Source organism: Notechis scutatus, chromosome 1 (assembly GCF_049901735.1).
Source record: "Notechis scutatus isolate UNSWTSFEM ecotype Mainland chromosome 1, rNotScu1.2, whole genome shotgun sequence".
Classification (NCBI taxonomy): Eukaryota; Metazoa; Chordata; class Lepidosauria; order Squamata; family Elapidae; genus Notechis; species Notechis scutatus.
Genome location: NC_142009.1, coordinates 279,299,054 through 279,443,232, shown reverse-complemented (window position 1 = coordinate 279,443,232; position 144,179 = coordinate 279,299,054). Strand labels below are relative to the sequence as shown.

Genomic DNA, 144,179 nt, shown 5'->3' with positions numbered 1-144,179 from the left:
TTTTTGTTTCATCAACCAATCTATCAGGATGACTACAAGAAGATGAATTCAATCCAGCTCCAGTTGGCCAATATGGACTGTTGGATATAAACTCCTTTCTCCCTTAACTGTTCAGAGAGCCGTTCCGGACTCTTCTCTAATCCAAGGGTCCCCAACCCTCAGGTTAAGGCCCACTACCGGGCCATGGCTTTGGATGTTGCATGAGTGATGGGCCAGTTTTCATGAGTGATGGGCCAGCATACATGTAGCTCGAGCTGCACATGCATGCCCACACAAGCCAGCCCACTGCTCACACAAGTTGAGTTGCATGCACAGCCCAGTTCCCCTCTTCCTCTAACCTACCAGAGTTTTGAAGCTGAACCAACCTTAATATTTTAGTCTTTGTTATATCATAACAGTTTATTGTATTATCTTTTTTTCTGTCCATGTTTGATTTTTTTAGACTGAACAAGTTTCTGCAGTTTTCTTGGTAAGTTTTTTTTTCACAAGGGGTTTGCCATTTCCTCCTTCTTAAACCTAAGATAAAGTGACTGGCCCAAGGATACCCACCTGACTTTGTGCCTAAAGCTGGACTAGAACTCACAGTTTCCCCGTTTCTAGTCCAATGCTTTAACCACTACATCAAACTGGCTCTCATTGCATAACCTGTTGCACTTCACATTGTTCTTTTTTGACAATAACATAATTCAATTTCTTCTGGCCTAGCACCCTTTTTGGCCTTATTCTCTCTTTGTAGTATTTTCTAAATGTCATCTTTAGTTTCTTTTATTAGCTTGTCAGATCCAATTTCTATTTCTGTTTTTAAAGGCTCCTTGAAGACTTATTTCAGTTCCAAAAATATGTTGCAGTATAATAGGACCATACTATCTGATATGCAGTGCAGAGAAGTGCAGAAAGAATGCTATCTGAGTCATCACATATCAGATCTGGAGATTCACGTCTGAATACATCTCAGGTTGTTATGAGCTACTGCCTTCTAAGTTGCATGCCTTTCATTCTGTTGGCTGTGGATAATGGGTGTTTTAGTTCAAAGTGCTTGAGCAACACCAGCCTGGGGAATCCATCAATATATCTCTCAATATATTATTTTAGTTCATAATATTTTGTTATTACACTTTGTTAATATAGATACATATCTGGCATAGTATTTCATCATTTATGATCAGAAGTTGCAGCTCTAGTATTCTGGTAGGGCCAACTGCTGGAAAATTTAAAACATGATAAAAATGTTTTAAAATGTCTTTAAACATTTTTATCCAGGTGGAAGTTGTTAGCAGTACAATGGAATTGAGTTTAGTTTCCATTTTAATTTTCCATAGGACACCTAATCTAACTCTGAGTTGGCATATTGTGGAAAATTATCACGGAAATTAGATTCAGTTGCCTAGTGCTACTGAAGTTGCTTTTGATACTTTTTAGTAAAGTTAGTACCAATACCCCATACAATGGTACACTGCCAAGCAGCTCTAACATGGAGACCTTGCAAAGTGGAAATCAAAACTATATAAATATTCCTAAATGTTTGTTCTTCAGATAAAGTCTGAAATTCAACATGGTCTGCACTTTATAGCCTGTATATAAAATGGCTAAATAGCAAAACAATGCAATAAAGTTGTTATAAAACAGTTTTATTTGTACAAAAAATAAAATACCTAGGAATTAACATTTCGGCACGTTGCTCTACAATTAAGGAGGATAATTATGAAATATTATTGAGAAAAATTAAAACAGATTTAGAACATTGGAATAGTCATTAATTAACTATCATTAATTGGCAGAATTTCAGCTATTAAAATGAACATATTACCCAAAATTTTATTTCTATTCCAAAATATACCGATCAAATTAGAGAAAAAATTCTTCAAGGAACTGAATAAAATAACATTAAATTTTGTGTGGCAGGGTAAAAGACCGAGAATCAAACTAAAACATTTACAGTGTGCAAAGGAAAGAGGGGGACTAGGTTTCTTGGATTGGGAACTATATTATCAAGCGGCTGCCTTAACTTAGAACAAAGATTGGATAAACTTGAGGAAAAAAAGACTTTTATTTTTAAAAGGGCACGATCTACAATGGGGCTGGCATGTATATCTGTGGCCTAATAGACATACAACATATCAATATTTTTTAAGACATAAAGTTCGACAAGTTCTAATATCAATTTAGAATAAAATAAGATTGCAAAATTATATGAAAACTCCAGGCTGGCTTTCCCCCTTGGAAGCTACATCATACCCAAACCTCTATAACCAAAAAAAGGTAATTACATACAAAGATATCCTAACAGACAAAGGAAGGATAAAACAAAGAACTTAATCAGCAGGGCTTAACATTGGAATGGTGGGCATATCTCCAAGTACAATCCAGATATGAAAGGGATAAAAAAGAATGCGGAATAAATTGTCAAGATACAATATTAGATAAAATACTATTAGGACAAGGAAAGAAACAAATAAAGAAATTATATAACTATATATTAGATTATAAGATGTATGAGGAGGAGGTAAAAGAACCAATGTTAACCTAAGCTAGAAATTTCAGTTACAACGTAAATTTGGATCAATGGCAGCAAATTTGGGATAGGAATAACAAGATTACTTTAGCCATATCTTATAAAGAAAATCTGTTTAAGATGTTTTCTAGATGGCATCTCCCACTCACCAGACTAGCTAAAATATATAGTTCTCAATCTTCAATATGTTGGAAATGTTTGAAAGATCAGGGCACCTATTAATAATATATAGTGGGAGTGCAAGAAAATGCAAGGATTTTGGCACACAATTTGGCAATGGTTAGAGGAAATGATAAACCTAAAAATAAATTATACACCAGAAATGTTTGTATTACGAATAGCAAATGAGAATCTAAAAAAAGCAGATATTTATCTAATTATTCACGTTATCACAGCTACAAGATTATCAATTGCCCAAACATGGAAATTAAAAGAAATACCCAATGACAAAATAATAATAGAAAAAAATGTACATTGCGCTGGGTTACATAGATTAACGTTAGAACTGAAGGAGCGAGATATTTCAGAATTCTATGAAATATGGAAAAATTTTTATAATTGGAGGAATATGAAAGGAAGTCAAAAAATGTGAAATAGAATTTAAGAAAGAGTTTATACTGCAACAAAATGTCTAAGATAGAAACGGATACAAAGATTTACAATGTAAATATGTATATGTATATGTATATGTATATGTATATGTATATGTATATGTATATGTATATGTATGTGTATATATATATATATATATATATATATATATATATATATATATATATATATATATATATATATATGTTAATATTGTTTGATAACATTCTGCTATTATAACAATATAAAGACTGTTGATATATGTCAAAGATCACCACGTTCAAATGTTTTTAAAATCTAATTTTCAATTTTAAAAAAAACAGCTTTATTTAATAAACTGAAAAATAAGATACAGTTAGCTTACTTGTTTGCATAACACTAAGCTGGATATGAATATGCCATCAGAAACCATATTGTTTTTTCATTATTTAGTAGGCACAAAGAAGCATTTTTATTGGGAGCCAATGAATATGCAAGGAGATTAGATTAAAGCTACCTTTTCTAGATGTGACAATACAAACTGTGTGTATCACTTTTAACAGACTCTGACATGCTTTATATGTAAAGGTTATAGATGTACAGTAATAAGGTGGGGTTTAATCAATTTTTCATCAGGAAAGAAAGGATACAATTTACATTTAACAGTGGTTAACATTTTAAGATCATCACTCTAGACCACAGGTGTCAAACTCATGGCATCACGTTGCATGATGTTTTTCCCCTTCACGGAGCTGGGGTGGATGTGGCCTGCAGACCGCCAATTTGACACCCTTGGTCTAGATTAACTTTTGTAATACACAGCAGTCAGAGCAGAGGAGATATCTTGGTCAGGTTCAGTTCAATCCAGGTTTGTTGCATATATCCCCAATGTCTTTTTGTTTGTTTGGTTGAAGCAGATACATGCATGGTTGAACTTAACCATGATTTTTTTATTTTGAAATCTTTGTTTATAAATTACCTTTGATTTTTTTGTGGCGAGAAAGCATTATAAAAATGGTTTTTGAAGACTTTCTTGTCAAATAAGTCATTATTCAACAATGTTGACTGGATATGTTAAATGTTAAAGGACCTTGGAATACTCATCTCTAATGATCTAAGTGCTAGAGCCCACTGCAACTACATAGCCAAAAAGGCATTAAGAGTTGTTAACCTAATCCTACGTAGCTTTTTCTCTGGTAATATCACACTACTAACCAGAGCATACAAAACATTTGCTAGACCAATACTCGAATACAGTTCATCAGTCTGGAACCCACATTACGTATCTGATATTAGCACAATTGAGAAAGTCCAGAAATATTTCACAAGAAGAGTTCTCCACTCCTCTACTCGTTGTAGAATACCTTATGCCACCAGACTTGAAATTCTAGAACTAGAAAACCTTGAATTACGCCGTCTTCGGTCTGATTTAAGCATGGTATATAAAATCATACATTGCAATGTCCTACCTGTCAATGAATACTTCAGCTTCAACCATAACAACACAAGAGCACACAATAGATACAAACTCAATGTTAACCGCACCAAACTTGATTGCAGGAAATACGACTTCAGCAATAGAGTGGTCAATGTCTGGAATACTCTACCCGACTCTGTAGTTTCTTCCCCAAACCCCAAAAACTTTAACCTTAGACTGTCTACTATTGACCTCACCCCTTTCCTAAGAGGTCTGTAGGGGGCGTGCATAAGCGCACCAACGTGCCTACCGTCCCTGTCCTATTGTTTCTCTTATTCTTCTTTTATTTTTCTTATATGTACCCATTTCATGTATTCACAACTATGTATACACTTATACTTCTTATCTTGTAAACAATTGACAAATCAAATAAATAAATAAATGAAATAAATAAATATGAATAAAGACTATGGCTTTCATTATTAATTCCTGTTTAGCAAGGCTTTTCCTCACTGTTAGTGAATGTACATTCACTAACAGTGAGGAAAAGCCTTGCTAAACAGGAATTAATAATGAAAGCCATAGTCTTTATTCATATCCAGTCAACATTGTTGAATAATGACTTACTTGACAAGAAAGGCTTGAAAAACTATTTTTATTCTATTTTATATTAATTAGAATAGAATTCTAATTTCTGTTACATACAATGTTCTGTAAAAGGTACCTACATATTCCAAGGCAATGTGACTTGATTAAATAAAAGCTACCACTGCAGAGATATCTACATGGAGGTTCTGCAAACCATTCAGAGGAGCCAAACGGTTCCTCTGAACCCATTGCTCAAGACACTGAGGATGTGTATCCTGTTGGAAGCTTAGCTCAGCCACTTCATAGGCCTTCCCCCATCATATGAGCGTGAAAATAAAACCTCCAATAATACTTCCACCTGGATTGCTGCTGAAAAGTAGGTGGAAAGCAGAGCTGTTCAGAGGGAGTGTGTGATATTTTGAACAGCAGATTTGGAAGGGTAGTTGAGTTGCATTACTTCATAGGATTCATGTATCTTTCCTTTAAATCCAATCGTGGATTTCATCAAATTTCTTTGAAATCCACAATTGAAATAGAACAGTAGATTGTTTTCTAATGCTAAATTCGTTTGGCAGGTGCCCTTCATTTTATGATTATTATTTTTTCTGTTTGTCATTTAAAGGATATCTTCAAATTACAGATGAAGTACCTAGAGCAAATTAAAAGATACTGATGTTAATCCACCACAAAAAAAGAATGGAAGACAAGTTACACAGCAACTTGACCATCACCAATGATTCAACTTCTAGCCAAAAACCACTTGAAGGCCATAGTCTTTGGGAAGTAATCACCATCGCTACTGTAACGGCCATTTTAAGTTTGATAACCATTGTGGGAAATGTTCTGGTAATGATATCATTCAAAGTCAACAGCCAGCTCAAAACAGTGAACAATTATTATTTACTCAGTCTCGCCTGTGCAGACCTTATAATTGGAATATTTTCTATGAATCTTTATACATCATACATATTAATAGGGCACTGGTCTCTTGGAATTTTGGCATGTGATTTATGGTTAGCACTCGATTATGTAGCTAGTAATGCTTCAGTAATGAATTTGTTAGTCATCAGTTTTGACCGATATTTTTCTATTACACGGCCTTTAACCTATAGGGCTAAACGCACACCCAAAAGAGCTGGGATTATGATTGGTTTGGCTTGGCTGATTTCTTTCATTCTATGGGCACCTGTAATCTTATGCTGGCAGTACCTTGTAGGGGAGCGGACTGTCCCACCTGGAGAATGTCAAATACAATTTTTGAATGAGCCTATTGTTACCTTTGGTACCGCAATTGCTGCTTTCTATATCCCGGTTTCGGTGATGACTATTTTATATTGCCGCATTTACAAAGAGACTGAAAAACGAACCAAGGATTTAGCTGACCTTCAGGGCTCCAGTTCTGTGACTGAGTTTGAAACAATAAAGCCTCAGAAAACACTGCTGAAATCATGCTTTAGCTGCAGGCAACAAAATTTGACCAAAAGAGACCAATCTCAGGCTTCGTGGTCTTCATCCAGTCGAAGTACTTCTGCCACAGCAAAAGCATCTCAGATTCAAAATACCTGCCAAGATTGGTCGAAGGCAGAGCAGCTGACCACTTGCAGCAGCTATGCGTCATCGGAAGAAGAGGAAAAATGTCCACCTGATCCACTCTTTCAGGTAGCTTATAAGACCCCTGTAAAAGGGAAGGTTGATGAGCAAAAAGAAGAGAAAAAAGAAGCTTTTATCAAAGACCAACATAAGGAGAATGACTATGACACCCAAAAATATTTTCTAACCCCAACCAAAAGTCAGGTGCAAAAAAGTAATAAATGTGTAGCTTATAAGTTCCGGTTGGTGGTTAAAGCTGGTGGTGCCTCAGAAACTAACAATGGTTGCCGAAAAGTCAAAATCACTCCTTGTTCTGCCAGTTTATCCAAAGACGCTTCCATCAAAAATATGGATCCTAATCTAAGTAATCAAATTACTAAAAGGAAAAGAATGGTTCTTATAAAAGAACGTAAAGCAGCCCAGACTCTAAGTGCCATTCTTCTAGCTTTTATAATTACCTGGACCCCCTACAATATAATGGTATTGGTTTCCACATTCTGTTCAAATTGCATTCCTCCAACATTGTGGCATCTTGGCTATTGGTTGTGCTACGTAAACAGTACTGTGAACCCAATTTGTTATGCCTTGTGTAACAAAACATTCAGAAAAACCTTTAAGTTGTTGCTTTTCTGTCAATGGAAGAAGAAAAAAATTGAAGAAAAATTATATTGGCAGGGTAATACTAAGCTGCCTTAACTTAAAATGAAGTAGTTGAAACATAATGATCTTGGCCAGAGAGTGTATATTAGCTACAGGTCTTTATTTGTAAAGTTGTTGTTTTGTGTGTTTGGAAGCAAAAGAAACAACATTTCTATGATTTATGATTATGAAGAAAGCAGTCATCATGTTGAACATTTCTGTAATTGGAACTATTCAAAGGAGCATTTTGAGTGTTGTTATCAGGACTTTTGTTCCCGCACTTCTGCTCGATAATGGCAGAACACAGGATCTTAATAATTGGTGATTGAACAGATCCATAAATGTATTTGGTTCACATTCTTGCAGAGTAATATTATGCCTTTTTAAATATTTTTCTGGGACTTTTTCCAAGTTAAATTATAGATCTGCAACATACTTAAGTTAGCACTGTTCCCCTTACAAAATTATCTGCTAGTGGAATGGATGCAAAGGGAATGCATATAACTGTAGCCCATGATAAATGATTGAAATTGATTTTTGGAGGGCAAAAAAGTTCCTTATGTCAGCTTGAGTTATGAACAATGACTGAATTTGAATTCATCCTTTTTTTAATTGGAGGCAGATGTGACTTGTTAAGGGGAAAGGTCTTTTTATAAGGCGCATACTGAAACAGAATACGATTATTTAAAGATTTAAAGTTACTGTAGTGAGATCTACATATTAAACTCATATCAAGCACTAGCATTTCATACTTTATAACCATAGTTTTACAAACATTTGCATGAAATAGTTTTGGGTCATATTCCTCTTTGAATGTTATAAATTGTATAATCAGACATGAATATTATTATAGCATTTTAAAGAGAGAGATGTTGTTTAGATGATTAGGGGCAATATTCACCTTCCTAAGCCCCATAGCAAAAGTAATTAAATCCATTGGGCAACAGCTACAACTTGTCAAAGATTCTATCCCTTCAGCCTGAATAGGAATTGTAATTCATATAAGAATGTACATTAAATACATAATTATTTCAGCAAAAATGTGAATCTTATAAAACAAAGGCAGGTGACTAGAATAGTTTCTGAACAGCAGAGACTGAACTAAAATCAGCTACCAAAATTAACCGATCTTGTCAAAAATGAGCCGGTGAAATGAGCCAGTGAAAATATTAAGTCCCATGTCTTTTGGATCCAGATTTCCATGGCTATCTACCTGGATCCAGAAATAATTCTATGAAAATAAAATAATTTAATTATCTCTTGAATCTTATAAATGCATACATGGTTTCTCATTTAAAAAAAGTTTCTCTCGCCAATTCAGTGGAATAGTCAAGCTCTCCATATAAAGTGATGTACAGTAGATGGGGAAATGCATTCTACTTATGAACAAGAATATGAAGCATTTAGTAACTCGATGTATGTATCTAAATGCAAAGAAATTCTGACTTGGAAATTAATGCTAAAGTCAATTCAACACTATAGGAAAATTGAGCTATAGAATTAGAAGAATCTGAAGTTCATGGACATGTGGATTTTGTAATTCTAAGTTGACTGTCAAGCTTTGCACATTCATTATTTGCTGAGCTGCAGTTTAAATGCAGACTCAGTTCATATCCACATCTGTAGCTTGGTATGGTTAGTTGTGTAGTATTAGTATGATTGTAAAGTGTAATTTTACATAGTTTTGAGATAACACAGTAAAGTTTATAAGAGTTACAAAACAATAAGGATTCCAATGAGGTCAAAAGCTCTTTCTTATAACACTTGTTCAGTTATTTTTAACAAGCTTCTCCATAAATACTGATTGAAATAATATTTTGGATAACTTGACTATGTATGAGTTATTTACAAAAGAGTCCCCCGATTATTTTTATAGTGGGACTAATCATAATTTAAACAAAATGTATAATAATGTGAACATGTGACTGATTCTAAGTGTTTCTGTATTGTGCCAATTGTTTTTAGAGCTATGCTGTTTGTTAAAGGAAAATGTGGATTCCCATAAAGACCTTTTGATTATTATATTCAGTCAACATTGAAGCATATCCATTGTGCTTTGGGGTTTTCTGGCTTTAAAAAATACATGTATGTATAATGTGTGTGTCTGATTCAAATGACAACGCATTTCTATAACTCAAGCTATGTAATATTGGCAAAATGTGTTAAGATTGTAAAAGTTATTTGCTTGTTGCAATTTTATTGCTAAAAAAACCCTTGCCTTCTACTATTGAGGTTAAATGGAAAATTATTGTCACCATTATAAGAATGTTTTATATATGTTTATGGTATGTGTTGAATAGATATATAAGACTACACAGTGATGGATGCCAAAGTATCAGTTTTCTGTTAAATATATGCTCAACCTATGCTGCTAAAAACTGAAACGTTACATTGCGAAACTCTGGGATACATGGTAAATATCTGGTACCATATCAAAATGGTGTGTGCTTATTCCTTTCCCATACAGTATATTTGCACATTGTAGAAGGTGCAAATTGAGTGATATCAAACAACAATGTCAAAATTGTAACTTTTCATTTTGAAGAAACAGAAAGACAGAAATATATAAGATTTCATGGCAGGAAAACTTGAATAGGAAAAGAAATTCAGCATAGGTACTGGTGTCTGAAAAAGAAGGTGCTCAGAGCTCAGTCACAAATAATTACAATATTAAAAAGACAACTTGAGCCGGGACAAAGTTACACAAGCTTTTTCATTGCAATATAAAGTCAAAACAATTATACAAAACGAGGAAAGACAAATCACCCAGGAGCAATATATACAAATAGGCTGAAATTGTAGAGATGATGTCAGAAACTCCAAAACAGAGAATAAGCTGAATTTGATGAAGGAGGTTAAGAAAAGCAGAAATTAAAATATTATATGGATGATGTAGAGCTAACTATTGGGCAACTGCAGAGTGCAAAAAAGACAACTGATTAAAATAATTAGAGATTTTGATGAATTTTCAGGATAGATAAATGGACATAATTTAAAAAAATGACCCTACAAGGAAAAAGCTTGGTGCAGAAAGGGTTGGGATGCCAGAGAAAGTCCAGTAAAATATTTGAGATTGTTCCTGATCGATGGTAACAAAGATATATTTAAATTATTACCTCAAATTATGGGGAAAAAAATAAAAATATTTTCAAAGATAGAAAAAAAATCAATTTCTACCAGCTAGGATTAATTGTGATTGATAATATATTACCTAAGATTATTATTTTTTACTTATTTGAAATTATGCCAATTTCAATTCCAGGAAAAATCTTGCATGATGGGCGAAAAACAGTCAATAGATTTTTTGGGGAGTGGAAAAAATGCAGAATACATTTTATGAGATTCAAAAAATAGCAATGAATGAGTTGTTCTGAATTTTATATTATATTACAATGCAAGTTGTTCGCGTTGGATAGCAATAGATAAAATTCCTAAATATCAAAATATCAGTATGAGAAGGAGTTGGCCAGTTAATAGACCTCCCAGATATTTCTAGTATATGGATTGAAAAGAATATAAAAATTTAAAAGGACATATTCTTAGACAAAGCTTGATAAAAGCATGGAATTCTATAAAAACAATAAGTTCAGCAACTTCACCTCTAGCTTCGCCTTCAAATGCTTTGTATTCTGGAGAAAGTTATTGCAAGAAAAGTATAATTATATATGAAGATATGATACACTCAGGCTCAAGAAACAGATTAAGGACAAAGCAAGAATTATTAGATGAAAGCTAAAACTTACTATGGTATAGTTGGTGTATTTTCAAATTTCTGGAGGAACAAGAAGTGATCTTAAGAAAGAAGGAAAATGTGTAAGAGAAAATGTGTCACAGAAAAGGAACAAGTCAAAATGGCATGGGAAAATGGATGCTGACTGGTAACAAAGAAAAGTAGAACAGCTACTACTTTAGTTCAAACTTCTCTGAACAAGGAGAGATTTAACCTGGAAATAAGGAGAAACTTTCTGACAGTGGGAACAATCAACCAATGGAACAGCTTGCCCCCAGAAGTTGAGGAAGTGCCATCACTTGAGACTTTCAAGAAGAGATTGGACTGCCATCTGATAGTTACAACATCATGTCCAAAGCAGAAAAGATCAGCTGTTGGATCCAAAGTCTGTATCTTAAAAAAAGCGGGGGCCTGGTAAGTATTTGAATTCTTCAGGTGAGAATTGCACAATCTTGAATAACTTATTTTATCTCATATAATCATCAGCTAAGATTCTGATTCATATTCAACTAGCATCAGATGCACAATAGATGGAAGCATTAGAGGACAAACTTTTTCATCATAGCATCTAAGCTGTGGGTTTTCATGCCCTGGGAAAATGGTTTGTATAACTCTCTCATAATGTTTAAAATGTGTATTAAAAATGTATGTGTTGAATTATTATTGACATAAAATTTTAAATAATGCCTTGCTTTTTGTTTTGCTGCATAAACATTAAATTACCATTTATATGAGTGCCTTAGCTTCCTTCAGCATCATAAAAATACATGAGAAAGCAAGGGATACAAAAGTTAGACAAATAAATCGCAAATCAATACATGCAGAAAAGTGACTTTTTGATACAGAGCCTCAAGAGAGCTGTTTCCCACACTTGATTGAAAAGCATTCCATTATGTAAGTCTCTTGAATAGAGATAATTTAAAAATACAGTTTAGCTACAGTTTTGAACAGAGAGCAATGATTTTTGACAGAGTTGAATGAGTTGAACTTCCAGATCTGAACATTTACATTTTATTAGAATGAGGAAATGCTTCATTTCCATTCTTTATATTACAAAAGATAATCCAATTCTTTTCCATGGTACTGAAATTGTTTTTACTTGGCAATAATAATATCCAATAATCTTTGAAATGTCAGTTTATCTTCAATTTAAAAAGAACAAGTTGCAGCAGAAAAATATACTTGGAATAAAAAGCACAATGATAATGAAGATGTTTGATTAATTAAATATACAATGACTGGGTCTATCTCCACATATCCATCAGCAGGAGTCTGTGATGTAGGCTGCATAAACAGAGAGGTAGAATCAAGATGACATGAAGTGTTAATACCACTTTATAATGCCTTGATAAGGCCACACTTACTGCATTCAGTTTTGGTTGCCACAGTTATTTTGAATCAATAAGCAACTGATTAAATGCTGCCAATATTGAAATTGTAGAATTTTGTTTTTGATAAGTGTGAATCAAATAACTGAAACCAATCCATTTTATATTCCATCTCCAATCTACACTGAAACCTGAGTAGACTTTTTAAATGTTTTTATTTTCTCTGTTCTTCTGCAAACCTCACATTACTCTAAAACTATTTATTTTATTTATTTAGGAAATGTCAACTCAGTTCATTCTCAGTGGCTCTAAGCACATCAGAACCGGGGACAATTACATTGTTTCAGTTCTCTAATTGCAGCTGTCTAGAACAGTTCAGCAGATTTCCCCCAATATATCTGTGGGAGTTTGAAACAATGTTTTGCATATCATGCATTGTTGGAAATGGGTAGGTTGTTTTGGTATTCATTAAGAAATAAAGGAAAAAAAACCACTTAGAGACTTATATAAGATCTCTCATGATACTACTTTCACAACTAAAAGTAGTTTGATCATTTCTATTTATTTTAATTATATGAATTAGTGGGCTGTCAAAAATCAGGAATCTGGTGGCACCTTTTCAGCTAATGTATTGTATTAAAAGACGTAAGATTCAAATCCTTCTAATTTTTGGCTACCACAAATTAACACAATTCTCCTTCTACAAAGTCTTACTGGGGTGTGGAGGCAACATAGATGGGTTCTATCTATAGTGTAATGCTTAGAAACAAGAATAAAACAACGTTTAGTATTCAACTTGAAAAGGTTAAGTGAATATAGTGTTAGTCTATTTTTAGACTGAATAAAGGAATAAACTTTTTGTTGATAAAATAATGTTTCAAGTAAGATTTTTACTCTTCATAAATATCTTTAGAGATAATCTTGTAGAAGTTACCCAAGCTTGGCTTTGTGAGTATTTTTAAAAAATAAGATGCCTTTAGGATTTAAATATAAGTTATTTTTTAAGAGAAACTTGACTTCTATAACTTATTTCTATATAGCTTATTGTTTGTGTTATAGCTCTAGGTTCTTTAAAGGAAGTAACTACTGTTATTTAGACCAGGCACTTTGACTGCTAAAAGGTATATAGTGCTTGGATAAAGAAATAGCTTCTCCTGGATATTCCTTTTCACCAAATTTCCTTCTCTTCTAGCTGACAGTAGAGGATGGTTGGAACCACACCTTTTTACATTCTATACTCCCATCTCTTAAGGATCCAAATGAAAGGGGATGCTCTGATTTGAAAGACTTTGAGTGCCAGGTTCCATCCATCTAGTCATCACATGCATGCCCTAAATGTTGGTTGCCACAATATATAAAAAAAAAGATATTGAGACTCTAGAAAGAATGCAGAGAAGAGCAACATGATTAGGAGACTGGAGTCTAAAACATATCAAGAACAGTTGCAGGAATTGGGTATGCCTCATTTAATGAAAAGAAGGACTAGGAGTGACGCGATAGCAGTGTTCCACTTTCTAAGGGGCTACCGCAAAGAAGAGGGGGGGAGGGGCCAATCTATTCTCCAAAGAACTTGAAGGCAGAATTAGAAGCAATGGATGGAAACTATCTAGAGAACCAGCCTAGAACCAAGGAAACGTTTCCTGACAGTGAGAACAATTAATCAGTGGAATGACTTTCCTCCAGAAGTTGCGGGTGCTCCAACACTATAGGATTTTAAGAAGAGAGTGAACAACCATTTGTTTGGCATGGTATAAGGTCTCCTGGTTGAGCAAAAGGTTGGACTAAAAGACTTCCAAGGTCTCTTCCAATTTTGTTTTTCTATCAATAAAACCATAAGATCTACAGCATCAATATGAACATTTTAGAAGTTTAGAGGAATCCTCTTACGTTTAAGGTCTTCTCTTATTACAGTTTTGATTACATAGCACAAGCACTGCCAGCTGAAGACTGTTACTAATCTACAGGTAGTCTTTGACTTACAAGCACAATTGGGGTCAGAATTTCAATTGCTAAGCAAGGCAGTTGTTAAGGGAGTCGTGACCAATTTTATGACATTAAGCAAATTACTGCAGATGCTAAGTGAATCACATGGTATTTAAGTGAATCCGACTTCCCGATTTGACTTTGCTCATTGAAAGCTGACTGGGAGGGTCACAAATGGTTGATCCTGTGACCCCAGGATGCATCAGCCACTGTAAACAGATGCTGGTTGCCAAAAACCTGAATTTTCTTTATGGGGATGTTGTAATAGTCATAAGTGTGAGGACCAGTTGTAAGTGACTTTTTTTCAGTGCCATTATAACTTTGAACAGTCACTAAATGAATGGTTTTAGGTCAAGGACTACCTATATATTGTTTTATTTTAGGTACTGCTTTTATCCTAAATGGTAACAAGCTGGAAAGAGAAGCAACAGGGAGGGCATCTGAAACAATCAAAATTTGAAATAAGGGAAGGAGATGCTAGAGAAGGCACACATGTAAGGAAAAGCATTTTAAAATATATCTAATTTTGGGGGTGAAATGAATCAGACAAGGTGTGAATTTTGAAGCAACTGAGATAAGCAGAGTAGCTCTTCCGTCTTGCTTCACACTCAGGTTTGGAATCACTACTGAAAAATTTCTCTATCAATGGTTCTCATGATTCTTCTTGTTACACATTGTGTTATTTGATTGTGAAGCGCTCACTCAACTACATGCTGCTGCAATCTTTCTGAAAAGAAGCATGTTGGTTTTCTTCAGAGGATTAGTTATGCTGCTTTCTAGAGGAAAAAAAATAGTTGTGGCTTATAAAATTCAAAACCGACAGAACTGTGAAAGTTTCATCTCACATGGTGCATTGCAAGAAACATATATTAAACAAAATGTTTTTAAGGGACCATACAGCTCTGTAACTTTCAATTAATCGTGTTTCAATTCTTTTTTCTTAGAAGATTGTAACTGCTCAGAATTTACTATTGGGATAACTTGCTGAGGCTGAAAGAAAACCAGGGGAAATTATAATATATAATTTCATAATGTGAAAGTCTCTGATGGTTCCCTTCACTGTAAGTTTATGTAGTAATTCATATATTATTTCACACTGATAAATAGGTATTCCTTTAAAGAAAAGTAGGATTTTTTTCTCTTAACATCTCTCTCATTGCTCATTAATTTGTTAATTAATTAATTTTGCAGAGAAGAGCAACAAACATGATTAGGGGACTGGAGGCTAAAACATATAAAGAACAGTTACAGGAACTGGGTATGTCTAGTCTGAGGAAAAGAAGGACCAGGGGTGACATGATAGCAGTGTTCCAATATCTCAGGGGCTGTCACAAAGAAGAGAGAGTCAAGCTATTCTCCAGAGCACTTGAGGGTAGGACAAGAAGCAATGGGTGGAAACTAATCAAGAAGAGAAGCAACTTAGAACTAAGGAGAAATTTGCTGACAAAACAATTAATCAATGGAACAACTTGCCTCCAAAAGTTGTGAATGCTCCAACACTGGAAGTTTTTAAGAAGAGATTGGATAACCATTTGTCTGAAGTGGTGTAAGATTTCCTGCCTAAGCAGGGGGTTGGACTAGAAGACCTCCAAAGTCCCTTCCAACTCTGTTATTCTATTCTATTCTATTCTATTCTATTCTATTCTAATTTCTACATGTTCACATCCTTCTGGGTAATCTTTTGAACATTATATATGTGTGTAATCTAATAGTCTCTTGTACTTAATCCAGTTTGATTCATGTATTTAAACATAAACAACAAATAAAGTAACATCCCCTCCTTCCCATGTTTCTGCAGGCAACTTAGTGAAACAGCAGTTCCTTTAACCTGAATTGCATGTAACAATCCAGGTAATAAGCAGCAGGCTTGACCATCTAGGTATATTTTCATATACTGTATTTCCTCCATCTGTGCTTTGTTATTATGTACACCTTGTTTATATGCTGCTATACCTACTATTCCCTGTTTCCAAAGAAAAACATTCTACAATTTAAATTTGCCTCTACATAAGCATCATACTGCCAGTCTCCACTCAAGAGGACATCATACTTTGTAAGAATTTTTTAAAAAATCATCAGTATATGTGCTTTTTGTAGTAAAACTCTGCTGTATTATGACACAAAGTTACCTGAACAGAAACCAAGCATTATTCTGCATTGAAATACTTCATCCTCAATTTGCATTGCTCTGTGATGTCTTTGAGTTAGTGTTGGTACCTGGCAGTCGCTGGGTGAAGTTTTCCTGGCAAGATTTTCAGAAATGGTTTGTCATTGCCTCCTTCCTGGGGCTGAAAGACAGTCACAACCACAAGATCGCCCAGCTGGCTTCATGCCTAAAGTGGAACTAAAGGCCACAGTGTCCCCGTCAATGTAGAATGCCTCATATTCTTCATATATTTAATGTCTGCTTTGAAATACTTCATCTTCAGGGTAGAATGTCATGCATTCTCCATTCTACCAGTTTAATCCTAAATACATTTTTGATCGTGGGGATCATTTGTTCAATCAGCATATGCACTCCTTATCAAACATAGGGCTTCTCAGATTGGGAGTTGCAACCAAATTCACCCTGCCTGGACATGAGCAGCCTTCACTGAGCTGTTAATACTGGCCATCTGTCATGCTGACCCTCTGCACTGGCTCTAGACAATCCAAACACGCTGGCCTCCCATCGCAGGACGTTTTCCTTCTCCAAGAAGTAAGGTGAGCTGCAGTACTTGGGCTGCTCATAGAGGCAACACAGGCTCAGCACCAGACACCAAATGAGACAAGAAGCAATCCAGCAAGAGGTTCCCTTGGGACCAGGAAAAGTGAGACTAGACAACAGTACTTTGAACTTGTACTTTAGGAGGTGCTCATGAATGTTTTGGAGTTTTTTCAGGAGCAGGTGCTATGACTACAGAGGCTGTCAAAGTCAAGCCTTGGTTTCAGACATAAATCCTGACAGTCTTCCAGTAATCTTCCTTTGGATGTGGAAGACTGGTATGCACACACACACACACACACACACACACACTCAAACTGTGTGGATAGATAGCAAGAGTATCTCCTCCCCCTTTATTTGAAGGGGATGTCACACAAGTCCATGTATTATTTTAGAGAGTCATGACACCACAAAGTGTGAGAACCCCTGACCTGATCAAAAATTATCATTAATTGAACCAAATCCATCTTTGTAGTCCTGCTGTTTTCTGTCAAAATGCTCTTCCTGAATTTCTGTCCAGTTCCTCTCTTATCAACTGCAATAGACAGAATAAAGTCCTTTCTTGGCTGAATAACATATAGTCAATCTTTAGAAATTTGTTCAAGCTGTTGAAAAAAAAAGATCTCACTGCAGTCCCTGGGATATTGTACACAGAGATGATAAAGAAAGCTAATGCTGTGTATTTAGTTTGTTGATAAGTGTACTAAAATGGCTTTATGCTCTAAAATATAGCAAATGGATTATTTGATCAGGATTTGAAATGGACATATGACATAATTCAGTCTACAAGATACTTTTAGAATGGATGTAGAAACAAAATTAATGAAAGCTTTTACTGTAATTCCTCAAGTTGACTTGAATGACTCATCTCAAAGAAGAACATCATATTCAATGTGTAGAAGGGAGAAAATGCCTGAGCTTTGTCAAACACCTGAATTGCTTCCCTCCATTTCCTTTAAACCTTTTCCAAGCATAAGGACGATATAATGGCTGTCTATAAAACAGCAGTATTTGTAAATGGAGTGTATGGAGAAAGTTGGAAAGGATGCATGTTGGTAGAAGTAATTTTTTATTGTAATGTTGGAAGAGCAGCTATAACAAACCCCAAGAGATTCTAAGCAGATGGTAGAGAATTTGCTTCCTATTTCAAATCCTTCATGCTCCTTTCTTGTGTTGCCCTCCATGCAGAGAAATCTTAGCTTCTCATAGCTTCAAAACTGAACTATTTCATGATTGCATTCTCAGCATTTTTGCTTTCTTCACCAGACAACTCTCTCTTGATATAGTAGCTCCTACATATTAGTTATAGTACTCTGTCAAGTTGGCTGTCATGGCATAGATAGAGGGCTCACCAATATCAAAATATTCATCTTTCTCTGCATCCAGAATGGATGCTGGGAATATTGTGGATGGATTTGGCAGTTTCCCTAGAACCCCAGGTAAACATTAAGATGTTTTGTATACATATGATGTATGGAAACTGGTACAAGCAGTGCAAGATAAGCTTCTGATATGCAACTACAGTCCAGATTAGTTCTTCCCTTAAATTTATTTTTATTTGTGAATAGATAGATGAAAATACTGACCTCATGACCAGACATGACTATAAGGGCACAGATAGAAGAGGGATCCTACAGTGGGAGCATTGGAGCCCAATAGATCACTTCTCCAGGCAACATTGATGTCTGCAAAAGAAATATTCTTCAACTTTCTGGTGGAAAACACTATCCTCTGTAACACCTTGACTCAGCATCAGCCTGCAGGCTAACTTCATTTTGAGAACATGTCTTCAAATTATATAAGTTGGGTTAAAGCAGGGCATTAAAACTGTGTGGAGGAATCCAGTAATATTTGCTTAAAGTATTTAAATGACAATCTACTTGATGAAAGGAAGATGTTACACTGTAGATCTGGGAAGTATATTTTCTTAGCCCTTTACTTTTTTAGATAGATGTATTCCACCTGTTGTCAGTTTTCTGAGGTCAGCAACAGTGAAAAAGGGCTCAGCAACAGAAGCTCCCTAACTTAGTCAAACTCCCAGGGGAACATCAAAGAAACCTTCTCTGCTTAAGAGATTAATTAGAGAAAAATTGTTACTGTCAGAAAAATTGTGATTGGAAATTGTGAACTTTGTTATTATGCCTGATGTGAGCAAAGCTTATGTTCTCTATTGCAAATGTCTGGACAAGAGACCAAGAAAATGATTTTTTTTTAAACAAATTTTATTCAGTTTTTCACATTAAAAACAAAAATCTCTTTTTAGTGGACAACATATTTCCAGGTCATCACCTTTACATACAAATATGACAGCAAATATACATTCGTATATGCATACTTAATTATATTATTACCTTTTCCATTCCAAATTTTCAGTAAGAAGAGAAACAAACACATTAATTCTAGCCTCTTTCATTAATCTCAATTGAAACATCTTTTTGTTTCATTTCAATTATTTCAAATATAATACTTTAATATTTATTTTAAAAATAAAGATAAACAATATGTGTTTGCCTAATAATAATAATAATGATAATAATAATAAAAAATTACCAGTGTCTCTCCTTGCTTTTAATAGTCTATATTAACTTATTAATTTAGTTGGTTCTTTAGTCTGTCATATTCCCTTTCCATTACACATTCTTTTTATAAATTGTATATTAATACAAATTTTAACACTAAAAATAAACAAACAAGTATAGGTTTCCCCCCTTTTACTGTTTTGAGTGTGACACCTCAATGATTAAAATATACCTTTATTCCCTCATCTTGATTCCCAATAAACCATTATTTTTAAGAAGTTACAATAATAATCATTACATCTTTTCATTTGGATTCCGCAGCATATTTTCCCCGCTTGATTTTTAATAAGAGTTATCAGTATCTATATTACCCTATTTTCTAAATGTTTTTAATTGCAGAAATATTCTTATTACCCCTTGTCACCCTGCAGAATCCCCTTTTTAATTCATCAACCATTATCTCTGAAAAAACAATTTTTCAACATTTTACTATTTCCGTATTTCTTTATTTCATGCACCTGTTTCTTACTGCTTCTCCTCCCCCTCTTTTCCCCATATCTTTTCTCATTCCAGTTTATATCCCTCTCTTTCTTAATATCTTCCTTTCCCCTTTTCTGCTGGGTCTTTCTGCCTTTCCTGACTTCACAGGTATTCCCCCTTTTGATTGCCTTCTTAAATTTCAACTTTTTAACCTTCCTTCTTTCCCCACTTCTTTGTAGTGTTTTGTGTTAATTGTCTATTTAAAATGTCTTCTCCTTGAGTCGACTCCTCCTCCTCTGAAGCTCTTTCTTCTTGTTCTTCAATCGCCATTTCCATTTTTTCTAACACAGAGCAAAGTGATTTGCCTCTTTCCTGTAGTAATTCTCTCATATTTTTAAGTTCCATTTTTAATTCCCGAAGAGATATCATCATTACATACTGTTATATTTTATGATCGTTAAAGTCCACAAAAAAAAAAAAAAAAACACTTTTACTTTCCTTCTTTCTTCTTTCAATTTTCTAAAGTTCTCAGTTATTCCAGCCGAGGGTCTATACCCAAAACATCAATCAATCCCACAGTCAGTCTTTCCTTGCTTTTTTCTTTATTCTGGTTCTGCTTTCACTTTCTAAGATTCTTACTTTGTTTCAATATTTCTTTAATGCTATATCCACACAAGTTCATTCAGAAACAGGATGCTTTCCCTTTTGTTTCATCTCAAGTTTTTGTCAAAAGGTGGCACTTTCCATTATACAAAGTCTTCATCTTTTCCCCCTATTTTTTTATTTAGTGATTTTTGAACCTCAATATTCCAGCACAGTCCAGTCTCCAATTTGTAAACTTTATTATTATTATTTTTTGACAATCTTAAGTCCAGCTTTATTTTATGCCTGTTTATTCCCAAAATATTTTAGTCCAATTTAGTTAAATCTTTAGTTTCAGCTTCTTCCTTTTCTGGTCGAAGCCCCGCTTAGCTGTCAAAAATATTTTCTTTTTTCCCCCCCTATCCCTTTGTAATTTCACCGCTCACTTTTCTTTTCTTAAAAATTCCATGTTACCTTAATCCCGGGGTACTTTTGTTTAGTTGTATTGCCCAATTGTCCCGGTTCAGATGTTATCCACCTCTTTCTTCCCTCCTGCACAAATCTTAATCCAGCTGAGTCCTCCTCTTCGGGGTGGCCATTTTAAACCACTGCTGCAGTTGTCTTCGGGGCAGGGAAAAGACCAAGTCCAGGGGGGGAGATGCGGCTCCCCTCAGCCTGGCTTGCGGCTTCCCCTTACTCCGCCGCCCTACAAGGCAGCTTCAGCCCCTAATCGTAATGATTGGGGCTCTCCAACGAAAGAGCACGGACCATAGCCACAGAGAGTTGCGATCTACGGTCCGTCAGCGAGGAGGCTCCGCCTTCTTCCCCAAGAGACTAAGAAAATGTTAATGATTACAAGGTCTCTTTTGTAGATTTGTTTGTTACAGACCTTAGAATCAATATTTTTACACTTGTACTTAGCTAAGTTTACCTTGCAGAGCTCTGGCAATTTATTTATTTGTGTAGAAAATCAGCTGTGATCTGATAGAAAAATTGCTCTATTTCACAGTTTAAGGTATTTGTTTAATTCAGGCAAGTAATGTTTAATAGCACATCATGATATCCTTTATTTCTTATTTTATTTTTAACTCTAGTTTTGTATCAGTGTATCAAGAGATCACAGCATTCGTTTCAGGCAATTGAACTTAGTCATCATTGGGCACTTAATTTGACTTTAAGATTCTTGCACTAGAGGGAAACAGAGGTAAAGAAAAATAATAACTCTTTGCTACCATCTAGTGTGCAATTTTTTGTAGCCCAGGCTTAGTGGCTTAAATTTACATGCAGACAACTTTTTACAATTGTTTGGCAACCTCTGAAAACGTTATCTACAAGCTCAATAGGGGCCAAGGTGTTGTGGGAATAGTCTTTTTTTTTTTTTTTAATTTGGAAAAAACCAGATGATCTAGGCCAACACTCAATCTTTTTTATTTCTCCAGTCTTATGAGTTGCCTTGTTTTTGTCCTTTTGGTCTCTATTTCCGGCTATCCTTACTTGGCCCTCAAGTTCACAACTATTTGTAAATATCAAACATGTCTGTCCTAGAGGCACCTGAAAAACCAAAGCTAATTTTCTAGAGTGCTTCTTATAATTGAAATGATCACATAAAATCATACAAATCATATTGGTTGTAGATGACAGAAATCATAGGTAAATGCATGTGGAGAATGCTAATTTGGGGAAGGCATGTTTCGTTACCCTGACCTCACTTTTTTTTTTCTGCATGTTAATTTTCCATCTTTCAATGAGATGTAAATACAGTTAAATATAGCCAGAGATCTGGATTGTCTGTTTATTCCTGAGCTTCAGAAAGGGTTAAAAAAACAGTACCCTCCAAGCATACCCAACCTTACCAGAGTGGTTTGATTTGCCTTACCCCAGTTAACCTGGGTTGATACTAGTTGCCACCACTGGCCCAGAGTGGCCTTTAGGATAATGCCACTGTATCTACAACTGGCTATTTGGGTTACACCCTAGGTCTTCTACCAATAGAGCTGCATTCCTAGTGAACCAAGTTAACACTTCTTCACCCAGTTCAAGCCCAGAGGATTAAAGGAAGGACCAACTAAGGATGCAACCTAGCATGTGTATAAGACAGACAATGGCAGTAATGGTGACAAAGTAAAGTAAATGATAGAACTGTAGCAGTGACGAGGGCATATGGAGATCTATCAAGAAAAGAATAGCAGTAAGCAGCCTGACCCAGGGAAAGAAAAGGAGTTATAGGTTTGTTCTACTCAAGTTTGGTTTGGTGTACAGCTTAAAGGATTCAGCCATTATTCTGCCTCACAGCTTGACTGTACCAAATGACCAGTAGAAATGGAGATAATCTCAGCCCAGAGCAAAGATTCTATGCCAAGTCTGGAGAAGGATTAAGGGAGGGATGCAAGTAACCAATTAAGTCAGCCAAGAGAAGTTGGGAAGCTGCGGTTAATCTTACCCAAACCAAACTGTACCTGCAAGACAAGGAGAAGAAAGGACCAGGGACCATACAGGGATGTCAAAAGATCAAGATAGTGGCTTCAATTTTGCATTCAAAGCTTTGCTTTTTGCATTTTTTCATGTCTTACATGTCTGACCCAGTCTGGACCAGTTTAAAAAGCTTTCTCCTAAGAAAAGTATCTATAAAACATTCATTAGAATCCCTAAAGGAGACTTTTGGTTGGCCTGGCTACTAATGGTTTTCTGTTGATATTATATTATTGATAAACTGTAGAGTGGGAGTAAGGTGAAGGTTTCTCTTGTTCAGTTATGTCTGACTCTAGAGAGCAGTTCTCACCTTCATTTCTTAGCCAAGGGAGCCAACATTATCTGAAGACATTTCTGTGGTAATGTAGCTGTCATGACTATATGCTAAGCCTCATGGAATGCTGTTACCTTACCTCCAAAGTGGTACCTATTTATCTAGTTGCATTTACATTCTTTTAAACTGCTAGATTGGCAGAAGCTGGGGCAAGAACGGGAGCTCACCCCATCACACAGTACTTCGGGCTCAAATTACCAACCTTCCAGTCGACAGTGTCTTAACTGCTAGGCCACCATATCCCCACATAGAATGGGATACCTCTATATATAGAGTGGGGGACATCTAGACAATTAAAAGTCAATAGATTCCCCTGCCTCTTTCTGCCTATGGTGAAGTTCCCGTTATTGGTCAGGTGAACTTGTTACATGGGACCCTAGCAATGCTTTCCTTTCCTGCAACTTAACAATTACATCCAGGTAATGCACTTGCTTTGTTTATGCATCTTTTCAGCCAGGGATCAGGAAAGAAAACAGGAGCAGAAAATGCTTCATGATGATCAGTGAAGTATATTGCAGCTGCATTATCCAGAATTTGTATTTATAGTATTTTGTAAATACACACTTTGCAGACAGACACAGTTTTTAAAAGAACAATGGATCATCTACACTACAAATGATATGAGTGAAACTAGAAAAAATGGACTCATTAAACGGTGTCAAACTGCTTTGGTACATCGTATTTCTTTTTCTTTCTTTTTTAACTAGGAAGTGATAAATAGAATGCTTCCATACTGTCTTGGAATATATACAATGTACTACGGTACGTATGGAAAAGATTGCCTGCATTTTTTCATCTCAGCTAATATTTGCATCAGTTGTGCATTCTGATTGCTGAGACACACAAACTACCATGTCATTCCAATTCAAAATAGATTGCCATTATGCTGAGAAATATTTACAACCACATGAATGGCACTTCCACGCCATCAGCAAGCAAAGCAAATTGCTAATTTACTCTCAAGGTCACTGAATGGTGCCATCCCCTTTGTCAAGTGAGCGTCAGTAATATAAATTAGAAATTCCTTTCATAATCTCTCCTGCAAAGAAGACTGTTTTGCATTAAGTAGATCCTATAGGTTATTCATGTGGCCTGAAATTTGAAAGGTAGTTGCCTCAGCATCTTTAGAGTAATAGCTACTTTGTGCCGTCCCTTCAAACTGCAAAGAAAGTAAGATTTGTGTCACCGCTAGTTTCCTAAGTGTACACTTGTTTCAAATTCCTGTAAGAGAAGCTGGAGGACAAATTAATTGTTGCAAATACACAGTTGCAATGACAACTGTTTCACAAATTGCATGGGAAAGCAGGGTTCTTTATATGAGAGCGTTAACATTTTAGTAAATTGGCCTTCTAGAAAACAACCATATGCATTAAGACTACTGCCAAAAAAACATTAGGGACAGTTGAGTTTTATCAATGCATGAGGAATTCTGCATTTTAGTGTCCAATTAAATTTTCCCATGAAAAGCTTCTGCTTTCACTGGCTAAACAGCAACAAATACACTATTGAGAGATCTAAAGGGCCAAGTTGAAGACAGGTCATTGTAGAGACAAACTATATGGCCTCTTGGAACTGACACAGCAGAGTATTCCTTTTAAGATTATTTTGGATTGTTCTTTGGGGAAGGGAGGAGGAATTCCACTTCCAGTTTTCTTCCTGAACATTTTGACCATTACTTCTGCTAACTTGGAGGTTGCTGACCCAACTGACTCCCTATTTCCCATAGTTAGTCATGAGTTCTGCAACAAAGGGGCAGGAGGTAAAGAGTATGCTAAAGTAACTCTGCAGTCCTATATCCTGTTGCATAGTATTCCCCAAACATTGGGAAATTGAAGTTATCTTCTTCCTCAATTCAAAGACACAATGTATTCTTATCTCAAAGCACTCTACTTTTACAGTGTGCTATGAGTCACAATGATAAGTTCTTAGTGAAGTCCTCCCACACAGTGCATCTTTTGCGTGAGTCACCATGCAGGGCAAGTCTCTCAGTTAGAAATTGGCAAGAACAAAGAGAAATTCATGCTCTGAAATGGGACAGTGCCTCCTCTGGGAATGGATAATTCTGCTACTTCTTTACTTCAGGAACAAGTGAATGTGCCAGTCATGTAGACACACGGCAGTATTAATACCCTTGGTGGAAATTAGCTCGAATGAGTCAATTGAGTGGTGCAGAAATCCAATGTGCAGTCACCTTCATGTTAGGGACACACATAAGCCTTGCATGATTTATTTCTTATGGTTATTAGCAGTTCTTATTAACAGCACTTATTAGCAGTTCTCTCTGGGGGATACTATGTGGAAAATACTACTTCCAATGCTGCTACTGTTTGTTCAGGGCACTGATGGAATTTCTAGCCTTGGAGAACCCCAGAAATGAGTCTATGAATCATTTTTTGTAATACTGTTTTGCCAAAAGACTAAGGTGGTATCGACTAGACCCTAAGCATAGTAAACAAAGGGCTGCTACATTTGAGCTGCCAAAATGGAGCGAGCATACATAGCAGCAAAAGCAGGCCTGAAAGCCTAAATATTGTTCATTAAATTATGAAAGTGTGTGTTTAACAGTTAAATTGAGACATGTATTGAGACATATGTATTAATAGCAAAAAAATCCACAATGTGCCTATTATGAGGCTAACAAATATTAATTGCACCAAAACTGGTACAAAGTAATGTTGGTTATTCTTAGCCAGTATTTGTCATAATAAAAATTAGCTTTAAAATTGTATGTGCTTAAGTGAAAACATTTTATGCTGTGAATTTATTAAATGTCATAACTAGTGAATATTCAATATGCATTTTTTCAAATAATATTAAAATCTACCTACGCGCAATAATCTCATGGATGATAAATGCCAACAACTGGAGTTTCTTCTTTCATGGACATTTTTTAGAAAAGTTTTCAAGGCTTTATTGAAAACATGTGGAATTCAGCAGTTTCTGTAGTAACTATTTATATGGGTATCTCTGCTGAGATCACCGAAAGACCTATTAAGATGGATGCAGGAAAACACCAGAGTGCTTATCAACTGATACATTTGCTCTCCTACTATCTTGTATGGATCAGCATTCATTTCATCAATATTTTTTCTTCACTGGGATCATGTCTGCTGAGGGGACAGTTGTATCAACCTGTCAATAATCAAACACAGATGAATTATGGACTGTGCTGAAATGAGTAAAGTGACATTTGAAATTAGAGAAGAAGATAAGCAATTTTATATGATATGGGATTTGTTTTATCAATGGTTGGATAAAAAGGCATGGTAATATAATACACTAGATAATTTTGTGATAGAAATCTAATAGATTGATATAAAACATAATATAGATATATATAACCACTGGTTGAAAGTATAACATAAATTTTAAGATAAAACTTGGAACATCTCATATAAAACGATGGAATAAATAGTTTAGTCATGGATGATTAATAACTGATAAATATATAAACATATGTTTGACAATGTGAAGACTGATATAAATTGTGAGTAAATGACTACAAAAGTATAGCACAAAAGATACGTAACCAACTGACACACTGTATGTATATAAAATGATTTTATTTTTATGTTTTTGTATGTGTATGTTTGTGTTTAAAAATAAAAAACTTTATTTAAAAAAAATAATCAAACACAGATGCAGGAAAACTTTGATTTGTTCCCCCAGGATCACCAATCATCCAAATGCGTCACCATTTCAGCCTTCGTTCAGCCTGCAACGTGCTGCTTGGTAAGCAGAGCAGAGATAAAAAGTTAGTAGTGCTTCTTAGTGTATTTTAATATTTGTATTCTGAAAGCAACCACTTAACTTATAATTTAAGAGAGTGGGCCAAATGTCTAGCTTGCTTTTTACTATTGGCATGAGACCCTGTGAGTAACTTGGTTACAGTTGCTATGGAAGAGACTCCTAGCTGATCCTTTGAAATGATACAGTAGTTAACAGCTCTATGGGAATAGGATTAATCAATGGTATGATCAGGATTTTAAAACAAGGTGAGTTTTAAAAGCTGAACTGCCAATCTAGAAACAGTTAAGAAGGGAGTATAATCAAGTTACTTATGCTTGCTTAACATGTAAAATACACCCAAATATCTGACGACTTCTTCCCTGTGATCTTTGTTACAAGAGTAGCAGTTTGGGTCTAAGTATAATCATACTGCCTCCAAATGGTTATTATTAATTTTAGTCCTATTTGTCAGCATGCTGTAAGCCGTTTGTCTCTTCAGAACTAGAGTGGCATATACACTGAATAAAATTGTTATCTGGAATTTTAGGCTTTATTACCTTCATTATTAAGGTGGTATTAGCATTTTAGAATGACATCTATGCCTCCTTTGAAGTTCAGGAAGCCATATATTTCTTTTTAATCAATGTTTACATGCAGAAATTACCCTATTGATAAACTAAACAGGGCCATATTCTGGAATCATTGGATGTTGCAGGTGTTAAAGAAGCCCCAATGGGAAAGGAAGATGTAACATATTTTTAGTCTGTTTTTTTATATCAATGTTTTTTATTGTTGTTTTCTGATGTGGCACATATATCAAATAAAGGCAACAAAATTAAACAGAAGATATAAACATGGCATTTAATAATTCACGGGAAAATTAAAATAGAAGAGCAACTGGAGTGAGGAATCAAGATTACTGAGAGAAAAACTAAAGCATCAGAAGATTTAGAAAAACAATCAAGAACACTAGAAAAAGGTTTGAAATCGTTTCTTTATTACCAGTTAGAAACAGCATGCTTCGTATGCAGGTATGATTCCACAAGTGAGAAGCGTCCTGAGATGAGCTTCTAGTCTGCTCCCAGTGACAAGGAAAGCAACCCATTTTTGCATGTGTATTTATGTGAATAAATTGATCTCCTTTATTAGAATACAACTAGGGAGGAGACTTGAAACCATTTTAGAAGGTCTTGTTAGAAATTCCATATAGAACAAAGGAGAAAAATGGGTGCTTTAAGCATCTTTTTGCTTTGTTTACCTAATACAGTAATCCATAATTACATGTTTGATTTGGGCTTAATGTATTGCATAAACTGAGTTAATTGTAATTTATGGTAAAACAATCTGTGGCTTAGCATAATTTCTGACACAGGTCTTTCTCAGTGGTGCACAGGTTTAGATCAACCAAACTAAGTTATGGTTTCTTTTAATTATAATTTGAACAAATTATATGGTAGCCTAGTTCACACTTTATATTACATAGTTTATATATTATAAAATATGATAATTTTCTTTTCCCACTAAGGGAAGTAAAAAAAAAAAAAGGATTCTTGGGAATACATGCTTCCAATTAAACTCAAAATACCATTTTCATTTCTTACCATTTCTTTTGTTTTTGCCCACCTCACAACTGTAATAGTATAGCCACACTGTATCAACTTTTATGCTAAAAAGCAAAGCACTTCTTTGTACACTATAAACCTACTTTTTATACTCTGTATTTCATGGATTATTTTTTTCAGTTTCTCACCTATAACACCACTTTAGTATCAGGGTGTGAATAAAACAGGAAACACATTTTGGTTTGAACCCAGAACCAACCATTTTGTTTTCAAATTCTACCAGACTGTCCTGGATTTACTGGAGTTCAGCAGAAACCAAATGGTGAGAGATCCTATAATTTTTTAATATGTAAAATGTAGGCAAAATGTATCACCTTCTTCCTCCATTCATTATCCCCAGAACAAGGTATGTTATCAGTCTGTTGGCCTTGACTTTCATGGACCCTTCCTTTTCTTTCTTCACCACGAAAATATTGGCCTGCTTACCTGTTTCCTACTGCAATGGACTTAGCAGCAAAGAAGAGATTCCCAAAGTGACGAACCCCACCTGTTTGCCCACTTCAGATCTTCCCTCCAATTTTTCCTCTCTTCGGGCCCTTGGGTTTTTCATGCCATTACCTGCCAAACTATTTCTATTCAGAACAACTCTGTTTTAGTCCATAATCTCTCTTTCAGTTTGAGGCTGGATAATCTCAAACCAATTTCTTCATATATGAAATTGTTAGAATATCTACCATCTCTCTACTTAAACTAAAATAACGGTTTGGCTAACTCATAAACAGTCCCTGAAATGGACAACAGATGTCAAGATGGATAAATGTGGGCTAGACAGAACTGTGGTTCAGTGGATTTATAACACATCAAACAACTGCACCTAAGAGATATTGAAAAATGACTGTGCATCATTTTGAAGAAAAAACCAGGGCTTTCACATTGAAGATGAAAGAAATGAATACCAAATTTGCAAGCAACACCAAATTAGCAATATTAGCTAACAGTTTAAAGAACAAGGCTGTAGTTTGAAATGAACATCATAACCTTGAAGATCAGGTCAAATCCAACAAGTTAAAAATCCTGCATCCCAGAAGAAAAAATCATACATATAGGCACGGTACTGAGATGAGACCAAAAGACTAGTACATTTTTGGGTGCGATAAAAAAAACACACATGTTTGGATCACAGGAGGTAATAGTTCCAGCTCACTGTTTGTTGTTATGTGCTTGAGTACTGGGCAATATGGAGAAGCTGGATCAAATTCAGTGGACAGGTATTAGAGTGACTAGAAACCTGAAACCAAGCATTTGGAAAAGACCAAATACGGTGAAATAGAATGGTGGTATATACCTAAATAGCTGCTAGATGCAGAAAGAAACAAATCCATTCTTTGTTGTTAGATAGTAAAACAGCCTGCCAGGAACAGTGAAAAGTCTTTCCCTCACACCTTAAGGTTTTTAAAGAATACCTGGATGGCCACTCAGTGGGGATAATTTAGTGAATTCCTATGTTGAATATAGGCTTGGACTAGATAACCAATAAAATCCCTTCTCACTCATACATTTTATCAGTCCACCCAAACTTATATAATGTCTTCTGTAGTGTTAGAGCACTCCATTAGAACAGTTTCCTAGCTACATGCATTTGAATATTAATATATTTCCCCATGTATCTAATATTTGTGAAAGAAACCTTCCTCAGACTAGCTGCTTCATTTCAAGCAGTCCACCAGAAGTGAAATGACACATTACTGGAAACAGAAAAAAATATTTTAAGGTGAAATGATCAACAAATTAATTTCCCTTCATCCTATTTTGTTAAGTAGCTTATTTAATGTGAATTTAATGTGAATTACTACAACTATAAAATGGGAGATTGAGTTCTAGTCCTGCTTTGGGCACAAAGACCAGCTAGCTGGGTGATTTAGGGGCAGTCACATTTTCTCAATCCCAGGAAGAAGACAATGGCAAACCACTCCTGAAAAACCTTTCCAAGAAAGCTGCAGGGATATGTTCAGGCAATCTCTGAGAATTTAACACAATTGAATGAAAAAAAAAACCACCCAAACTCCACAACTGTATTCGACTCTGTCAAAAAATTCAAAATGAGTGGCTCCACTGACTTTAACTCTTCATCTATAATAATGGGTAATAGAACTTCACAATATTTTTGTTATCATATAACTGATGGAAAACTTTTCAGCCCTGAGAGAAGTACAAGTGTTTGATTATGTGAAATCTCAATTTAACAAGATAGAAACGCTGCATGCAAGAGACCAAATTTCCATCTAGTTATTCCCCCTGAAATAATAAACAAGCCTACCATATATAAAACAATTTGTAAGATGCAGTTACATATTAATTTTGCAACACTATGACCAAAATATGTAAGCTGCCATGATGTATTTTAGCATTTAACACATTTGAAATTATGATTTTATTCCAAATTATTCTCTGAAATGAGAAAATTGGATTCAAGACTAAGCTGGGGTCCCATCTGCTTTTGTTTCTGCAGTCCCCTTGAAATATTCAGTAATTTCTATTCTTAGCAAAATAAAACCTCCCATGTGTTATTTTTCTGTGGCTGAAAAACACTTAAGCTTAGAGATACTGGAATTGAAATTGAAATAAAAGAACTATGACTATTATTTTGCTGATGTCTACTTAGCTCTACAGGCAAAGGGTCTGTGGCAAACTAATGGCTTTTGGCTTTGAATAAATACGTCTAATTACCATACATTGCACCTATCAATAAAATAAACAAAAAACAACAACCCCAGAATAACTTATTTGTAGTTTGTAGTGACAAAGTAATTGGCTCTCTTTACTTATACCAGCACAGAACTGTATCATCTTTTATAATCTTACAACACAAAGTACTCAGGGAATTCTTTTTAAAAGTAAGATTAATAGAGGAACATGTGTTTATCACTGGGACTTTTTCTAAACAAGGCTTAAATAATGACAAATGTCAAAGCATTCCATAGAAAAAAATATAAAAGAAATTTGGGAATGAATTAAATAGGAAGTTAAACTAAGATTCTGGAAGAAAACATCTGCAACTAATGAAAAAAATACTTTTTCCAGAAAAAATGTAGCAATTCATTGTGATGAATATTAAGAAATGCACAATTATACCATTGCCATTATTAAAGAATGTTTTCTATTTCTTAAAATCAAATTATTTACAGTGATGTATTGTTTAAGAATCATTAATATATTGCACATAATTTAAATTCTTTAATGTCATTCTCTACAAAGAAGTTAAATTATCATCAGTACTGACCTTACATATTTTAGACAGAAGTGATGCTCCTGGATATTTCAAGAACAAGATACTTAAATAGATTAAAAAGCTACAGTTGTATCCTTTCAAAATTCAAACTGAATTAAGGTTACAGTAGTGGCTTTCTGTTCTTTCACAGAACATCCAGATGATAACACATCACAGAGCTGTGCAAATTGTGGTTCCAGGAAAAGAAACAACTACCTCCTTTTTCCTGCACCACTTTTTCCTATTTTACTGTTACTGCCAGTAGACTTGCTGGAAGATTTTGAAGAGAAAAGTCTTGTCATGAACTCTGACACATCAGGAAGCTCATGGTTAGAATTCAACATATTCATGGATTGCTCCATTTCCTAAATACATACAAACAAAAGGAAAGTATAAGAGAAAACCATTTCTAAATTATATATTAAAGACTACACACAGTGAATTTTTACAGTTTGCATTTGCTCTCTACCACATACCCCCACTACAGATTCCTCTATTCAGCCAGTGTGAGGATTTTAAAAGAAAATGGTTATATATGTAGGAAAGAAACTACTAAAGCAAAAAAGCATAAAACATGTCTAAAGTAGTCTTACAGGACAATATCAATTCTTACACATTTTGAAAAACTGAAAAATCTCAGTTCTAAGTGTTATTTTTTTCTTATAGCTTTTCTTCAAACAAATGAATAGAGATATATCATCCAAGCATAATATTGGACTATTAGGCCATTTCAGGATCTAGTCTAGAATGTAATAAGAATAACTTGAAAATAACTTGATACCTGTAAAGAACTACTGAAGACAGAGATAATTCAGAAGAAATAAAAATTAATACCAACTGAACCCCAGAAGCAGCAGCCAAAGGGCACACAGTAAGCACCACTAAATATAGAAGATTCAGTAAACACCTTGAGTCTCCATTTTGTTCTAGCCCTCCGCTATTCGGCATAATGCATGGTGAAAGGACAATGTATTAAAATAATGTAAGAAATACCATACTGCAACTTCCTATTACTGTGAATTTATCAAAAGTATGGGAATTCTTGCTGAAATCATAATTACAAAGAGAAGGAGAGGACAGCATGAGGTAGCAGAAAGTTTTAGACTTATATTAAGCACAGAAACTGAATTCCTTTTAACCAAGGTTAGTTAAAACATTTTTATTAGAAATCTCTACTAAACAATTCGCTAGAGTGAATACAAAAGAGCTGTTGATCTAATATCAGAGCAGTCCAAGAAATCAAGTCATAGTAGTGAAGAGCACACATGCTCAGCTAGCCATAGATCTGCCCAGGACTTTGCTTTAAATAACAATGTTTACGAGAGCTCCCATATCCCAAAAAGAACATGCTAATTCCTAAAAGGAGCAGAAGAAAGTTTAGGCAGCAAGTGCCTTTGCTAATGACAAAGGAGTAAAAGCTAACATCCTCCAAATAAGCTTTGATGAAATATGGGATAAACCCACATGGAAAATAAATCTGCTTTTGAAGATTTCCCATTCAATCATGAGAGGGGATTAATTCTCTCGTGGGAATGTTTTCTTGATTTGACTTTGAGATTCAGAGCACCCCACAGTACTTTGTGTAGGTGGGGAACATAAAACTGTTGAAATTAAGATTATCCAGCATCCACATTCTCAAGCACAACAACTTTATCACATTTGCTTTTCCATGGGGGGGTTTAACTAAAATACAGATTAGGCTGGTGCCTGGGGGAAGGGTATTTTTGTTTCAGGTAAGCTTCATAGATATGGTGAGCAACTCCCAATCATTTTATGAGAAAGGCAGCCATATAGGCCCTATAACTAAATGTCATTTCATCACATGAAACTGACTCCGTTCTCTTTAAGCTCATCCTATTTTCATAAGCTTTTTGGAGAATGCAAATAAAACATGGAAAAAACTAATCTTTTATGTCTTAAATCCTACTTTCCAGTAATAATTTCCTCTTTTTTTGCATCATTGTGTTTAGCTCAGAAATATATTTCAATTATAGCAATAAACCAAAAGCTCACTATTATATCTGACACTTTCCTGATTCTGTATATTATATATCTATACCTATATCTAGATTCAATATTTGCAATTTTTACTTTTGCAAAGCTTACTCACCCGTCTCATGTCAGGATCACTTGTATTAACAACTTTGGGTAATAATACAAAGATTAGCAATGGAAGGATCATCATCATAACCTTAAACAGAAAAAATTCAAAAGGTATTATTAATTTATTCACCATTTGATACTTCAAATAAATGATGCCTCTTTCAGAATATTTATGTAACTTCAAAACTACTGTAGTTGTTTTGTTTTGTGAACAATCAAAAAGTCATGAAAATGAATTGAATGTATTATGACTAAATCTGAATTCTCCTAATACTTGACCATGATCATTATTTATTTGATGTCAGCTAAAACTAACAATTCATTTAGTGACCGTTCAAAGTTATATCACTGAAAAAAGTAATTTTATGACTATTTTTACATTTATGACCATTTCAACATCTCCATGGTCACTTGATCAAAATCCCAATGCTTGGCAACTGACTTGTACTTATGACAGTTGCAATGTCCTGGTGTCATATGATTGCCTTTTGACCTTCTGACAGGCAGTCAATGGGGAAGGCAGATTCACTTAACAACTGTGGCAAGAAAGGTCACAAAATGGGGCAAAATTCACTTACAAAATATTTAACTTCACAGAAATGTTGGGCTCAACTGTGTTTGTAAGTTGAGGACTACCTGTATTGAACCTTTCACAACAAACTATGGTGATCAGAAATATTCAAGACATAGTTTAATACGATTCCTTAAGACTGAAAAAAAGAAACTACCAACCTGAGTTACATTTACCAAATGTGTCTTAAGTAACCACTGAAATTACAAATCTCTTGGGATTATAGCAATGTGAGATGAGGTAAAGCATATTTGTTCTTTACTATATTGGAAGAAAGAGTCAATATCAAATAGCAGGTATTTAAAAAAAATGATGAAATTGAGTGTAGCATCAGTATAAAATATTAAAAGTTTGATAGTGAAATTGTGTATTTCAGAACTTTGTGAGGCACTCATTGAAGGAATTTAAGAAAAAAATGAATGGCCATTATCAAATAACCTGTAATTGAACTGTGTAGTAGTGTTTCTTAGTAATAGCACTGGATTATATAACTTTCACGATTCTTTCAATTCCATGACTAACAGATTGATTTCATTATGAGCTCATTATCTACAATCATTTTTCGTACAATTCTGTAATCATTTCTAATATGTAAAGAATACAGCCACTCAAAAAGATACTCAGATGCTATGATTTTATACCTATGAAAATCAGAATAGTGCGAATAATGATGTTCCCTGTGATACTTTATGGGAACAAAACTTGGACTCTGAAGAAGTAGGATGAAAAGAGTATTGATGCTTTTGAACTTTAGTGTTGGAGAAAACGCCTCAGAATACTGTGGACAGCCAGGAAACAAATGGAACAAAACAACCTCCTCAAGCTATAAATGACAATATTCTTCTTTGGACATATTATGACAAATTTAGGAACAGATCATCATGAAAAAAAACATTTATGTGGTCACCAAGAGTTGACATCCAATTGACAGCACGTAATTAACCAAACAAGAACTACTCAGATTATCTTGTAGAAACCAACCTAGTCCAAATACCTAATTTTAATCAGTATTCCAGGTTTCTAGGACAAGTCTATATAGTATAAAGTTTTGTTTTGTTTTTATACTTGAGTTCAATATTAAATAAATGTCAAGTTAAACATTATACACATTTAAGTTACTATATTCATTTTTTATGCTTTGGCAGTTTTATTTCAACTTTTACTTATATACCAGTAATATACCATATTAATGCTAAGATGCATTAATTTTTGCAAAAAGAATCTATTTGACAGACAGAAATAATAAAACTACAGTCTTAAACATATTCTTAGGAAAGACAAATGAAATTCCTGTTTAGTTGATGTAACCATCTATCTCTCAATATATGTATATTTTGTCAGTCTCAAACATGCTTAACTGAAAGTGAATATATCTACTCCATTCATCGTTACCTTACAGAAAATATATGCTTTTGATTATTATTCCAGACACAGAACCTTTGAGATTTCTCAGGACAACCTACAACATATTACAATCACAAAATAAAATTCTGAATAATTAAAACACACAATAATTAAAACACACAATAGAATATAAACGCTAACACTTGCTTGATATGTAATTTCTATAAATGGAAGAATAGTCTGGTAAACCTGTTGATGTTTACACAATTCCATACATACCATGGGATTCATTAAAAAGTCTGTCCATCCCCAAGACTCTCTCTTTATAAAATATGAAGGAGGCCCAGAAGATTTCATTTGAAGGGGATATGGCAATCGAACGACTTCTGATGTTTTGATATAATTCACGTATCTTGCTCTGAAATTTTTTTTAAAAAAGTATTCTATAGATTTTTCAATTAAACAAAACATGTTATTTTCTCTATCAATACCTCTAAACAGTATCCTTTACCTTTTTATATGGATTTATATTTTCCAAACTCTGGGGCTTTTCCTACAATTTATTAATGCAAGAGAAGTTTGAGAATGATTTAACGAACACTGCAATTTCACCTATGGAGATACTGTACCAGATATCACTACAAGTCAACTATATCATATGTAATAAATTCATATGAAATATGAAAGTTATAATTTTCAGAAATCCAAGTATTAAAATGAAGTTTTATTTCTTATACATATCTAACATGCAAGATAAGTTCAAATTGCTTATATAATTACAATATGAATATCAACACATTATTAGCAATAAAATTATGGCTGCTTTAATATAATGCAGTAAATCACCATTTGTTTTAATCATTTATTAAACAAGTCAATGATCTGGTTTACACAATCATATTCAATCAAACCAAGTTTCAGAAACCAAATGATTTCATTTATATATTGTGATAAGCCAGAGAAATTATTTTACTGCTTATTTTACTAACTGAAACAAGCATATATTACATATTACAATGTTCATTAACAAATATTTTATCCCAATAAAAATGAACACAAACTGGTCCATTTGGATTTTTGATTCACTAGATCTTCCTAGATTTTTTGAAAGCCTTTCCAAATGTAGTATGATGGTGTATGCAGATGTTAAAATTAAGCTTTTCATCTCTTAATTTACAAAATATATTGACGTTGCAATATGAAATTTTAAACTGTTCACCTCATTTTTCCTCTTGAAGTAATATCTACTCGTACTGGTTCAAATTTGTAAGCTGGAGATATAACTTCAACAACATATGATCCAGAAGGAATATCGTGAACCACAAAGCTTCCATCTGTCCTGATAAAATGGAAAAGAGCCAAATATATAACTCTTATCACGTTTTCAGAGATAACACAATAATTTTAGATTACATACCACAAGAAGTTTTGCTTAATCAGACAAATTAGCCATAGTATAGAGCTACAATTCAGAGCATTAGACTCTCTGTGTTAAGAAAATAAGATTATAATTTCTCCCAATATATATGTAATTCAATTTTCTTCATTTCTAACAAGTAACAGTGAACTGGTATAGCAGAGGAGTTATGAATACAAGATAAAACATTCTAGTTTCTATCTCAGCATTTCACTTGGCCTAAGACAAACTGCAAAAATCATTAATATGTTACATACAAAGAATATTTACCTTATAGACCTGTTAGTTTTACATATAAAAATAAATGAAGTATATTGTTTTAATATTATTTTTTTGCTTAGAAAAAAAAGGCAAGTAAAGCAATACACATGGCATGGAAAAAGTTGATAGGGAGAACATTTTGGTCTGTCCACCCAATAAACTGGAGTAATTTATGATTGGCGGATTGTACTTAAATATATTTAAGTATAAAATTCATAAAATATATTCCTTCAATTTCTAAGCCACTCTACATTTTTAATCAAAAGTGAACAGATACTTTTTTAAAAAAAATAAAAATGTGTGGACAAATTTACTAGTCATAAATGGCTGTAAAAGAACATAAAAACAGTCCCAATGCTTCAGGACAAATCTGACATCATACCCACAAAATTGGGCTTAGAATATTTGCAGACCAGAGTTATAATTTTTAAAGCCTGTGATGGCCTTAAAATCACGCAATTTTATAAAGCTTACAGGTTCCTACAGTTAAAAATTTGAAAGTTGGTCTATCTGCGGATGATGCATTTTTCATATTTTGGCTGACATTTTGAGGGTTGGCTTATCTGCAATTATATACAACATTCCTTCCAATTAGTTTGACTGGATGACCCCTGGTCCACTATTTTAAGAAGACAGAAAAAATATTAATATTTTATAAAATTTATTTATTAAATAAAATTTCATAAATGAAATAACAAAATTCTCCGCAGTTTACAATAAATCTGTCCACTTTCTTTTTTCAAGCTAAAATTCCAAATGTATTATCCTTTTCTTGTATGGAGGGTATTTGAGTCCCCAAATCATTTTGATTGGCAACTTCTGCATTTTTCCTGTTCTGTTACTTTTCTAATATGATAACCAGAGCAGTACATAGTATTGTAGATGTAGAAGCATTGCAAACTTGTACATGAACACTGCAATGTTGACAGAAATTATACATTTGAGCCATCATCTTCACTGAATTAATCACTAGAATTCTACTTTTCCCTGGATACACAACAGGCTTTACCACAGCACATATAAAGTTAGGAGGTTTTGCTCTGATGTACATCACTTTACATATAATGAAATCTTGGTCAATCATACATTCGAATATATTAATTTGTCAACATCAGAGGCAACTTGATTCTGTGTGCATGTACTTCTAATCTGCAGGAATTCATTAGCGTAGTAGCTGTGTTAGCATTTCAACCCAGAATATTTCAACCCAGAGGATAAGTTATCTTATGAACTCTGATAAGAGACTTGAGTACCTGCTTAAAATGCACCCCTTAAAAGCAACTGCCCTTCTGAGAGAAGCATAGGGGGAAAGAAAGCAAGAACTACTTCCCCATCAATATAGTGTTTAAGGATACAACAATAATGTAATTAATACAATTTTTGACACATTATTCTAGGTCCAGTCCTGACTTTCCATTAAGAAGAAAAAACAATGACCAGATGCATGAAATTGTATGTTTGAATTTTAATAAAGACGTATTCTAAAACATGTTGGCATTAACATTTTCAAACAGCCGAGTATGTGTGTGGAAACTTATATCTGCAGATCTGAAATTGAGCAATTTATTCCTCAGAGCAGAAAACCAACTGTAAAGATTGAGAGGTGTTGCTTTGCCAGGTCAAATACATTCAGAAAAAGCTGCTTGTGATCTTCCTAAGCAACAACCCCATCCCAACACACCCTGACACAAGAAATATGCCTTAAAATCTGTCCTGGATAATTTGCCTTGACCTAATCCAGGCCAGTTTTCCCTTTAGCCTATTCCGGCATCAAGATTTTAAGACAGAATTAAAATAATAATGACAGGCCTTAGTCTAGTGCAGGGGTCCCCAAACTTGGCACCAGCTGGCTGAGGAATTCTGGGAGTTGAAGGCCACATGTCTTAAAATGGCCAAGTTTGGGGACCTCTGGTCTAGCGAGGTAGGAAGCTTTAAATTGCGATATAACTTATATCACACCTTTCCTTTAGAAACTCCCTACTCCAACTTTTGTCCACATCAATGCTGTGGATTAGGATTGGCTGGGAGGAGTGACAGGGCCAAAGTCATCCAAGGCCAAAGGATCCATTTGAATCCGTCTCTCCCCAGGGCCAATTCAGAATCCAAACTCTCATCTACAACCTCTCAAGGCAAAACCTCCCTCGACACAAGCTTGACTCCACCGACACAATTACACGGTTTACTTGACAACACCAGAGCAGTATCTCGCTGCCGTCTTCAATTCCTTCAATTAGCATTGAGGGGGTTTGTTTTCTGGTAGTGCAAAACTTGCTTAGTATTTTCTTTCTTCTTTTCTTGGGCAAGACAGTTTAAGTGACAGCCATGTTAACCCTGAGGGAAGACTGGTAGGAGACCCGTCTTCGCCGAGGTCATTCTGTTTCCGAAATTAATAAATACATTAATGAATATTTTTTTTTAAAAAAAAATGCCCTTTTCGTGGTTGCCCAATATAGCCCTGCGAAAGGGTTAACTAACAAACCGCGGGCAACCTCCCGGGGGTTTTCCCGAAGAGACGCGAGGATCCCAAGCGAATTAGAAACCAGTTCTCGACGTGGTCCGGAACGCAGCGGGAGCCCCCTCCCCCAACAAGCGCCCCAAACGGGGCCCGCAGAGCGGGGCTAGGAGAGTGTAGACGGTTTACCGCCACCGCGGCTCCTACTCACTTGAGGAAGCCGACGTGCTCCTCCCCGTCCACCAGCACTCGGGCGCCCGCAATCCAGTCTTGGGGCTTCACTCCCGGCACCACCGCGCGACCCTCGATCTTAAACCGCTCACCGGCGACGACAGCATCCCCGCCACCGCCGCTGGGCGTTTCTGAAGCCCACGAACGTGAGGGAAACTGAAACGTCGCCGCCAGCAAGAAGACCGTCCCGAGACAAACCAAAAGGTCCGGCCGCCATGATAGCTCTTGCGCGAGATACCGGGATAACGAATAAGCGGAAGGAGGCTTTTTTTTTTTTTTTCCTTCTCGTTCTTCCCCTTACTGGCGCATGCGTCAAGCGACCGGAATGCGCCTTTCGACGGACTGGCGCTGCGTGTGATCACGTGACAAATAAGGGAAGCGCCCGATTCTGATCCTCCACTCACAAACTCCGGACTTCCGGTTCCTTCTAGCATTTCCGCCCCCCCCCCCAGGCGGTCGCGGAAATGATGCTTGGCTGGCTTGGTGGTGCATTGTTGTCAGATTACTGTGATTCGACAAAAGTGCACCCTACCCCACCGGAATAAACTCAGAATAAAAATCTTCGTTAGCCAGCCGAGTGGAAATTCTAATTAAATTCATTTTTCAGCAATCTGACACACGGATTTTTTTTAAAAAAGTTTGAAACACCTCGAGTCCCATATTACAATATTAATACTGGATTGCGACAAGTGTAATATATTTGTACTTGTAAAGGTTGCGGACTCTATCAAAAGTTTTTCACGGGAAATCAAATTATCAAACTGAACTTTTCTGTTGAAGCAACTATGCTTCCTCTATATATCAACTAAGTATGGAGTACAGATAGGCCAGAGGTCATTGCAGAAGTAATAGATATTTTAAGTTTCATTTGTAGATTCATATTTCTTAGGTTATTAATCAGGTACTGCATTTTATTGAATGTTGCTCTGATTCACTATCTGATAAATATATAGAAATGGTGCACTATAAAATTTTATTCTTTCACCAATAGAGGGACGGTTGCAGAAGCTCAACTTCTGATGAATAGGTTTGGGTATGGCTAAGCCTTATTTCTCATCTCAGTCGTTGCTAAAAGAATCTGAAATGGACCCCAAGGTTAATTTTAAGAGTGCCTGCCTCTCTATAGTCTGTTTAAAAGATGCAATGGAAGACAAGACTTTTTAAAATTGCAATGTCTAATAAAATTGGTATAAAAAAAGCAGTATGCCATTGTGCAAGCCTTTCAAATATATACAATATATATATATTTGAAAAGCTTTCAAAGCATATATATATATATGATGGCACCATGCAGCTTTTGTCATTTGAATCACGTCCAATACTTTTTATCTTTACTGCAATTGTGAAAATTGGCCTATCAGTTAAATAGATGTTTAGCTTGCCCTATTTGCACCAAAGCTTACTGAGGGAAACAAAAAGCTCAATTAACCCTGAAATTATCCAGTTGCATACAGAATAGCTATGGGCAAACAGCTCCATACAAATAGAGAAACTTGCCTTTTTCTAGCTGATGTGGTTTAAATTAATAGGGCAGGCTTTTAAGTAAAAGAAATGGGTACATCAGATGCTGGGGGAATTTTCAACTAGACTTGTCTAGTTGAAATATTTCCATCATATGGCAGGTGTGTAGACAGATTGACTCTGTCCTGGCTTCATGTATTTCATATTTGTAATTACAGAAACTTTTCCAGTGCTGGGTCCAAAGCTTTCAAAGCAAAAGCTTAGGTGTGTATCACAAAGTGTTATCAATCAGCACAAGTACAGCAGCATATTAAACAGTTCTCTGTGATACCCCAACATGTAGCATGCTTCATCTATGTGTTTCTTCACATAATTTGACTATACATAGGTCTTCATCAAATGGTTTGTTTCTTGGCTTTTTAAAAGTCATCCTTTAAGCAAAGATGAGTTTTTGAAGACTGGTGCTGAATACATTTCTTTACTGCTTATCATAAATCAAGGTAATTTAGAGAAAAATTTTGACACACAGTTTTTCAGATGGAGAAATTAAACTAATTAGTATTTAATTAAGAAAAGAATCAGTAATACATTTTACTGATGACATGTAGTTATAGTAGTATATTTAAATAACGTTTGGTATACTGAATCCTTTCTCAATGCATATGGACTGTGGTCCGCAAATGTTTTATGACACATTATGTCATACTAACCCAAATGTTTTTTTAAAACCATGGCTTAGTATAATTTGTGAGTTCATTTTTTAATTTTCAATTCTCCACAAGGAAAGCATTTATAATTATAGCTCATAACTTTATGTAACATCCTGGGTCAGGCAGACACGTTTACCAATGTTGGTATTAAAATAGGAAAATAATCACACACAAATATATATATTTGTTATTGCCAATTTATTGCCAAAGTCTACTGTTTTACAAAGTTCAGATACCTGGCAGACATCATAGATCTTCCTAATAAAAATAATTCTATTCAAGACTTGATGTTGAGCACTATGTAATTATTTTGTTGGTTTCTTGCATTTTCCGTGTTTCCTTTTCTTCTTGCAGTTATTTCATTACTAGCCTAAGTAACTTTAAGTGAGGGAAAAGTTGCAAGAAGAAAGCTCAAAGAACAAGAACCCCAACTGTTCAACCATGAGGTATATTGATTCTCCGCTATTGAAACTTTATTTTGCCTAACTTATGTGTTTTCCTGAAGTATTCTTGTCAAAACAGACATACAATGCATTTCTGTATTAGTAATTGCAGCAACAGGGCTGTGCGAAACAAATGAAAGAAATAAAAACTTTGCATGCACACTTTTATTCAGACACCACTGAAGCTAAATTATTGCAGACACATTTATACAGACTGCAAGACACTTTTTGAAGCAGCTTATAAATTCTCCAAAGGATATGACTTTTTTAACCTTCTATGTTTCAATTGCGGAATGTTTTATATACCGTATTTGCCGGCGTATAAGACGACCCGGCGTATAAGACGACCCCCCACCACCACTGGAAACGCCCTCCAGAAATCCCCGGGGCTGCAGCGGCAGGGCAGAGTGCCAGGGGCCGTGGGAAGAGCAGTAAGGCTGCAGCCTCGGGCGGAGCGAGGCGAGCGGGATGAAGCGGAAGCGACGCAGGGGATCCAGGAAGCCAGAGGCGCCTTCGCTGCGTCCAACAAGCCTCCAAAGCCGGCAGTGGATATACCGGCGTATAAGACGACCCCCCCACTTGGAGGCATGTTTTTCGGGGCAAAAAAGTCGTCTTATACGCCGGCAAATACGGTAGTTGTGCATCACTTTGCAATTGATCTCCAAAAATATTTCGTGGTTGCTGTTCCCTAAGACTGGTCTTTTTGGTGACTGAATATATACAGGCAAACTTTGCTTACCAATTGCCTTGTGCAGCAATCATTTTAAAGTTTGACAGTGTTGAAAAGATAACTGACCAAGCTGAACTTTTACAATCTTTGCAGCATTCCTCAGTCATTTGTCACCATTACAATCCTATATATTGTCCTGTACATGAGCTGTTTCTTTTTTTTAACCTCACAGAGCAGAGAATGGAGAAAGATTACAAGAAGAGTAAGCAGGCAATGAATATACATTGCAAGGAATGTGCTCATATTGTCCATTGTTGCATTCTTTTCAATGTGCATCCCGCATTGTGTGTCTGCTTACCTTCTTGTAGTTCCTCCCTCTCCAATGAATGTAAATAGAAATATTAAATCCCTACTTAGTAATTATCCTAGCTTGGAGTGAGCATTTCAAAAGGCAGGGGAGTGGGGGAAAAGGAAAGCTTAACTAAAATCATAAAGCAGTCACAGCCATATGATTTCCCACTTAGCAACTGCATCACTTAATGACTGAATTTCCAATCCCAATTCTGGTCACTAAGTGAGAACTACCTGTACTGCTGCACAGTCCTATGACTTTGTAAAGCACACCCTTCTGATGCTTCACCTTATTCATCCTTTGTTTACTACAGACTGGTGCAGCATATACTGAGGCTAGGTACATCTAATGTGTAAGTCATTATAACTGATTGGTGGCTCATTCCCTGTTGCATTTTCTAGGGGCTGATGTTGCATAAAGTGTAGATGTATGATTTAAAATCAATTTTAATGGAAAACAAAGCAACAAAAGTAAAGTACATTTAGTATGTCTTAGCGTTTGTAAAAAAAATCAAATCTCATACACAAAATATCCCAAAATCTCAGTCTACTTCATTCATAACTATTTTAAGCCTTTAGTTTTTGCAATGCCACTTTATATTACCCATCCTTCTGTAGAATGGAATAAAAGAAAAAGCAATTATCAAGGCAAAATGGCCTATGAAATAGGAGGTCCATGTGAAAGAGCATAAAATTGCTACTTAGCTTAGGTTAGTTGATCAGATGAGTACAGTAATGTTTTAGAATTATACAGTCTGTTATTGATGCTACTGATTTCATATAGTAAGACCTTAAAAACATTATGGTAATAATGATTGATTTTACATATTTAGTCCCTAAATTATTTTTAGCTCTGTTGGTTGAAGAGCAAGACAGCTTTTCTCTTATATAAAGATATGAAATATTTGAATGATTCTGTAGAGCTGGAAGAGTCTGTAAGTCAACAGAACTAGACTTTTAATTTTGATTTTAACAATTCAGAATTGTTTTTATAAGGAAATTTACATAAGGCCTCTTACAGCCTGCAGTTGTTTATATACATAAAACTAATATTTAAAATTAGTGGGATTAGCATTAAATATAATGAGCAGCTTTGGTAGCATGCTACAAACATTTCATTTTACATTTTGGTGCACTGCTGGCACTTCCTAAACTTTTATTTGGAAATATCTGTTTTCTACTTATATAAAACAAAGGTGCCATCTTAGAAACACATCAAGTTGTTTTTCAGTTCAAATGATCAAGTAATCCATAGAAGACTGTCCTAAAATGTCACAAATAACCAAAAATACAGCTGTAAAACTTATACATGGGATGTACTGTATTTATTGGTTTGTTTGTTTTTTAATCAGTGTTAAGTTAGGAATTTGACCATGTGGCATCTACATCTGAAAGCTTTGCAGCAACATTTGTTAGAAGAGGTAGCAGCTGCGCTGTTAAATCTGAAACGCACAAGTCTAGTCAGGCTGTAAACATTTCTAGGAGTTTTAAATATCCAAAGAACAGCAGAAAAGGTTTTGAAGTGGGAAAAATCTGAACTTAAAACAGTAACATTAGTACATTTACTAAACTGAATTTAATTCAAACTATAAAGAGTAGAATATATTAGAAAAAGTATTAAAATTCTGCAAGATATCCAGAATCACTACTCTGTTGATCTTTACAGTTAACTTTTTCCGTGTTCTACATTTTAATACTCTTATAATTAAGTCATACAGGTATTTAAGTAGTCAATTTAGTGGAAAACCCACTTCATTATAATTCAGTGTGCAAAACGTTTCAAAATGATTTGTACACAATTTGTGTAAACACTTTTGATTGTTTTTCAAAGGAATTTCCATCCCTCTATATAGTTATTTAATATATTGGCTATATGATATCCTAACATATTGGCTATTTGCAATTCTAGTAGTTAAGGCCTCTTTGCTAGATACAGTTTTTCAGTAGTGCAACAAAAACAGTCTTTAATATTTTGATTAATATAGCAGACACATTTCAGAAATTCAGTACATCAAAACTCAAAATTTGTAACGTAGTTGAAAATACATTTTTATAATTCATAAGAAAAACATGATTTAAAAAAATCTTTATGGCGAATGGTCTTTTGTGGTTCCTAGTAATGGTTTTCAACTCTTTTCACAATTCAGTTTTGTTGTATTATAGTTATGTAGAAGAAACACTTTCACGATTTCACCAGGTAACTGAAAATATCCCCCAAATGCGGCAAAGGCATACATACAGTTTTCATAGTGCACTTTCACCTCACTGAAGTAAAAGTTGCTCCTGTTAGATTTTTTTTCCACTTCAATGTGAAGCAGATGTATATTTAGTGTTTGCATTAAATAATCAAATGGTCTAGCCTTCTTCTGTCAAAGACAGTCCTCAGATGAGGAATTATTTGGAAAGAGTATCTTGCTTAGTGTTACTGTTGACTATTTCTGTTTAAGCACATTAGTGCACACACGGCTTTGTCCTCCAAGTATATCAGTGCAACTGTAACAAATAAGATTCCACTTCCTAAAAAACAAAAAAAGAAGCAGTAATGCACATTAATTCAAAAAGTAATTCATAACACCAAACCTCTCTTTGAATGCCAGCCATAATAGTTCAAAACCCATAACAGTTCAAAACCCAGAGGAATTCTAGGAGTTGAAGTCCACACATCTGGCAAGCTGCCAAAGTTGAGAAACCCTGCTTTTAGCAAACACTTGTATGTTTATCTCTATTCTTACTTAGAAATTTCTTTGTAGAAACATAATAAAAACATCCATGCTTGAGTACAGGGTTTAAAAAGATTATCAGAGCATTTGAAGTGTTACATAGGAACAGTAGTAGTATTAACAGTTTTACTTGTGAATGGACAACCAGTATATAGGTAGTCCTCAACTTATAACAGTTCATTTAGTGATCGTTGAAGTTACACCGGCACTGGAAAAAGTAACTTATGACCATTTTTCATAATTATGGCCGTTGAACCATCCCTATGATCACGTGATTTACATTTGGATGCTTGATAACTAATTCACATTTATGATGGTTGCAGTGTCCCGCAGTCATGCGATCCCCTTTTGCGACCTTCTGACAAGCAATGTCAATGGGAAAACCAGATTCACTTAACAACCATGTTACTAATTTAAGAATTGCAGTGATTCACTTAACAAATGTGGCAAGAAAAGTCGTAAAATGGGGCAAAGCTTGCTTAACAAATTTCTCACTTAGCAAATAAATGTTTGGCTCAATTGTGGTCATAAGTTGATGACTAGTTGTATTTCATAAGTGAATTATAGTTAAACTTGTAGCTTAGCATAATGTATTAACATTATTACTAAAATATTTTGGTAACTCACATGTCCTTTAGTTCCTCTGATTCAGGTTTTAATTTAACACCTATACAATAACAAGTAAACTGATCTAGAAACATAACTTTGACATACAAAGATTTCATCCTCTATCTCCCATTTGATGCACTAAGCAAAAAGTATAATCTGGAGGGGTTTTTTCTTTAATTTGCTCAGATAATTAATTCCCCAATGATGCTGAAAGTTCTATTTTGTATTCATGTGAATGCATGTAGAACCTCACTCCTAACTTTTCTATTTCAATTAACAAAGTTAGAGTGAGGGATAACTAATGCAGAGATATTATGAGACAAACTACACTGCTCAAAAAAATAAAGGGAACACAAAAATAAGACATCCTAGATCTGAATGAATGAAATATTCTTATTAAATACGTTGTTCATTACATAGTTGAAAGTGCTGACAACAAAATCACACAAAAATTATCAATAGAAATCAAATTTAGCAACCCATGGAGGTCTGGATTTGGAGTTACACTCAAAATTAAAGTGGAAAAAAAACACTACTGGCTGATCCAATTTTGATGTAATGTCCTTAAAACAAGTCAAAATGAGGCTCAGTAGTGTGTGTGGCCTCCACGTGCCTGTATGACCTCCCTACAACGCCTGGACATGCTTCTGATGAGGTGGCAGATGGTCTCCTGAGGGATCTCCTCCCACACCTGGACTAAAGCATCCCCCAACTCCTGCACAGTCTGTGGTGCAACGTGGTGTTGGTGGATGGAGCAAGACATGATGTGCTCAATTGGATTCAGGTCTGGGGAATGGGCAGGCCAGTCCATAGCATCAATGCCTTTGTCTTGCAGGAACTGCTGACACACTCCAGCCACATGAGGTCTAGCATTGTCGTGCATTAGGAGGAACCCAGGGCCAACCGCAACAGCATATGGTCTCACAAGAGGTCTGAGGATCTCATCTCAGTATCTAATGGCAGCCAGGCTACCTCTGGCGAGCACATGGAGGGCTGTGCGGCCCCCTAAAGAAATGCCACCCCCCACCATTACTGACCCACTGCCAAAACGGTCATGCTGGAGGATGTTGCAGGCAGCAGAATGTTCTCCACGGCATCTCCAGACCCTGTCACATCTGTCACATGTGCTCAGTGTGAACCTGCTTTCATCTGTGAAGAGCACAGGGCGCCAGTGGCGAATTTGCCAATCTTGGTGTTCTCTGGCAAATGCCAAACGTCCTGCACGGTGTTGGGCTGTAAGCACAACCCCCACCTGTGGACGTCGGGCCCTCATACCACCCTCATGGAGTCTGTTTCTGGCTGTTTGAGCAGCCACATGCACATTTGTGGCCCGCTGGAGGTCATTTTGCAGGGCTCTGGCAGTGCTCCTCCTGTCCTTCTCCACAAAGGTGGAGGTAGCAGTCCTGATGCTGGGTTGTTCCCCTCCTACGGCCTCCTCCACGTCTCCTGATGTACTGGCCTGTCTCCTGGTAGCGCCTCCATGCTCTGGACACTACGCTGACAGACACAGTAAACCTTCTTGCCACAGCTCGTATTGATGTGCCATCCTGGATGAGCTGCACTACCTGAGCCACTTGTGTGGGTTGTAGACTCCGTCTCATGCTACCACTAGAGTGAAAGCACCGCCAGCATTCAAAAGTGACCAAACCATCAGCCAGAAAGCATAGGAACTGAGAAGTGGTCTGTGGTCACCACCTGCAGAACCACTCCTTTATTGGGGGGTGTCTTGCTAACTGCCTATGCTTTCCACCGGTTGTCTATTCCATTTGCACAAAAGCATGTGAAGTTGATTGTCAATCAGTGTTGCTACCTAAGTGGACAGTTTGATTTCACAGAAGTGTGATTGACTTGGAGTTACATTGTGTTGTTTAAGTGTTCCCTTTATTTTTTTTGAGCAGTGTATATACATTTCTGTCCTTGATGTATAAATAACATAAATACACTACTCAGAGCCTTCTGTCTGCAATACAGGAAATAGTATTCTCTATTATCTGCAAGATAACATGATGTCCTTTGAAAGGTTATTCTATGAATGCTAAGAATGATTGTGCTGACTGTTCTATGAAATAATAAAAATAGTTCTTCTCTGCTAAACAAGGAGGTTAACTTTAAGTGATTTTTTTTAATGAAAGGCAAAGATTGAGATAATAACTAGATAAAATAACCAAGGGATAAGAGACAGAGAGACGAGCAGACATATAAACCAGATTCAATTTCTATGTCAATAGTGACAAGAGGGAGAGGGGTGAGAGGATTGCTCGACTAGCCCAGTATCTGCCTGAACATGAGTGCATTGATATACAAAGAAAAATACTGTTAATTTCAAATAATTAACCTCAAATGGAGAAATAAAATAACTCAACAGGCTATCTTCAAAGTTATACAATGGGGTTTCGGCTCATGCCAAGGGACTCTCTATCTTCAACATAGCTCTGGAGAATCTAACTCTGCAGAGTAGACTTTGAGTATCACAGTAAGGGAAGGGCAGAAGAATATAAATTTGGTACATTCCACTATAAGTTAAATTATATAAACTTAAGACCATAAATTAATTTTAAAAATATATTATCATCAAATAGATTTCTATTACCTTTGCTATATTACCCGTATATCCTGGAACCAAAGTAAGATGATTTTCTTGTTTCCACAATATACTTAATTGTTCTTTTAAAATCTGAATATTTCTAAGAAAGAAAGCCAAAAGTATGAAATATCAATGCATTAAATAAAAAGCAATCAGTGTTTCATGGTAACTATCTTATCTAGATTTCAAATATATGACCAATTGTACCTTTAGTAAGTTACTGGCTAATGCAGAAAAAAATGTTTTAAATAATTGTAACTGAAATTTGAGAAGGCCATCACAACATTCCATCAACCTTAGAGCAGGTTTTAATTTATGTTCCATACATTTTTTTCTTGCATTATGCTAGAGACTTCAATAGACGCCGTATTTTCAAGATCAGAAATATATTATTTGTGTAGGAACGGAAGCACTGAGTGCCGTCAGCTAAGAAGTGTTGGCTGCTCTTTTCTGACATGGCACCTGCTTTGTGGAATATAATTCCACCAGAGATTAGAGGGACCCCAACCCTACTGGCTTTTCACAAGGCCCTAAAAACTTGGTTTTGAGCTAGAGCCTGGGACCTGGAAGTGAGATGGAGCTCATCTCTTGGCTTTGTTAATGGTTTTTGTTTTTTGCCTGACTGCTATATTTTTTATTTTATATAATGTATTTGTTTTTTTCTATTTTACTGTAATCCCCCCCAAAGTTACATATATGATGGATATGGATGGATAGCTATATAAACCAAATGAAGAATTCTATGTGTATCTCACATTGACAAAATTACTTTGCAATTGTTATTCAAGTTAGTGATTTTTTTAGATAACAGGTTATTGAAGATTAGGCAAGAAAATCTACAATGAGTCATACTTTTTAGTTCTAATAGAAAATGTTCCTCCATTTTTATAGCAGAGTTTTCAATACTAAATGAAACAAAAAGATCTGGACGATCAAACTTCTTGAATACTGTATTTAATCTGATCATGTTTATAATTGTTCCCAACAGTATGTTCAAAAAAATCTCGTTTTTTTTTTAATCAGGAAAGTTTTTAGGTATTAAAAAATATCCAATGTATTTACGTACTAGCTAAAAGTTTAGAAGCCATACTAAAAGCCACACTGCATGTTTAAAAAGAATAACTTACCCATCTTCTATCTTATCCTTATGGACAGAAAGTTCTGACCACCATTTCTTAATCACAGCCTGAAGCCAATTTAAACCAACAATTACATACCTAGAGGGAAAGAAATCATTATAGTGAAGACTTTATTCTGAAAACTGCTTAAACATTGGCAAAATATTCCTTAAAACAATTGCAAACTACTAAGAAATCTTTCAAATCAGGTTTTCTTTAAATTAAATGGAAGAAACAAGCAGAATAGTTCTTCCTAATAGAATTAAGGTTTTTTTTTCTTAGAAGGCAAAATGTCTGAGATATATGGGTGTAACTCAACAAAGGTATTACTGAGAAACATTTTTTTCCCAAGTCATTCTGTTTAGCAACACTGATTTTGGTTTTCCCAAAATCTTTTTTATTCAAACAGGCTTAAGCAATTCAACTGACATAAATTGATTGTTTTTAAATATATAAATAGCAGGAGGCACATCTTTAGCCTCAGTAAATCAGGCTGAGGAAGACTTAAGTGCAAATATAAAATTGTTACAGAACAGATGATTTTCTAGCATCCCTTACTTTAACCCATCCTGCCTGGGATTTTGGAATTTATAGCTCAGCAACATTTAAAAGGCCATTTATTTGCCCTGCATGTTAGGACAATGAAACCAATAACATCACTGTTCTATGAATTTATAAGGATTAACAAACTGTAAAAGGTAAGCATTAACTTTTATTTTTATTCTCTAAATAATCACAAAAGATTTTTTTAAAAAAACTTACTCTTCAAATTTGCTTTTAAGGATTAATTCTACTAATGGTAGAAGGTCTACACAGCAACCAACCGAAATATAAGCTTTACCTTCCTGTAAACTGAAACAAGGCATTATTAGTATGCATAAATTATACATCTTAAGACTCCATTAACCCCTTCCTCTAGATCTTTCTTTTACCTTCTGGTAAGGACAGGGAGACAATCTACAACTACTCCCAGATCTTGTATCCTAGAAACATCATGAAAATACACCATTAGTCATTGCTTTGTGTAATTCTTTGATACATTTCACAAGAGTAGTATTAATACCTTAAGGGCAGTATATTAGAAATGGCTGGATTTTATTCCATTATTTTACACAGACAAAGTCTGTGCATAGTGAGCCTATGAAGAATTTCCACAGGTTTTAAAATAATGGTCTCATATTCCATTATTAATTATTATTATTGTTTGTCACATAGTCAGATGTTTAGACTGAATTTGATATTTTTATCCACTTTTCCAAGTATGTAGATGTTGTTTGATGGTATTAAGAGTTGCAGAATATAGACTGTTACAAATAAAACTGTGTTTTGCAATTGATTGTTATTTTTTCAGTGCCAGTGGTGTTCAAATGATGCATCAGTTTGTTATTATTGTGGTCCTTTGCACAGTCAGATAGATGTTTAGCCTGGATTTGGCATTTAAGTCCACTGTTATTGTTATATAAACATAATTGGGTTGTGGACAGTTCCTGGAGGGAACACCCAATCAATAAGATTCATGCATAGTCTCCATCTAGGCTTTTCTTTGTAAAAAGAATCCTACATATAACGCACACATACACACCAAACACACAATGTGACTTCAGTTCAGCAAGCAGCAGTTTTCTTAAAGCTTTACCTCACTAAATAGGCTACAAGTTCACTTATACTTTTCTTCTTCCAAAACGTTAAAGCTACATTCAGTCGGAGATTTCTACTGAAAAGAACTTGGGCCATCGTATCATGATCTTCAGAAACCTAAAAACACAAGAATAGTGTAAGTATTATGATTCTATGAATTTTCTATTTGCTGAATCTATTAAAGATATCTATATACAGTCCACACAAGATGTTTAATGATAAATAAATATTGTCACAGAACAGTATTTCCATTAATGGAAGCAGTTGTTGCTCACAGAATAGAGGAGTTGTTGACAGGCATTGCTCTAATTTGCATGTTCCTCTATAATATGAAGGAACAAAAAAAAAGTTGTTGCATTAACCTACTGGAATAATAGTAATTTATGTAGCCAGCACATTCTGTCTGTCTTCTGAAAGAAAGACAGAATGTAGTCACAGCATGAAAGCCTTTTTTCCGGCAGTGGTAACAGAAAGGGAATGGAATGGGAAAAAAGCATTTACATTAGATTTTCAATTACATACTCATTCTATTCACCCTGAACTGTTTTCTGTATGTTATAATTTTCTGTATGTTATAATTTTTGTATGGTGCTCTAATCTTGGTGTATTCTGAACAATAAAACAGAAGAAATCGAACGTAATAATAAATAAGTAAATCAGTAGTTGACCACAATCATATTAAAGACCAAAAAATAGTTGAAACAAAAGTTGTTTTTGAATGAGCCATAAGCACCTCTGGGGAAGATGGTTCTGAATATGGAGGTTATCACTGAGAAGTCTTCATGCCCAGCCAAACCTCTGTACTTTGGAGGATTGGGATTTTCAAAGGTCCCTATCTAGATATCTAGCTTGGATAGACAGAATCCTATCCTAATCCTGATATATCCCATTGCCACATTATGTAGGGCTTTATAGCTAATGAAAAACATGCTGAATTGGACCAGAAAACATACTTGTACTGACAACCAATGTGTGGCCAAGGCAGGAATAATTCTGCTGTAGAGAGTTCTCCAAGTTAACAGTTTGGTTGCTGTGTTCTGCACCATCTGAAGCTTTTAGGTTGACTTCAAAGGCATTTCCACATAATGCACATTGAATAAATCCAATTATGCTGTGATAAGGCCTACATTACTATTATTGAGCGTTTATAGGTAAATTTAGGGCGCACCAGGCAATACCGCCTCCAGCAGTACTTCCACCTTCTACAACAGCAAGAGCTGAGGGTCCAAGAGAAGTTCTAAGATACAGATCATCTCCTTTAGGAAAACATGATTCTGTCAAGAACAACTATTGGGGTTAATGTTCCCAGATAACTTATGTTAATGTACAAATAGCAACACAGTTTCAGTAGGATATAGTATGAGCTTGCTTTTCCTTATTCATTCCAAGACAGCCTCTAGATCTTGCAATGTTGAGTTACTATATCAAATAATGTTGGTATTAATAAAATGGGTTATAGCCAGTTCTATAATTGTGCTGGTGGATTACATTTATTCACTGGTACATCTTTCCTCTCCAGTTCTCATAATCTCTAATCTGAAGTAGATTTTGGTGATAGGTAGTTCATAGCAAAGAATAATCAAACCCCAATATGCACAGTAAAACAGAGGAAGGTAAACAGGGTTCCAGTGCTTACACTTAAATTTTTAAAAAGATAAAATATTTGATTTACCTCTGAAAAAAACCCACTGTATTTTGATGAACTTTCTGTTTGAGATCGGCCAGCATCACTGGAGTTCAGTAAGAAGGTACGACCATTAGGAGGGAATTCGGCTGGCAGGTTACCTGCACAGGCTAGTTCATTTTCCTTATTTGCCATGTCACGGCCTCTAACTTTAGGGAGCTGTTTCTTTCTGAAACAAGGCTTTGGAGAATAGTAGTGAGCCTTTCTTCTACAATATGCTACTTTGAACAGAGGATGAGGGCTGGTTAGCGTTTGTCCAACTGTTGTTCTGCAAGAACAAGAAAGTTCATTTAAAGTCTGAATATAAAACATCCAAGCAACATATAAAGTCACATGCAATCTTAGAATCTTTTGTGCCATCTTGCATTCATTATAAGAATACTATTAGACATGAACCTTTACTTCAAATCTGGCATGGGAAACGCTATTTGAAGCATTACCTCCTAAAACTATTTATGCTTATATCTCTCCCCCAGGACATTAAAAAGTTGAGGAAAAATAAGAATAGATACAGCAATAAAAGTATCCTATTCACAATCACCTCCCTGTAAAAATGTGTGAAATACATTGATCCAAAAAAGATTGGCATTATTTTTGACAAATTGCTCTACATAGATAGCTCAGCAGTTACAAACAGAGGCCCCTGGAATTGGAACAGTATAAGCAGTTTCGGTTGGTTAATTATTTTTCCTTATAGTCAACCACCAAACAAGTAGAGGTGTGGAAATTAAGTTCCTTATAGACCAATTTACATAACCAGGAGACTTCCTTTGGTGTGACAAATCAGTTTTATTAGATGCCTCTGACATTAGGACAATGCTATTTTTATCCTAATTAGAGATGAGCACCAAGAGATGGAATGAGACCAAAAAACCATTTCAGCTCATGATGGCATGCCAAAGATGCTAACAGCATTTAGTTCTAAGGAACCTGCACAAAAATGCCCTCTTTCAATAGTTTCAATTAATTATTTAAATCAGGATCTAAACGCAGTAGTCTTCTTTTCTCACAATCAATCAACCAAGGTAGTTCTTACCTGCTTGTGCAAGAAGCCAAATGTTTTGTAGATTCCTTATCCTAGAAATAAATATAAAAAAGTGTTACCAAGAACAACACTAATAGTAATACCTTATTTCATCCATATTGTCATGCCCCTGTTGGAGTCTGAATCCGAGGAGGAAGATGAACAGCTGACAGGGAATGTGAGTGTGGCTCTGTTGGCTGTGGAGGAAACTGGGGAAGGGCAAAGTCCAGCTGGGCAGAGCAGGGGAGAAATAGAACAAGGGAGTTCAGAGGAAGACCCAGGCCCAGCCCCTCTTCATTCTAGGACACACAGGGAGGAACGGAGAGCAACGTGGGTTGCATGGCTTATAGGGGAGGAAAGGGCCCTGATTCCCTTCACTAGCCACACCTGGGAATGAGTGTTTAAAAGAGATGCAAGCTGAGTGCGGAATCTGCTGGGAACAAATGTGAGTTTATCTTGTGTTGAATTACTGCCATTCCTTCACATCTTGAATTCCTTCTCTTGCCCTACCAGACTAATTATTTCATCTTGCCTTGATTGGAATTATAGTTAGTTTTTGTTGACCATGTTTTGGACTTGATTTTCTGCAGCCAAAGGCTGTTCCTGGGAGAGTTCTGTTCAGCCCAGAAGGTAACCAGGACATTGGGGGGCAAAGTTGGAGTTAATAAAGGGACTCTTACTGATTATCTGACTATGTTGCCTTTGTGCCATGTCCCGGGTCATCACACATATTTTAAAATGCATTTTCACTTAGATTTGATAGTATTTGGAGAAAATCAAATTAGTTTTGGCTTCAGAAAAGTGAAATTACCAATGACAACCCTGACTATTTAACTGAAATACATGATATTATGACATCCAGGAGGACAGAAGAGATTATGACATCAGAAATATAAGAAAACTTTGTACTACGATCAGGAGTACGATGTCATTTTTGACATTAGGGAAAAAGTCTTACTAAAATCATTATATAACAATTAAGAATTTATTACATTCTGTACCAATGGCTTAAAAATACAGCATGTGGCTTTCTTCAGAATATCAACTTAGCTAGTATTTATTGTGAAACTAGTAGATGATTGAATAAATCACAGGTGTCAAACTCGTGGCACCAGGTTGCTGTCACGTGACGTTTCACGGCATTTTTTCCCCTTCACAGAGCTGTGGTGGACATGGCCTGCACGTGACGCATTCGGCCCTCAATCCTCAGCCCACCAGTTTGACACCCCTGGAATAAATAGATGCTTTAATATTTAATATTCTGATCTGTAATTCAGTTTTTTTACAAAATAGCTTAGGACACGTGGCATTTTTAGCTCTAAGGCCTTTTATCAATATAAGCAACGTTTTGTTTGCCACCTTTATGTTCACAAGTTAAAAACATTTCAATTTAATTTACAATCTGTGGTATGGACACTTTGAGATTAGTAACATTGCATTTTAACTTCTTCATTTTACAAAAGCACTACTGGTGAGCATTCAGAATCTATAATATAATCTATAATATGGGTTGCATTAGTATAAACTCTTTTCATTTCTAGACTTTGGGTTTTATTACATCATATAGTTGGATTCATTAACATTTCAAGATATAAACCATGAATCAAAGAAATTTCTAGCATTATTATAGTATAATAAATTATTGGGGTGGGTGAAATGTGCAAAAGAAGCCTTTTAGAAACTTAAAGAAAACTATTGATGTATTAATGGTTAACATTTGTAGTTTAGGGGAATTAAGAACGTAAGATAATCTTTAACAGGAAGTGCCAGCATCCCAGCCTATTTGTCCCCAAAATATTTTCAAATTGTACTACCATTTTGTGTTTCTTTTTCTATAGTTCCATTTTTTCCTAGATTACTTTATAGTTATGTAATTCAGAAACTTCAATTGTAGAATAATAATCTTATCACTTTTTATAATCTATATTAGTGAGCATGACTCTGCTAAGATCTATTGCTATTGACAGAAAGCAATTCTTTTTCTTATGTATATATTCCTCCTCTTCTATGTATTATCTGTCCATCCATCCATCCATCTATCTCTTCTATATATTCCTCCCGTTGTGCTCTGAACAATCTTGAATGGAGAACTCTCCAGAGCAGCAAGGTTTTAGAAAAAACTGTTTCCCCTTTTTAATGGAAACTACTAAATTAAAACCTCTTTTGCTTCTGGCTGGGCAACTCAAGATAAAAATCGTATCTACAGATATCTCTGGAAAACCCAGTTTTCATCCATTGAACAATTTTTCATATCATGGAATCTGCTGACAGTCCTTGGATTGTAGTGATATATATGGAGTTATATATGTTATAAATAAGTAAATAAATTATCCAAATTCAATAAATACTATACTGTAAATGGAACAAATCACAAGTAATCAATAAAATCCTTGTGAATTTATGGCAGCACTTACTTGATTTCGCACTATGGTATATATTTAGAGGTAAGCTGAGAATGCTACATCCCAAAATACACCCTAAAATTGGCTTCAGTTTAGCCAGGGAAGGGTTTATCCACGAGTATATATGGTACCATTTTTTTGAAGTACCCTTATTATACTTCCAGATAAGCCGACCCTCAAATTTTTAACCCGAATACCATGAAAACTTTGCCACCCGTGGGTAAGCCAATTATAAAAAATTAAACATGATAAAATTTCAATGGTCAGCTTATTCATGGGAAGTACATTTTTCATAGTATTTTGGTTAATAATTTGAGGGTCATCTTATCTGTTAATGGGCTGTTCCACAAGTCATATATAGTAGTTGCATCCACAGAAAAATGTCAAATCATAGCAAATGAGTTTATGTATGATTCTAAGGCAAAAGACTTTACTATAGTTTAATGTACAGGTAAATCTGTTTTACCCAGTAAAGGTAAATTTCCACTTTCCCTAAAATAGTCTCTATTCCAAATCTCAAAGTGAACATAAAGATTACTATGTTATCTTTTAGAGAAGACTACTAACATATGCTTCATTTTCTCAGAGATAATAAAATATTTAGTTTATTTTATTGTCATTGCACTTCGTACAAAATTAAATGCCATCTTCAGTGTAAATTATAACTATAAAAATAAAACGCAAACACATATCCTTTCACGTTCTATACAATTGAATTGAAAACCCCTGATATTGCATTAATATTGCATTATACAGTAGAATTCAATATATACTTGAATTATATAGAATATAGAATTCAAATATTTTATTTCACAAAACATTTCCATTATATTGTAGATATATCAAAAAATTCTCTTTAAAGCTGAGTTCTAATGGCTTAATGGACACAATAGCTAATGGCTTAATTAATGGCCATAATGGCTTAATGGACATCACTCTTTTTGATGTGGTTTATCAATGTTTTCTTTCAGGATAGTTTTCTTCCTTGTCTAATCTAAATCCCCAGAATTCTCCACAGATCTCCTTATTCAAGTAACCAAGCAGCACCAGCTATCCATTAGTGTATCCAAATCAATTCATTTGCTGCTATCTAATAAGATTAAGGATTCTTTATAAATGGCAGTTCTCTCACAATATATATTTACTGAACAGTAAAATGACACGTATTAGTTTTTAAAACTAGTATTCAAATACACAAGGTAAGATTTAGACAAATAATATACGAAAAGCTTACCTCCTTCATATTCTCATTAAGGGAATGAGAGCTCCTTTTCTTAGGGAGATTAATAGGACGACCCTCAATACATAACAGGTTCCGTTTTCTAACATTTTGAGCTTCAGATGCCATAATCTCCACAATTCCTAATTTTGGAGACAGAATTAATTTACAATCTTAATATTAATTATCATGTTTAGACTCATATTTATAACGGTTGCAGTGTCCCAGGGTCACATGATCACCTTTTGTGACCTTCTGACAAGCAAAGTCAATGGGGAAGCCAGATTCATTTAACAATAGTGTTACTAATTTAACTGTAGTGATTCACTTAACAACCGCGGCAAGAAAGGTCATAAAAATGGAGCAAAAGTCATTAACGAAGGAATTTTGGACTCAATTGTGGTGGTAAGTCAAGGACTACCTTTATTATATGCTCAATAATCCTCCCCCAAAAGAGAAACCTGGAATTGGGAAATACAAGTGCTGATGCAGAAAATTTACTTTTAAGTACCATTCATTAGTACAACATTAAGAATATGATTAAGTTTGGATTCAGCTCACATCTAAACTTTCTTAGCAATATTTGACATGTTCCTGTAATATTGCTTATAATAATGAACAAATCTGTCTAAAAAGCAATAAAGTGAAACTTCTGTAAATATTGGATTATGAAAACAATTTGTTCTCAGATAGCTGTAAAAATATCCCCAGAACACTTCTCAGCTTTAAATTCAAGTTCTACCAGATTTAATCTCAAAGGGAAAAAATACTTTAATGTCGCATTTTGGGTAATACAGAGAAAGGATATGGTACAATCTATATTACACTCTAAACCTGATTGTTAAAATAGAACTGAATATCCTGTATAGTATTAAAATTATGGTTAACTATGTATTTTTACTAATTGTGCATAATATTGTAACCAGATCATACTATAGACTGTACTGTGCACTGTAATTATTCTCTAGATATTTTAAGATATAAAATTTTAAACTGTAAAAGCTATTTCTTAAATTTTATTGTAAACTCTGGCCCTATTTACCTTAATGTTCATAATATGTACTTGTTGGTTATTTCTCAACTAGCAAAGTAAGCAAAGAGGGCCACTTCCTTAGGTAGAAGCTTCTGAATATTGAGCATCAATAAGGAACTAGGCCAGTGATGACGAACCTTTTGCTCACCATGGCAAAAATTCAGAAAATGCCTAATTTGACTCTGCTCCCCGTTATTGCATATTTATATAAAAAAATATAGGCCAATCATGAGTGCTATGTATTATATAAAGAAACATTAAATGGTTACAAACATGAAATACAAATAGAACAAAGTCATTTTCAGACTTGTGCTTTTTAGAAAGTTGTCAAGTGTTGGTGTGACATGTCACCTTTGACACACATCATAAGTTTGCCATTGATGAGCTAGGCCAGGGGTCCCCAATCCCCAGGTGGCACAGGTCCACAGCATGCCAGAAACCAAGCCGCGCAAACAAGCAGAGCCCTATCTGCAAGATGCTTGGCAGCACACAAAACCATGCCCCCTCTGGTCTACGGAAAACTCTTTTTTCCTGGACCCAGTCCCTGGTGCCCAAAATGTTGGGGGCCACAGAGCTAGGCAAACTGTAGCATGTAACACGGTTAGGAACATTTCTAGTGATATAACAATAATGAAATAAAGTTGCAAGCACTCCTGCCTGCTACCTCTGCCTTTCCTGTTGTAAACTCACACATTCCCCTCTGCTGTTTGCTGCTCTCCCATTTGCATATATAAAATTAAATCAGCCCAGGCTGTGGCACATCAGGTTTCTACTGCAGCAATAGCCCTTTTAATCCCATCACAGCCAAAACAATGAGAAAGCCCTCACTTATCTTCAAAAAGGTTCATCTAGGGTGCAGTCTTAAAGAGTTAGGCATCTATAGATCATTGCGATAAACATGGTTCTTCTCCTCAGCATTGTATTCCTTCCTTCAGTAAAAAAGCTCCACAACCGTTCTCTGGATATTTTTCAGGCAGCAGGTAGACATGTAGTGTGAGTCCTTCACATAGCAAAGGATAGGCCAGGATGGCTTAAAACAATCCTTTCTAGCTCTGATGGTGAGCAACACAAATAGCTTGGTGAACTCTGGCCCTGAAACCACTAAATGTCCCACAGCACTAATGTGGGATTGACAGCATACCTAGCTGCAAAATACAGCCCCCGATTTCCCCCTCACTCTATATCTCTGGATTGTATTAATTATTATTCATTGTGAGAGCTTAGTAGTGATTCTTGAAATATTTTTCCCTTTACAGTTGAGGTCTGAACCTTCCGGCATTCTGCACTATTTAAATTGCAACCCACTCTCACTCTGCATCTGTGTTAGAAAAATAGTCACCAACTGCTCTCCTGATATGGGTTATCAGCCAGCAAACAGCCTACCAGAAAATAGGGAAAAGAGAGATAAGTCTACTAATGGGGTCGCTGAGAGACCAACATCTCCATTATTTAAAAGCTTTAGACCAGCAATATAGGATGTATTTGAGAATTATACTATTATGGTTAGAAAGAAAGCCAAAAAATTAAAAACCGGTTTCCAAATAGTCTTGTCTTCCCTTTCTCATCCCTTATTTTTTGCTATGCAATATTACATTGCATCTTTTAAACTACAAGTCTGAAAAACAGGGTAGACATGTTTTACATAGAAATCAAACATGTTGTAACACTGGAGGCCATCTGCTTTATTTAAGCTGAGGAGATCAAGTAATCAACAGCAGTTAAATCCATGATTTGGCTTTCATAGCACTATCTTATTTGAAATACCTGAAGTGATTTGATTTTTTTTACCCCATTATTTTTACATGCTCAAATCTGGCTTAAGTACCATAATTAAAGAACAATTGATAAAAAGGTATCCTAATATTACATCAATAAAGGACAGAGTCATCTATTGTCTGTTCCCCAATGTGGGACACTCTAGTTGCATTAGGCTTCAATTTCTATAATCTCCCAGAGAAGATAACTGGATGATACCAGGTAAGGGAAGATTGGCTTACCTGTAGCATATGGAATGGCTGATACGTTTTAAGGATAGAAAAGCCTTTATCAATAATTCCTTTAAACCTATATTACCAAGCAATAATATATACATACCCCCCAATGATTAAATATCACTAAAGCCTTATTCTCCCCAAATCACAAACAGGTAGACAGCTTGTTCTGCCATGCTGTATTCATTTGCTACATATGGTCTCTTTTACAGTACATTCATGTGGCTGCTACATACAATGCAGCTATTCCTAGTCAGTAATTAAGACTTGTCTAGTCAATCTACTTAACTGTGTTAAAACTATCAGTTATTACATGAGTAATCTACCAGATTTAATGCCTATGTTCACATTTGAACATATGAACACATTTGCAGTCTATATTCACATTAAATTACTTTTCTGGAATGGGTTTTTGAAACAATTTATTTGTGTAATTGCAGTTTTGCAATCTACTATGTTGTTTCAGGATGGCACTTTAGCAATCTCACTTTCTCATACAACAGAATAACTACCAGAATAGGTAAAGTCATTATTTTACAATTACTTAACTGTCATTAGTTGGAATTATCTGCAAATTCATAAGCTTTCATTATTAGATGTACCCCATTTTGAGAGTCAGAATGATTAGCATTTTATGTAAAATCATCAACATCATAAAGAACAAGTTGTGGACCTTTTTTCAACTATGATTTTGATAACTGTGGTTTAATATGAATTATGGATTTAAGACAGAAAGAAAGCAATAAGGAAGGAAAATCCCACACAGATCTTTTTCCTCCAAGGCCAAAGCTATGTAAAGTAACTATCACTTGATCAGAACACTTGAACACAATACTGCCAAAATATTTATTTTATATTTAATAGGTCTTATAGGCTTTTCCAGACTTGATAAAGACTATACAATTATAACAAAAATATTTGTCTCTAACAACAGTGTTCACTTGAATCACATTAGAACTAAAAAAAAAAAGATAATGTTGATGTCTTTAATTCAGAAGTTCCTTTGATTTATTACTTTACTTTAGTAAGTTCTTTGGCTTGTCATAAAGCAAGCAATATAGTCTTTGGTGCCCTCTGAGCATGGTTGTTTGTTTACAGACATTTCATTACCCAAACAGTAACATAATTAATTCATTAATTCTTTGGCTTGTCATAAAGCAAGCAATATAGTCTTTGGTGCCCTCTGAGCATGGTTGTTTGTTTACAGACATTTCATTACCCAAACAGTAACATCATTAATTCAAGTGAATATCAAGTTAGCTCCCTATTTATATACACTAGCTTGCCTTACAGTGTTGATAGAAGATGTGGTTTTCTCCTTGATTGGGGTATTTTCTACTAGATTGTTTGCCTGGTATTAATCCCTGCTTATCTGGGTGTTGGCCACTAGATAGGATATGTTCTGATTGTTTTGATTCCTTCTTAGCTTTATATTGGAGACATGGTGGCACAGTGGTTAGAATGCAGTATTGCAGACTAACTCTGCCCACAGCCAGGAGTTCAATCTGGACTGGTTCAAGGTTGACTCAGTTTTCCAATCTTCTGAGGTACCAACCTCAGAAGATGAGGACCCAGATTGTTGGGGCAATATGCTGACATTTGTATAGCGCCCCAGAGAGTGTTATACAAAGCACTATGAAATGGTATATGAGTGCTATTGCTGTTGCTAAGCGCTATATTGCCTTTTTTGAATGGTATCTAAATAATGGTCTATATCTGTGCCTGTTGATGGCTGGTTTATCTGAATGCTAAGTTTTAGAAATCCACTAGTGTTTTTGGATTTAGCTTGGTGTACTAGGGCAAAAGTAGCATTTTCCTCTTTAAAAGTATACTACAGATAGTCCTCAACATCACCATTCATTCAACAATGGTCTGGAATTATGACAGACTCAGATAGGGTGCTTTACAGCTTGTAAAGCACTTCCAGCCATGACATGCATCAGGTTGGGGCAGGCCCTGGAAGGTCCAATGCAGGTCATGCACAAGTATCTCTCCACTCAGAGGCTGACAATACTGCTTAACAACCACAACCAGGAGTGTCGGGATTTCAGTATTTCAGCAAAATCGTCATGTGTGAAATAATGTGACACTTGGCTTAACAGCCACTTCACTCAACTACCTAGATTCCAGTCCTAATTGTGACTATAAATTGAGGAGTACCTGTGTCCCACCACTGCTCTGTGGTATATAAAATCTGTCCACTTGTTACGTTTCTTTCACTTCTTCATTTTCCTATTAAGTCTGGTGACCTCTTCTGTACCAAGTGGGGTTTTCTTTTCTTTTTTGAAATGCTAGGAGGTAGAGGCATGCACTTTCCTCAAAACATTAGCCAGCTATTCCTTTTCTATTGTTTGATGCTTCTGAGATCCTTTCATAACTGTTGCCTTCTTTCCCCTTCACTCCACCGATCAATTCTCTAACAAATTTCTCTATAGGCTTTCAATGAATCAGAAATTACTTTGGCAAAGTAGAGGGTATATTTCCATTTTCCCATGCTACATTTATTATTATTTGTAATTTGGTATGGTTAAGATATCAGGCTTAGAAACCAGGAGACCATGAGTTCTAATCTTGCCTTACATACAAAGGTTGACTCTGGGCCAGTCACTATCAGCACTAGAAAGATGACAATGGCAACAACACTTCCAAAAATCTTATCAAGAAAACTGCAGGGAATAGTCTAGGCAGTCACCAGGAGTAATATATGTTATATATTTATACAATCATTTATTAAATTTATGTCATCCAACTCCCAGCAGATAATTCATAGCCAGTTCTCTCTCCCTTCCTTCTAGGACAATTTCTGCTTTGTTGTCTTTCCATGTATTTCTTTATTTCACATATTTTTAATTTTGAAGATGCCCAAATGGAGCGACTCACCCAATTCATGATGCAGGCCACTTTGACAAGAGACATGCTGAGGAAGGGAGCAAAGATGGGGCAGAGAGTAGGGAAATCAATCACTTTCCCATCAACAAGTAGTGTACTCACACTCTTGAGTAAAATAAATCAGCCCTAATTCATAACAAATGCAAAAGCGGGATAGGGCTTGCCAACAGGGACAGCACATTTTATGTCAGCATTGTTTTGTGTCAACTCAAGAATTGATAGAGAATGCTTTAATTGTGTGAAAAAAGCCAGATATTTTTCTAGAGCCACTTGGGGAATTACTATTAGTTATTGTGACAGTTAAAATAAGGTATGAATTATTAATGTTTCCACATGAAATATATTAGATATCAATTATTATTAGATTAAAATTATTTTCTAAATAATGTCAAAAATAATTCGACAAACTCCTGAAAAAGAAAAAGGAGTATCAAAGCTAAATTATTTTTCTACAATACAGAAATAGAAAAAAGCTGACTTTAATCTGTTAAACCATAAGGAGAAAGAGGATTTCACATCCTCACTGTAGGACCATCCAAGGATAAATTTCCTCTCAATACTAGCTAATCTTATCCAATTTATCTTTGTTTCTAATACAGCACGTTTAATTATTGCTAACTTCATTATTGATTTACTCTGCACTCCACAAGCCAAATGACTTGTGCATATTGTACAGGATAGAAACAGTTTTGATTTTAGAATCTGGAATTTGTTTGTTCCTTCTTCCCACTAAGCTTGGGTCAGCTCCTAGTTACTACTCCTTGTATTCCATAATGCCTAATTTGCATGTCTGGAGACCCTGTCTCTGTCTCTAGGAACACTAGTGTAGACTTTGCTCAAAGATAAGGCAACCCTCTTTTTTCCTAGTTTTAATCATTTGAACTGCATAAGGGTTCAAACGATAGCTATTACAAGCTTTAGTTCAGTAAAATCTTTATGCTTTTTTTCCCTTAATAAAAATGAAGCACATCTATTGATCTCTTACAGTGAAACAGAATCTTCAGCTAGCAAAATATTCTATCCAAGTTTATCCAGAAATCCACTGTGTTATTCTTAGGAAAGAGTGACAGAAGTGCATAGATGATCAAAAGTCCCACTAAAGTCAAAGGACCTCATTCTCGGATAAATACAAACAGTACTGCAACATATCTAGGGGGTATTACAGTACTATTTTCAATTCCCACATAATATTTGACTGGGTCTTTTTTAAAAAAAAACCTGGTTTTTTTGGCAGCACTTGGCTGATCTGAAAAATCAGAGGATCTGAATTAGTTAGTACTAAGATAAGATACCACCAGAATTCCAGGACTAGACTGCAGGTTTTTTTAAAAAAAAAATCCTGTAAGAATATACTAGGAAATTATATGGACATGTCCATGAAATCACTAATAATTGAGCCTGATTCACACAAAATGGTAAGCTACAACGACTCAAATCTTTGGAATGATAGAAAGCAAACTAAAAATGATATAAAGTAAATAATCAGATACAAAAAAGAAGTCCACATTGTCCGGATCAGTCAATATCTCTGTATATACAAAATGTGTGCGGAGAGGAGAAGAACAGCTAAGAAAAATATGATATACAGTGTATGCTACCTTGAGCTTCTGAAATGAAGGAAAAATATTTGGCAAATACACTGGAATTGGCAAGAGGTATCTAGATAATACCCACACATATAAAATGTCATTCTCTGGACCTACATGTAGAATTAGCTAGTACTAAAACACTATATTCTAAGAAGTCAACAAAATTAAAGTGATGTGGTATATGTTCAAGCCTTGCTGTAAAGTGGCTTAAAAGGATTATATTCTATATATCTATTACCAGCCTTTAAGATGTGAAGCAGAATAATTAAGGGAAAATATTTTATTTGTAGAAAATCTATACATCACCATTTGGCCCTTAGGGTCATTTACAATAAGCAATCTTGCTTTAAAAAAGCAGTTAGTAGCCCACCTGAAAACAAGAATTTGCTTAAAGAGCAGCTAAATAATCAGTCTCTATTATGAGAAAACTCCTCCTATGGAGCCTTTCAGAGAGGTGATCTTATTTTATGGTACTTCAGTAACAGCTCCAGTTGATCTATTGGTGTCAGGTGCAAAGAGGTACTACTTTAAATATTGTGAAATGTACCTAATTGGTTTTCCAAAAAGCATATCCTCTTGCATTTGTTTGCTATTTCTACCTCTTGGTCTTTTTTCTCTTTATGACACATGGTCTCTCTTTTAGAGACCAAGAGGGAATTCTGGAGACTGGTATAATTCATATTCTGCACTATGTCATACTGTCACTATTGCAGATATGGTTATTTTATTTGTATCCCATTTTTACATATAACCCAAGGAAGCAAACATCCAATGCATTGTTCTATTTTCCCCAAAACAATTACTGTGTGTAAGTTGGGCTTAAAGAGGCCCAAAGTCACCCAGCTGACTTTCATGGCTAAGGCCAGACTTGAACTCAGCCTCCAGCTTTCTAGCCTGATGATCTAACCACTAGATCAAACTGACACTATTTATGACTTACATGTCCCAGTATCTTTATAGGCCATGCTGATTGGCCTTCAGCTCTAGTAATTTAGCAACATTTCAGACTTGTAACTTATCTTCAGTAGCATTTCCACTTTGATCTCACTATTAAGCAGTGAAATCCCATGTGCAGATAGTCTTCAAATAACCCGAAGTAAGCTAGGGCCTTTTATCCTCTACCTAAATTACTACTCAATTAATAACAATATTTACAGATTTAAATTCTCAACATCAAGAACCCATAGCTGCTTTTTGCTTTGAAAAAAAAAAAGATTTTGGACAGAGTGGAATTTTGCAATACAAAGAGGTAGCAAAATTTCATAAATGATCACAGGATCTGAAAAGTCACACCAATGCACTCCTAAATATGCTTACTCAGAGGCTGGTTCTACTCAGACAAATAAGACTTCAGTCTTGTTAAGTGGCAGAAAGTCAGCTTTAAGAGACTATGTGGATCTAAAGGCCATATGCTTCTTCTGAAAACAAAGCCAAGTAGCCTGAAAGAAAGCCAGAACAACTGGAATCATTTTTCATTCTTCAGACTTAGCAGCTATGAGAATGGAAAGACTAAAACCGACGGTATTAAGACGTTCCTCTATTTCAAAGCCAGACCTCTGAGAGAATTCCTACCAGGGGAATTACTTCTTCGGGCATTCCGGCGCAGGTGCAGTCTTCCCAACAAGCACCACTTAAGGGGGTGGTGGTTCAGAGGCAGGCAGAGACTAGCCAACTTCATCCCCGCCCAGGAACGCTCCTGCCAACAGAGGCAGCAAAAGGTGGGCCTTCTTCCTCGCAGGCGCCCAGGGAGGAAAAAGAAAGAAAAAGCCACCACCCCACGCCGGGAAGAGCAAAGAACGGAGGGCGCCGAGGAAAGGGCACCATCGCCCCATTCCCGAAGCCGCAACCCCGGTTTAGAATCTGAGCCCGGCCTGCGTAGCCGAGCGCGCGGAATGCAGCAGCGTGGCCGCCGCCCCTTCGAGAGAAGCGCTCGGCAACGGCCTTCGCTCACCTGCTGCCGCTCATGGTCCAGCGCGCCAGGGGTTCCGCCGCTGCCCGGGACTCCGATGCCAGCCGTGGAATTGGCAGCAGCGGCGCTGGCGTCCTAACACCGCGGCCCACTCGCCGCAGCCAGCAGCGCCATTCAAACTGCGGCGCGTTGCATGCTGGGACTGGGGAGTCCGGACAGGCGGGACTGTCAACGAGACACCGCCGTTTCTCTCCCCACCTCTTTCTCCGACGTGCTCTCGCACCGCAGAAGCTGTTTTTGGCTCCTGTGGGTTAGCGTCGGGCTTTGGTTGTAGAATGGGGAGCAGAGCCTTTACACACACGCACTCCTTTTACTCTGCGCCTGGTCTCCTCCTTCCAGGTGCTTAGAAAGCCCTAGAGAAGGCGCTTGCCTCTTGATTTCCGTGCTGTAGCTCTCTAGTCCACAGGTATATCGCTCTATTGGATTGCACGAACTGGAAGTGAATGGCTGGGCCGGCCAAATGGCTGGGCTGGTTGTTTTGGTAATCCTGCGGTCAGACTGGTTCGAAAGCCTCTGTAGGTCGCTGCCAATACGTGTTGCTTCTCTTCACCGTTCCCTGCAGTGTTCTCACTGGGCTAGTTTGCATTTTTTTTCCTTTAATAGTATCGCGTTGCAGCACTTGCTCAGCGTCCTGAGTGGATGAGTAATCCCCATACGCTGGCAAATCCTTCCCTTCCCCCACATTCGTCCAGACAGCCAATGCAGAACCCCAAATTTAGGGTGGCAGGAGTGCTCATAGTGACTCCAAAATCCGATGGGGTGGGGATGGAGAGAGAGAAGACACCTGCCAAGGCTGGCCTAACAGGTTCTCCTAAGTCCCTCCCTTTGTCCTAAGACAAAGTGTGCGGGGGGGAAAGAGAAGCTGGGAGATGTTAAGAGGAAGCACCTGGGAAAGGAAAAGAGAAACAACATCTGGAGCAAAAGGAAAGAAATACCCTAAAGACGTGAGCAAGATGGAGACTGGAAACTGCCACTTAGTTTTTTTGGTTTCCCAGAAAAGGAGTGAGTGAGCAAAGCCAAGAGAAAATAACTGATATTAACCATGCTGAATTTTTAAGGGGAGAGAGAAACTACAACTCAGAACCAAAAAAATATCCAGGGATTGGGAAATAAGACCTGCTTGCAGGGGAGAAGGCAGAGGATTCTAGGTGAAGATAGTCAATTTCTTGGGACCAATGATAAGAGCAGGGATTTCTGGTTGAAGGTGAGAGAAAGCACCAAACTATGACCCAGTAAACTCAAAGGTGTCCACATGAAATCTTCCTAAGGGTTTGACTGAAGGTTGCAATCTATGAGAATCAGGAATTAGGGTTTCAGGGCAGAAATCTCTTCTTTTGAAGGTATGTAAAAATTTACACCTGGATCTTAATTGATGTGATTTTAAAGTGTGATATTCTGCTACAGAGTGCTATATTTTCATCCTTTCAAGAATTGACACAACAGAGCAACTGTCTCTCTCCCAGTGGATTTGAATGACAAAAGATATATAGATTACAATACTGTAAGTTCAATGTAACAAAGTGGCTGAAAGGCCTTCATTCGTGTAGAACTGGTGAAACAGTGAAAAAAATGCAGCGAAGAGCAAGGCAGGAACCATATCTGTTGCTGTGGAGAATAAGCACTCTGCCTGGGATATGACCAGAACAACATTCTGAGCTTTATTGTGCATTGCAACCTGTTTCTTCTTAGCATCCCAATGTAAAACAGGCAGTTTATATCAGGCATATTCAAAAGCTGGAGCAAACTTTATGATATGTGACTTTTCAAAGTAACAGTTTTATTATTAGAGTTTCAGATCCTTTTCATTTCCAGTTGTTTGAGTAATGTCAGCACAGTGTTGGTTATTGATGTTTCTTCCTCCAGTTTTAAAATCATACTTATCTTAGTCCAATCCAGCTACCTTCAAGATATATTCTGTATATCTATTAAATAAGAGTATACGGCTTTCTTTCCATTCCTTTGTCAAACTGGAGCCAACGTGTTTCTCCATATTATATCTATACTGTGACTTGTTGGTGTGTATATGTTTTGCATGTGGATAATAAACTGTTTTGGGATTCCCATTTTTCTAAAGAAATTCTGCATCTTGATATGACTGATACAATTGGATGCCTTTCTTTAATCAGTGAAGCAAACATTGACTTTTTTTGGTAGTATTTGGCTTTCTCAATTATCTGACACATCAACAATGTCTTATGTTCTTTGATTTTTTTCTAAAGATTATTTAATTTTGGTTCTTGTTTTTTTTAAAAAAAGAAACTCAGGTATGCACACCTGCATTGCAAGGCTTCATGTTTCATCCATACCTCTATATTGTCAGCAATCCTTAAATATAAAAATAAATTGCTCCACCATTAAAATGAAATATTCAGCTCATTTCTATAAAATGCAATAGAATGTGTCAAACAAAAGCCACTTATCTGATTTTCATGGGAAAAGATATTTGTATAATACTTACATTTATTTGTATTGATTACAGGTGGGCCTCAACTTATGACTAGAGACTGGAATTAATATAAGTTGGGTTGCAAAGCAAGTCATCAGATGATTGAACCAATTTTATAACCATTTTTTACTGTAGGATTAAACAAATCCAGCTTTCCCAATTGAAGTTTTCTGTCAAAATTGGAAAAGTCTTGAGTAGTGATCATATGACTGCAGGACACTGCAATTGGTCATAAAAGTGAGATGTTTGCCAAGTATCTCAATTGCAATCATGATGTGATGGTGTTAAGTGCAAGAACAAGTTGTAAATAACTTTTTCCAGGACTATTTTACTTTGAATTATTGTTAAATGAATGGTTATAAGTCAAGGACCAGCTGTTATTTCTCTAAAGAATTAAAAATAAATAAATAAAAACTTGGTGTTTTTTTGTTACCATACTTCAAAATTTGGCCATAAAATTAAAAATTAAATTGGAAGTGTGGATGCTTTTAATTCAGCAGACAAATCTACATGACCTCACATTTTGCTTTCAGGGTAGCAAAGTAGAACTGATCTATTTAGTCAGCAATGTTTGCATAATTAAACTTTTTTTCCAACAGGCTGCGATAATAGTCTTGTTAAAGTGTTGTTAAAAACTAAACAATGCTTTGCCTCACAAATATTTCCCTAAAATATCCAATTACAGGTAGTCCTTGACTTATGACCACAATTGAGCCCAAAATGTATGTTGCTAAGTGAAACATTTGTTAAGTGAGTTTGCTCCATTTCTTGCCACAGTTGTTAAGTGAATCACTGCAGTTGTTAAGTTAGTAACATGGTTGTTAAGTGAATATGTCCTCCCCATTGATTTTGCTTGTCAAAAGGTTGCAAACGGTGATCATATAACCTCAGGACACTGCAACCATCATAAATATGAGTAAATTTCCAAACATCCAAATTTTGATCACTTGACCATGGGGATGCTGTAATGGTTGTAAGTGTGAAAAATGGTCATAAGTCACTTTTTTCAGTGCCATTGTAACTTAAAACGGTCACTAAATGAACTATTGTAATTTGAGGACTACCTGTTTTTAATTTGTTGTCTTTGACGTAGTACATTTTTGTTACTGTCAGATTCTACCTGTTTTACTACAGGTTGATCTCCATTTGTTTTACTAATAAGTTCTGATGAATTCCCATTTATTTTTTAATTTTGTTTGCTTCTGTTTCACTATGGACAAATCCATTGATTGCAAAGAGCAGTTTGAAAATTGTTTTCAGGTGTTGCATTTTATGTATCACCTCCAATCATTTGGTTTGTTTGTTGATCTCTTTACTGGTAATTCATCACATATCCTCAATTTTTTCCTAACAGTGGTTTATAATGTGGATATTTTACACTGCTATACAAATAACTCCATGTTATAGATTAGCTGTATCCAGTTTTTGCATATCTAATGAGTATCCCTCATTAGGGAACCAAAACATTTACCAAGAACATATCTTTTTATAATAACATGAAACGTTAACTCTATTGTGACTTGGAATAAGATATCAAATTTAAGATTAAATTAATTGCTTGATACTTTCAAAATAAGTTACATTTTTATCATCTCTCAGATTTCATTTGCTCATCAAGCCTGTTTTCATTTCCCACTTCCACTTTATTTTCCCATTGCTAATTTCCTTCTATTAATTATCAGTCCAAAATACTAGAAGATCAACTGGTTTTCCTAGTTTTCCAGCATGACTTCCTTGCTTACCGCTTTGGAGATAAAAATCCAGTAAATGAAATGTCATGGCTGTTACACAATGGAGCTTCTGCTGAGATCAGGCTTACTCTGAAATCTAACATAAATTAGTTATCTGAGGAGATGATATCAACAGCCTCGCTTATCTGATAACCTGTAGTTTGCCAGTAGGAGACAAAGAAGCTCTGGAGACTAATAGGATCAAATCATTCAACTCTGAATTGCTAACTGAATTTGAGCCAAGTCTGAGACAGAATGTGAACCATCTGTTTTGTATGTCTTCATGAAACAAATCATAGTCTTGCTCCACTTTCATACAGATAGGTGTTCTGCTAAAAGTTAAATAATCCCAGATTATTAATGGTTCTTACTGATGGATATTATTCCATATAATATCTGATTGCATGTTCTTCACATTAGGACATTTTGCTAACATGCTGTCTAACACAATGCTTTAGGAGTCTGTTACTATCAAAAGTCTATTGCTGATATAAAGAAATTTCATATCTGGATAAGGAAAGACTTTAAGAAGCAATTATGTGCTCCAGAGGTTGAAGCAAGTGTGAAAATAAAACTCTGGATAACCCTTTGTGTTTATGAGAGGTGACCGAGATGATGGGTGAACCTTGGAAGATATGAAGGGCCAGTATGGGGGAAGATCATTCTGGAGAAAATATGTATGATTGCCAAGAGTCAACACTGAGTGGATAGCACACAATCAATTGGTAGTAAAGGGATGCTCCTGGAATCCCTGTGGTGTTCTGGCCCTCCTGCAAGGATTGACAACTTGTGAAAATAATTCTATCCCTAAACACTGGCCATAGGGAATAACTAATGGCAGGGATAGAAAGATATGGCATTCAGGAAAATTTGCATACATACAATAAAACAAAACTAGCTTTCCAACTGATTCCTCTTAGTTTTGAAATATTGTTACTTTTCTAAGTGGCATTTGAGAAATAAATATTATTATTAGATGTTATTGCTTTATCCAGGATATTAGCTCTTCAACATGTCTGTGGAGATTCTCAGTCATCCAGGTCATGGTTATCCCAAAGGTGCATTTTCAAGAGGCAACTGGACTTTATTTTTCCTTGAAGATGTTACACTTCTTATCCAAGAAATTTCTTCCGTTCTTCAAGGAAAAACAAAGAAAGTCCAATTGCCTCTTGAAAAAGCACCTTTGGGACTAGTTCTGTAACAGATAATTTGATTTCCATCTTGTAGGGAAATTTTCATTTTCAAATTATTAAACCCCCCTTTTCCCCCTTAGTTACATACTCAATTTTTCACACATTTTATAATAAGAAAAATATTCAAGGATAGGGCAGGAAAATATAGGAGAGTTGGAAACCAAAGACAACAAGTAAAATTATCAGCTGGAAGTCTCTCCTTTATTATCTTGGGTTCTACCCAACTCCTGCTTGCAGCTGTTTGTTGAGCTCAAATGGAACAAGTTTAATTTTGCTAGGTGTGGCTTGGATAATATTTCCGCATTTTCATTCACCCAGACTTGTAGTTAAGAAATGTATCATATACATAATAGGAACAATGTGATTTGAAGATGCAAGGAAAAGGGGTAAATAATTTGAGAATGCAAGGAAATAGAATCAAATAATTAGCTAGTGGTTTGCTTACTTAGATAAGAAACAGCAGAATAAAAGGATGTAATTTTTATGTTCAGAAATGCAAATAATGTTTTGTAAAAGAAAAATCCATCCTTCCCTGATAGTCATAGTTTTAAAAAGCCCTGATAGGGTCAGTTGTTAGTTTTCATTTTATGTTTTTATGCTACCATGTTTTTATGCTGCCTTCCATTGAGGACCTTTATATAGCACAAATCAAAAAGAAAGCTGTGAAAATATCTACAGACCCCTCACATCCTGGACATAAATAGTTTCAACTTCTACCCTCAAAATGACGCTATAGAGCACTTCACACCAGAACAACTAGGCAACACAAGAGCAATTTTTTCCTGAATGCCATCACTCTGCTAAACAACTAATTCCCACAACACTGTCAAACTACTTAGTAAGATTGTATTACTATTATTTTTCTCATCCTTCCTATTACCTATCTCTTCCCACTTATGACTATAACCGTTTGCTTATATCTTTACAATTTATATTGTATATTTGTTTCCTAGTATGATTTGATTGTTTATTAGTAACCTATGACTATCACTAAGTGTTGTATCTTATGATTCTTGATGAATGCATTTTATTTTTTTTCTTCTGTACACTGAGAGCATATGCACCAAAGACAAATTCCTTGTGTGTCCAATCACACTTAGCCAATAAAGAATTCTATTTTGCTAATAATGGCAGACTGATACAAGAAGTGCCAGTATTTGTTAGATTTATATGCTACATTTCCTTCAGGAGCTCAAAGTGGCGTAGCCTCCTTTAGTTCCCAACAAAAACACGGTGAAATAGATTGAGCTGAATGAGTGACAGTCCTCCAATGAATTTCTATGAGTGAAGTTAGATTTTTTAAAAGATATTTTATTAGAATAGTGAAATACAAGGGAAAAGAAGTTTATGTTAGATAGTAACATAATAGAATGAATTAAATGAAAATATAAATAAAAACATGACGAGAAAACTATACTGACATATTCTTCAGTTCTGTTTCCTCAATATTTATTTATATTTATAATATCCTTTATGTTGAATGTTGAAGATTATTGGTAATATCTATTTAAGAATCTTTCAACTTATGATTTTTATACTATTCTCATAACTTTTTTTCTGGAAACCATGTTTCAGATTTTTAATAGTAATAATATACACTGGATATATACTGTCAATTATAACATTGCTGCATATTTTTCAATTTTAATCTTTCAGTCTTGTATTATCAGTAAGGACCGTTTTTCCAATGTTTTGCCAAATATGTTGTTGCTGCTGTCAACATCTATCTTGGTAAATTGTGATATTTCTCATTTAGGTTTTCTAGGATTATACCTAATAAAATATTTATGTTCAGATTTATTTTCAAAGTTTTCTGAATGTTTTTATATATTTCAAGTATTTGGGATGTTATGTTTATATAACCAACACCTATGATAAATTGTTCTTCTTTAGCATTTTGTTGTTCTATTATTTGTCTATCTTGGTAAATTGAAGATAGTTTTGAGCTTGGATTTCTCCAGTCCTACACCTTTATCATTACACAAACCTATATACACTACAAAGGAAAACCCTAAATGTTATTGATTGTTGTTCTTAAGCCACCAGCACTATAAACAAGGCTATATTTTCACTGTAATGTATTGCAAAAATTAAAATTTTCTTCATTTACATAATCACTAAAGCTTAATCTTCTATTTACAAACCACATTGGACTGAGTCCCTACAACATGACAAAAACATTTTGCACAAACAAATGTAATTTAATGTTGTGGCTTAGTGCACACAGAGGAATGGAGTCTGTCTATACAACTAGAGTATTACTATCTTTTTTCCAATCTGCTGTAGTTAAAACTAATCTCCCCTACTCCCTTCACACAGCCTGTATAGGAGTTACTTTTGATCACAGAATCCCAACAATAAAAACCTGGTTTAAAAGTGTTTTGGGGTAAAAGTGCATCCAGTCCTTCAAAGCTAATCTTCTCAAGAATCTCATAGCCAACTGACTACAAAGTCTTTAGAAATATCATTACCTTCTATAGAATGAATACTCTGCAGATGCCAGCAATATAATTGGCTAAGTAACAGAGCTTTCTGGCAGGATTAAGTCGTAAGTCAGATTTCCAGCAGGATTTTTCTCTCCCAAGCCAAAAGAGCAATGAAATTACAAAGACTGCATGCCTGATACAGTACCTAGTCTTCTGGATGTGTCTATCTCGGAGCTTATAAAAATGAAACAAGATAAATTGGAAGGTGCCGGTTTGAATTTAAACCAGAATTTCCATTCAACACATTTTTCTTCTATTAAGTTGAGCAGATGTCACATCTATAGAAGATGTATTGCTGTGACATACAACATAGCTGAAAACAGCTGAATGTCTGAAATTATTTTGTAAATGCAGTTGAGTTGCAAAATTCAGACAAAGATAATGATTTATAAGTATCTGTTCATGCTGTTCAGAATTGCAACTATATTTTTAGCCTATATATTCCTTAGATGCTAAAATCTTCAAAGCATAAAATGGAATCTGACTTCATTTTACCAGAAGAAAAGAGACCTGTATTTCTTTACATTACTCCACTGTTCAGATATTCTTGATAGAAACAAGTACTTAGTAAAGCTAGTCTTTCAAGTAATATGATCACGTGATGTTGTATAGACAGAACATGCAACGCTTTATGCTTGTTTTCAAATACTGTACGCGGTGAATAAGATACGATATAATACATCTAAGAGATATTTATATTTGATTTGTAACTAGGGCAGGCATCTCTTTATCTTATGCTTTGTTACAAGTGTGGTTTTGAAATGTTTTTCTAAGGCTCTTGAGAAATCATGAACATGCATTCACTAGTAGGCATGAAGTACTAAAAAAAAAACAACAATTGGCTCTATCACTCACCCTCTGAAAGAGGAGGTAACTCTCCCAGCCATTCCCAATTGAATCCCCCAACAATTTTCACCTTCACAAGTTGGTATCCTGTTTACATCTGTGCTTCTTCAGCTGAGCTGTCTGTGCTATGAATATTCTTCCAATTCATCACAAGATGACACCATAATAAGAGGCTCCTGATCACACAATTAGGAGAGGAGGCATATGCCCAGATCATGTGTTCCAACAGGCATTACACATGTACTTGTCTTGATCTGATCCTGTGGCACATTTCTGGTGACTGGTGTGTGTGTGTGTAATGAACAGTGAATTGTTCCCATAGCAGAAAGGTGAGCAAGTAGCAATCGGATGTGGAGAACAGACATCTCCATTCCAGTAGAGGAATTTAGCTGTGGACTTGAGAAGAGGGTGGTAGAATCAATTATTCAGCCAGTGGGAAAGTAGAAAGTGTCAGAAAAAGATTCAGCCCCACCTGTATCTTGTTGTTTTTAAAAAGCAGCAGTGAACTTCAGAATTCTGTTCATAAACCCTAAGCCAGAGATCTCCAAACTTGGTAACTTTAAGACTTGTGGACCAACTCCCAGAATTCCTCAGCCACCCCTGCCCTAAGCAGTAATTTTCAAACTTCACAACATTAAGATGCACAGACTTCAACTCCCAGAATTCCCCAGCTAGCATGCCAAGTTTGAAGAACACTGTCCTATAGCAATATAGCAGTACAAGTAGTCCTCAACTTACAGCAGTTCATTTAGTGACCATTCAAAGTCACTATAGCACTGAAAAAAGTGACATGGCCGTTTTTCAGACTTAAGACCGTTGCAGCATCCCAGTGGTCATGTGATCAAAATTCAGACACTTGGCAACTGGTTCATATTTATGACAACTGCAGCTTCCTGGGGCCATGTAAACACCTTTTATGACCTTCAGACAAGCAAAGTTAATGGGAAAGCCAGGTTCACTTAACCATGTACCTAACTTAACAAATGCAGCAATTCATTTAACAAATGTGGCAAGAAAAGTTGTAAAATGAGGTAAAACTCATTTAACAAATGTCTCACTTAGCAACAAAAATTTTGGGCTCAGTTGTGGTTATAAGTCAATGACTATCTGTATTCCTGGAATTCTGTGCTTGCTTTTTGACCTGGCCTATTTCAAAAGACTGGCAGGCATTAAGATTCAAATGCTAAAATTGATGGCTATTTTGCAATGACATGAAGCTGCATGATCTCTCATTCACCTCAAGTAGTAAAATATCTTGTGACAATTACACTTTGCTAAATATCATGTGACAATCATATTTTCTCAGGCTTTGTTTTGGAAGTCAAGCTAGGATGGGTGATTCCAGAGAACTGGCAAATACCACTTCTGACTGGAGATTTTACAGTATCCTTCCCCTGCCACGCCCACCAAGCCACACCCACAGAACCGTTAATAAATTTTTTTGAATCCCACCACTGAACCCAGATCTGAATAATAGACAATTACTACTAGGAGTGAAACCAGGAAGAAGATGGAGTCAAGTCTCATTTTGAACGGTGTTTTTCACATTACAATAAAAGATAACTTTATAGTAAAATCAGGAAAAAAAGCCACCCTTCCTCCTAACTCTTGTAACATTTAAGCTGAAGTAGAAAATAATATCATGCCAAAACAATAGCAATTATTTTTGCCCATCATAACAGGACTTTAAAAACCGATTGAAAGCAAGATGCCTTGATTGGCTATTTAAAAACAAATAGTTGTTGTTGTTTTTTTGAAAAAAAAAAGCTTTAAATGGCAAAAATTATATTCATAAATAGGTTATTGATGTATTGGTCTAGTTAGCATATAGATGTATAGTAGCTACATCTATTTCTTACTGTGGAGAAGAAGACAATGTCAAATATGACTAGCTTTTTGAAGTCCTGAAGTTCAAAGTTGAATCTGAATCATCCATCATTGGTTGACAAATATGCACAATCTATCTTCAAATAACCAAGTGTTTCAGTAAGTATATTTAATGAACAATTCAGAATAGGTAGTTGGAAACTTTTAAACATTTTCAAAAGTGTAGCAATCTTCCCCAATGAGAATAAGGATTCAGAAGAGATTCTTTCTTTCTCCTACTGAACATTTAAAAAAAAGAAAAGTAAGAAAAGCACAAGTAGACAAGTATAAAGCTGAGTACAATTTTAAAATTTGAGTAAACTTTTTTAGAGTAATGTAAGCTTAGTTCTAGCTGTCTGAATACTTTGTACCATTTTAAAAGTATTACAACCTTGTTAAAGTCAAATTAACATGCAGATCCTAGTGATACTAATCAGCACAATATTAATTTTAAACTATCATCCTATCAATTAAAAAATCTCCTTTAACATGTCATCCAATGTTAACTGTTAAAGCATGTTAAGAAAACCATACAATCCCTGAATAAAATGTCCTTAGTGGGTGTTGATTTGGGAGCCTGGATGAAACAGGTACCTAATGAAAATACATTTGGGCATAAAATGTTTTTTTAGGGGAACAGAAGGTAAGTTGGCAGCAGCTGAATAAGAGGGTTAAAAAAAACTTGTCAATGTTACCTGCTCAATTATAGTAATTTTACATCTGCTCCAATCTCCTGAATCTCTGTCTCAGTGTTTCTTAATCTTAGCACTTTAAAATGTGTTGACTTCAACTCCCAGAATTCTACATGTGGCCTGGGAAATTCTAGGAACTGAAGTCCACATCTTAAAGTGGCTGAGGTTGAGAAACACTGATCTCTTTGGTTTCTTAGCTTTAGACCAGCAGTGTCAAACTCGCATCGCCACGTCATCATCATGTATAGTGATTTTTTTCCCCTTTGCTAAACTGGGGGTGGCCAGCATGTGACGCATTTGGCTCGTGAGCTGCAAGTTTGACCCTCCTGCCTTAGACTGTTAAAAATTACTAAGTGCTGATTCTAGGATATCGATCTCAGCCTTATCCTATTTGTTGCAGTTAAATTATTCTCTGAAGACCCTGCTCTGTTACTTTCCGCAACATAAAAATCCTTCAATTTTTGATTACTCCATGTGATCTAGAATCATGCACTCTCAAAATGGTTAAGCCTAATCATGTTGGGCAAGGAAGAGTTTCTATTCTGCTCTATCCAGAATCTAAGGAAGATAAGCATTTTCCCTTCAGGAATAGGTGATGTCAGTATAATTATTTACCTGTACTCCTTTTCCTGGAAAAATAGCCATACCTACTCACCTCAGAACTCAGGAAAAGGGAATATGAAACAATGGGGGATGAGGTGTCTGTCAGATATGTGGATTCCTTTTCCTTCCCTTGCTACAACCTAATTTTGATTTATTTGCTTGGTAGTGCTGCAGTTAGTTTAAAGCTCATAAGCCTACCTGTGGTTAGCATTGTTAATGTGTTAGAATTCCAATAGTTTTGATTAAGTTTTGTAAATATGGGATGGCAATTTTTTCCCTTTTTCTTGCAAAAACATGGAGAGTAAAGCAGTTTGAAGGTGATCCTTTCTTATATTTAAAACTGCTCTATGTTTAAACTCACTTGCATTGTAATGCATTTGCTTAGTTTGCTGTTCTGCTGTTTTCCACAAGATGGCTTCATTTACTATAAAATTCTTACAAATAGCAGCCATCTGTTCTTGATTTCTTTTTTTCCCTTTTCCCCTTATTTTTATTCCACTCTTGTATTTATATATTGTCTATTCAAGAAACAAACTAAGTTTCTCAGGGATTAAAATTGAATTGTATCTTAAATGTATCTACAAACACTAATGGGATGACATTGAATTTATATTTCTTTAAAATGCTTATTAGAAGTCAACAAATACTTCTGTTTTATTACTGAGTATCTTTACTTTCAAAGCATGTGTTTATATTTCTTAGAAATAACATTTGGTGATGATTTCCAAATCTATACATTTATTTGCATTTATGCTAGCAAAAGGAGTTATATCAGCGATATTTCTATGTCACAAATAAAACGAACGGTTTTAATGGTTCAAAGGGTCACTAAACAGAACATTTTTATTTATAAATAAAACAAAATTTGAACAGCCATTAAAAAAAACTGAAGTAAAAAACAGAGGCTAACTTTTTTCTTAGGCAATTTAACATAATTGATTGGTTTCAAAAACAATGATATAAAAAAACCTCAGAAAAATCAACTTTTCAAAACAGATGGCTTTGTTTAGATAATTTGGTGAGTGCAAGCCAAAATTTCAAAATCAAATTTGTTCTCATGTAAAAGATTAAAAAGACAATTTTTCACATTAGAAAAATCTGTAGTTAATTTAAAAGAGAAAGCTAATCAAATCAAATTGTTATTCTGGTCATAGACCAACATAGAAAAAATATATTCCTTTCTTACCTGATCTATGATATAATTAAGATATAATGCCATTATATATAATGCTGTATAATGCTAAAATATGGTATACTCTAAGTGTGCTTTGTTAAACAAGTGATTCAGTAATAGATGGATTCATGTTTTTCAAAAGACCAACATCAAACAAATAAACAATATCAAAGTAAACATACTTCCTAGAATGAATACACCTTCCTTTAAAATTCGGGCATCAGGATCAAGTTTGGCTTGGCCAGTTGTAATCCAACCAATAGTTTCACATCATAATAAAATACTTCATTACTTGGGTTGATTCCTGCTAAGTTATCAACTGAAATTTCCAGTTTTCAGAATCCAGGGCTGATCTTCTTTACACATCATTTTTCTTTCCTTCAAATAAAAGCATCTCTTAAAAGCATTTGAGCTCAAAATAATATTGGTCTTATTTACATGACATGGTTTAGTATACATGGTTTAGAAAGGAACAGTGAGAAGGCAATACTGAAGCCATATTAAAACCAAAGCTTCCTTTGGTTTTATTTAAGTTGCATTAAGTTCATTAAGTTGCAATATATGAAGTCTACTGGTATAGATTTCCACAAAAAACATTTGCAAGAATTGAAATTACCTTCAGATTCCAGGATCCAAGAAATAAAGAGGTATCTATGTATAGGTTTCCTATTTTGGACATCCATACATCAATACACCGATTAATGATGAAAGGTATTAAGGCTGAGAAGTTGGGAACAAAACCAGGGTTTTGGTCTCCCTGGTTCTCTTTCATGAATAACATTTGAAGAAAATTTTGGCAGCACAATCATACAGCCTTTAACATAGTTATTGTTTCTATTTTTAACAGAAAAGCTGACAATGCTGTCTAAAACAATTTTATAAGCAGTCTGGTACCTCCATCATTTTTTTTAGTAAAAGGTAACAATAAATGTACTATATTTCAAATGCAATTCAGTATAAACCCTAATATAGTATCCAGCTAGTTACTATACAGTGGAAACAAAGTAAATCTGGGGACAAGCTGGCAAGAAAAGTAAGGAAGATAACTTGGTGCTGGGATTTGATGCATATAACTGGAAGAAGTCAGAAAGACAGGAAGGGGGATCCTATTGAGCAGTGATCCCCAACCTTTCTTATGCCGCGGCCCGGTATCCCCAACCTTTTTTATGGCGCGGCCCGGTACTGGCATCAGCTGGGCGCCGCCATCTTTTTTGATGAAAAAGTGCTTCCGGTGACCTCACCGGAAGCACTTTTTCATCAAAAAAAGATGGCGGCGCCCAGCGCTTCCGGTGAGCTTTTCTGGGTAGAAATGGCTTTCTACCCGGAAAAGCTCACCGGAAGCACTTTTTCATCAAAAAAAGATGGCGGCGCCCAGCAAACCAGCGGCCCGGTAGGACTTGTTCCACAGACCGGTACCAGTCCGCGGACCGGTGGTTGGGGACCCCTGCTATTGAGGACCTCTAGAACAGGGGAAATTTGTCTACTCTGAGGGGAAAATATCTCAAAAGAGCAGGGAAAAATATGAAAAGCTATGGAGCAAGACACGCATGCTCAGTGAAGAAAGAAGAGCACCAGAAGTTTAGCTTAGGAATCAAGGGCTAAGAAAGGAGGAAGAGAAAAAAAGAAGAAAAACTTAAAAGAGACAGCCTAAGAAAATAAAGGGAAATAAGAAACAAAACTTTCATTTAAGTGAGTAAAACTAAGTATGAATAAAAAGAAGAAAAAAGAAAGTATTAAGCGTTCTTTCCTAAAGCACTTAGCCCAGTTGGAAATCCACTAATGAGGAGGAGGAACAAGCAGAAAGAATTCAGAATTATTGGGTTAGCAGATTGGCCAATGAAGAGCAGGAGGGAGGCTGAACATTTTGTTGGTGTAGAATTCAACCTCCAGTTCTGGTGAGAGAAGATAGGGGCTTGAGGGGCCAAGACAGAGAGAAGTGAATCCAGTTCACAAAGAGGAATGTGACAGGAGGAATCCAGAATTCAACCCAGAAGGAGGAATTATGCAGCTGTGAACAAAATCCATGCATAAAGAAACCTGCTATATGAGGTTTTTGGAGAGATAGCTGTTGAACTGCGTATTTTGTCAATAATGGTGGGAAAAGTTGATTTGTTTCAATATGGGTGTGCTTTTTAAATGCTCAGTACCTTTAAGGAAACTGATCCATCTGTTGTGAATGAACTGCCTGTTCTGAGCAAACCTCCCTTGAGGATACAACAAGATGTACCCCATTTTGTTCAGAAAATTACTATTGCTTATACTTGAACCTGTATTATATTATTTGTATATTTGAGTGGTTGTTAGTTGTATTATTCCTAGCAAAAAAAAATATATTTAGGGGTTGGATATTTTTCTTGTTGATCGGCCCAAGAAGGAGAAGCAAATTCCTTTAATTCCTCCGATGGCTGGAGATTTGGCAGAAGATCCTTATTTGCAGGATTCTGAAACAGTTCTGATGTTAAAGCAAGCTCTACAGATATGTAATGAAATATGAACAGTGTCATGGAAGTACCTACAAAGGTTAAACCATCAAGAACAGACGGTTTGTTTTGTTTCTGTCTTATGTTCTCTTGATACAAATGACACATCATAAAAGATGACACTGCGCAAAATAGGAGTTTCGGGTTCCAGTTTATCATTTGCTTATAAGTCCAAATGTCATATGGATGCTAATCAAAACATTTATGTTGAATATCCTTTTCTCATTCTCTTGAGGACATTTCTGAAGCTCCCCTATAATAGAGCCTGCCCATTACCATCGTTATTTGTGACAGTTGTTAATGAGGTGCTCCTGTAATCATCTTAACAGCCACATCCCTGCTCTTCCCAAGGTTGTCATTTAGTGACTGCACTGGTCTTTAAATGTCCCCCTGAGGCACCTCTTGCTCTCCTTCCAGTCCCTGAGGATCCTTGAAGACCTCAGGGCTAGTTCCCCACCCTGTTAGTCCCAAACCCTGTTCCCTCCCTGTCATGATCAATCACTTACCTTTTTGGTATTGTAGGGTTCTTTTTAAACCTAAAATGAACTATAGAGCTTAAACAATGGTTTATTTTGATAAGCTTAGCCTCAGCTCATGAAGTACCTACTTCAAACTCCATTTCCATCACACAGGAGGTGGTTGGTATATTTAGACAATTTAAATGATTAATCTCAGATGAAAGCCACCATTATGTTGTGACTGGCAGACTATGTGGCACCCATGGAATAATGTGAATTATTTATCTGCTTCCCCCCCTTTAATGTTAAACATGTGTTTTTCTCTGATGTAAAACATTTCTGCCTGCCCAGAGTAATGAATTTAAGATTGGTAACCATATATATTGAAATAAGAAATAAAACCCCATAAGCCTATATCTCTGATCACAGCTGTGTGATTCTGATGTTTCTTCTAAATAATGGTTTGCATGTGGTTGTTCAAATGTTGTCTGCCACAATTTTCTCACTGAGTTCTCCATGTACAACCTGTTGTTCTGCATTTTATATTTCATTTTCTATAATATACTGTATATTGCTGTTTCTTAAGCCAAGAAAAATATATGAGTCTGATTTCTCCTAATTCTTGAATAAATCCGTGATAAGGAGAAATTGGAATTTCTGGTGATCAGTAGCAAACCAAGAAAAGCAGGAATGTGATATCACTAGGTACACATTGGAATGGAGGCTTTTTAATATATGTTTTATATTTTTCTCTATATTTTACTGAATATTTTAGGAGGGGAAGGAATATTGCTCTTTTTACAGATAAAAGACATACCAGTGCTAATAAAATCATGGAACATTTTATGAAATTCAATATGAGGCCATCTTGAAGTGGCAGCTTTTAACATGAACCTCTTCCACCACCCACAAATTCTTGCTTATAATGCAGAATAATTGTTCCTTTGAATGAAAATGAATGAATTCTAATACACGCAGAAGAGACCCTCTGATTTTTAACTACATTTTTTGCTTGATCCAGATAGGAAATTTTCCTGACTTGATCTGTGGGCTGCTTAATTTAAAGCAGGGGAAGAGAAGCATTGGGAAGCATTGGTCCGCCTGTATTTAATTTGCATATCAACCACATTTTTTTTACCATAGTGTATTTTATTGAAGTTTTGTATAAGCTATAGCAGCCAGATGGCAGCATGTACATGACCTTGACTGCTCAAGAAAGCTAAGCAAAAGCAGTCCTTATTAGTACTTTGATAGCAGGGTCTATTTGGGAAGTATAGAACTGCAGGCTAGACTGACTACCAATTGAAAAAAATAATCTGAAAGAAGACACTATCAAGTCCCATCAAGCTCAATTGAAGGAAATTTTATTTTATTTTTATTCCTATATAACTATTGAAATATTTTCAATGAGACTGTTGAAACAAAATAGTCCCAATGTAGGCTAATTTATATAATTAAAAAAGCATTAATACAAACTGCCCTTTTAATTTACATTGTTAATCTGTGTTTTATTTTTAACTGGTATAGATATACCAGATTAAACTTCCACCAAGAAACTAGCTGATTTATATTGCAATTTAGGAATCAAGCTCTTCATAGACTAATGCCACCCACATTTGTTTTCTGTGAGATAAATTTAATAAATCATTTATAGCAACTGTTCAAGATGTTTTTTTGTGTGTGTTCCAAAAAATAACATTTTTGCTAACCACTGCAATCATAGAATTCTTTAGCATATGTTTAATAAGCCAAATAGAATATTACGACATACTTATTTTGGTTTAAGGCTAAAAATGAATATGGGATTCAGACACAAAGAATGTATCTCTTGTGTTTAGATAGCAATATGTACTATAAACATATAAAGTATAAAAATCCCCCCCAATTATTTAAAATACAGATAAATACAAGCAGATAATGAGTAAAGTATTATCCATTAGTCACACTGAGCCTTTTAGAAGAGATGGTACCTTGAGGCTTACAGCAGTGGGTTTGGAAGAGGGGTTTAGTGATTTTGTAAAACAGCCATCCAAGTTGTTTTCACAACCATACCTCTGTATTAATGTCAATAGATATTCTAGAGAGCTTTTGCAATAGTAATGATGCTGGGGATTGAATTCTAGTGAGAGATAATTCATTGTGAATGCCTCTTTAAAAAAATCCTTGAGTTATGGAATTTCAAACATCTTGACAATGACATTTAACAAGAACTAAGTGAGCAGAGGTTCTGGAATCTTATAAAGGAGAGAAGATAGTATTGAATGCTACTAATAGTGGGGGGAAAGGTGGCACCTAGTCCAGAACACTCTCCAGGGTTTAGGAGGCAGGAATGCTTAAGAAAGTTATAACAAGTTTTCAAGGGTTCCTTAGTTCTGATTTACAAAGCAGGGAATATTCTGTAAATTACAGATGGTCCTGATTTACTGACTGCCTCATGTAATCATCATTCACAGTTATGATGGTGATGGAAAAAGAACTTTGTGATCAATTCTTGCATTTATGACCTTTCAGGGCTTGCTTTCAGCAAAGCAAAGCTGAAGTAATACCATACACACACAGTAGCAGTTTTAGTCAGCAACTGCTTTGCTTAATAGCAGTAGCACTTAGATTTATATACCACTTCAAAATGCTGTACAGCCCTCTCTAAGTGGTTTACAAAGTCAGCTTATTGTCTCCCAACAATCCAGGTCCTCATTTTACCAACCTCAAAAGGATGGAAGACTGAGTCAACCTTGAGCCGGTCAGGATCGAATTGCTGGCACTCGGCAGAGTTAGCCTGCAATACTCCATTCTAACCACTGTGCCACCATGGCTCTAAATGTAATAAGGCTTTATTTAGTTAGTTTTATTCAGTGGGCTTTAAATTTGTTTCCAGTCCCAATTCGGGCTGCTAACCAAGGGCTACCTTATTCCTTTTTCCACATCAATATACCAACTTGACAAATCTGAGAAGTTAATAGATCTCTGTAAATAATCTGAGTCATAAATCTGCTGCAGCCACTTGTAGGCTCCATGTGGCTTCTTGAAACTTTTTTGAGATCTTATGGATAGTTAAGTGAATAAGTGTAAAAAGGCTTCCACCAGGATGATAAGTGTAGCAAGGAGTGATTTGCATAGGGGGTCAGCTGCGGTTTCATAAATAAAGATTCTAGAGATGACTATTCTGCTTGCAGCATACTGGCTTCCTATTAATTAGTATTTTTTAAAATTCTACTCCATTTTAAAAGCAACAAGGCAGGTTAGGCATCATGATATATATATGTTGAAAGGCTTCCTGTTGTATACCTCTGATAATTAAGTAGAGAATTAGAAACTGGTGAGATGACAAAGTAGCATAATGTAATATATAATTTAGTGATGTAATATGAACAACTATCTTCCATTAAAGAAAAGAAGCATACACTTTCTGACCCTGCTTTTCACAGACATTTCTCTTTGAACTCTAAAACCAAACTTAATTTTTTTTTAGACAAGCAATTTTGTCTTGGCAAAAAAAATTCTGGACAACCTCCATCATAGCATATTTCTGCTTATTGTGGACAGAACATTCAGAATAGGATTAAACCATAAAAATGATGAATGAAGATAGTGTATTAAATCCATCCTTATTTTTGCTTAGTGTCAGGCTGTGGTTGATGGGAAGTGTTTTTTTTCAGAATCTAAATGAAGCAGAAGGCTTGGACGAATCAGGCTGAAATGTTTGTCTTAAAAATAAGAAAGGGAAGAAAACTAGAAGTCCAGATTTCACTAGAAAGGAATGCACATAGCAAACTGTAGAGTATTGGTGAAAAAAGAGATAAAAGACCCAGTTTATTTGCAGAGTTCTAGCTTTCCAGAGTTCAGAATCCACAAGGCTCTTGAATTATAATTAAACACACATGTGACTTTTTTTTGCTGGTTGATCCTTTAGTTATTTGTCCTGAGATATATTACATATGTTTGGCTGAGATTCCTTAAACAGTGAGGCTTGAGCAGGTAAAAATAATTATTGCACTGAGGATATTTTCATATTTATTTGAGCAATCCTTTAAAATAGTTTTTTTCTAAGACAGAAAAAATAGCAACTTAAAAGGAAATACAACTTTAGGTTAGCACTTCCATGCTTCTAGTATGGGAACTACCTAATTTTTACTTGCTGCAATTAATACCATCATTTTGCTTTATTTGAAAATATTATTCATAATATTTTCATTAAACAAACTAATAAAGTAATAGTTTTAGGAGATTTAGATTTTTTGGGTTGTAGTATGGTTCGAGTAAAGGTTGTTGCTTTGAGAAGAAAAGTAAAGAGAAATCTCAAAGTAAGACACCTTACAGACAACAATAAAGCAAACAAATTATAATTAATTTATTAAACTATTCTGTCATTCTTTTTCTTCTAGTAGTACTACATACCAGAATTTTATTTTTCAGATTAACATCTGTCTGTAACTCTGTTGAATCAATTTATATTATCACAGTTGGTAAATTGAAAAGCCACCCAGTTGTATAACTTTCTTTCTCCATATTTTATGAAACAATTTGTGCCACATTTTACCTGCAACTAAAAAAGTAAAACAGTTCTTGATATCACTAGAAATAATGCTTGAGTAAAGAAGCAGCAACTCATGAGAATTTTTTTTGCCTTATTAGATCAATGAAAATTAATAGATTAATTACACTTTAAAAACAAACATGTTCTACACATGACATGTATTGTACATATTAAGCTACAAGTGATTACTATTTACAGTTGTCGTCCAATTAAAGGCTCTAATAAGAAAAATCACTTTATAAATGGGTAATTTTATGAAGGCAGTATTATATGTGATAATTCAGCATTGATATATATTCCTAGGATCATTTCCAGGTGAAAGGCACAAAAATAGATTCATCATTCAAATTGCCCTAATTTTATCTGCTACTATTTTACAGTCAAAAGTGATCATTAATTTTCTGTATCTAAGATAGCCAGCTTGATATCTTTCAGATGTTTTGGATATCACTTTACAGTAGATAGTTTGCATTGCAAGGTAACAGCTGATGCAAGTCTGAATACTGTTGTTAACCTTATTGATTAAAATGGCATTTTGAAGCAACTTCCATTATTTTTAGTAATCATGGCTAAATTCAAAAATCAGACAGACATCTGGATTGCCTGACTTTGCTCCAAATTTCTTCTCAAACATTTGTCAATATATCACACCAAAAGTAATTTTATTCACTGATTTGAAAATTGAAAATGTTAGATTTATCCCTAGTCACAAAACATATACAGGATGATTTCCTTGGTGATTTTATTCTACAGGTAGTCTTCATGTTATGACCACAATTGAGCCCAAAATTTATGTTGCTAAGTGAGAAATTTGTTAAGTGAGTTTTGCCCCATTTTATGACTTTCCTTGCACATTTGTTAAGTGAATCACTGCAGTTGTTAAATTAGTAATATCATTGTTAATCTGGCTTTCCCGTTGACTTTGCTTGCCAGAAGGTCACAAAAAGTGATCCCATGATGATCCTAGGACACTGCCACCATAATAAATATGAACCAATTGTCAAAAATCTGAATGTAAATCAAATGACCATGGAGTTGCTACAACGATTGTAAGCGTGAAAAATGGTCACAAGTTATTTTTCTCAGTGCTGTTTGAATGGTCATTAAATGAACAAATCAAGGACTACCTGTAATAGTTACAACAGAACCAGACAATTGTATGAATGAAAAAATGTATCCTGTGAATGGAGTTTAAGGCCAACCTTTGAAAGGTCCCTTTTTGAAAATAACTTCTTATCCTTAATGATCACAGGATGAGAAATAAATGCTGTTTTAAAACTTTTTAATTTTCTTTTATCTAGTGAGAGTGGAACCTGACAGGTTTTAATGTGATATTCCAGGTATTTTGGCACATGGTTTTATTACTCAAGGACACAGTATTCCTAGCTGGTAGAGAATAAAGTTTTTCCCAGATGACTTCTGCTGGCCAACATAGATGGAGGTCTAACTTGCAGTTGGTTGCTTGCATACCTTTAAGGAGCTCATTCATAATATAAATGACAGGAATTGAATTTGATCCAAATATGGAGCGTGAACAAGATTCTTATATGTCAAACTCTGACCACCCCAGTAGAGCCAAATAAAAGCTCTTTCATTCTACGAAATAGCAAACTTATCATGGTAAGCAGAAAGTGATCCAAGTTTTAGCTAGCAAAATCTTGGGCTTACTAACTTATTTTTCCCAACAGCATAGTTCCATGGAACAGAATTTAATAGACATATATTACCTCATTTTGTATCAGTAAATATTGTCCTAATGTGGATTAGAACTCTTCAGTTTAGCAATTAAACTATTATGTTTTGGATTTATATGTCAGTTTTTTGATAGGCCAGTGAGAATCTTCCTGTGACTCAATATGGAGATTAAGCTTGCCAAAAGAGTTGAGATTATAGTGCACATTTGAAAAGTAAAATATGAAACTGGATCAGGCAGAAAAAGGATTAACTCATCCAATGGACTTGGTAGTGGTTGCTTAAAAAGCTTGGAGATAACCATAACTAAGCAGAGAAAAAAACATCCTTAACCAGGATACTCAGATCACCACACACCAATCTTTGTGACCCAAGACTTTAAAAAGGATCTCCAAGACATATTAGCAGAAAAGAAAGTAAAATGGCAGAAGGCCCCAGACTCTAGAATGCTTTGTATTTATATTTGTATGTGTATGTGTACTTGTATTTTAAATGCATTTGTAAAAGTGCAATTCGGTGGTGTGAAAAGTAAGGTTTTACACTTAGGCAAGAAAAAATAAACCAAAGGCACAGGTGTAGAATACGTGGTACCTGGCTCAACAGTAGTAACTGAGAGGGGGGTCTAGAAGTCCTTGTGGAGAACCACTTAAATGTGTGCCAGCAGCGTGTTGCAGCTGCCAAAAAAGCCAATGCAGTTCTAGGCTGCATCAACAGAGGGACAGTATCAAGGTGTTCTGACCCAACCCTGTTACCAGCAAGAAAATCTCAAGCAAACTTAGTAACTCAAACCTTCACAGCTTTAATCTACAAATAAACTTCTTTGTAGTTAAAAGATGGCTTGCAGCCAATTAGTCCAACTAGAAAAGCCTTGACAGAATTCTTCAGATAAGCCAGAATCTCTACACACAATGCTGGATCCTTCGAACGTTTTTGCTTTCTACAAAAGCAAAAACCCTTTGAAACCAGGCTTATATTCCCTGAAGGGAGGGGCCATTATGTTACATTCTTACTCCCGAGTCGCTTGTGCTGCTCCAGCTGTTCTCTTCTATGAATCATCCTGTGCTCACGCGTACTTAGCACAGGCTCCTCAGGAACCTCCTCCTCACTGCTGCCGACTAACCACAACACAAGGTCACATGAAGTGTTAATACCACTTTATATTGCACAGGTAAGACCACACTTGATATACTGCATCCAGTTTTGGTCACCACAATATAAAAAAGATGTCGAGACTCTAGAAAGAATGCAGAGATTATTAGGGGCCCTGAGGCTAAAACACACAATGAACAAGTGCAGCAATTGGATATTCTAATAAAGAGAAGTCTAACAAAGAGAAGGACTAAGGTGGCATGATAATAGTCTTCCAATATTTGGAGCTGTCACAGAGAAGGTGGGGGGGGGGGGTGTCAACCTATTCTCCAAAGCATCTGAAGGTCAGACAAGAAGTAATGGATTGAAGCTTATCAAGGAGAGGATTCAACCAATAATTAAGGATAAATTTCCTGTCAGTGAAAATAAATATCAATAGAACGACTTGCCTCCAGAAGTTGTGGATGCTCCATCACTGGACATTTTTAAGAAGAGATTGAACTACCACTTGTCCTGAATGTTACAGGCTTTCCTGCCTAAATAGGGGGTTGGACTAAAAAACCTGCAAGGTGTCTTCCATTTATTCTATGTCCTTATAAGTCTTTCTTAGAAACCTGGCAGCGAGACCAACATTTTTGGAGATGTAGGATCTTTGCTGCCAGATGCCAAGTTATCACTTTGGCTCTAGCTCTGCATGTCATACATTATGATAGCTCATTATAATAATTGCTCTCATTAGAAGGGTCATGGGTGTGGTGGGCATGGGGCCATTGCTCTAGTATTCAGTTGTTCTTATTTCTTTTCAATTATTTTTGGTGAAAATTATTAGAAGGAATTACACTACAAGGTGGTGGTATATGAAAAATAAATAAATAATAATAAATAGCAATGGCAGGAATTGCTACGACTAGGATATTCCAGGAACAACCATAGCTGGAAGACCAGCTGGAATGGATAAAAGGCATTCTTTCTCATAGAAGCAATTAATTTTTTTCTAAAGTTAATATCTGATTAAAGCTACACTCCTCTTGCATATTTATTACTATTTGTTTTTCTCTTTCTAAAAAGATGTTGCTTGAGAATTCTAATAAATGTCACAGGGCATTGATTTAGTCTTATTAAATCATTTTTTTTACAAAATAAAAATTCTAAGCATTTAACTACTACATACACGTGATTAACCATGCAATATATATAAATCTGCCAAAAGAATGAATAGTATGGCATTATTCTGGAAGTAACTGTCAGGCCTAGGCCCAAAGACAACACAACAAAATCCAATCAAGTTCAATCCTTTATTTGTTTACACTTAATGGACAGAATCTTGTCAAACTAAAGGTATAACCTTCTAAGAGATATTAGCTGAGAGATTCTAGGGTGTGGCTACGCTGAACTTCCTCCTTTCCCATTCAGCTCAGGGCTGCACAATTTCTTAATCTGGGCCTCTCTCCTGGAAAGCTCTGTGTTGTTAACTCTTTCTCCCACTGCTCCTCCAGGTGTTCATCATAGTAACAGACTCTTAACAGATCTTAACAAATTAACAGAGTTGGAAGATACCTTGTAGGTCATCTAGTCCAAACCCCACTCCCCCGCCCAAGTAGGATACCCTACATCATTTCTGACAAATGGCAGTCCAATCTCTTCTTGAAAGCCTCCAGTGATGAAGCTCCCACAACTTCCGCAGGCAAGTTGATTGTTGGTTGATTGTTCTCACTGTCAGAAAATTTCTTCTTATTCCTAGGTTGAATCTCTCCTTGATCAATTTCCATTCATTATTCCTTGTCTGGCTTTCAGGTGCCTTGGAAAATAGCTTGACCTCTTCCTCTCTGTGGCAGCCCCTCAAATATTGGAACATTGCTATCACGTCTCCCCTGGTCTTTCTCTTCACTAGACCAGCCATGCCCAGTCCCTGTAACCATTCTTCATAAGTTTTAGTCTCCAGTCCCCTAATCATCCTGGTTGATCTTCTCTGCACTTTTTCTAGAGTCTTAACTCTTAAAAGATATTTCATGCAAACACTTACACCAAGCATAATAATATTAATCCTTAATATTAATATGGGTAATTAACATTAATATTAAATAAAAAACAATACTAATTAATAATTGAGATACTCACCACCAGTATGTTAAATTAAATATATATTAAATGTAGTATTGTACTAAGAAATATTCTGAATATTAACAGTTACACCTTTTGAGCATTCTGGTTTCAGTGAAATAGAACTTCAAGATACTGTCAGCTATCTTTAGAAGGTAATAGAAATATTGGCATTTAGAACAGAAAGATGAAAGACTGCCAGGTTTCTTTCAAATTTGACAAATAGCTTCCTGTATGAAATAGGTTGCATTTGGCACAAAAGTAGATTCTGGAATGCAGAATTTACAAATGTCTACAGTTATATCTTTTTTTATTAATATGATTCCAGCATATATTAGGCTTCAAAATACAGGCAGCTGTCTGGATATTTATTTCTGCTGTTGTCTGTTTTATTTTCTTCTGTCAATATGTTTGATAAATATTCTAACATGTTATTTCTTTTATAATTTATCAACCTTGAATTTGAGTGGAAGGGAAATTACCATGCGGGTTACCCTTCAGCTCAGATTCAAATTTGGATTTATGCTAGGTCTCAAAATCTTACCTCCTCCACCACTGTGTCATTAATCACCTAGTCAGACTACATCTTCACAGCAAAGATGCTTTTTAAACTACCATGCTGAGTCATATTATTAGGTGTCCTCCCAAACTAATGAAAATACACTTGATCTTGTCCTGCCAACGATAGTATATCTCTCAGCTTGATTAACTTGTGGTTTCAAGTACTAATACAGTTATTGCTTGACTAATTATTTAATCTTCAGCATGTTCATATATTCATTCATACATTTATTCATTCAATTTGTACGGGAAAATGTATGCCAAGATAATAGAAATAAGATTAAGAACCACAACTAGCCGAAGAGCAAATGGGTTGCATGAGCAAAGAAGCCAAACCCAAGAATAGAAATAATATCAACAAATTACTCTTTGCAGACAATCGGGCATTGATAGAAACTGCAACAAGATCTTATGGTGATGAACCAAGAATGGCAGACAAATAATATGAAAATCAGCAAAGAGAAAACAGAAATAATGGCAATTGGAAGGAAAACCACATAACCTAAACATAATAATAGAAGGAACAAGCATAAAACAAGTATCAAAGTTCAAATATCTAGGAATAACACTCAGAGAAGATGGTAAAATGTACGACGAGATTAACATACAATGGAGTAAGGCAAGCCAAGTATTAGGACAGTTTGCTCCATTCCTACAACATAAGACAGTACCAATCAGCACAAAAAAACTTTTCATACAAAGCATATTCATCCCCACCCTGTGATACCAGTGCCAAACATGGACAGTTACAACAAAACAAACAAAATACCATGAAATGAGATGTTTGAGGAAAGTAGCTGGTGGGACCAGAAAAGATAAAATCAGAAATGAGACCATAAGAAAAAGAATTGGCATAGAACCAATCTTATATTACATACAAAAACAACAAATAAAGTGGTTTGCTCACTTGGAGAGGATGTTGTGGGATTCTATACTGTACAAGGCATATAGAAAAAGAAGAGGAGGTCAAAGAATACGCGACAGACCCAGGAGAAGATGGAGAGATGATATCGAAGACATATTACAACAACATCAATTAACAGTGGTTGAGGCCACCAGAAGAGTAAGAGCCAGAACTTTGTATTTCCTTTGATACCAGAAGTGGAGTGGAATGGAAATGGAGGAAGAAGAAGAGAAGAAGAAAAGGAAGAGGAGGAAGTGGGTGTTGTGGTACGTTGGCAGTCTGCAGAGATGGCAGCAGAGTTGGACAGTGGGGAGGAACATGGGCCAGTCCAGGAGTCTGGGAAGGACTTGGATGAGGGTTCTGTGTCCAATACAGATATGGCCATGTGCTGACTCTGGAGCCTCCAAAATCTGACAGCAGCGCGGCAGAAGAACAAGGGGAACCTGTTCCCAGTGCATGCGTGCGCAGAGCTGCCAGAAGGCAAGAATAGTTAAAAGGGGCAACTCTGGGAGTAAGGCTTGGAGGTGATTGGCCCTCCCATAAGACATAAAGGAGGAGCAAAGCGACATGAACCTTTGCAGGAAGCAACTTTGTTTGTACTGAAGCTCTGTGTTGAAGTTGTGCTGTGTTTGGCTTTGTATAATTAATAGGAAATTTAGTCGTTGGCAGCATTTCAAGGAAGATAAAGGTGGGTGCTTATCAGACTTATCCTGAAGGACTTTGGCAGACTTCCATGGGACTATTTACAAACTGTTTAAGACTCATTATGGGCTGTGAATGACTAAAATTCACAGCCGTTGAAATAAAGAAAAAAGGGTTTTGGGACTAATGTCAGTGTTTGTTAGTGTCTCAGTAAGCCTTGATCAGAACAGAGGGAGAGGAAGAAGAGTCTTAGCAAGTGACTCTGGATGGTGAATAATATAAAAATAAGTTAAAAGCAATCCGTATCACAAATATAAGCATTGAAATATACACCAGCTGAGGAAGACAACACAATCTTGCAACTATCTTGTATCTATCCCCCAGCCTAATCATACTCAAAATTTCTCTTTTTGACCTATCTTTGATGTCCTGTGCAGCAGTCCTGATGTTACAATACTGGTATATTTTAGATCTGTGTAGTGATATACACAAAGTGAAAGAAGGCATTGTTTTGCTCCATAGGATTTATTCTTTTTTCTCTGGTAAGATGTGGCTCACTGTTTCGCTCAATCTCCTCTTGAGGTTTTCAGCAATCTAGAAAAGTTTTTAGGTGAGAGGAGTAGAGTGGAATGAAGTATTGAGAAGATTCTTTAAAATGCCAAAACATATGAAAAAATGGCACATGGTTTCATTTTTTGAATCAGCAGGGTGAACATTTCAAAGTCTATGTGTGTTTCCATTAAGCAACTGTCATAACGTCTACCAATTTCTTTCTGTACATGAAAAAGTTGAATTACAATTCAAGAACTAAAAAGGAATCTTGCTGAGTATAGTACCACAAAGTCTTACAGCATTGAAAAGGAATTAAGAAAATAAGTCATAGAAATGTATCCAAAATCTGTATTCCATCAGTAACCATTTTATTTAAAATACAATTTTCAAATAACTATGTTCATTGTTTGCTCAACGTGAGACAAACTTTCTAGTTTACCCTCAGTGGTTTCTGTGGTTTTTCCTTGGCCTTACTGCTGGAACATGCCGCTATTCATTAGCAAAACACAGTATACAAAGTTCTGATTTCTACTGATGCTAGAAAACACCCCCCCCCCCCAATATTTGTAAAATCAGCTTATAAAAGGAAATCTACAGCAATATGACTGTACTTAATGAAATGAAGTTGTTTGTGAATGTTCTTAATAGATAAAAATAAGCTGGATTGTTTTCGCTTTCCATTTTGTGAACCATGCATGAGGTCCAAACCTGATATGAAGTGGAGTGATTGTGAAGTCACTTGAGTGAGATGGAGATATTCAATGATATAAATAGTTTTAAGTAGCAGTAGATGCTTACAGAGAAAAAGTAAGGCAATGCACAGAAGGACTTCTGACGAACCCTATTTATCTTTAAACAGAAAGAAATATGTACTAGGGCAGAGGTGTCAACCTTGATTTCATTGAGGGCCTCATCAGAGTTGTATTTGACCTCAGGGGCTAGAGTGGGTGTGGTCAGAGTAGACATGGCCAGGGTAAGCATGGCCAGCTTGACATCATTCGTGTCAGGGGTGCCTGTGGCCCGACCTCTGTGCCAGATAAAATGGGCTTCCAAACTCCATTTTTAGCTGGGACAGCTGCCTGTAGCGCTCTGCTAGAAAAAACGGAGCTCAGGAGGGCTGCTTTTCACTGGCAGAGGCACTGTGGGCCGGTCCTTTGCTATTTCCAGGGCAGCCCCATGGGCCAGATCTAAGCACCCTAAGGGCTGGGTCTTGAGTTTGACACCCCTGTGTCCCCCGGGCCTTGAGTTTGACACCCCTGTGTCCCCCGGGCCTTGAGTTTGACACCCCTGTGTCCCCCGGGCCTTGAGTTTGACACCCCTGTGCTAGGGAATTATGCTTAAATTGAAATGTACAAAACACCTCTTCACCAGCAATCAACACCAGACGAGCAGAGATTAACACAAGACTAACAAGAAGCAAGAAAAGACCCAGTCGATCAAGGAATAAACAAGCAGACAAATAAGCTAATAGTAAACTACAGTCCAATCAAGGAACCATGAAGACCACTCCCACCAACACTGAAAGGGCAAGCCACTAGTATGTAAAATGAGAGCAGATTCCACTCCCCACTAGCACTGATGATGTTACCTAGTTTGATGATGAAAAGTTTGCATGGAAACAACCAAGCTCAGAATGAGAGGGAAAGATTCTGCTGGGGGAACAGACAAGAGAAGCAGGAGCTCCCAATGGCTTAACAATCAGAGAAAGAAACTTAGGAAGGACCCATCCTAATGAAACAAGCAGTTAAAAGGCAGGAAGTCTGTTCTTTCAAACTTGCAAAATTCTTTTGTAAAGCTTTATTTAAAAAAAAAAAATTAGTTCATCTACTCAAGTTTTCTGGTTTATCTGGGAAGGCTGACATCACACAAACCAGAAATTCGTAGTTTCTTGCTCATGTTATCTGAGATTTAAGTTAACAAAAAAAGCATGGAAAGCAAACTTATCAAAAAATTTAAGCCTAGAAGAATACCAAGAGGTGTTACATGATGCACTTTGAAACAAGAACCTTCAATCCAAAAGAAATAGAGCATAATGTTGGGTGAAACGAATATCCACCTATTTAGGAGGAAATGTCACTGAAATCAGTGAAACTTATGTTTGCGTAGAGACACATGTGACCCAGTTGTTTGATTAATTCCTTTTTTGTGTGTGTCTTCAAGTCAGCGTTGATTGCCAGCAACTGCCAGGTCAAATCCCTGCAGTTTTTCTTGACAAGATTTGGAAGTTGGTGTGCCATTAATTATTTCTTAAGACTGGGAGAGAAATGACTGGCTCAAATCTTCCTCCTCCTCCTCCTCCTCCTCCTCACTATTTATGAGGAAAGGGAACTCAGGGTAAGATGCAAACAACTCAATAAGCAGGTAGGATAAAGTTTTCAAGGAAATGCCATTGGGTCAGTTGGTGGAAAGCGAGCATGTTAAGTTCTGTCCCATAGGGAGAGATTTAACTATAAGCTCTCAACAAGTATAATGACATCAGAAATATTTACTCAGCATGCTAAGTCTGTGTTTAGCCAACACATAACTTTTGTTAAGTATGACAGGTTTGTACTCTAGTTCATATTTTCCTGGAAAAACAAAACCTAAACCCATTAGCTACTTGTGGATAAAACTGAAATGATATTTCCATTTGCTGACCAGTCTGCTCATTGAGAGCTATTTCCTAAAGGATCATGTCATCAGCCAGAATTGGATATACTAGAAGAACAAAAGGTGGGAGGGAATATCTCTTTTGCAAAATCCAGGAAAAACAACTAAAAAGGTAATTATAAACTACTTGTGGAGGAAGAAAATGTAATACTGTTGAAGCATTTCTGTGTATTTTTGGTTGATTGTCCCTTTGGCTTACCAGCCAGCCCAATCCTTTTCCTGTATGTCTACCAAGATACTTTTTATTAATGTATGTTTCATACTAAAACATATTTTTATGTTTATACTTCCACTTACATTCTAGTTATGTTCCAATCTGTATCATCATTTCCACTTTTTGGGTAAATCAGGGAACCTCTTGGGTTCTGCAACATGGCCAAAGACTTGGAGAACATTTGCATCAACCATCTCTTTCCTAATTTCAGATATTCAAAAGTTGTTTCCCAGGTCCCAGAAGCATAAGTGATGGCATTTTTTTAAAATAAGAAATTTAGGTTCAGTCACTCCTTGGCAGTACAAAATAATCTTTCTAAGAAAAAGAGTAAGATATTATATCCACATCTTTTGCGAATTATCTCTTCAAGCTATAAAGTGTTTATGATGGAAGATTTCAGCCACTCAGATATTTTTTGTGGAAAACAAGAAAGGAAAATTAAGAGGATGCCAACAATTGTTAGAAGCCTAACACCAATACTTGGGAAGATGTTAAATCAGCTAATAAAGTAGGCCTTCTTGTAAACATCTTGAAAACAATGTTGTGATTGCTAAAATTCAGAAAGGCTTTATTCAGAAACAGTGGCATGTGAGACAAATCTCATGTCTTTTGATAAAGTAACTATTTAGTGACAAGGGTCATTTATTTGTTTATTTAAAAAAACCACTGAAACCAGATGAATGGTGTTTAAAGAAAAAAACTCATAATTCAGATAGAAAATAATAATAGCATAACAATATTAAATTGTCATCATAAAAACAATTCTATGGCAGTACTTCACTAATTAAAAAGTCCCCCAGAAGAGCCCTATTTTAATTTGCTTTGGTTATATATAATATACTTTGATTTTAGCAAAGATCATGGCAAGATTTCACATGACACTATGTTAAGGTGGATCCACAACAAGCTGGCAAACTCCCCGTAAAGAATCAGCATTGGCAAACTTGTATTTAGTTGCAAGCAATTTCAAGCAAGGTTCTGCAAGGATCTGTCTTTTATTTTATTCAACATTAATTGAATATTAATGAAACATTAATGTTGAAACATTACATAATGCAATGTATAATACAAAGTATTAATGACCTGGAGAATAGGATTAATGGAAACCTATTATGAAAAGAACTGGCAAAATGAAAAAGACAAACATTGAAAAGGCTGGCTAAAAAGGAAAAGACAATAGGGATAGTATTTAAGATCTCCTCTAGTAGTTCTTCCATTGATTTCCCGCCTCTTTTCTTCTTTTTACTGTATGGCTGTTGCCTGCTTATATGTATTTTCTGCTCAGAAGATCAGAAGAGATGAATGAAAAGTAATAAAAGTAATAAGTTTAGTAACAGAGGAATTATTCTACAGAGGAATTATTGAGTCTGTCATCTGCTCCTCTATAACTGTCTGGTTTGGTTCTGCAACCCAACAAGACAGATACAGACTCCAGACAGTAATTAGGACTTCAGAAAAAAAAATTACGACCAACCTGCCTTCAATTGAGGACCTGTATACTGCACAAGTCAAAAAGAAGGTTGTGAAAATATTTACAGACCCCTCACATCCTGAACATCAACTGTTTCAACTCCTACCCTCAAAACGATGCTATAGAGCACTGCACACCAGAACAACTAGACACAAGAACAGTTTTCCCCCGAAGGCCATTACGCTGCTAAACAAATAATTCCCACAACACTGTCAAACTACTTAGTAAGACTATTACTATTATTCTTCTCATCCTTCCTCTTACCTATCTCTTCCTATTTATGACTATAACAGTGTTGCTTGTATCTTTACAATGTATATTGTATATTTATTTCCTAGTATGATTTGATTGCTTATTAGTAACCTATGACTATCACTAAGTGCTTTATCTTATGATTCTTCATGAATGCACTTTATTTTTTTTCTTATGTACACTGAGAGCATATGCACCAAAGACAAATTCCTTGTGTGTCCAATCACACTTGGCCAATAAAGAATTATATTCTATTCTATTTTATTCTAACGGCTATTGAAAAGCAGTAAGTCTCGTAAAAGTTACTGTAAAGAAAATAAGGACAGTATTTAAGAACTCTTCCACTGATTTCCTGCCTCTTTACTGCATGGCTGTTGCCTGCTTACTTGTACTTGCTGTTCAGAAGGTCAGAACAGAAGAATGAAAAGTAATAAGTCTAGTAACAGCTAGCTGTTATATCAAGGCAGAGATGTCCACATTTGGCAACTTTAAGACTTGTGGACTTGGGAATTTTAAGATTTGGCAACTTTAAGACTTGTGGAAGTCCACAGGTCTTAGAGTTGCCAAGTTTGAAAACCTCTGCACCAAGGTGAAGACCCCGTAATCTTTCTTTGCTATCCTTTGAAGGATAAAATGATGGCAGTAGAGGAATATCTATACTAAAGTTGCTTTCCAGAAACTTGTACTGATGCTAAGTCAAAATAAATAAACTTCTGTTGATGTACAACTTATCATCTGAGTCTTCATATTCTACGATGCAAGTAATATAATGTATACTGAACCTTTTGTCCACAAGCATTCAGGATAGATTAGTACAATTTTAGAGTTAAAAGAGGATGAAAAAGCATTTAGCTTACCAACCCAATGATCCATCTGAGAATCCAAATGAAAACATTCATGATAGATGGTTTCTCAGCTTCTATTTAGACATCCTTTAAAAGGGAATTACAGGTTGTTCTTGACCTACCACAGTTCTTTTAGGGACTGTTCAAAGTTACAAAGGCACTGAAAAAAGTGACTTATGACCGTTTTTTCATAGTTACAACCTCTGCGGCCATCCCCATGATCATGTGATCAAAATTCAGATGCTTGGCAACTGGTTCGTATTTATGACCGTTGTTGTATCCTGGGGTCACGTGATCACCTTTTGTGACTTTCTGACAAGCAAAGTCAATGTGGAAGCCAGATTCACTTAACAACTGGGGTTGTTAACTTATCAACTTAACTGTGGCTAGAAAGGGGACAAAACTCAACAAAGGTTTCACTTAACAACTGAAATTTTGGGCTCAATTGTGATGTAAATTGAGAACTACTTATAATTTAATCTCTGCTGTTCTTGTTAGGATTTTTATCCCCTAACATTTAACTGGAACATTTAGCTGCTTTCTATCATTTTAATTCCATATTTTATGTCCTACTAATAATACAAAATAGGTCTTGTTATTTTATATCCTTCAGTGTTTGAAAAGTGCTACTGTGCCCTATTTTCTCTCTTCAAAGCTAAATATTCCCAGATCCTTCCACTCTACTCATAGGATTTTAAGATGCCTTTCTCCAAATTTTCTTCCAGTTACTCTGAATACTGCTTTAAGTGTGGTACAAGGAATTTAACACAAACCATCAAGGTGATCTGACTGACACATAATGAAGTTGAATAACTATTTTCCAGTAGAAGTATGCATCTTAAAATTGCATTTGCCATTTTTTTTGCAACTATATCATACTTGCAGTCTCATATTCAGGTTATAATCATTTCAGTTGCTAAAATTAATATCTCCAAGCTAAGTATTCCATAATCTATACCTATGAATTTTATTTCAAGCCATCCTTAAAGAGTTATATGTCCACTTAATTGTCATGCTATCCAGCCCATAAAAAATTATCTTGTAATCAGAATGTCATCAAAATTGTGCTGCATGAATTGTAAATCCAGGATATGAGATACAAAACCTTTTCAGTGTAGTGATTGGGAGAGGCAAGAACAGTCCATTTGCAAGTATGTGCCCTTTTACTTAAAGAAAGTTCAAAGTAATGAAAATGTTTCTTCAAAATCTTCACAAGTCAATTTGCCATCTCTTCTCTTGTGCAATGCTTATTTTAAAAACTTGTTTTGCCCTTATTTGGGATTCCATTTTTAGACTTGAAAACATCCCCTTTAAAAGCATGTCTGCAGTTTGATTATTCTAGCAGAGGTTGTCTTGTGAAGCTGGCAACATCTATTGCCTTCTTCTGGTTTTTGGTCAGTAGCAATTTCACAGCTTGCAAAAACCATGAAGTAGCCTTTTATGGACTATATTCAGTTGCCTCATGTCTCAGGTGGTTGAGGCATGCTTAGTTAATCTTTCTGTCTGTTTGCCGCTGAAGATTTAAGTGTATTGCCTCAAGCTTCACTCATGATAGGTAGCCATTTCTTATTTTTGCACCTATATAGTACAAAGAATAACATCACTTGTCTGAAATATCTACTGGTTAGCCATGTTGGGAACAGTTTTCTTGTTAGCTTTGTTGTCTGTAGAATCATTGGTTTATAACCAATAAGAGAACAAAAAAGGTGGTGAGAATGCAAAATTCCTTCTATTGGTAGAGGCCATTCAGTCAGTAAGAGGCACAGCTGACTTTGAACCATTCCCATTTCTTCAGACTTTTCAAAATTGTGTTTACTCAACTGTTTTCAATCTCCTCCCTCGCTTCTGAATTTTGTCACGGATTTACCTATACTAAATAAATGAATTATTGCTACTGTACAGTTATATAAAGGGAAAGCTGAATAAGACAGTTATATTCTAGATTCCTTCCCAACATGCTTCTATATCTTCATGATGCTATTGATCTTGGGATAGACTTCAACAGGTGAGCCAATGATTTTCTAGCTCTAATGCCAGAAGAGATAAATCTTACTCTAGAGGAAACACAACAAAAATACAACTGCAATATTTGCTTTGAAGGAGTTTTCCATTTGTGGAAACCTAAGCTCACATTCACTTCTTGGATCTTCCCACTGCTCTATCTCTTCTAAAACATAACATGAATTTTGCTATCGTTCCTACTCCTGCTTGAGAAACAGTTTCTCAACCTTGGCATTTTGAAGATGTGTGTATTTCACCTTCCTGAATTTCTCAGCCAGCATGCTGATCCCTATACATCTTCAAGTTGCAAATGTTGAAAAACACTGGATTAGGAACATGTATAATGCGTGAAACTCAAAACAGAAAGAAAATGTAGTATTCATTGTTTAGGCAGAAGGGCATTGTCTTTCTGTTTTGTTATCTGAGGACTATTTTAACTCCCTAATTTCTTCAGTATTCTTTGTCTCATAACAAAGGTGAGACAGACAATATGGTACAGACAACATTATCATGAGAAGGATTGAAAAGCACTAATTGAAGTGATGATTTGCACAATAGAAAATAAATATGAAACATGGTTTCTGTTCATTCAGTTTTCAAGAAAAGAAATCTTCAGGGCCAACACTGCATTTTGGAAGGCATGTTTAATCGATGTTCTTAAGCCCCAAACACTTTGCTGAAGTCTTTTTTACATAGTCCATGAGTTCAGTTGCCCTCTCTCCCCAAAATCTTGGGGAGAATCAAGTGACAATTTCTTCTGACCTTCTTGCCTTCCACTATCTAGCTGCAGACTAGGATGTCTCTTATCTGATCCATCCCTTGACAGCATTTCTTGGCTCAGTTTCGAAGGTCTTTCCCACATACCAGTTCAAAATTAATTATGTCTCTGCCAATTGAGAAATACTGAGTCTGTTACTCACATTCTGCTTATTTGTCATTTTCTTATGAGCTCAAATTTAATAACTCACTTCTTGTTAAATTGTTCTGATAGATTAGATGAGGAGAAAGTGCTATTTCATACATGCAGAGTTGAGAACATAGCTGGGTTGTATTTTCTCATTATCAAAGGACGTAAGGTCCAGATATTCTAACTATCCCAATGACACATTTACTCTTCCTGCATTTTTGAAGAGACAAATTAGGTAATGAAGCCTTAGGTAATGAAGCCTTTTGCATTATTGTTTTAAACCCTTTTCTACACTTTGTGCATGCATATTTATTTCTGAATGAGTTTTCCCGGTAGACTCTAATTATTCTTATTTTTAAAAAGTTATCATATTATACCTAACCTTCTTATTTCTTCTTCCACTTCTGGAGTTTTCCTTGTATAGACAGCTTGAAAAGAAATATAGCAGAATTTACGAGCATGCTGTCTCCGTATGTGATTTATATAGCTTATCACATGAAAGTTTGCTTTTCCAGTACCTTCCATAATGTTCTCTTCCTGTGTAAATCATGTATCAATTTTTTTGAAGAAAGCTATAAAGAATCTTAATTCAAGGTTCAACCATTCTAACTTCACATGTGATAGGGATCAGATGGAAAACCTTCATTAGTAGGTCCTGCATTAAAATCATAGACCAAAAGTGATTCTTGTATCAATATTTCAAAAATGTTCTGAAAAATTGTAAAGAAAGGCCAAGATAAGTTTTAGAGACAAATCAATATGTTGGGGACCTGTCAGTTTGAAGAGAAACTCCCGATACTGATCTTGTCTAAAGGAAACAAAGGGACTTGACTTGTTTCCTTTATCTAGTTTATCAAATCTGAAGTATTTGGCTTAAGCATATCATTTCACTGACTAGCTCTTGGGATGTTAATTAAACAACTCTTCTTGAAAGTCTCAACTGATGGCGCTCCCACAACTTCTGAGGGCAAGCTATTCCATTGGTTGATTGTTCTCACTGTCAGTTCTCACTCTTCAAAAGACACTGAAAAAAAGGAACAAATTTATGTGATCATGACAATCAGATCTGCTTTTTACTAGGTTGTTTTAAAAATAATCCTTGGTGTTATTAAGTGAAGAAATCCAGCCTTGATACAAAGATGCAATGGAGTGCCACCTATAAATATGTCCTCACCTTAACATTAATCCTAACTCAATGTTTCTCACGAGTAAGTGCTATTTCATAATGTTTGGACAGCCTCTTCTTTTTTGGACAAAAAATTTAAAAATGGTTGGAATTAATTGTAGTCCAGTTCTCAGTTAGTTTACTTGGAAAAAGCCCCACTAAATTTAGTTGAATTTTTTCACAGGTAATGAAGAGGAAGCTGACTTGGTTTTCTTGGATTGTCAAATATAATTTTTAAAGGATAATAATCCTTTAAAAGGATTCATTTTTATTGATAAGGAACTGTTTATAAATTCTAATTCATACATATGAGGAATTATTTGTTGATTTGATGATTTCTAGAATATCACACAAATTTCTGGAAGGATGCAAATTCCAGAGGCAGGTACAAGAATAGTCTAAATTAAACTGGGAATTAACCTGAATCTTGAATGTTCAATGCACACTATTCTTTCTATAGAACTATAGAACTATAGTGGTTAAGTGACAGTGTCAGGTTCCAAGTAATAACTAAGCAAAACTCCGAGGTAGATGAATTCCTCCAAGAATAGTTTTATTGGGTGTATCATATTGGCACAAATATGGTGAAAACCAACTCTGAAGGGTCCCACAGTTTTCACTTAATTAAAAGTAAAAATTTCCCCCTCAATCCTAAACAATCAGTCACATGGTCTAATCAAGGCACTGTCTGGTGGCCTGTTGACATCACCCCTCCTTCCTCCTGCCAGGTGTGAGAATGTCTTTGGTTCCCAAGAGAAAGTATTTTATTTATTTTGATTATACAAACCCAGCTATCTCCAATCCCTCAGCTCCAGTGTGGCAGCACTGAAGCTCCAAGATGGCTTTAGCCATGCCAGCTTCAGAGTGACAGACAGTTAAAATCTGTTAAATCCTCTTTGATCCATGAAAAGTTATTGGTGTAATAAACAAAGCTCAATGTTTAAGACACTACATTTCTTCTAAAGTTGCACAGTTGTGTTGTGCATAAGTAGCAATTTATCTAGTCAAATCCAGTTTGTTCTCTTTGTATTATTAAGATAGTATGTTTTGAGGGTATGTGCATGTATGTATGCAAGCCAAATACAGAAGGCCTGAACTTCTTTGAACTAATCTGCATACAGACATGAAAGTAGTTAATAACTGAACTATGCTTGGAATTTTTTAAAAATATAACCAATTGGCTACGATTTGAAGCAATGGTTTACTGGCTATAATTTGTGGCATATTTGAAACAGATGGAGGCATCACCAAGTCTAGTTTATCCAAAGCCAAGAACATTTTTTCATCCAAAACTATAAATTTATTGCTACATAAACAAAATGAATGATTTAAGCTTAGCATCTGTATATTCTGCACAGATTAAGAGTACTCAAATCTAAAGAGAAGGGAACCGAAGACCAAAAGGAAAAAAAAAAAACACCAGATGGTTATTAGAAACATTCAATTACAAGTGCTTCTGTTGTAGAATGACGAACAAACATTAGTATATCTGAAAACCCCCCCACCAGTTTTCTACTAAACTTGTTCTATAAGCACACAGATAAATTTGTACATACCAGATAAAATGTTGGATTATTTCAATAGTTTCTTTGAGAAACTAGTAAGATATTATGTCTCATGGAGTGGAATGTATACTCTGAATTCAGCAGTGTCTGATTCTCTGAACAGTTGGCCAAATGTCAGGCTTAAGTAAATATGCCCTTATTACAATTTGTTTGAATTTGTATTTGGTGATGACAAACTTTATTTTCCATCAAGGCTTTCAACTATATTTTGAATTTCTTTTAGAAAGATCATGTACTTTGGGGGTCTTTAGATTCATTACCAAAGTTAAAGCAGGGGAAAAGACATGTTAAGAAACATTTCTTATGTTAAGAAAACAGTGAAAGGAGAGGTGATAAATATTGCTATAGTTCTGAACTGTGATTCTTTTGGATTTGCTTCTCCAATATCTTGCCTGTTCTTAAATGCTCAGGATCACTGCCGATAAATATGCAAAGTTGCTGTAGATACAGAGATTTCTGGAATGCCTCATTTAGCAACTATTGTGAACCATTTGCAAGATAAACTTTTATAAAATCCATTCAGAATGATTTGCCTTCTGGATCATTAAAACTGTTATTTAGATTCTCCCTATGAAATCACTGTTGTCCCCAGTAGACATGTATCCTTCATTCTAGATTAAACCACTACTAGAATATATGCTATCAGTTTTAGGTTTATATCTTAGCTCAAACAGGTGCAGATGGTACATGCCTTTGTGTGTTTTCCCTCCTCCTGTGAGACATGTTGCACTGAAAGAGAGCAGCTGGCCCCAAATTAACAGATAACAGATAATCAGAGTTGGAAGGGACCTTGTAGGTCATCTAGTCCAACCCCTCGCCCAAGTGGGAGACCCTACACCATTTCTGACAAATGGCAGTCCAATCTCGTCTTGAAAGTCTCAAGTGATGGTGCTCCCACAACTTCTGAGGAGAAGCTGTTTCATTGCTTGATTGTTCTCACTGTCAGAAAGTTTCTCTTTATTTCCAGGTTAAATCTCTCCTTGTTCAGTTTCCATCCATTATTCCTTGTCTGGCCTACAGGTGCTTTAGAAAATAGCTTGACCCCTTCCTCCCTGTGGCAGCTGTTAGGAATGTAAATCACCTAACAGTTATTTGGGTTGGAAATTATAAACCAGGATAGACATTTTAATACTGTATCTTTAAGAGAATACTAAAACTGTAATTGTGTGTGGTTCCGCAAATGGCCATAAGATGGAGCCAGAAACCTGGGTTGTTTAAGTCTCAATGAATCTCTGTTGGTTCTGTTGGAGAGAGTTGCGGTTGCTGTATTGACTATTATTCTTGGATTTGATGTAAGTCTGTTACTGAATTGTTTTTGATACTGGACTTTGTTATTGGATTATCCCTGGACTGAAAACTGACTGATTTAACCGTGAATGACTTGGACTGTGTTTGAACTTTGCTTAAACGTTTATTGGAAGTAAAAACCTACATTTACTGTACAGTGTATCTGTGTGCTGTGTGTGTATTATTCAACACTTCTCTCATTACGTCTCCCTGTATGCGGTCATTCTCCTAACGGGGAATTACCACAACAGCAGCCCCTCAAATATTGGAAGATCGCTATCATGTCTCCCCTGGTCCTTCTCTTTACTAGACTAGCCAAGCCCAGTTCCTGCAACCGTTCGTTGTATGTTTTAGCCTCCAGTCCCCTAATCATCCTGGTTGCTCTTCTCTGTACTTTTTCTAGAGTCTCAACATCTTTTTTATAATGTGGTGAGCAAAGGTGGATGCAGTACTCTAGGTGTGGTCTTACTAAGGCTTTATAGAGTGGTATTAGTAGTTCCCTTGATCTTGATTGTATCCCTTTGTTAATACAATTTAGGATTGCATTAGCTTTTTTTGCTGCTACTGCACACTGCTGGCTCATATTTAGCTGGTTGCCCACTAAGACTCCAAGATCCCTCTCACAGTTACTGCTATTGAGCCTGGTTTCACCCAGTCTATATATGTACCTCTGGTTTTTCTTGCCTAAGTGTAGGACTTTACTTTTCTCTACATTGAATTTGATTTTGTTAGATATGGCCCAGTGTTCTAGTCTGTCAAGATCTATCTGGATCTTGAGCCTATCTTCTTGGGTGTTAGCTGTTCCTGCCAGATTAGTATCTGCAGATTTGGTAAGTTCCCCTTCTATTCCCTCATCTAAGTCATTAATGAAGGTATTGAAGAGTACTGGGCCTAAGACGGAACCTTGTGGCACCCCACTGCTTACTTCTCTCCATGTAGATTTAGATCCATTAAGGACTACTCGTTGAGTACAGTTTGCCAGCCAGTTGCGAGTCCATCTAGTGGTGGTGCTATCTATTTCACCTTTTTCTACCTTACTAAGAAGTAGGTTGTGGTCTACTTTGTCGAATGCCTTGCTGAAATCTAAATATATTATGTCCACAGTATTTTGCTGGTCTACTAATTTAGTCACTATGTTGACGAATGAAGTAAGATTGGTTTGGCATGATCTGTTCTTAACAAATCCATGCTGACTGCTAGTTATTACTTTACTTGTTTCTAGATGTTGGCAGATCTGGTTTTTTTTTTTAATCTTTTCCAGTATCTTCCCGGGTATTGATGTTAGGCTGATTGGTCTATAGTTTCCTAGTCTGTTTTTTTTCTTCCTTTTTTGAAGATGGGAACCACATCAGCTCTTTTCCAGTCCTCTGGTACTTCTCTGGTGCTCTAGGATTTTTGAAAGATATGGTGTAATGGTTCCGAGATGACCTCTGCCAGCTCCTTTAAAACTCTGGGATGTAATCCATCAGGCCCCGGTGATTTGTTTTCATCAAGATCAGACAGGTGTTCTCTTACTATTTTTTTGCTTATTTTAACTTTTATTTCTGGTCTGTCTTTTACAGTTATATTTTTGGTGGGTTGAGCTATAGTTTCTTTTTGCGTGAAGACGGATGCAAAGAATGAGTTAAGCAGTTCTGCTTTCTCTCTGTTGTCTGTCACTTCCTTGCCATCTTCTCTCTTTAGTGGATCGACTGTTTCCTTGATTTTTTTCTTGTTATTTATATGTTGGAAGAAACTTTTTTTTTTATTATCTTTGACTTTTGTTGCAAGTCTTTGTTCGTTCTGAGCCTTTGCTATCCTGACTTCGTCTTTGCAGATTCTGGCTATCTGCTGATATTCTGCCTTAGTTGTATGTCCTTCTTTCCATTTTTTGTACTTGCCTTTTTTCTTTCAATTTGCCAGAGAGATCTTTGTGCAGCCATGCTGGTTTCTTCTTGGATTTCTTGTTTTTCTTTCTCAGTGGTATTGTGCTGGTCTGGGCTTCTATGATCATACATTTTAGAGTTTGCCAAGATTCTTGAGTTGTTTTCCCCTTTAAGATTTTCATCCATGGAATCTTTCCCAAGTTCTCTCTGAGTTTATTGAAATCAGCTCTTTTAAAACCCAAGACTCTGGTGTCATTATGTTTTTTGCTCGTGTTTGTGTTATGTTGAATTCTAGTATGACATGGTCACTCTCACCCAAGGTTCCTGCAGTTTCAACTCCCTCTATCACTTCTCTGTTTGTAAGAATTAAGTCCAGTATGATTGTCCCTCCAGTTTCACCCTCTACCTTTTGGACAACAAAGTTGTCAGCTAGGTTGGTTAGGAACTTATTTGATTTCTCACTTGGTGCAGAATTAGTTTTCCAATTGATATCAGGATAATTGAAGTCTCCCATTACTATTGTTGTGTGTTTCCTGCATATGTTTGTTAGTTGGCTGGCAAAAAGAACATCTATATTTTTTGCTTGATTGGGTGGCCTATAATATGGCCATGTCATTCTTTTTTGACCCATATACATTCTAGGAGGTTTTCATCTTTGGTTTCATGCATTTCTGTAGCAATATAGTGGTCCTTTACATACAGTGCAACTCCACCTCCTCTTTTATGGGGTCTGTTTTTTTTGAATAGTTTGTATCCTTCTACCAGTATGTTCCAGTCATGGGTTTCATCTCACCAAGTTTCTGTTATTTCAACTATATCATATTTAGCTTCATGTATTCATAGTTTGAGTTCACCCTGTTTGTTCACCAGAATTTGTGCATTTGTATATAGGCACTTGAGATCTTTAGGTCTGACGCTATGTTTACTGTCTACATAACCTGTGTTGTGTCTGCCTGCTACATATAAGGTTGGACTTACACCCAAGTCTCCTTAATTCTAGGTCAACATCTTGCCAGCTGTAGCCCATCAGCTTTCAATTTTAAATACTTGGGCTTCCAATTTTCCAGACTTTGATTTTATGAGTTTTGAGATGCTTCCTTTGTGTTCATTTATTGATCGATATTTACAAGAATTATTACACCACCAACTATTTTAGTCCTTCTATCTTTTATTCCCACTTCTGTTTTATATAATATCTGGAGCACTCTGAGTATTGGTAAAATAAATTGGTACAATATTCACATCATATAAATTAATCCAGAATAGTTTTTCAAGGAATATTTAAGCAAGGGGAAATATTTTGGATATATCGTGTGAGGACCCAGTTTCCTTGAAAAGTTCTTAATTCTTAGAAAATTGGAGGAAAAGAGAAGAAAAGGATGATCAGTTGTCAGCCTTGCAAAACAGGCCAGATAAGAAGCATTTCCAGAAGTACTAGCTCTATTTTATTACATTAGTAGAGTCATGTGAAACTGAAACTACATTTCTTCCCTGTCACTTTTACAGCCTAATAAACTAGGGAGAGTCCCTTCTGAGACCTATGCCATGCCCAAATTCCTTCTGTGGACTAAGATGCTACTTGTTGGCTGGTTGTCCTGGTTGCAGTTCTCCCTTCTGTCTCTCAAAGTCATTCTCACATAGCATTACAACACCAGATGCACATCCCAGCAGTGAATGTTCTAGATTAGAGCTACAATGAATTAGATTAGAGCATCATTGAAAATATTGAAAGACCTTGTTGGAGACAGGTAATTTTGAAGAAAATACCTCTATATAATCATTACAAGCTGACAGTTACTTGATGGCACATAATCAACCAATCACTGATTGATTTAATAGAGATCAAATAATTTAGAATGTTTAGAACAGAATAGAGCTGGAAGGGACCTTGGAGGTCCTCTAGTCCAGCCCCCTGCTCAGGCAGGAGAACCTATACTATTTCAGATAAGTGACTATCTAGTCTCTTCTTAAAAACTTCCAGTGATGGAGCACCCACGATTTCTGAAGGCTAATTTAACATTAGCCTATTTTCTATATCAGTACTGGGGTTTCTGGCAGAGTTGGAAAAATATAATTTGTCAATTGGTATTCAAAAAGAAACAAAAGGTGAAAATGAAACTGCTATTAACAACCTCGGATATGAGGATACCACTGGAAGTGACATGGCTGAAGTGAGGTAGACTTCAGTGAAATTTCTTGTTGAAGGTAAAAAAAGTTCAAATGCCAAAGTTAACCTGTTGTTCAATATTTAATAAAAAAACAATTATCTCAACTCAGTACAAATAGACAAAGAAATGATGAAAAGAATATTAAATTTTATCATTCTAGGCACCATAGGAATGGTGATCATAGTCATGAAATAAAGAGATGCTTCATTCATGAGCAAAAGAATACAAATTTAAACAAAATACTAAAATGCAAAGGCAATAAAGGTATGAATTGTCAAGGCTAAAATTTCCCAATATATGGCCATGTAAGCTGAAGGAACATGAATACTTTTGAACTGTAAGAAACTGCTGAGGATATCTTGGGTCTCAAAAGGAACAAACTATTCAATAATGGATGAAGTTAAAACCAGACAGCTCAGTGGAAGCCTTAAAAATGAAGGTGAAATTTAAATATTTTAAGCCTGTTAGGAGAAACGATGAGTTCTTGAAAAAGACCCTGAAGATTAGACCATGAAGGCAATTGAAAAAGAGGCTGGCAGGAGATCAGGTACAGATCCAAATATCACAACTGAAAAAGAGTCTGGCAGAGGATGGCCAGATACAGATATCACAAACATGAATTTATATAAACTCAGAGAAACAGCTACTGGCAGACTATATTGTCCATTGGGTCATCAAGAATTGGAAGCAACTGAATGACTAAACAAAAACATCCAAAGTACCTGCACTTAGGAAAGAAAGCTGTATTTTGACAAGAAATTTCCTTTTTGCTGAAAACTAAGGAATAAGTCATAAATGAATAAGAGAACAGTAAATAAAAAAACACATTTACAATTATATAGAAGAGATTATTTAAAACAAAACAAAATCTCAAACCCAAAGTCCAGCCTTTTACTCTCAAAAAATGTAACTTCTGGTTTCTAACAAATACCAGGCTCAATTTATTTGTATAATGTGGTTTTGAATTCTTTTGTACATGATATATTTGTCTATTTCTTTTGCTCCATAACATCACATGTTGATGTACTTTAGCAAATAAATATTTCCATGCATACTTTATGCTTTTAACAGAAGTTGTTAGCAGAAATGCAGAAGCTGTAAAATTCTGTAATAGGAAATATAAAAATTCACACCTGCCATTACATACATTTGGCCATGGAAATAATGTAATTCATTACTCTTACAGTTGTGAAAAATTATATATGTGTTGAACTCTCCAAGGCAAAACACTGATCCTTTTGTGGAACTGCATGTATATGTAATTAATAAAGCATCATACCAAAGCTGGCTTAGGATATTGGTTAAAGTAAAACATGAGACAAAGATATCCTTGCATAAGAATTTGGCAAAGACTGAATTTGTTGTGAGTAGTGTATTCTTTGAGGAGAATTGCAGATAATCAAGTCTTGACAAGACTTTTGAATTAAAAGCTGGTGTAATCCATGCTTTCGTACAATATAACTGCTTTTAGTTGCAATGTAACTCTCTAGAGTTTACATCTTTGACAAAATTAATTAAATTAATTATTGTATCTTACCTTTGAAAATTACATGGAAAGTTGTCATCCCACTAGTGTTTTTATATCTTCATCTTTACAAGTAATATCTTGTACACAATAAATCCAGGCATGAAAATTGTCCAGTTGGACCTGAATGCTGTGTTTGATAAGATGGCATTTGTCAATCTGAAAAGTGGACTCTGTACCTGCATAATGCTAGGAAAATGATGGTGATCATTACAAGTAATATTTCACAATAGGTAGCCATGTTCCAACTCTCTGTACCATACAAAAATGTGAGTTAAATGTCCAGAGAATTCTGCTAGTACAAAACTGGTATAGATCTAAGGAACCTAATTCCAAACTAATTCCTCCAAATCCCATAAAGCCCTCCTTTTCCTACTGGCTTTTGGTTCAGATGGTGGGTCATACTTTTCCAGTACATTTTTGGCATGGAAAATGGGTCTAGGTTGCTTGCCTGGGTGACTTTTAAATTATCTTGCAGCCTGAGTCATATGAGGAGCTAGACAGGTATAGAAATAATGCAATATAATTAACTATATAAGTAGCCAACTAATAATTAAATATTAGCCAGCCTGGAAAGCATCAGTATCATACCTAATATGAAATATTGAAGTAATTCATCCAGAGTTCTCTAACAGTACATTCCTCTTAGAGAGCAAATCCATGCAAAATAGAATCTATGGAGGTTGAGATTTTCAATTCTGATCATTATTAAATAGCATCTTTGAAGGATGAACTTTTCTGATTGTTAGTAAGATGAATGCACTTTGGTTTATAATACAAAGAGTTGTATACAGTTGTTCTTGTAAAATAACATTTTTTTAAAAAAAACAGTACTGTTTTCAAATGTTTCCATGTTTTGAATGATTGATTATGTGCCATCATGTTATTGTCTACTGGTTAGGAATCATATAGATCAGGGTGGACAACTATGCCCCCTTTAGGACCTATGGACTTCAACCTCTGGAATTCATGAGCCAGCATGACTAGCTCAGGAATTCTGGGAGTTGAAGTCCACAAGTCCTAAAAGGACACAACTACCCGCCCCCGATATAGATTGATTTTCTCCATGATGATCTGTCCCTAACCATGTCCTTTAGGTCTCCCAATGGTGCACCCATAATCTTTGTAACTGACTCCATCTACCTTGCTGCTGGTTGTCCTCTTTCCTTCCATCTTTCTTGGCATTACAATCTTCTCCAGAGAACTAAGTGTTCGCATATTGTGTTTCCACGAATATAATTTTATTCTGGCTGTACAGTTTTTCTTAAAACAAAACAAAACAAAACCCAACAACCACAAAAACCCTATTTTAAGAGTCTTTTACTTTGTAAGGTATTTTCGCTCTTAAATTAAAACATGTTTTTGTTTTTTTCAAGAGAACATGTGTGCTTCCTTGTTTCTGGTATGTGAACTGGAGCATGTATTATGTAAGCTATAAAACTTTGGACCTAAATATATTTCAATTCCTCAAGCTATTAAGACTGTCAAAGAAAAGACATTGAATATTTCCAAAAACTGACACTGGCTAGAAAAAACAACAACTAGCTAAAAAAACAACAAACTCATGTCACTACATGTGCCGGATTTCCACATTTTAGTCTCAATACAGAACATACCGTTATTCAGTTCATTTTTCTGCTTTGTCGTAAGCCATACCTATGGCAGACATGAAGACACTTCTGGATTATGAATCTACACATTGGTTTGCCCTTTCTTTTAGTTCAGAAATTTACAAGCTGTTTTATTCATTTTGTGAAACTTGACTGAACAGGGAATAGAAGCTGGGGAACCTGACATCAATATGTTCACAAACTCATTCTTCTTTCTGTAAACGAAAAGGATTTGGTCCATTTGGAAATCTGAAAGTACAGAGGCCTTGATGAAATCCTTTATGCGCTTGGGAGATGATCCACACACAGACAGTCCTTGATTTATGACCACAATTGATGCCAAAATTTCCATGGCTAAACAAAACAGCTGTTAAGTGAGTTTTGTCCCCTTTTACAAACTTTCTTGCCACAGTTGTTAAGTGAGTCACTGTAGTTATTAGGTTAGTAACGTGGTTGATAAGAGAATCTGGCTTGATGGAAGATGGCAAAAGGTGAAGATCATGTGACCTTGGGACACTGTAGCTGTCATGAATACATGCCAGTTGCCAAGAGTCTAAATTTTGATCATGTGACTATAAGGATGGTGCAATGGCTGTAAGGGTGAAAAAGATCATGTCACTTTTTTGAGTGCTGTTATAACTTTGAACTGTCACTAAATAAATGGTTGTAAGTTAAGAACTACCTGTATTCATATAAACTTAAACTGAGTTTGCTCTAGTTCATAATCTATAAAATGATGAAGACTAATGTTTAATGACATTATGCTGATACCTGTATCCATTTATTTATTTACCTGTGCTTTATAATATTCATTCTTTTAATGACTGTGTATCCTTCTATACTAGAACAATGGCTATAGGAAATGTGCGAGTGGAGCTCAGATCACTATGGTGCTTCCAGAAGCCTTGGGCACAAATCAGAGATGGTATTCAGCAGGTTCTGACCAGTTCTAGAGAACCGGTAGCGGAAATTTTGAGTAGTTTGGAGAACCGGCAAATACCACCTCTGACTGGAGATTTTACCATATCCTTCCCCTGCCACACCCACCAAGCCACACCCACAGAACCGGTAGTAAAAAAAGTGAATCCCTTCACTGGAACAAATCCAGTGTTTGCCAGTGAAAAATAATAAACAGAAAAGGAAAATTGTTACACCATTGGAATGGACACATTATCGAATGTTCACTACATTTAAATAAAATTTATTTTCTGTTTTACTGCTTTGTCCTAGCCCAGTGTATTGGTAGGTGTATGGATGCCATTCAAGAAAGTATAGTAAAATAATGCATATTCCTGATCTTTGTTGACAAAACTATCGTCAAAGACCTTCAGGGTCATTCATGTACGTACATAATTCTATATGATCAAATGGATATTTTATTAATTATTAAATTTATATGCCAACCATCTCACTGTCAGAATGATTCTCTTACAGGAGATGACATTAAAACTTCTTTTATAGTATTTGATCTGTAAAGTTGATTAATTCATAGAAAATGTTCAATATTACAATCAGAGAAAAAAACTTTTTTAGAAATATATACATAATTCAAGGGGAACTGGAAAAACAGAGAAGATTCAAATTCAATACAAAATTAAATGGTTATATAATCCAGATTATATATGATATTCAACTATATATTAATATGATAGTTTAAAAAACAATATGATCATATCGGCATATTGTTATGCTCTGATAAGATTAGCAAAATCTTTTTTCTGCTTTTCATAATTGATGCTAATATTGCATATATATTGTTATGCTCTGATAAGATTAGCAAAATCTTTTTACTGCTTTTCATAATTGATGCTAATATGACTTTTTAATCTGCTCTAAATTCATTCTGCCTGTCAATAAAAGAAAGAGGAAAGTGGGGTGTTTTTTTTTTTTTTTTTGAAAATAAATAAATATGCATTACAGTTAATTTGGATTTATTTTTTAGATTCTAGATTGAAGATTTGCTTTTGCCAGACTTGGCCTTGAATGTTCCAGTTTTTGAAATAATCACATATGTAATTATGTTCCTGACTATTCTTTCAGCAGCTGTACTTATACAAGTCTTTGCAGATTCCCTATAGACTAGCAAGACAATTATACCAAGATTAATACTGTCCTAGGGTCATGAGCTAATTATCTCTGTAAGTCAATTATAAGAGAATGAGTAATTTCAGTTTTAATTATTCCTTGTACCAGCTTATTGTGCAACAATTTGATAGGTGTTATACCTCCTAACAATACAACTGGAAGTGAGGAAGAAAAGAGTCACTGTGCAGAAAAATATATGTACCCTGGCTCTGTATCATTTTCCAAACCCCTATTGCTTCTGGTTGAAACCAAGAGTTATTGAAAAGGATATCACACTTCTTGTGTGAAAAAACAGCAGAGGTGAATGCATTCTTCAAGAACTGCCAATAGACTAATTCCATTCATTTTATCTAAGCCATTTGGCCTTCACTTCTGCCTTCCAAAGTAATGTGAACTGAATATTTTGGGTATCTGAACTTTCCTTTTTCAGTTCCAGAAGCCTCTTTTTCCACTAAATATCCAGAAGCCACTAAAAATTACATTTCACTCGTCATCTGGTTTTGACACGTGTCCCAGCCAGTAATGTTTTCCTCATTGTCACAGACACATGTTTCTGTGGTGACTTAGTAAGGAGGCGAACCAAGTAAATACTTTTTGTAAACTTATAACATATTATTTGAGGTATGAACTACGTTTGCTATGTAATCTTTATGAAATAATATTTTTTCTTCCTTCGTAAAATTTATTCTCAACTATTTTTACTCACCAGTCTAAGACGAGACGAATAAAACAAGACATTTAGAGAAAAGTATAAGTCTCTCTAGTTCAGGTTTGGCTTATTGTAGAAGGATGTGATTTACACCAGTGGATCAGAGGTGGAATTCAGCAGGTTCTGACCAGTTCTGGAGAACCAGTAGTGGAAATTTTGAGTAGTTCAGAGAACTGGCAAATACCACCTCTGACCGGAGATTTTACCAGCCATGCCCACCAAGCCGCGCCTTCAGAACTGGTAGTAAATATCTGGTAGTGGTAGTGGTAGCGGATATCATCTTCTGGATCCATTTCAATTGTCTTCCCTTTAGCTAGAGGTTCTTCTAATTAGCATTTTAAACTGGTGGGATTCAAATAATTTAACAATCAGTTTGCCCAGGGTCAGGTTGGCTGTTGTGGGAAGCATGGCCCATCCCCGTACTCCAGCTCCACCACACATACAAGAGGAGCCTCCCATGATAGCCAACCTTACCCTGGGCAAACTAATTGTTAAATTACTCCCCCCTGTCAAAGTGGATCCTGGGTGCTGTGCTGTGCTGCAATGGAGAAACGGGTAATGGAGCGGCCAGCATGAGGGAAGGAAAAGGGAAAGTTGCCTTCTTCTTCCCTTGTGCTAATTACTCCATTGCCTGTTTCTCCATTGCAGTACAGAGCAGCGCCCAAGATCCACTTTCTTAGTGTGGGGTGAGTAATTTAACAACCGTTTCTCCTGAATGGGTGCGAAAATTAGTGATAGGCTGAGTCCCACCACTGATTTTAAACTTCATTTAATAGTTGTATAAGAAATTCAACATGAGTAAAAATGAGGATCTCTGCTACTGGTATTGGATTCTGACATTTTGTCTTTCAAAAATTATTTAGCATTACAGTCAAGAAATATAATAATCACAATAGAGTTTATGGAAACAGGCTGAAAGCTTCACAGCTAAAGACTAGTGCCTTTGCAATAGCCTTTAGCTATGAAAAAGCACCTTTGAAATATTCCCTGCACTCACATTTTCTTTGAAATATTTAAATCCTATCTAATACGGAAAATTGACATAAATGCTTAAGTAGAAATTTGAAACAAAGTGATGGAGTTCAGTTGCTTAACATTATGCTAAATCAACATTCTTAAAAATTATAATGTGCTTCTTCTTAGTCAATAGTGTATACATGGCTAACTCAAGGGCTGACAAATAGGAACAAATCAAAAACTTTCTAGTGATGATGCTTTAAGAAAAGAAAAGCTGATAAAGTGATATTAAATCTGTAGTTATAACCTGCAATGATTGTGGCATGCTTTTTTCTTGTCTGAGTAAAGAATCTAGCACGTTTGTAGCACATACAGTCTTGCAACAATGCTTGTGGAAAAATATGAGTAGCTAATGGATGAGAAGATGAAGATTTCTCAGATGAAATAAAGGAGAAACTACAGCAGGACTTGATAGGAACTGCAATTTTCCATAAAGAAGGAAAACAAATGGCAACTTAGTATTACGAGGTGTTGTGGTTCCGGGCTTGGATTCAGCTCCTGTGGAAGATCTGAGTTCAAGTGAGGAGGACATGGCAGGGCAATGTGAGCCGGCATTGCTCAGTGATGGGAATAGTAATCAGGATGAGGAGATGGATGTGACAAAGGAAGACAGACCTGAAGTATTGGAATTGTCAGGACCTTTGACCTCCTCTGGTTCCTTATCTGATCATCAGCCGGGAATGGCTGACAGGGAAGTTTTGAGAGAGTCTTCGAGTGGAGACGTTTGAGGAGGCAAACTCAGCTGGAACGAAGGAGGAGGGCAAGCCAGTAATTAAGGAAATTAACTGTTGCCTCAATGACTATAAAAGGACACAACTGGGCTGGTAAAATTTGCCAGGAACAAAGTGACTGATTGCGTGGAGAAGTTACAGCCTAAGCTCTGAGGCTTGAGAATTTTTGCCAGGACTGGTTTGCCGAACAGAGCAAAGCTTGTTGCTGTGGACTGTGATTTATGGCAGCTGTTATCTTGTGAGACTCCTTTTTGTTTGATTTACTTTTGAAACGGCTGCTTTCTGTGTTGCTCGCTTGAATTTTGAAGGGGAGTCATAACAACGAGGTACTGAAACAAAGTTGTGCCAATTGGGTCTATTTTCTCATTAAATGTGCAGCCTGTCAGCAATATAAGTCAAAGAATAACTTGCAAGACGTATCAAATTCTGTTAATATGTATTAGGGCAAATTATATTTCAAGGAGTAGCTACTACTGTATAATTGCGGACTATGAAGAAGAAGGAAGCTCAAACATCTGGATTTCAGATGACATTCACATTTATACTTCCAGTTGATAGAAGAGGACTGGACAAGTATGTGTATTTCTGCAATACTGTTCTCAATGCGACAACTGGAAACAGATGTAATAGAGCTAGAAAAAAAAAATCAGAGAAGGGCAATGTCTATGGAAATTTTCAGCTATCCAGGTCATAGTTGTTCCAAAGTGTTTTTTCAAAAGGCAACTGGACGGTTTTTTTCCCTTGAAGAAAAAGAAGAAAACATTTTGCTTCTCATCCAAGAAGCATCATCAATTCTGGGAGGATGGTGGAGCCGATGGAAGGATTAATTCTGACAGGATGGTGGGGGGGGGGGAGGGGTCATATTTCTTTGCAGTCATCTGGTCGTTAGCAATCTCTCTGAGAGTTCTTGAGGCCACTTGTAGGCCTCAAGTCCAAATGGGAGTAGAATCTTCTTGGAACTGCTAAAAGGACTGCATTGTAGACAAGAGATAGTTGGCGAAGTGCAATCAAAATTATCAGGAAGCTCAAACGTTTTCCCTATAAGAGAAGGTTAAAAAGCTTGAAACTTTTTTGTTAGAAAAATGGTAACTGGGCGAGAAAGCACGACTGAAATATATAAAGTCATGTATCACTTGGAGGAAATACACAGGGAAATGTTTTTCTCTTTCTCTTAAAATAGCAGGACCATGAGTCAACCAATGAATTTGATGGGAAATTCAGACAAAAAAAAACACTTTTTTCCCACATTGTGTGGATTTGCGTTTGCTTCAGCATGCCTGTGAGATTCCCCACCCACTTTATCATTAGTTTTTTCTTCAGAAAAAAGTTACTTAAAAACAAATACAATAGGAATAGACAAGAATATGTGTACCAGTATAATCCAGGAGATGGCATCCACACACAATCTAAATAAAAGATAATTAAAATTATCTGCATATATAAGGCTGCATGTTTTTAACTCATATTTTTTGCACATAATTGTTTACTAATTTGGTAAGAACCCAGTGACTGCCAATTGTAAAGGGTAAAAAACACTATATAGCTATTGCAGCAGAAATTTAGTAAATGGAGGATGGCACTGACTTCCTGGAGAAAGTTAAGGCAGGAATGGGTTGTGTAGTGTTATGCTGATGAATAAGTAGTTGTGTTCTACATTGCCATGGATGTAATTGTTACTGAACATCATGGGTCTAAGTCTACATGAAGTAAGCAGTGGGGTGCCACAAGGTTCCGTCTTAGGCCCAGTACTCCTCAATATCTTCATTAACAATTTAGATGAGGGAATAGAAGGAGAACTTACCAAATTTGCAGGTGATACTAAGCTAGCAGGAATAGCTAACATCCAAGAAGATAGGCTCAAGATCCAGATGGATCTTGACAGACTAGAACACTGGGCCATATCTAACAAAATCAAATTCAATGTAGAGAAAAGTAAAGTCCTACACCTAGACAAGAAAAACCAAAAGTACACATATAGACTGGGTGAAACCAGGCTCAATAGCAGTAACTGTGAGAGGGATCTTGGAGTCTTAGTGGACAACCAGCTAAATATGAGCCAGCAGTGTGCAGTAGCAGCCAAAAAAGCTAATGCAATCCTAAATTGTATTAACAGAGGGATACAATCAAGATCAAGGGAAGTACTAATACCACTCTATAAAGCCTTAGTAAGACCACACCTAGAGTACTGCATCCAGTTTTGGTCACCACATTATAAAAAAGATGTTGAGACTCTAGAAAAAGTACAGAGAAGAGCAACCAGGATGATTAGGGGACTGGAGGCTAAAACATACAATGAATGGTTGCAGGAACTGGGCTTGGCTAGTCTAGTAAAGAGAAGGACCGGGGAGACATGATAGCGGTCTTCCAATAGTTGAGGGGCTGCCACAGGGAGGAAGGGGTCAAGCTATTTTCTAAAGCGCCTGTGGGCCAGACAAGGAATAATGGATGGAAACTGAACAAGGAGAGATTGAACCTGGAAATGAGAAACTTTCTGACAGTGAGAACAATCAACCAATGGAACAGCTTGCCCTCGGAAGTTGGGGGAGTGCCATCACTTGAAACTTTCAAGAAGATATTGGACTGCCATTTGTCAGAAATGGTGTAGGGTCTCCCACTTGGGTGGGGGGTTGGACTAGATGACCTACAAGGTCCCTTCCAACTCTGATTATCTGTTATCTGTTATCAGTTATGGGGATATTTTGTTTACAAAGAATATATGTATACTGGATAATCTGTGCCCCATTGGACTATCCTTTGAGTATTTCGTTACCTAAACAGAGAAACAGAATGACCATGGGTGAGCCAAAAACAACAGTGGGAGTGGCATCAGCTTCCTTTTACCAACTTCCTCATTAAATTGTGAGAAGCTGGCAGGGAGCATCAGAAATCACTCCCTTCCTTCCCTTGCCTGTAGGTAGACATTACCGAATTAGTATGTTCCATTTACATCAACATACTTTTAAAAGGGTCAGAGAAACTGGAACAGGAGTACCTGGTGCTCTCTGGGTTTCATTGCTTGCTCAGACATCCAACTGACTGCACTGATGATGTCACCTAGCTGTATAATGTAATGTCTGCAAGCAAACAACCAAGCTCAGAGAGTGCCAAATACTCCACAGTTGTACCCTGAGTTACATATACAGGTGGTCCTGGATTTACAACAGTTTGTTAAATGACTGTTAGAAGTTACAACAACACTGCAAAGTGCCTTATGACAATTCTTCACACCTAGGACCATAGCAGCATCCCTGTGGTGAAATGATCAAAATTCAGATGCTTGGCAACTGACTCATATTTATGATGGCTGTAGTGTTCCGGGGGTCGTGTGATCACCTTTTGTGACCTTCTGACAAGCAAAGTCAATGGAGAAGCTAGATCCATTTAACAACCATGTTAGTAACTTAACTATGGAAGTGATTCACTTAACAACTGAGTCAAGAAAGGTCATAAGCAAACAAAATTCACCTAACAACTGCTTAGCAACAGAAATGTTGGGCTCAATTGTGGTTGTAAGTTGAGGACTACCTGTATTATCCTCTATTGGAACAGATAGAAAAAAAAACCTAAGGAGGATTACTAATATTATCCAGGAGAGGCTGAGAGAACTGGATATGTTTAGTCTGAGAAGATATTCCTAAGAGTGATGTGCTTTCCAATACATAGAAGAATATCACAGAAAAGAAAGTTTGCTATTATTGCAGAGTGTTAGTCACAGAACACTAACTTAACTCATAGTTTTCTTTTTAATTAATTAAATACAAGCAAGAAATATAATGTAAACATTATAAAATTACAAAAAAAGATAAAAAAGAAACATACAGGATATATACTTAAAGACATATCTACATCAATAAAGGGAAACCAGGATTCATTACAATCGTCCATAGTTAATGTATATTAATCGTTTCTCCAGATGGTTGAATAGTTGGAGCCCAATGTTTGTCTTTCCAATGCTGAACAGTAAGTCTTTTGGCTATAAGTAAGGTACAGGAAATCCATCTTCGTTGACTAGATGCCAACTTCCATGTGATAAACTTCAAAAGAATATAAACATCTGACAATATTAAATCTCAACATTGAATTAATGCATGAAATAACTTCTTTCACAAATGGAACAATATAGTTTGGAAGACGAAAACTCTGGTCCCAGTGACTGACTCAGATTGGATTGTGTAACATTATCCTGAGGCAGATATTTGCCTTCGTTCAGGTCCTGGGGCTCAGTAGTTTACAGGAAGGAATCTATAAAGGTAGATCCCTTTATTTATCCCAAAATTTGTGTAGTTAAGTGAGAAATTTGTTAAGTGAGTTTTGCCCCATTTTATGACTTTTTTTTGTCACATTTGTTAAGTCAATCACTGAAGCTGTTAAATTAGTAACACGGTGAATCTGGCTTCCCCATTGACTTTATTTGTCAAAAGGTTGCAAAACAGGATCACATGACCCTGGGACACTGTGACCATCATAAATATAAACCATGACCATTGGGATGGTGCAACGGTCATAAGTGTGAAAAATGGTCATAAGGCACTTTTTCAGTAGCGTTGTAACTGGAACAGTCACTAAACAATATGTTGTAAGTTGAGGACTACCTGTAGAGTAGTGGTAGGATTCACATTTTTTTACTACTGGTTCGGTAGGCATGGCTTGGTGGGCATGGCAGGGGAAGGATACCGTAAAATCTCCAGTCAGAGGTGGTATTTGCCAGTTCTCTCAATTACTCAAAATTTCCACTAATGGTTCTTCAGAACTGGTCAGAACCTGCTGAATACCACCTCTGCTGTAGAGACTGTTAGAATGGTATACATAGTTCACCTTCCGTTAAGTTCTCAGAGCAGAAGGATATGTATGTTTCATTATATCATGCCCCCATATATAGGATTTGGGGGGATCATTAGTAGCTCCTAAAAATAATGCACCATATACACCGTTCTTGATAGATGGTTTGAACCCCATAGAATAACATCTGGTTACCCATATTTTACAGGTCCCAATAAGCATAAAGGGTAAAGGCAGTGGTGGGATTAAATTTTTTTTTGCTACCGGTTCTGTGGGCGTAGCTTGGTGGGTGTGGCAGGGGAAGGATAGTATAAAATCTCCAGTCAGAGGGAAGACTTCCGGTTTGTCGGCTTCGCGAGCGGCAGGGATTTGCGACTCTGAGCGATCCCTGCCGCGCTAGCCGCTTTTGGTGCTCCGATCCGGATGGGTCCGGAGCTAGGCTACCCTGCAGGGGTAGCTGAAGATAGGGGGATCCGGAGAGGGGTTTGGGGTGTTGCAGACCCCTCCCCGGCCGGCAGAACCCCTTTTCCCAAGACGGTGCAGCGGCGGTCCGCAATGGCCGCCACAAAGAAGCCGGCAGCTGGGCAAGTATGCGCAGGAGGAAGAGGAGAAAGCTTTTGAGAGTGAAAGTTTTCTTGGTTGATCCAGGACTCTAAGATACATTTAATATAATTCGTGGAAATGATGGCTTTTTGGATGATTCTTTCCACAGGAGAAAATAAGCGGCAATTTTGAGGTGCTGAAAGGAAAGTTTATTCTCCCTCCCGACGGAATTAATAAGTGGATATTGAGAAACCTGTTTTTTTCAGGTAAAACTAGCTTTATGGGATAAGTCGGAAGGGAGAGGACAAAAAATATATTCATCTGGTTTGATTTTGTTGGAGGAGATGCCTTAAGGATTTGAAGACAGAAATATAACTCCAATAAGGCTTCAAAATACAGATTTGGACTTTCTTTTTTCTTTTGTCTGATACTACCCCTGGAAGAGAAAGGGAGAATTTTGTCTTGGCTTGGATTGATTGAGGATTGTGGATTTTGGGATTGTTTTACTTTTTTTTAAAATATCTTGGTTGGTGTAAGAAGAAAGAGGGGAAAAAGAAAAGAAAAGATCTATAATGGCTTTTTCTTTTGAGGAACTGAGGGAAGAATATGAGCAAACAAAAGCAGCCGGTAAAGATGGTATGGAAAAAGCCTTCCTATTTTTAGAAATGGCGCTGGTTAACTATCAACAAACAATACAACAGATGGAGGCAGAAGAACAACAACAAGAAGAAGACAAAGACGCCATCTTTAATGAACTCCAAAATTTAACTAAGAAAGAAGGAAGGAAGAAAGCGAGGAAAATGAAGGACTTAAGATCTAAACAAACATTTAAGAAAGAGAAAAATAAGATGCAAAATAAATATAATGATAGTAAACAAAAGAAAAAGGGAACACAACAGAGAAGGGATGCCAGCAAGGCAGAGGCTAGAAGAAGGGGGGGTAGGAAGATTTGGTGGGTGAAGAAAGAAAGGGGAAAGGCGGAGAAAAGCCACAAAGTTTTGAAATTAGATGGGAAAAGAGGAATTTTTTTTAGGGACAAAGGGTAAAGTACAATTTCCTTAAAAAAGATTTTGCAAGGTAGATAAGATGGTATTGTAACATCTGTATTAGAAATAGAAAATTAGAATGGCTTAAGAGTTAATAAGAAATTAAAATGTTGAAATGTTTAATAATGATTGATTTTAAAATGTAATAAAATATTAAAAGGAAAGGCAATGGGAATGTTATAAGATTTAATATTTAGATTTATTACTTAACTATGTATTTAATCATTTTGGATTTATTACTCTGTTTTTATTGTTATTAAAAGAAAAAAATTAGTAGATAGAATGTACCAAGCAGAATCAGATTGGGTATTAGGTGTTATTTTAAATGTTAATCTAATTAATTTAGGGGGAGGATAGAAAGGCACCATACTCTGATTAGTGATTTCAGGAGAAATTCTTTTTTTTTTCATTATAAGGAATGAGATAGAGGGATAATAAAGAATGGGCAAAAGATACAAATATAATGATTTAAATTAAGATGGATTAAATAAGATAGAATTCTGAAGAGTGAAATGTGTGGAAAAGTTTATATAGAAGATATAGAATGGTAAACAAAATAGGTAATGATATGTAAGATGAGCATGAATATAATTGAAGCCCATATAAAGAGAGGTACCTGGGGCCAAGTTACTTTCCTAAAAGATTTTTTATATGTTTGTTTGTTGTGTGTTTATGTTTTTGAGAGTATTAATAAAACCTTGTAGAAATACAGAATGAGAATAATGGTAATCAAGTCAGAAAGAAATAGATGAAATAATAATAGTGAAATTGAATAAGAGTAAAGAGAAGTAAAGAGAAATTGGATAAGAGGTATTTTTATGCTCATATGGAAATGGCTTAAAATAGAATTGTATTGTATAAAATAAGGTTTTATCTGACTTGTAAAATTTATAATGGAAAAAGGTTCAAATATGTAATGGTTGATGATGATTTGTTTGTCTTTGAAATTAATAAAATTTGCTTAAAAAAAAAAAAATCTCCAGTCAGAGGTGGTCTTTGCTGGTTCTCCGAACTACTCAAAATTTCCACTACTGGTTCTCTAGAACTGGTCAGAACCTGCTGAATACCACCTCTAGGTAAAGGTAATGTGATACCTCCTTGTGATAAGCATTCTAGAATTTCCAGTAAGAATTGAACTAGTTTTTCCAAATTGTACTGAAACTGGGAATGAGCTAGAATGGTCTACCCTCAGACCATGAACCTGATTTATTCAAGCTGTCTAGTTTTTACATAGTTCTTATACTTCTTAAAGTTCATTTTGGGTGTTCTATAAAAGCCTTAGTACAAAGAACTATGTAAATTATCTAGATAAGCATTTTGGTACTCTATAAGAGTGTTGATCAAAGATATCGAATGCCTTAAGAGAAGCTATTTTAAGTTGCAGCAAAATATTTCTGTGGTGGAAAGTAGATCTGGTTTCAACATCGGAAGAAAATTGTAATAACTATAGCATCATAGTAAGTTTAGCAAAAAGGTATTGGTAGTAGGGATTGTTCAGATAAAATGTATTGCTTTGGCCAACCCTGACTTAAAGCTTCTTTTCTGAGCTCTTCAAATGATATGCTCACAAAAGTATTTCTTTGGGTATACAGTTTTTTTTTCTTAAATTCAGTACAGAGAAGATTAGCAGTATCAGCTGCTTCAACACACAATAGAAGTCACAATAGAAGCTATGCTATTTTACTACTGCCTAGTTACACTGTATATGTGCCTGATTTTTAAAAAACTCAATGTCAGATTACTATACAAAATAAATAATAGAACTCAAACTACAAGATTAAGATAGTTTGCGGCTAATGATACCTCATACCCCCTCCTCACACACGTGAGCACAAACGCACATGCAACATATAGAAAGTTTCTAATGACATCATAGGAAGCCACAAGAGCAAAAAAAAACAAACATATATCTATGTGTATATGACATATATCTATGTTCATAAGACTGTCATGTAATTATAGCCTTTCACAAATTATCCTGCCCTAGCTTTATAATTCAGGGATATAGTTAGTAATTTTAGTGAGGAAATGTTTTTAGATGATCAATGCCTGTGGGAACTTTATCAACTGTTATTCCCCCTGCGAGACACATTCCCAGACTGAACCAAAGCTGCTAACTTCATTCATTTCTTGTGAGAGTTGAAAAGTATCTCCCGGTGTTGGTACATACCACCAAAAAAATCTGCATTATTGTGTTGCTGCCATCAAAGCAGCAAGCAGCACATCATCTATGTAGTTTTCTGTACTGTAATAAGCAATACAAGAATTTTGAGGAATAGGAGGAAGAACCATCAAGCAAGACAATGGCCAGATAAAAGAAATTTGAGTCACCATCCTTCCTAGTTTGCAAGATTCTGTTACTGTATTCTTATGCTGTAATCTTATATTAAAAGGTGTATTAACATTAAAGATGAGAAAGATCAATCAGTGGAACAGCTTGCCTCCTGGAATTATGAGTGATCCATCACTGGAAAACAGATTGGACAATCTTTTTGTGAAGGGGTTGGACTAGAAGATCTTCAAGATCCCTTCCAACCTTGTTATTCTATATTCTAAGGGGTTTTTTGACTGGTACCTGGTAGATCACAACCTCTAATGCAATATTGCCTAGTTAGTTGGTCTTTTCAGAAGAATCTTGGATCTTTTTGGATTATGTTGTACTCAGTCTTGGCAAAGTGCTAAAGAACTTTAGATTTACTGTAAATTACTTTGAAATCGATGGCTAGACCTTTACCTGAATAAATGAGATTAGAGTGATATGCGGAACACAAAGCAAAAGGCCAAAACAAGAGAAAGTGAATAGCAATGATGAAGAACTAGATGAAATACAGGCTGAACACCATATCATGCTACTGGTGTTTTTGCTTTCATAGCAAGCTGAACAAGCTGAATAAGTTATCCTGTATTTTCTTTATGCACAAACTTCAGTTGATCACTCTAATCTTGGCAGGCACAACACAATAAAAAAAGAAATCAAGATTCTTCTGAAAAGACCAACCAACTAGGCAGCGTTGCATTAGAAGTTGTGATCAGGCACCAGTCAACAACCTCTTTGTATGTCTTTGTAAAGGACACATGTTTTCTTCGTAAAACGTACACCATCTATTTTACATTTCACAGATTTAGTCCTATATTCAATCACTGAGACTAAATTATGGTTAGTTGGTTAACCAACCCCCAAATCTAAGTTCCAAGATTTTGTCGGTTCAATATAATTATTGTTTCCATTTTTCATTCTTGACTGTGGTAATCTAAAAATGCATTGTTTGACATACTTGGCTTGTTGGACCATTGGGAAAAAACCACTTCCAGGAGTATGAATAATTAAAAAGTTATCCTGTTTGTGAAGATCATTATTCTGATCTAAAATGTTGGCAAAGGTCAAAATAGCTACAACATTTTTGCTCATTCTTGCCACAGTATTGCAATAGATTATCATGATTTATTATAAGCTTTCAAGATATACAGACCTAGTGGTGGTATAGTAACAAGTTTTTGTTTTGCAAACATGAAACTAATCTTTATATTTTTCACATTGCTTTTTGCTGCATAAAAGAAATGTTTTAAACACAGTCTCTAAAACATTGGCACAATAAATATTTTCTGAATGAAAAGCATCTGCAGAAAAGGCAAAGGGGTACCAAAGGACAAAAATGTATTTAGTTAACTTATTTGTCTTGTTAGTTAATTTATAGAGCTGACCACCCAAAATGAATCAGGGTGTTGCAGAGGCAAAAGCAAAAAGAACAAAAATACAATGTAATGAAATACTACAGTTCTGCCAAGGCAATCCAATAAATGACATTGGTTCACAATGTCATAAGATCACAATCTTTCTCATCCAATGCCTGGGGGAAAAGCCAGATGGTTCAGGCTTTAAAATAGGCAAGCAGGGTCAGGTTTTCCATATATCAGGCAGGAGTGGACTTCTGGGGGTTCGCAGGGGTTCGGGAGAGCTCCTAGCTAAGATTCTGTGCAGTTCAGAGAACCCCCAAATCCCACTCCTGGCTGGCCCTGCCTACCCCACCCTGCCCCTCCCAGGAGTCCCCACATGGCCTGTTTTGGATGCAGGTAAGTGCGGGGCATGTACAGAGGCTTGGGGAGGGAGAAAACCAGGCTTCTGGGAAGTTTGGGAAGGCAAGAAATGGGCCTGTTTCTGGCTTCCAGAGAGCCTCCAGAACCTGGGGAGGCTGTTTTCACCCTCCCAGAAGCTTGAGGAAAGCCTCCAGAGCCCGGGGAAGGCAAAAACGTCCCCTCTGCCATGGTGCAGGAGGCCAACTAGGCCATGGCCACACCCACCCAGCAACCGGGCAGATAAACCTTTGCTAAAAATTTTGAAGCCCACCCCTGGTCTCAGGAGAGATAAGGCAAGTGCAGCAACAGAGAACACACATTTCATTTGGTTGCATATAGGTAGCTTTGTTTAACTGATTAGAAACACTTCCACAAATTCCACCCAGCCTTGAATAAATCCAAAATGGATTCTTGCAAAGGTCCTATGAACTGCAGCTGTTTGAGAAGAATTTGTGAATCAATGTGAATCAACCTCCAGATTTTGTTCCAGATTTTGTACAGTCTCATTTAAAATGAGAAGTAGAAAATCTCCAGGTTCATAGCAACTTGGTTTTACTAGGTGTGAGATCCCCATCCAGATCCACACAGCCTCCAAACACTCCAAATGTGCATTGGAATATCACCATGTAAATTATATACTTGTCTATTATACTATGTGCAAATATGCATGAAATGGAACTTGCACTCTGACATTACAATACATATTTTGTCATGTTAGCACTACTGTGATTAAAAACAGCTGATTTCTATGCTAATAGATACTTTAATACATAGACACAGACCTATAATAAAACAGCCTTTAATTTGTTAGAACAAATAATGTGTAATGCCTAGCCTAGCCTAACCTAGAAACTTCATGCAGGGATTGGGCACTTCAAATTAAAAAAAAAAATGGCTATAAACATGTAGCAACTTATTTGTCAAAGACACTGCATAAATAGACCAGGTAACAAACAAACATGTAAATAGGACATGCAAACATATAGGAAAAGCTATATGCAACATATAGTACTCTACTAGTCTCACAATTGTAAGTTGCAAACTTTTACATTGTATTTTACTTTATATTATTTTAGATTTTGAATGACTGCTTGCATGGTGTTTTCACCATGTTTCATTCTTTTTTATGTTTTTATTCAAATGGTTTCTTTTAATGTATTTTACAGTAAACTGCTCACTTCTACTATTGGGTGATTTGAAATTTATAAATAAAATAAAAAATAGTTACTAAATAATTATGTAACAATTACTTAGGTTACAGTAACTTTCACAATTTATATATCAACAACTACAAAAAAAATCAAACAGAAGAGAGAGCAGATACATGTTAAGCTTCACTGTTCTAAAAGTTCAAATTCTTTAAAAAGTACTACTCAAAATCAGGAATTCATTAAAAATTGCTACTTCATAATGTCTTTAGGAACCCATCCAGAGGATAGATATCATGACCAAGGAAGAAGAATTTATTTTTCAGCATCAAAATTTTTTATTGCAATAAAATGACAATATAACAAATATCTATTTCCTTTACTTGCAGATTATGCTCTGTGAAACAATGGAAATGTCCATATTTTTACATCTTCAGATATGTTTTCAGCAGTTTCCCTGTTGTTGAGGTCCACTCAGCTTTTAAAAGTAAGTAAACCAAGTATGACAGTCAATGGCTCGATTAACAAAGATTGGATCAATCTGGATCTTTCTGCAAATGGCCTTTTAAAATGAGATATGAGTAAACAGACCTTTGAAAATAGGAAGACTTTATTTTTATGAAAACTTATTTTTCAATAAAAAAATCTTATTATTTTCACCAACTTATTTCTAAATAATGTGGAGTGTCTCATTTTCGTTGTAGTTGACTATCTGTTCTACCTTTTTTACGCATACAGTACTTATGGTTACTGCACTTTCTGCAGTTCACATGCCTATCCAAACTTGTATAAAATTATCTAACCCTATATCATTCTTCCTCATGTTTACTTCACACATACACCATATCTTCCAAAATATGCTAACCTGCCTATGCCATAACTGTAAAAATATGACATCAGGAAAGGCCAATGGCTAGAAATCTTTCTATATTCAGTGAGAACCAAATATATTGTAAAGACAGTGTCAAGACAGTAGTAAATGCAAGTTAAATCTTACAGTTTCTCTTTACAGATTATTTTGTAATTACATTGTTGCTAAATTGTGTAATTTCAGAAAGGTAAATTATAAAGTTAAATACTTTCCAATAATGAAAATTCAAATGGTTGACTTAAAAAAATCTACAAAAGAAAAAAAAAGCCCTAATAAGTAGCTTTTCTGTCAGAGCACATTTAAGACATTATTTTCAGGAACAGTTTTACCATATGATGTAACTATTTATCTAGTCCGTCTATTATAAACAAACAGAAATATCCTTGTATCCAGCAAAACTTCAACTCTATGAATTGGCTACTGAGAATAAATGTATTGTGAAAGATTTAGCAGTGTGACATAATGACCTTAGTGACCAATAAACAGAGTAGGAATTTGGCAGCATTCAAATGCCACTTGACATACATTTACACAGCAGAAAACAACAGATTTGATTGATTGCTGGGCAGTTTCTCATTTGACAGTTATCCTTAATGAGCCAGATTTGCAGAGAAATGCATAAAGGATTCCTATATAATGTCTCCATCTTTATAGCCTTCCAGGGTATTAATTAAAAAGCCTTCCTCACCATGTTTCATTATTGTGAGATTAGTTTCAAGCTGATAAAAATGCTGATATACTACATTCACTGTGGTTACCTACCCCAACATTTTGATTGCAAACACAGGAAGAGAAGGAAAAACAGAGGGGACAAACAGTCCTTTGAGGCACTAGGTTTATTAAATTCTCCAGGTTTGTTTGCATGGCTGGCCTCTTGAATTAGTTTTTCTGTTTTAAATTAATTAAGCGTTGACATACTAGAAACTGTTTGATTTACCTTATGGTAGCTTTGTCCATCACTAATTATGCTAGTGAATATTCATAGTTCAAGGAACAGAGTGAAGATGGAAGTGACATCAGTGAAATATGTTCCCTTGGGCTCTTCTCTTTATACCAAATAGGGACATTATTGATGTGGGAAGGCTGCCCTGTAAGAAGGCTCTCAGAATAGAGAGAAGACAGATAAATAAGAATCACCAAAGAACCTAGAACCTAGGTGTCCTTTCCTCTTAAAGAGAATGCAAACAGTCTTAGGAATATTTTCTTTATATATTTTGATATAACAGATGTTAGGAATAACATTGGTTACCTAACTTAGTTTGGGTAAAATAATATATATAAACTATGTTAGTGAGTTTAAGTGTGTGTATCACTTTAACTGTAAAACATGTATTTTGGGTGTGGTTGTAAAATCACCATAAGAGGGAGCAAGAGAGCTCACTGTTTGCTGGCTTTTACTGGATTGCTGACAATGATGGATTGATGGTGATAACTGCGTGTTTTCCCTGCTATTGCTGAGAGAAGAAAAGAGGTTTGATTTTCTTCATATCTCTAACTGTAAAAGAGATATATTACTGGACTGATTATTTGTAAGTTTACTGACTTCTTTTTTGACACTGGACTTTGCAACTGATTAATACCCGGATGGACTGAACTAGTGTATGATATATGGACTGTTTGACTATGCTATAACTCTGACTGGAATAAAAAACTATTTAACTGGCACAGTGTATCTGTTTTACTGAGTGTAAGCTACAACAACGTTTATCTCACATATCTGCCTGCCTGACTAACTGCCGTTGCACGTTCTGCTAGGGTGTATATCCCTAACACCAGACACACAATTCTTACTTACAATTATTTGTATTGCTTATAAAATAACAAATAACAGCGTTGGAAAGGACCTTGAAATTTTCTAGTCAAACTTCCTGCTCAAGCAGTAATTCTTATACCATTTCAGACAAATGGTTGTCCAATCTTGTTGAGGTAATTCTCCATTAGGAGAATGAGCACACACAGGGAGACATAGTGAGAGTGATGAAGAATAACACACAAACAGCACACAGATACATTGTATAGTAAAATGTAGGTTTTTAGTTCCAGTAAACGTTTAAGCAAAGTCCAAACAAGCAGTCCAAGTCATTCACAATTAAAGCAGTCAGTTTTCAGTCCAGGGATAATCCAAATAACAAAGTCCAGTATAAAAACAGTTCAGTAAATAGACTTACATCAAACCCAACAGTCAATAGGAAGGGCAACACTCTCCAGAACAACAGAACAGGAACTAAACAACCCAGATTTCTGGCTCCATCTTATGGCCATTTGAGGAACCACACCCAATTACAGTTTTAGCATTCTCTTAAAGAGACAGTATTAAAATGTCTATCCTGGTTTATATATTTCCAACCCAAATGTTAGGTGACTTACATTCCTAACAAATCTCTTCTTATAAATCTTCATTGTTGGAGCACCCACAACTTCTGGAGGCAAGTCATTCAATTGATTAATGCTCTGAGAAGATTTTTATCTCAAAAGCTGAAAAATACAAGTAGCCTTCACTTAAACAACCGCCCTGTTTAGTGACCATTCAAAATTATGATGACACTGACAGAGATATTTCTTGACTGATCCTCACACGATTATTGCAGCATCCCTACAGTCATGTGATCAAGATTTGAATGCTTTGCAATTGACGGCTGTCTATGACTATCACAGTACCCCATGGTCATGTTATCACTATTTGCACTCTTCACAGCCAGCTTCTGACAAGCAGAAACAAATGGAGAATCCAGTAATAAAATCATAAGTTGTGGTCATCGGATATCTTGCTTAATGACCACCTCACTTAGCAACAGAATTGCAGATTCCAATTTGGTCATTAAGCGAGGACTACCTGTAAAGAATTGTAGTAAAGAACAAGTCAATCAAAACTTACTGGGACCAACAAAAAGAGCCGTAATAATAATGAAGGACACTTCAGTGATCTGAAAGAGTCTTCTACACCACTTTCAACTGCATAATTTACATCCTTGGTGTCTTTATTTGATCCCCTTTATTTGGACTGTTGGCTTTTAAGAAAGGCCAATATTCTAAACAGCTTTTAAACTACTTGGCCAGAGCAAACTTACTTTTAAAACCGAGCACTCAGCTTAGCAACTCAACAATTTATGCCATTGTTTTCCATGTTGATAATTTGTGCCACTGTTTCCCATGGTGATAATGTGAAAGGTCTCTTTCAGTGCATTCAGTGGAAGAAATATATTGAGCTGTTCAAAAGATCTTATAATAATTAGCAAATACTGGGTGTTGGATCCTTTCTAATAATCAAATATAAGTTGATGATAGATGTTTCTGCTATTACTTCACTGAGACTTTTAGAGTGAATCTTCAGCATATATACAATCTTCAGCATATGTACACAAGCAGCCCAAACCAATTGAGAATTGAAATAAATTCAAAGGCATCTATAATCAATCATTAACACCATTTAACCCTGTACATTACACTGACAAGATGCTAAGCCTATGGAATGATTCCTTTCAGAATGGATAGACACTATGAGATTTTCAGGATCCTTGTCAATAGCTGACATGATTCAGAGATAATTGTCTTTATTACCATAAATCCCATGACATATAGTTCTTTTAAGGCTGATGGGGAACCATTTCAACTACTAGCTTCCTGCCATCATACTGGGTACAAATTCATTCACTTGCAGCCTGTCCATGTTATTGTGGAATCTGAAGAGGTAACATTCAAGATTGCTGAGATGAATCCTTATGTATGTATCATGTGTGTAGGGTCCCTAGTTTTCCTGCTAAATGTTTATTGGAGAACAGAGTCCTGAATGTATTCAGAAAACATCTGAATGACGCAAACTTAACTGGTTTCGAAACATGACCTTTTTGTCCCAAAACTGAGACTGAATTTTTTCCCCTAAAAAAGTCCCCTAAAAAAAGGATCTGTGGCTGAATCATGATCAGAACACCCAAAGAAACAAATCTGAATGCAAAACCCAGGCAAGGGTTTGACAAAAGCCATAGCTATTTATTGATGGATTTGTTGCTGTCCTCCTCACTTTGAGGCAACTATTCCAGATTCCACCTCTACATGTACAAATTAAGCAAAGACAGAATTGCAACCCACAAAATTAATAAGTGGATTTTTAGAACCTGACAAATTGCTGGTAAATGTTGCAGACGGCAGTCTTACACTAGCCAGCCAGCAAGGCATAGGTCTACATTGTCAGGCACCTTGGTGCCAATTACATTATTAACTAAGGAATTCTACGCATGTGTTTAGTTTACCCACAATTTCACTCTTTTCCTGTTGATGCTCTTTTCAAACAGAAGCAATTTTTCCAATTACATGAAAATGTCTGTGGACACCAACTTTTCAGTCTCAATACGAAAAGATCTTTAAAATCATTTTTCTTGCCATTTCCTCCAAATGAACCTGCAACGTATTATAGGAAAGTGGACTTCCTATATTAAAAATTCCCTTGAGGGAAATATTTAGAAGCCATTGTAGAAACAAAAAGGGCAGAAGCATTCACTGAACCCTGGGAAAGGAGGTAAGGTGGAGTCTTGGTACTCTCAGTGTTCACTCATGATGTTACCTAGTTGGACAATGAAACACCTGCAAGCAAAAACCAAATTCAGAGAGCACCGAAGACTCCACAGTTCTACCTTGATCTACATATATTCTCTTCTTTTGAAAGGAAATAGTATTATGTTTGTTTTTCCTCACTCACAGGAGTATCAGGGGAAGGGAGAAAAAACACAGTCAGACTGGCAAGATTCTGTTAATATAGCCTATCTCATTAAAGTTTAGTTTACTCAGCTCAATGAAGCTTTGTTGAATCTCTTTTCTGTGCTAAAAATGCCTTGTTATTCTAAAGTCCTTGGGTCAACCTTCTGCACTTGCTTATTTAGCAACACCACACCCAGACATGGACCTTCCTGGCTACTGCAGTTTCTCTGCCACAGACAGCCAGCTGCTTAGAGCTTGGTTTCCCTGTCCATTATGAACACTTTCTGTATTTAGTCGTCAGCTGGAAATACGGTAAACTGTGCCAGCTGTTTCAAAAGAATAACATGGCACAAATACCTTCTTTCAGTTTTTCATAAGGAAGCGCAGGCTGAGATTTCCATAAAATGCACTGTTTAAGTGGCAATAATTAGAAACTACCTGTTTGCCAGCATTTTTTCTTGAAAAAAAAATTAATGTATTTTGTTATATAATATTTGATAATTCAAAGTTGGCAACATTGACTCAGAAAACAAAACTTATTTGTTATTCCAAAAATGAAATATTGATCAAATCCAGTATCAGATTTTCTTGAAAGTGCTATTCACACTGAATAAGATAAAGAAGAGAAGAGAGCATCGTTATTTTTTATTTATTTTTATTTATTTATTTTGTCAAGCAATTATAAGATAACAGGTATAAGTATAAACATAGTTATGAATACATGAAATAAGAAAAATAAAAGAAACAATAGGACAGGGACGGTAGGCACGTTTGTGCGCTTACATCTCAAACCATATGATATGTATTTATTAATCAGATTTACATTCTTTGTTTCTTGCAGGAACACACCCATCTCCAATATCTTTCCCAGAGCCACAACTCTGTGAGGTAAATGAGACAAGCAAAGGTAATTAGTGAACTGAGATTAAGTTGGTCTGTAGGTTTTACTCCTTGAAGCATTTGCTATAAATCTAGGAGATACTAAACATTAAAATGTTCTAAATATCCTATATAGCTAGAATATAAATACATAATTTATATTTTAATGTAACAATTGTCCATCAATTACTTAGATGATGGAGAACAATGGGAGGAGTTAGCAGATGCCATTTGACTCTGGAATTGTATATCCCAACTTTAAAGTTATTAATAAATTTATTAACTTTATTGCATTCTTATTATGTATTTAATTGGGTCTTCCAAATGCTATATCAAATAGGATCAAATGATAAGGATATTAAAAAGCATTGGTTGCTTGGTGTTTCTTTAACATTTGAAAGACAAAACTTATTCGTTTTGTTATTTGATTAATCTTGGCAACTTTCCCCAAAGGCTTTAGGCACACATTACAGTGATACCAGATCACAGATAATGACTTTAACTCATGGAAGCAGAAAGTATTGCAGAGCCTCACTGGAGAAATACAGCTTCACCTCCCTTTCTTTTTCCTTCTTTATTAAGATTAATGGCTAGGATGTGTATGAATCTGAAGCTTGTGCCAAACATTTAAAAAAAACATTGAATTAGAAAATCACATGTATACTTTAAAATTTCTCTAGAGATACCATCTATATCTGCAGTCTTCTCATCTGTCAAATCTTCACAGTATTTATGACTTCACTTTTATCATTTTTTTCTTGGTCACTAACATTTACAGAATTTCTTTAAACTCTAATCTTCAATATATTATATCGCTGTCATTAATACAATTATATCAATGTATCTATGCATATCTATATCTGTATCTGTACCTATAATATTTCTTCTAGCAGTCTGTTACTTCATTTTCATCTCAAATCATTTCATCACTTTATTTTAATTATTATTTTTAATTCTATTCACACCGGTGGAAGGCCCTTGATTAGGATCTTCACTTATTTCTAAAACAATCAAATATACATTTTTATCATTATTTTTAAATCTGGTTTTAGCTTGTTTTTTTTTATTACATTATTGACAAATTATACATTATCTTGTTTTCATTTGTCCTTGGGGATTTTGTGTGTGTGTGTGTGTGTCTGTACACACACACACACACACACACACACACAAACATACAGGTACATATGCAGTTTTTCTCACTCACAGCTTCTTCTATCACACCATTTTTTAATTGAGCATCCTTTTTCATATTACCTGTTAGAGAAACTCCCCAAACTTCTATGGCATTTTTGTCACTGAGTTCCAAACAGCTTCCATATCCTTCCTCCTTATATCTACTTCTGTCATTCTGTTGGGAGATTAATCTATTTTGTCTTCTTGCAATCATTCTATTATCAGTCTAATGTAGAATAGAAGATAACAGAAAACAAAGGCTTTCTCCTCTTCCTCCTGCGCATTCTTGCCCAGCTGCCGGCTTCTTTGTGGCGGCCATTACGGACCGCCGCTGCACCGTCTTGGGAAAAGGGGGTTCTGCCGGCCGGGGAGGGGGTCTGCAACACCCCCAAACCCCTCTCCGGATCCCCCTATCTTCAGCCGCCCCTGCAAACCCGGATCGGAGCACCAAAAATGGCTAGCGCAGCAGGGATCGCGCAATATCGCGAATCCCTGCCGCTCGCGAAGCCGACAAACCGAGAGTTCCAATGAACCTCTGAGGTTTTCTAGTCCAACCTCCTGCTCAAACAATAGACCCTATACCATTGCAGACAAATAGTTGTCCAATCTGTTAAAAGCTTCCAAGGTTGGGGCACCCATAACTTCTGGAACTTCAAGGAGTTCCATTGATTCTTACTGTCAGGAAATCCTTAGTTCTAGGTTGGTTCGCTTCTTGATTATTTTCCATCCATTGCTTCTTGTTCTGCCTTCAGGTATTTTGGAGAATAGGTTGATCCCCCTCTTCTTTGTGGAAGACCCTTAGATATTGGAACATGGCTATCATATCATCCCTAGTCCTGCTTTTAATTAAACAAAACATACCAAAATTCTGCAACCTTTCTTCGTATTTTTAGCCTTCAGTCCTCTAATTATCTTTGTTACATCATCTTTGTTTCTTTCTTTCCTTTCCTTTTTCTCTTAGACCGTATTTGTTATAAAATCCATTTTACATACTAACAAATAATAGTCTGTCCCATGTTCACAACATGCCACAAGTACAACTAAAGCCCATTTTTCTCAAAGCTTGGATTTTCTCAAAGCATACTCATGCTATTCTTTGCAAAGATTTCTGATCTAGAAAGTATTACAAATAAGCCTATTGTTGGCTTCATTCTATTAACTTGGATGTACATGCAATATACCGACATATATATCCAATATTATGTGTATTATTACTTTTAATGTTGAATTCAACTGGACGATTATATAGTAGTAATCATTTTCAATTAATTCTAATACAAATGAGGACTTATTAAATTTCCCTTGGAATTATGTGAAAATTGATAATCTTCATCAACACACACCCTTGGAACTGTTTCTATACAATAATTTGAACTACTGAATATACTTTCAAATACTTTTAATAGGGAAAATGTAGTTAAGAAAGATACTTCTGTAGTGAATGACTAACTCTCTACCACTCCAAAAACCTCATTCAATTTTCTTTGTTTGCCAATAAATCTTGCATGGAGAAGCATTTGGGATAGGAGGGAAATGGCCTGAATTCCTCCACCGGTTTTTCTTTCTTTCTTTGTTTGTTGGGTAAAATTAGTGCTACATTTAATTCTTAAAACCTTAATAAAGGTTTCTCTATGAATGATCCTTTCAAATATTTTTATTTTGTAATATCCATGACTATTGGAAGGCTGATAACTCACAGGGATCCCAAGGGTCAACTTGGAGTTGAGCAGTCTTAACAAATCCAATGAAATAAAATAAAAAAATGCATACATAAATAATTTGAGTGATTCATTAGTATTTTAATAAAATGTGTTTTCACTGCTCTGTGTGGGATCCACTATAACAGAATACTGAACAGAGATGGAAAGGAAACAGAAAACAAAACAAACATACAACAATATAGATAAATATACTTCCCAATTTTTTTCTGCTTTATATTCAGTTTCTCTCCCTGCTACTGATTGAGATGCAAAAGAACTAATTTTTCCACCTGCATGTTAAGAGAAAGCATAGTTAACAGAGAGACAAACAACAAGGGAGACTTTTTGTGATATTTCTGGAAGCATCAGGCTAGCCTTTGTGGGAAACAGTGTGATGCAGCAGAGGAATCCCTGCCCTCATTGAGCAGAGTGTTCCCTATGTTGTTATTTTTTTTTAAAACAGGTGCTTATGGTGTCTTTGCTGAGCTGGCAAGCTGGCAGACAACTATGTGTTGCAGGAAAAACAAAACAGCTCTGGTAATAACAGATTTGGTGGCGGAATTATCCTTTCTTAAGGTTAAAAGAGGAACCAAATTTTAGTGTATATCAACCCTATATGTAATTATCATTCCAGTTGTAAATAAATATATCCTCACGGTGGTTAGAAAAGGGTGTCTCTTTGCGAGGATCTCATTTCTTCATGTGAAAATATAGACAATAATAAAGCTGACTTTTCTGCCATCAGCTGTCAACACACAGCCATTTTTAAAAGCCACACAGTCTTGTTGATGTCATGTGCATTTCTCAGTAACCTCTGGATTCTTTGCTTTCTGAATTGATGCTTTTAACGGAAGCTCTTCCCCTATCTGCCTATCCATTTGTGGATTCAAGTACCATTTTCAGTTTATTAACACCACAATGATAGATCTTTGCCCTTTCCTAACTATACATAATAACCTACTAGGACACCATGTCCTTTCTATCATCTGCACGTATTTGTGACACTGGGAACCAGAAGCAAAACCCTGAGCTTGAGAGCAAGAAATAATCCAGCTTCAGCTGATCTATCGCATATGTGAATGAACCATTCAGATGAAATATTTAGATAACTTTCTCCCATCGTTCCAAATGTAATTGGAAGTATTACTCAGAACCATGACAGTAATGTCCTTAGAGGTGGCAAATCAGATCTGATCTACTTAATATTTTATCAGTATCCAAGAATGTCATGGAATGATTTTTTTAAAAAAAATCCTGGTGTTGTAATCTATATATCTTGTTGATTGTATCTTTACAATTTATATTGTTTTATTTGTTTCCTAGTATGATTTGATTGCTTATTAATAACCTATGACTATCACTATCACAAGTGTTGTATCTTATGATTCTTTATGAATGTATTTTTTTCCTTTATGTACACTAAGAGCATATGCACCAAAGACAAATTCCTTGTGTGTCCAATCACATCTGGCCAATAAAGAATTCTATTCCATCTATTTTATTCTATGTAAAAGGAATAATGAAAAAGGATTTATCACATTATATGATCACTTCTTCCACCTAAAAATTGTTAGTAGAAGAAGAAAACTCTTCCTGCACATGGTAGTTCAGAAGTCAATTGTTTGTAGATTTAGATGTCTATGGAGATTCTCAGTCATCCAGGTCATGGTTGTCTCAAAGGTGCTTTTTCAAAAGGTGACTGGATTGTTTTCTCCTTGAGCAAGAAGAAGATGTTGCACTTCTCATTCAAGAACTTCGTCACTTCTGGGAGGATGGTGGGGGCAATGGAAGGATTAGTTCTGACAGGAACTAAGTTTGTAGATTTAGGTTGTTAGGATGGAAAATTACGATGCAGCAAGCAACTGAAGAAGTATTACTGTAAAACAGGAGTGTCAAACTCATGGCATCACATTATTGTCACGTGATGTATCGCAACTTTTCCCCCCTTCGCTAAAAGGCCAGCGCATGACACATCTGGTCCGTGGGCCACGAGTTTGACATCCCTGCTGTAAAAGATTATTTAGCTCAAATGATCACATTATCAGAAATAAAGGAATTTATATGCAGGTGCTTATAGAAGAAATAAGGCAACAGTTTTTGTCAAACAGGTAGACTTATGACCACAATTTCCATTGGTAAATTAGATGGTTGTTAAGTGAGTTGTGCCTGATCTTATGACTTTTTTTGCCATAGTTATTAAATGAATCACTGCAGTTGTTAAGTAAATCTGGCTTCCCCCACTGATTTTGCTTGTCAGACATTGGCTGGGAAAGTTACAAATGGTAATCACATGACCCCAGGATACTGCCTTCATTGTAAATACATGCCAGGTGATAAATACCTAGAACTGGATCACATAACCGTGGGGATGCTGTGGTGGTCCTAAGTGCCATGACTGGTCAGAAGTCGCTTTTTTCATTTCCATTGCAACTTTGAACCATCACTAAACAAATGGTTGCAAGTTGAGGACTAGCTTTCATTAATAAAAATCTGCATCGGCATTTCTTGCCTAGATGTCACCAAATGTATTACTGTATATTGAATCAGAAATCTAACGTTGCGATCAGCTCGCCGTGATGGGTAACTTTTAAAATTTACAAAGTTATAGTCCAATATATCTGGATAAAACCAAAAGAAGAAGATTGCATTAAAGAAACTAAATATGTTTTA

The 144,179-nt window shown here is 35.8% G+C and overlaps 3 protein-coding genes and 2 long non-coding RNA genes across 6 annotated transcripts in view; 2 read left to right on the top strand and 3 right to left on the bottom strand.

The window, feature by feature from the left end:
- The window catches only part of CHRM5 (cholinergic receptor muscarinic 5), an 87,122-nt gene extending 75,503 nt beyond the window's left edge, over positions 1–11,619 (top strand). Inside the window, exon 2 of the mRNA XM_087951738.1 lies at positions 5,710–11,619. Within this exon, the coding sequence (XP_087807864.1) occupies positions 5,760–7,373 (1,614 nt within the window). The 5' untranslated portion in view covers positions 5,710–5,759 and the 3' untranslated portion in view covers positions 7,374–11,619. The remainder of the gene's footprint in view (positions 1–5,709) is intronic.
- A 20,251-nt stretch (positions 11,620–31,870) lies between these two features.
- EMC7 (ER membrane protein complex subunit 7) lies at positions 31,871–40,739 on the bottom strand. Its single transcript, XM_026664560.2, is given in 6 exon segments — positions 31,871–32,369; positions 34,115–34,195; positions 36,302–36,440; positions 37,242–37,361; positions 40,364–40,572; positions 40,574–40,739. Coding segments are annotated over 6 exon segments (729 nt in total). The 5' UTR covers positions 40,601–40,739; the 3' UTR covers positions 31,871–32,216.
- A 4,580-nt stretch (positions 40,740–45,319) lies between these two features.
- Positions 45,320–69,269, bottom strand: KATNBL1 (katanin regulatory subunit B1 like 1). 2 transcript variants are annotated; one of them, XM_026664561.2, is made up of 10 exons: positions 68,470–69,269; positions 59,032–59,159; positions 55,408–55,448; positions 54,360–54,639; positions 52,686–52,804; positions 51,982–52,032; positions 51,812–51,901; positions 51,059–51,148; positions 49,938–50,031; positions 45,320–46,535 (listed from the first exon to the last, which is right to left on the bottom strand). In XM_026664561.2, exons 2-10 carry the CDS (start codon positions 59,143–59,145, stop codon positions 46,503–46,505), a joined length of 912 nt encoding a protein of 303 aa, XP_026520346.1. In that variant the 5' UTR covers positions 59,146–59,159; positions 68,470–69,269; the 3' UTR covers positions 45,320–46,502. The 2 variants fall into 2 exon arrangements, with proteins under 2 accessions (XP_026520346.1, XP_087807857.1); XM_087951731.1 differs by lacking the exon at positions 68,470–69,269 and adding an exon at positions 68,091–68,211.
- Positions 69,270–69,702: 433 nt separating this feature from the next.
- On the top strand, positions 69,703–71,094 carry LOC148133402 (uncharacterized). Its single transcript, XR_015746748.1, has 2 exons — positions 69,703–69,827; positions 70,967–71,094. It is a non-coding gene; the product is annotated as an uncharacterized LOC148133402 (long non-coding RNA).
- Positions 71,095–141,705: 70,611 nt separating this feature from the next.
- The window catches only part of LOC148133401 (uncharacterized), a 13,147-nt gene continuing 10,673 nt past the window's right edge, over positions 141,706–144,179 (bottom strand). The window contains exon 3 of the long non-coding RNA XR_015747381.1: positions 141,706–141,799. This is a non-coding gene — a long non-coding RNA (uncharacterized LOC148133401). The remainder of the gene's footprint in view (positions 141,800–144,179) is intronic.

Coding starts and splice junctions, on each gene's coding strand:
- KATNBL1 (XM_087951731.1), bottom strand. CDS start 68,196: ATGAAGTTGGCTAGTCTCTGCCTGCCTCTGAACCACCACCCCCTTAAG. Junction 54,640..55,407: donor TTGGCTTCTTGCACAAGCAG/GTAAGAACTACC, acceptor TTGTTCTTGCAG/AACAACAGTTGGACAAACGC. Junction 51,149..51,811: donor CTTAAAAGCAAATTTGAAGA/GTAAGTTTTTTT, acceptor CTTTCCCTCTAG/GTATGTAATTGTTGGTTTAA.